This window comes from Microcebus murinus, chromosome 7 (assembly GCF_040939455.1).
Source record: "Microcebus murinus isolate Inina chromosome 7, M.murinus_Inina_mat1.0, whole genome shotgun sequence".
NCBI lineage: Eukaryota > Metazoa > Chordata > Mammalia > Primates > Cheirogaleidae > Microcebus > Microcebus murinus.
In genome coordinates, this window is record NC_134110.1 from 6,264,378 (window position 1) to 6,407,450 (window position 143,073).

At 44.4% G+C, this 143,073-nt stretch overlaps 3 protein-coding genes across 8 annotated transcripts; 2 read left to right on the forward strand and 1 right to left on the reverse strand.

The window, feature by feature from the left end:
- The first annotated feature begins 32,940 nt into the window (after nucleotides 1-32,940).
- On the forward strand, nucleotides 32,941-93,826 carry DET1 (DET1 partner of COP1 E3 ubiquitin ligase). 5 transcript variants are annotated; one of them, XR_012920079.1, is made up of 6 exons: nucleotides 33,152-33,384; nucleotides 37,962-39,054; nucleotides 42,195-42,382; nucleotides 50,470-50,661; nucleotides 84,093-84,278; nucleotides 86,788-93,826. XR_012920079.1 is itself a non-coding variant. In XM_012788860.3 (5 exons), the coding sequence occupies exons 2-5, from the start codon at nucleotides 37,972-37,974 to the stop codon at nucleotides 54,818-54,820; spliced, it is 1,653 nt and encodes a 550-aa protein (XP_012644314.1). In that variant the 5' UTR covers nucleotides 32,941-33,079; nucleotides 37,962-37,971; the 3' UTR covers nucleotides 54,821-55,290. The 5 variants fall into 5 exon arrangements, 4 of the variants coding, with proteins under 4 accessions (XP_012644314.1, XP_012644315.1, XP_012644311.1 ...); XM_012788860.3 differs by lacking the exons at nucleotides 33,152-33,384; nucleotides 84,093-84,278; nucleotides 86,788-93,826 and adding exons at nucleotides 32,941-33,079; nucleotides 54,631-55,290; XM_012788861.3 differs by lacking the exons at nucleotides 84,093-84,278; nucleotides 86,788-93,826 and adding an exon at nucleotides 54,631-55,290 and having other exon boundaries at nucleotides 33,153-33,768.
- MRPS11 (mitochondrial ribosomal protein S11) lies at nucleotides 84,063-96,707 on the reverse strand. 2 transcript variants are annotated; one of them, XM_012788868.3, is made up of 6 exons: nucleotides 96,474-96,707; nucleotides 96,232-96,348; nucleotides 87,549-87,647; nucleotides 86,845-86,974; nucleotides 85,220-85,285; nucleotides 84,063-84,444 (listed from the first exon to the last, which is right to left on the reverse strand). In XM_012788868.3, the coding sequence occupies exons 1-6, from the start codon at nucleotides 96,533-96,535 to the stop codon at nucleotides 84,337-84,339; spliced, it is 582 nt and encodes a 193-aa protein (XP_012644322.2). In that variant the 5' UTR covers nucleotides 96,536-96,707; the 3' UTR covers nucleotides 84,063-84,336. The 2 variants fall into 2 exon arrangements, with proteins under 2 accessions (XP_012644322.2, XP_075860879.1); XM_076004764.1 differs by lacking the exon at nucleotides 96,474-96,707 and adding an exon at nucleotides 90,485-90,593 and having other exon boundaries at nucleotides 96,232-96,467.
- Nucleotides 96,708-96,804: 97 nt separating this feature from the next.
- Nucleotides 96,805-105,696, forward strand: MRPL46 (mitochondrial ribosomal protein L46). Its single transcript, XM_012788867.3, has 4 exons — nucleotides 96,805-97,084; nucleotides 98,511-98,700; nucleotides 99,822-99,995; nucleotides 105,310-105,696. The coding sequence occupies exons 1-4, from the start codon at nucleotides 96,857-96,859 to the stop codon at nucleotides 105,558-105,560; spliced, it is 843 nt and encodes a 280-aa protein (XP_012644321.2). The 5' UTR covers nucleotides 96,805-96,856; the 3' UTR covers nucleotides 105,561-105,696.
- The last annotated feature ends 37,377 nt before the right edge of the window (nucleotides 105,697-143,073 follow it).

Here is a 143,073-nt window from a genome sequence, read left to right on the forward strand (position 1 = left end):
TGTGATTGTAGAGCTTGAGTTCTCAATTTTTTGTTTTATTTCAGTATGTTTTACAAATATTAACTTTATGTTGTCCTAAATCAGTGCTTATGTTAGTATTTTAAGAAAACAGCTAAAATGATATAAATTTTAACTTCCAAACCAGTGGGGGAAAAAAGAATAAAAAAAATGAGGCCGGGCGCGGTGGCTCACGCCTGTAATCCTAGCTCTCTGGGAGGCCGAGGCGGGTGGATTGCTCAAGGTCAGGAGTTCAAAACCAGCCTGAGCAAGAGCGAGACCCCGTCTCTACTATAAATAGAAAGAAATTAATTGGCCAACTGATATATATATAAAAAATTAGCCGGGCATGGTGGCACATGCCTGTAGTCCCAGCTACTCGGGAGGCTGAGGCAGAAGGATCGCTTGAGCCCAGGAGTTTGAGGTTGCTGTGAGCTAGGCTGACGCCACGGCACTCACTCTAGCCTGGACAACAAAGCGAGACTCTGTCTCAAAAAAAAAAAAAAAAAGAAAAGAAAATGAGATCAATCAAGTGGAAGACTAGAAAGGAAAAAGAAGAAAAAACAGCAAAGGTAAATAGAATACAATAAATAAAATGGCAGAAATAATTTTAATGTTACTAAATTATATATATATATATAATCCATGGACATAGACATTGAAAGTTAAGAGATGAGAAAAAATATAGCAGGCAATACTAACCAAAACAAACCTTGTGTAACAAGCAATTAGAATTTAAAGCAAAAAGCATTAAATGCAGGCATGAATTAATGATCTTAATGGTAAAAGGAGTAATTGGCCAGGAAGGTATAGCAATTCTGACCCTGAATAGACCAAGAGCACAGCATCAAAATATAAAAAAGAAAAATAGGCAGGATTGTATAGATACATGTACCCCAAATATTCACAATTATATTGGGATATTTTTAATACACCTCTATCAGAAACTGATGGACAAAGCATAAAAACATTAGTATGAATATAGATTATTTGAACAAAACATTCAGTAAATTATTCCCTTCTCCTCTGTACATCTGTGTGTGTGTATCTGCCTTCAACAAATACAAGATGTGTATCCTTTTCTAGCACACGTAGAACATTTGTAAAAATTGTCAAATACTACATCATAAAGGAAATCTCAAAAAAATACCAAAGAATCAATATTATTTAGATAAAATTTTAAAAATCAGCATTAAAAGTAGAACTCAAGACTAAAAATATAACAAAAGTACCCCATATTTCAGAATCTTGTGGATTTAAAAAAAAAAAAAGAAAAAAAAAAAAGTACCCCATATATTTGAAAGCTAAAGTAAAAACTTTTAAAAATACAAAGTTAATTATTCAATTAAAAAAAAATTTTTTTTTTGAGACAGAGTCTCAGTCTATCGCCTGGGCTAGAGTGCCGTGGTGTCAGCTTAGCTCACCACAACATCAAACTCCTGGGCTCAAGCGATCCTCCTGCCTCAGCTTCCCAAGTGGCAGGGACTGTAGGCACTCACCACGATGCCTGGTTAATTTTTCTATTTTTAGTAGGGATGGGGTCTTGCTCTTTCTCAGGCCGGTCTCAAACTCCTGACCTCAAGTGATCCTCCTGCCTCAGCCTCCCAGAGTGCTAGGATTACAGGCGTGAGCCACCGTGCCCGGCCTAATCATTAAATTAATTTTTTAAAAGCTAGGATAAACTCAAAGAACATAGAAAGATATGATGTTAGCAATAAAGATTAACAAAATAAAAAACAAAGAACCAATAAAAAAATCAACCAAGCTGAATGCTGATTGTTTGATAACCTTATTAAAATTAATAAATCTCTGAAAATATGGAGGGGGAAGGGAAGAGAGAAAATAATAAACAATCTTAAGAATGAAAAGAGACCATATGTATAGAAAGAGTAAAGATTTAAAAATTATAAGAAATTACAATGAAAAACTTTGTGCCAGTACATTTGAAAATTTAGACAAAATGGACAATTTTATAGAAAAATGCAAATTAACAAAACTGATTCAAGAAGATGTAGAAAATCTTAATAGGCCTATAACAATTAAAATTAGTAAATTTGGCCAGGTGTGGTGGCTCACACTTGTAATCCCAGCACTTTGGGAGGCCAACATGGGAGAATCACTTGAGGCCAGGAGTTTGAGACCAGATTGGACAACATAGCAAGACCCTGTCTCTACAAAAATAAAAAAATATTAGCCAGGCATGGTCATGCATGCCTGTAGTCCCAGCTACTTGGCAGGCTGAGGAAGGAGAATTACCTGAGCCCAGGTGTTCGAAGTTAGCTATGATCACACCACTACACTCCAGCCTGGGCAACACAGTGAGACCCCATCTCTAAAAAAAAAAAAAAAAAAAAAAAAAACATGAAAAAAATTGGTAAATCTTTAATAAAAGTTTACCACCCTTACCCTAAAACACACACAACATCAGGTTTAGATTCTTTTATACACAAATTCTACAACTTTGAGGAAGAGAATATCTCTATATTACAAAGCAACCATGACAATAAAAAAAGAAAAGATAGAAATAACAACAAATCACAAGGAATATGGGAAATAAATGTATAGGCCAATCTATTTATAAACATAGATATAAAGAATCCTAAGTAAATTTTAGTAAGCCAAATGTACATAATAAGCAAGTAAGCCTTATCCTAGAAATGTAAGAATTTTTAACATTTAGAAATCCATTCATGTAAATTAGTTCAATTTTAATAGATTAAAGGGAAAAATCTTATGGGCACTGAATAAACCTAAAAAGCATTTGCTAAGATTCAATATTGATTTAAGATAAAACCTTTAGCAAATCTGAATGAAAGGAAATTGCCTGTCCTTAATAAAGGATACTATTCATAGCTAGCACCACATTTAACATTGAAATATGAGAAGCGTTCTCTCTGAAGTCAGGAATGTGACTGTTGGTAATCAACATGGTACTGTGCTGAACATGAAGATACCAAGTTGTCCTCATTTCAGATAATAAAATCATCTACTAAAAATGTTAAGAGAATCTACAGACAAGTGCTATAAAAAGGTTTTTTGATATAATATCAGTGTTAAAAAATCAATACCACAACTGAGAAAATCAGTGAAACTGAAAGTTGTTTCCTTGAAAAGACATCCAAATTAACAATATTCTAGTTATACTGATCAAGAAAAGAAAGAGAAGATTCAAATGACTAAAATTGGGAGTAAAAAAGGGAACATTACTACCAACGTTATAGAAATAAAAAACACTGTAAGAGGGTACTACAAACAATTATATGCTAAAAAATTAGATAACGTAAATGAAATTGGCAAATTCTTAGAAACACACAAATTACTAAAAGTGACTCAAGGAGATATAGAAAATATAAACAGATCATAGCAAGTAAAGAGGCTCAATCAGTAATCAAAAACTTTTTGCAAAGAAAAGCAAGGGTCCAGATGGCTTCCCTGTTGAATTCTACCAAATGTTTCAAAAAGAATTAACACCAATCCTTCACAAACCCTTCCAAAAAATAAGAGTGGGAAACATTTCCAAATTCATTTTCTGAGTCTAGCATTACCCTGATATCAAAATCCGACAAAGACATCACAAGAGAAGAAAACTACAGACCAATAGCCCTCTTATGAATATAAATGCAAAAATCCTCAATGAAATACCAGAAAACCAAATCCAGAAGAAAATATTTTTTTTAAATTATACACCATGAACAAGAGGGATTTGTCCCAGAAATGAAAGGCTGTTTTAAAGTCTAGAAATCAATCAAAATAACACCCCATATTAATAGAATAAAGGACAAAACCCACACAATCAATTAAATAGAAAAGAAATAGCTTTTAGCAAAACCTAGCACTTTTTCACGACAAAAACACCCAACAAACTAAGAATAGAAAGGAATTTCCTCAACCTGATAGAAAGTATCTGCAAAACCCCCACAACTAACATAATACTTGATGGTGAAAGACTGAAAATTTCGCCATAGATTAGACACAAGAAGAGGATGTACATTCTCATGACTTTAATTCTGTATTCTATTCTATATTCAAGGAAAAGAAATAAAAGGATTTAAAAGGAAGAAGTAAAACTTCTCTATTTGCAAATACATGGTTTTGTATATAGAAAATATCAAGGAATCCACAAAGAAACTATTAGAGCTAATAAACAAATCCACCAGTTTGCAGGATATACAAAATATACAAAATCAGTTCTAGTTTTATATATTAGCAATGAATAATCTTAAAGTGAAACTGAGAATACAATTCCATTTGTAACAGCATCAAAAAAATAAAATACGAATAAATTTAATGAAAGAAGTGCAAGACTTACACATGGGAAGCTACAAAGCATCACTGAAAGAAATTAAAGACCTAAATAAATGGAAGATATCACATGTTCGTTTATTGGAAGACTTAATGTTGTAAGGATGGCAGTGCTCCCCAGACTGATCTCCAGATTGGATACAATCCTAAATCCCAACATGATATCAAAATTTCAACTGCCTTTTGTTTTGTTTTTGCAGAAATTGACATGCTGATCCTAAAATTCATATGGAAATGTAAGGGACCCAGAATAGCCAAGATATTGTTGAAAATGAAGAGCAAAGTTGAAAGACTCATATTTCATAATTTCAAAATGTATTGCTAAGCTACAGTAATCTAGACTGTGTAGTACTGACATAAGGATAAACATGTAGATCAATGGAATAGAACTAAGGGTCCTGAAATAAACTCATACGTCTGTGGTCAATTGATTTTTGACAAGGGTGCCAAGACAATTCAGTGAGGAAAGAAGAGTCTCTTTCAATAAATGGTGCTAGATAACTGGATATCCATATAGAAAGGAATGAACTTGGACCTGTAGTTTACACCATATATAATAATTTACTCAAAGTGGATCAAAGACCAAAATATAAAAGCTAAAACTACAAAACTCATAGAGGAACATGTAGGTGTAAGTCTTTGTGAAATTGGAGTTAGGCAATGGGTTTTTAAAATATAACATTTAATGCTCAAGCAAAGAAAATATTAGACTTAACCAAAACTGAAAACTTTTGTGTTTCAAGGACACTACCAAGAATATGAAAAGACAAGTTACAGAATAGGAGAAAATATTTGAAAACCATATAACTGATGAGAGTCTAATTCAGGATATACAGAGAACTCTTACAACTCAAAAGGGGATTTGAGTATACAATTCTCCAACTAATATATACAAATGGCCAAAACAAGCACATGAAAGGATGCTCAAAGTCACTCATCATTAGGGAAATGCAAATCAAATTTACAATGAGATAAATCCACTAGAATGGCTACAGTAAAAAAAAAAAAAAAAAAAAAAAGGATGATAACTAAGTATAGGTAAAGATGTGGGGAAATTGAAACCCTCAGACATTGCTGGTAAGAATGTAATATGGTGTAGCCACTTTGGAAAACAGTTTGGCAGTTCTTCAAAATGTTAAGTAGGGCTACCATAAGACTCAACAATTTCACTCTTATCTTGGTACACACCTAAAATAGTTAAAAACATATATTTGCACAAGAGTTTGTGCACAAATGTTCATAGCAACATTGTTTATTATGGCTAAAAAGTAGAAACAACTCAAATGTCCATCAACTGATAAATGGATGAATATTTATCCACATAATGCAATATTATTCAGCCATTTTTACGAATGCCATTTTAAGTCCTGATACATGCTACTACTGGGTGAACCTTGAAAACATTTTGCCAAGTGAAAGAAGTCAGATGCAAAAAGCCACATACTGTATGATTCCATTATATGAAATGATTCCCAGAATAGTCAAATCTATAGAGACAGGGAGAAGATCAGTGTTTTCAGGGACTAGGAGGAAGAAGAAATGGGGAATGACTTCTCAGGGATACAGACTTAGATAGTAGTGATGGTTGCCCAACCTTGTGAATATGTTGAAAACCACTGAATGGTATACCTTAAAAGGGTGAATTATATGGCATGTAAGTTATTTCTCAATTTAAAAAAACCAATAGCATTCCTGTGCAACACCTAATTAAAAAGATAATTTAGTAAATGAACTTATTCACAACATCAAGGAAAACTCTTAGGTATCTAGGAATAAATCTAATAATGATTTGCTACTTATTGAGGAGATTCTAAAATTTTATTGAAGGCCATAAAAGAAGACCTAAATAAATGAAGAGGCATCACATATTTGTGGATTATGGCAATGACATTACAATGTTAATTTTCCTAAAATGGATTTGGGAATTTATTGCAATTCTAATAGAAAGCCAGGGTTTGTGTGTGTGTGTGAACTTGACAAATTGATTTAAGCCTTACATGAAGATAAAGAGACAAGAATAGCCAAGGGAGTTACGAGAACTAAGTAGGGAGTCTCCCTAACAAATACCAAGGTATATCACAAAGCTGTAGTAATTAATACCATGTGAAACAGCCACAGAGATGTTAAAATGCACTAACAGCAGAATAGAGAGCCCAGTAACGGGCCCATGAATATGTGGGAAACTGGTCTATGGGTATTTGGCAATTGAAACATTTACATGGAAAATCAAAAAACATTATTAATAGTTTCTAACCTCATACCATATCCAAAAGTAAATTCACATTTTGGGTTAAAGATAAAAGTGTAAAAAAACTTGTAGAACTGGAAAATATATAGGAGAATATCTTTATGACTTCAGGATAATGAACAATTTCTTAAACAAGACGCAAAAAAGCACAAATAAAAAAGATCAATTAACATTAAACTTAACAACTTTAATGGGGCAAAAGACATAAACATAAAAATGTTAAAATCAAGTTAAAATTGGGAAAGATATTTGCAAAGCACATCATTTACAAGGAACTGTCGTCTAGAATACCTAAAGCACTTGTATAAATCAATTTAAAAAGGCAAAAAACAAAACAAAACAAAAAAAACCCCACCTGGGCAACATAGTGAGATCCCTGTCCCTAAAAATAAAATAAGAAAAAACTAGCTGGGTTTTGTGGTATATGCCTATAGTCCTAGCTACTCAGGAGGCTGAGGCAGGAGGATCGCTAATCAGGAATTTGAGGCTGCAGTGAGTTATGATCATGCCACTGCATTCCAGCCTGAGTGACAGACTGAGATCCCCTATCTCTAGAAAAAAAAAAAAAAGACAAAAAAAATTGAAAATTGAGTAAGGGATATGACCAAGCAATTCATATCAAAGGGCGCCTAAATGGCCAATAAACTTATGAAAGACCCCAAAGTGACTAATCATGAGGGCAACGCAAATGAAAATAATTATAACAACAAATCACACCTATCAAATTGGAAAAATTGACAGGACTGATAATTCCAAGTGTTGGTGAAGATGTGGGGAAACAGGAATTCTTAGACATTGCTGTTGGAAGTACAAATTGTTGAAGTCACTTTGGAGAATAACTTGGCAATAAATTTGGAAGTATGCTTACCTTTCAACCCAGCAACCCTTTTTCTAGGTACACACCCAAAAGAAGTTCTCAGATATGGCCACCAGGAATAATATTTCTTCTCATGGTCATATGGAATAATATTCCATGAGCAAGAAGGTTCGCGGCAGCACTGCTTGTAAATAGTAAGACATGGAAACAGCTTAAATATCCATTGGTAGGAGAATGGATAAATAAATTGTGACCTATTTATGCAATAAAACACTATAGTTCAGTGAAAAAATATATAGATCAATTAACTGTAGCTCTACATGTATTAACTTGGATATATAGAAAATATCTTGTGCAATGAGAAAAACAAGTCACAAAAAGATTCACGAACTATGATATGAATATGAAAAAGAAAAGTACACATAATACTAACATAGATATTATGAGTACATACAGATGTAGTAAATGTTTAATAACATGGATAGAAGGATATGTTTCAACTTCAGAATAGTAATCACCTCTGGAAGGGAAGGGAGGAAACAGGGTAGTGATAACTGTTATCTGTATCATTTTATTTCTTGCTAAAAAGCATCTGAAGCAAATATGTTAACAGTTAAAACTGAGAGGTAGATACGTACCTATCTTCTTATATTTTCTGTATTTTGTATAAGTTTGAAATATTTAATAATTTATTTTAGAAAAGAGACACAATCTCTGCTTTGTTTGATGGTAGAAATTGATGTTTGATCTTGAGGAGTCATTTAACCTCTGTCTCACACGTTCTCTTTACTCAAAGGGGAATAGTGACCCTTCTTTTTCTACCTGATAGGCTTTTGGTGAGAATCAAATATGCTCATTCACAAGAGAGCACTTTGAAAACTATAAATTCTTCTTAATGCGTGATACTATTGTTATCACATAAAATGAAATGGCAGAAGCATAATGAGCTAAGAACAGCTCAATCTGAGATTTACAACTACAGCTCACACTAATTTTGAATTAGGTTACAGATAAAGAGGAGGTACTCAATTTCCCCTTCATGTTTCCCCAGGGTGTTCTAAGCAGTGCAGATAAAGGCTGCTGGCCCATGGAGTGGGGTGAGAAGGTCCCGGGCTTAACAGTGAGCATAAATCACTGCTTTGGCAGTCTACCATGCTATCCATCAGAGAAGCCTTTTAGTGGAAAATGCCAGAGGCAGCAACCCAAAGCAGCTTGTACAAGTCATCAGTTAGTTTGTCACTGAGGCAAATCATTTGAGAGGGGATAAAGGTAAGATCTTGACATTCCTGGGACAGGAAGACTTCCAAGACTCACCTTTGAGCAGCTCAGCTTCTCCTACCCTGGGGAAGGTAATTGATGAGTTAATTAATATGCACAGGAGGTGCAGGGCTGTCCTGAAAAGACAGATCGCTGCTGAGCCTCACTATTATTACTAAAATGATCCCAGTCTTTCAATTTGATTGGGAGAAACCAGTTTCCTGGGGAAAATCTCAGTAAAATCATTGTTTTCCCATTGTCAGTTGGAAATCTTGTTAAGTGCTCCAAGGACCCTTAGTTTTATGGGTTTGTGTTCTAAAGCCCCGGCAGCCTTGGCTAGAATCTTACTCTAAAATAACATTTCCTCTCCGTAAAAAATGTCTTATTGCTCCAGGCTCTGAGGCTCAGAGACCTTCATGAACTTTTGACTGCAGGAGACCCAGGGGTGAACTGGAGCTCGGCAATTTATGTCAAATCACACACACAGACGCGGTTTGCTCCGTCCCCTCTGCTCCCTCTTTGTCCCCTCATTACTTGCCATCTCTTAGCAGATGAGGTGGGGACTCCTGCCGTGATGATGACGACAGTGCCGCCATCTGACAATTCAGAATTAGCAGTAGATGCACAACAGTAAATGACAGTAAATCTTTTTCTTCTTTTGAAATGGACTTTATTATTTAGATCGGTTTTAGGGTCATAGCAGGCTTGAGCAGAGAGCTCGGAGAGTTCCCATGTACCCCTGCCCGGCACAGGCACAGCCTAATCCACCGCCAACAGCCTGCCCTCGAGGGTACGTTTGTTACCTGGATGAAGCGACATCCACACATCAGTGCCCCGCGGAGCCCACGGTTCACACCAGGGTTCACTCTTGATGTCGTGCCTTGTAGGGGAGCCAGAGGTCACCTCCAACCCCCCCTTCAGCTGGATCTGGAAACCAAGCTGACGCCAGGCAGATTCACAAGAGAAAAGCACACGCATTTTAGTAGTTTTACGTGTGCATGGGGGTCTTCGTAAGAAAGGAAAAGAAAGTCCAAAGAAGTGTCTGGAGCAAGATGTTTTTATATTTCTTAGACAAACGGTGACACATTTGACAAGAAACGACAGGGCAAAGGGGGTCTGGCCAGGGGCAGTACATTTCTAGGGGAGTCACTAGCAGATATATGTAGGGTATAAAAACCAGAGGAAGACAAGGGTTACTTCAATAAGTACATTCATTTGGGTCCACTGCAGCCCCCTCTTCCCAGTCTGGTGCTAAGGGGTGTGGAGACGGTGACCCTCCCACGGGAATCTCTACGGCTTGCTGCATGCAGGAAGAGACAGGTCAGCTAGACGTCTCTGAAACTGCAGTTTCTCCAATGTTTTCTGCCCAAAATAATCGGCATAGCATATTTTGGGATGACACATCCTTCACTCCTTCAACATTCTATTTTTTTTTTTTTTTTTAGACAGAGTCTTGCTTTGTTGCCCAGGCTCGAGTGAGTGCCGTGGCGTCAGCCTCGCTCACAGCAACCTCAATCTCCTGGGCTCAGGCAATCCTGCTGCCTCAGTCTCCTGAGTAGCTGGGACTACAGGCATGCGCCACCATGCCCGGCTAAGTTTTTCTATATATATTAGTTGGCCGATTAATTTCTTTCTGTTTTTAGTAGAGACGGGGTCTCACTCTTGTTCAGGCTGGTTTTGAACTCCTGACCTCGTGCAATCCGCCTGCCTCGGCCTCCCAGAGTGCTAGGCGTGAGCCACCGCGCCTGGCCTTCCTTCAACATTCTATGGGGTTTGGGCAAATGTATTAAAAATCCTCTGTGCTCCACCTGTCCATCCCTCCTTGTCCCCTAACTACTGGCAACCACTGACCTTTCTACCGTCTCCATAGTTTCGTCTTTTCCAGGATGTTATAAAGTTGGAATCATACAGTATATATCCTTTTCAGATTGATCCTTTCACTTACTAATATGCACTTGGAGTTCCTCTCTGTCTTTTCACAGCTTGATAGCTCACTTCTTTTAGCCCTTTATTTATCAGTGCAAAATAATATTCTGAATGTACCACAGTTTATTTATCCATTCACGTATCGAAGGACATCTTGTTTGCTTCCAAGTTTTGGCAATTATGGATAAAGCTGCTATACACATCTGTGAGCAGGTTTTTGTGCAGACATAAGTTTTCAACTCTTTTGAGTAAATACTAAGGAACATGATTACTGGATCATACAGTGGTTAAGAGTACGTAAGAGTGTGTTTAGCTTTGTAAGACACTGCTCAACTGCCTTCCAAAGTGGCTGTACCATTTTGCATTCCCACCAGAAATGAAGGAGAGTTCCTGTTGGTCCACATCCTTGCCAGCAATTGATGTCGTTCTGGATTTTGGTCATCCTAATAGGCATGCAGTGGTGTCTCATTGTTGCTTTAATTGGCATTTCCCTAATGACATACGATGTGGAGAGTCTTTTCACATGGTTATTGGCCATCTGTATATCTGCCTTGATGAGGTGTCTGTTCAGGTTTGTGGCCTATTTTTTAATTGGGTCGTTTGTTTTCTTAGTGTTGAGTTTTAAGAGTTCTTTTTATATTTTGGATAACAGTCCTTTAGCAGATATGTCTTTAGCAAATATTTTCTCCCCGTCTGTGGCTGGTCTTCTCATTTTATCAGAGTTTTATAGTTTTCTTTATATAGATTATACATATTTTAATAGATGTATCCCTGAATATTTCAATTTTAGGGGTGCTAATGTAAATGATACTGTGTTTTTCCACTTATTTATTGCTGATATATAGGAAAGTGGTGGACTTTTGCTTATGAACCTTATATCTTGCAACCTTGCAATAATTGCTTATCAATTCCAGGAGGTTTTTTTGGTCCATTCTTTCAGATTTTCTATATAGACAATCACGCCATTGGCAAACACAGGCAGTTTTAATTTCTTACCTTCCAGTATATATGCCTTTTATTTCCTTTTCTTGTCTTATCGCATTAGCTTGGGCTTCCAGTATGATGTTGAAAAAGAGTGAAAAGAAGATCCATCCTTGCGTTGTTCCTGGTCTTAAGTTAGGGAAAGCTTCTAGTTTCTTGTCATTAAGTACGATGTTAGCTATAGGTTTTTTGTAGAAGCTATTTACTAACTGGGGAAGTTCCTCCTCTATTCCTAGTTTGCTGAGAGTTTTTATCATGAATAAGGTGTCGGATTTTGTCAAATGTGTCTTCTGCATCTATTGATATGATTGTGTAATTTTTCTTTTTAGCCTGTTGATGTGATAGATAACATTGATTTTTTTGAATATTGAACTAGCCTTGTGTACCTGAGATAAATCCCACGTGGCCTTGATGTAATTCTTTTTATACATCGTTGGATTCCATTTGCTAACGTCTTGTAGACGATTTTTGCATCTACGTTCATGAGAGACATTGGTCTGTGGTGCTTAACTGTCCTGTTTACTAGTCTGTGTCCCCAGCCGGACCGAAGCCAGCGTGAAGTCAGGGGTTCTCCCTGTTTTGTTCCACGTTGTATTCCCAGCACATATTAGTGCCTGGCACAGAGCATTGCACTGATGGATGTTTGCTGGATGCTGAACGAATGAATGGGGCTGGGGATGTCCAAAGGCATCCACAGCACCACGGGCGTTACCTTGGCGATCGCGGGTTCAGAACCCCGACTTCTTGGCAAATAGCAAGCAGATCATACTAGACCTCAGATGTGGTCACTCGTTAACTGAGCCCCTAGAGGCTGATGAAAATATATGGATTCATGAGACATAAAACTTCCAAGGAGACTGGGCACAGAGATCTGCCAGGTCAGGACGTTTCCTCCCTGTATGTGGGTTATATGGTTGGTTGGCAAGTTTTGAAAAAGACATGGAGCTTTCTGAAAAGAAATCAACATTAAGTTGCCCGAGCATTTATCTCCACAGTAGGATGAAACTCCCAAGCAGGCTGCCATTTCCTGCAGTTCGGACATTGCTCACCAGACACAGGTACCTAAGGCATTGTCAAATTTTGCTTTTCTCTGACTTATTTCCTTTCTTCTTCATTTTTTTAATGTTTCACCAACCTTCCTTCTGTTGACTCTGTTTTTTTCTTTATTTTGCTTTTTATCTTATTTATTTACCTAATTTTTTGGAGACAGGGTCTCACACTGCCTCCCAGGCTGTAGCTCAATGGCTATTCACAGGTATCATCATAGATCTCAGCAACCTCAAACTCCTGCCCTTAAGTGATCCTCTTGCCTCAGCCTCCCAAGTAGCTGGAACTACAGGCATGCACCACCACTCCTGGCTAATTTTTCTATTTTTTGTAGAGATGGGGTCTTGCTCTTGCTCAGGCTGGTCTAGAACTCCTGAGCTCAAGCAACCTCCTGCCTTGGCCTCCCATAGTGCTAGGATTACAGGTGTAAGCCATTGATTGTGCCTGGGCAGCTTAGGCTGGTCTTGAACCCCTGACTTCAAGTTATCCTTCTGTCTCAGCCTCCAAAGTACTGGGATTAGAGGCGTGAGTCACCTTGACATGGAAAATGTCGGTGCCTGGGCGCGGGCCGCTTGCTGCCTCCCCGTCGCTCTGCCTCTCAGAGGGCCAGTGCTGCGCCTGGCCAGTTGGAGGGCACGCTGCTCAGCAGAGAGCCGCCTGGGCCGCTTGCCGCCACCTGTTTCCCGCCGAGCTGCTTGCATGATCCTGATTGGGTAATTTTTCAATCCCACTGTTGCTGATTGGATGTTAAAGCTTGTAGTTGATTGGATGTTTTTTGAGCCCTACCAAGGGTGTAAAAGCAGGAGGAGACCAAGTAAGGGGGTCAGAAGACCAGAAGACAGGAAGAGAGCTGTAACACTTGGTGGGTTGAGCTTGCCCGAAGGATAAAGACTGTTCTCCGACTCTTCGTGTGCCACTCAGTTTTTTCCAACAGTCGAGAGCTGTAACATTAGCTGTGATGCTTTGCCGCAACAACCTGGCTTGGCTAGCTTTTTATTCTTAAATAATTTTAGACTTTTGGAAAAGTTGCCAGACTAGTAGGGAGAATTCACATGTCTTTCTCAGCTTCCCCTAATGTCTGCTACTTACATAACCATAGGTCAATTTTCAAGGCCGGAACATTTGCATCTTTATATAGTACTAGTAATGAAATGGCAAATCTTATTTGCATTTTACTAGTTTTCCTCCTAAAGCCATTTTCTTGTTGTTGCTGTTCTAGGATCTAATGTTACTTTTTTTTTTTTTTTTTTTTTTTTTTTGAGACAGAGTCTCTCTCTGTTTCCCAGGCTAGAGTGAGTGCCGTGGCGTCAGCCTAGCTCACAGCAACCTCAAACTCCTGGGCTCAGCGATTCTTCTGCCTCAGCCTCCTGAGTAGCTGGCACTGCAGGCATGCACCACCATGCCCGGCTAATTTTTTCTGTATATATTAGTTGGCCAATTAATTTCTTTATATTTATAGTAGAGACAGGATCTCACTCTTGCTCAGGGTGGTTTTGAACCCCTGACCTTGAGCAATCTGCCCGCCTTGGCCTCCCAGAGTGCTAGGATTACAGGCGTGAGCCTCATGTTACATTTTGTTGTCATATCTCATTCACCTCCAATCTGTGGCAGTTTCTCATTTGTTACTTTTCTTTCATGACCTTGACACTTTTGAAAAGCATTGGTCTGTTATTGTGCAGAATGTCCGTTTGAGTTTGCGTGCTGTTTTTTCCTTGATCAGATTGGTGCCATGCATTATTGGGAAGGCTACTACAGAAGAGATGCTGTGTCCTTCTTGGGGCATCACGTCAGAGGGTACGTAATGTTCATATCTTATTACTGGTCACTTGGTTAAGTGGCATCTGCCGGGCTTCTCCACTATAAAGTTCTTTTTTCCCCCTGTGATTGATAAATATCTTAGGAGAGATACCCTAAGATGATGCTAATATTCTGTTTCTCCTCAAACTTTCGATTCCTATTTTGTCCCCAAGATTTTAGCTGCTACCTTGTCTGCAACCATTATTACTCCTGGCACATTATTGCATGAAACAGTGTTTTAAATTATGCATGTAGTACATGAATGCAGTCTCCCATGCAAGTACTAACCAGGCCCAACCCCGCTTAGCTTCTGAGATCAGGTGGATTAAGGGCGTATGGCCATAGACAATAAATGCAGTCTCATGTTCAGTTTACAGAATATAACTTAAAGCTCCCTTCGCTTCTTGTCACTCAGGACTGCTTCCAGCCCAGAGGCAGTATCTGTCACACAGTACCTTTCCAGGCCTGTTTTTAAGTATGTTAAGAAAAATCTCCATCCTACTCCTCTTCCTCAGTCACCCTTGCTCTCTCTAGAGGCAACAAATGTTACCAGTTTCTGGACTATCCACCCTGGCATATCTATGCATTTAAAGCACTATTTATATTTATAAGCTTCTCCATTTTTTTTTAACACAAATGTAGTATACCTTACATACAGTTCTGCACTTTAATTTATATTTTTACTTAAAATACACTTTGGAGATCATTCCATTATTAGTACATAAAATGTCTCCTCATTAGATCTAATGGTGGCAGAGCATTTTAATTGCAAGGACTATTTAATTAGTCCCCCCTTGATGGATGTTTAATTAGCTTTCACTCTTTTGGTCTCTTGGTGATGTGGCAATGTATTATATCTTCATGCAGATGCAAGCATTATTTGTAGGGTAAGTTCCTAGAGGTAAAAATGCTGGGTAGAGGGCATGCGCATTTATAGTTTCCACAGATATTAATAAATCATCTCCCCATTGAGGTTTATAAATCTGCACGCTCATCAGCAATACATGAGAGAAGCCCTTTTCCCTTATTAACATAATATATCGTCAAATGATTTGCTCTTTGCCAACCTAATAGGCAAGAAATGATATCTCAATGTACTATTTTAAAGCAAATTTTTATTGACATACATGTGGAAATATGTACAAATAAGCGTACGGCATCATTCATTTTTACAAAGTGAATTAATCTGTGTAGTAGCACTCAGATAAAGAAACAGAATTAACCAGCACCCAGAGCCCCCTTACCCCCAACTCCCTATCCCCCAAGATAATCACTATCCCAACTTTTAATGCCTTCGATTAGTTTTTACCTGTTTCCAAACTTTATAGAAATGCAGTCATCCTGTGTGTCTTTTTCTTTCATCAATATCTCAGTGAACCCTGTTTTATGTTTAATTTCGAGAGCAGTGAAATAACATGTCCTATGTTTTCGGAGCTATTTCTTAAATTCCCTTTTCTGTGAACTCTCTGTTCATATCCTTTAGCAATGTTTCTCTTGGGCTATATAAGTCTATACTCTTATTGGCTTATAGGAGATCTTTATATATTAGGAAGTTAGCCCCGTGTGATAGAAGTTTCAAATATTTTTCCCAGTTTATCATTTGCCTTTGCCTATGATGGTTTTTGTCACATTTCAGAAAAATTCTTGGGTGGTTGAATGATTGGTTGTTTGGGGTTTCTGAGGTTTGTGTCATATTTAATAAGGCATTTCCTATGCCAGGATTTAAAAAAATTATTAATATCTATAATTTACCTAGATATTTTACATTTAAATCTTAAAACGATTGGTTGTCTTTCAATTCTAAATAAATTGTAATTTGATTTTTAAATTTTCTCTTAAGAGTTATTTAGGAGAACATTTTAATTATTTTTCTAAGCAGATGATATTTTGGTTATCCCTTTAGAATTACTAATCTTAAATATTATTTCACTGTGTTCAGAGATTGCACTGTTTATGACTTTTGGTTTTTAGAATTTGTCTAGTTTTCCTTTGCAGCCTACAGCAGGATCAATTTTTTGAGGCTGTTCCCTATATACTATTTGTGTGCATGCATATCATTTTATTAGATTTGTGTGTGGTTTGTGTGTATATATATATATGTCTTCGTCCATTTGGGCTGCTATAAAAATGCCACAGACTAAGTAGCTTATAAACAACATAAATTTATTTCTCATAATTCTGGAGCCTGGAAGTCCAAGATCAAGGTGCTAATAAATTTGAAGTCTAGTGAGGGCCCCTTTCCTGGTCCATAGATGGTGACTTCTCGCTTTGTCCTCACACAAGGGAGCTCCCTGGGGCCTTTTTTAAAGGACACTACCCCATTCATGGGGGTTCTGCCCTCCTGACCTAATCGGCTTCCAAAAGGCCCCACCTCCTAATATCATCACATTGGAGGTTGGGATTTCAACAGATAAATTTTGAGGTGACACATCCAGACCATAGCAATATATACGCATATGTGTGTGCATATACATATGTTATATGTGTACACATAATATGTATGTATATACCTGTTTATATACATGTATACATATATGTATATGTAATGTATTTTTATATAATTAAGTTTAATTATGTTATCAAATCTTTACTTATTTTTGCCTACTTTTTGATTGATTGATATCTGATAGATATGGTAAAAATCTACTATGTGGATTTAGTAATTTTACTTTGTTTTTCTATCCATTTTTGCTGTATGTATTTCATAGCCATATTCTTAAATGCATACAGATTCATGGTTTTTATTTACTTAATTTTATACACAAGTTAATACACAATGCACTCTTATTGTTAAAATGCAAACAATACAGCTGGGTATGGTTGAAGGGCTGAGGTGGGAGGATCACTTGAGGCCAGGAGTTTGAGACCAGCCGGAGCAATATAGGGAGACCCTGCCTCTACAAAACATTTAAAGATTAGTCTGGGTACAGTGGCTCACCCCTGTAATCTTAGCACTCTGAGGGGCTGAGGAGGAAGGATTTCTTGAGCTTAGGTGTTCAAGACCAACCTGAGCAAGAGTGAGACCCCATCTCTATTTAAAATAGAAAAATTAGCTGCAGGTGGTGGCACACACCTGTCGTCCCAGCTACTCAGGAGGCTGAGGCAGGAGGGTCATTTGAGCCAGTAGGTTGAGGTTGCAGTGAGTTATGATTGCACCACTGTACTCTGGCCTGGGCAACCGAGTGAGACCCTGTCTCAACAACAACAACAACAACAACAACAACAACAACAACAACAGCAAACAATACCAAAATACAAGTGAAAAATCACTACTCAGTATCATATACGTTAAACCAACAATAAGATGCCATTTTCCCCACAATTGAATTGGCAGACTTTAAAGATAATAGTCTGTGATGCCAAGTGTGTGGGAGAAGTGGATCCTCTCACGTGTTGTTGGCGAAAGTACAGCGAGTGAAGTTCTTAGAACATTGTCGGCACATGGTAAAAGTCAAATAAATGTTACTTCTTATTACAAGTGGAATTATTGGGGGTGACATTTAAGGTTTGGCAGATAATACCAAATCTTCCACCTAAAAATCTTTAGTTGCTCTACATGAAACCCATCCTGCTCTGAGTCCCGTCCTGCGTCAGCATGAGGAAAGTGCAATCTAAGCCACTGTTTCCTCTCCCACCCATCAGGGCTGTGCAGGGTTGTTTTGGTTGCCAAAATGTGAGAGTGGCCCCTCTGTGGCTCCCCAGATCCACGCGTTTCCTGGGACTGTGCACCATGCTGGCCACATGGTCCTTGTCTTTAGGATACCCTGTGTCTCGAGTGGGTCAAGGAACCCTTTGGTGAGGTTGGGAGCCCAGGGGCCCAGACCCAGTTCAAATCTCACCATCTCCTTAAGGGCCCTGCTGGGGACAGTGTCCGGGTCCTTGAGTGGCGGAGACCCACAGACCTCTGACTCCTTCCCAGACCCCAGGAAATGCCACTTCTCCGGCATCACATTCCTCCCCTTCCAAGACTCCTCACATAGTCTCTGCTCTGTGGCTTAACATTTTTGCACAAGAGGGGAAGGGCCTTGACAGCCGACGGCTTCTGCCTTCTTTCCTGTTCGGAGGTGGGGAATGGCACGTTCTGCCCGGCTACTGGAACTGAGGAGGCTGGAAAGAAAACTAGATGCTAATAGGTAAAAAGGGATATTCCACTATATTCTCCTGCCGCCATGTTTGTGATTATTATTCTACCTGAAAGACTTACACGACTTGACTTTTTCCCAGCTCCCCCCCTTGCACATAGGCACTCATGCACACGTGCACACACACCCCCCCTTTGCGTAATCAGGGCAGTCGCCAGCCAGAACTTTCTCGCACCTCTCTGTGAGCAGAGATCATATTCAATAGCTGCTAACTAGGCTCTCTGGCCCTGTCGGCTCCGAGTTTGTCTTTCCTGTAGGATCATCAAGTTGCCAGGCAACCACCAGCAGGTCGGCCTCTCACGTGGTTTTCTTAAAGAAAATGGCAAAGCTCTCGTTCCCGTTAGGGTCCAGGCGAGGCCTAATTAGTGTGAGCCGGGAATCGATGGTGGTGGGGGGAGTGGGGCTGGCGCTGGAGGGGAGGAAGGGCGTGACGAGCACGGAGGACGGCTGGCAATGGGCGCTTGGGAGCCGGTGTGATAATGGCCCTGCTCTCCTGGGGTCTGCGTCTGAAAGTCACCCACAGACAAAGTCGTAATTTGCCCTCTTACTGTCTCCACGATGGAGCCTGGGGTGGGGCGCAGCATGGGGGCATTTTTAGGCTCATATCTGAGCTGTGATTGGAGAGATAGGGGATCTTTAACCTGCAGAAGATTCTTTTTGAGGATGGGAGACATGGCCGTCTTCAAATATTTGGAAGCTGAAAGTGCAGAAAGGGGATCAGACTGGTTCTAGTTGGCGAACGTGGGCTCATCAGGAGGGAGTGGTTTTGAAAGTGCAAGTGGTTCATAACGGGAAGCGTTTGTCTTGGCGCAGCCGTGAATTCACTGCAGCACAGGCACGCAGGCTGGGGAAAGGGCGTGCGCGGGCGGGCGAGACTGTTACCCCTGGTGGGTCCGTCCAGCCTGGACAGGCTCTGTGACACCTCGGCTTGGATGCGTCTGCATTCCTGTTTGGACACAAATAGCTCCGGGCACTCCATCTGCCCTGCTGTCTTAGTCTGGTCAGGCTGCTATAACAAAATACCAAAATCTCTAGCTTATCAACAACAGAAATTTAGTTCCGGAGGCCAGGAAGTCTAAGGTCAAGGTGGTGGCAGATCCGGCATCTGTCGAGGGCTCCACTCTGGTTCACAGAAGGTGCCTTCTCGCCGTGTCCTCACGAGTTGGAAGGGGCAAGGCCGTTCTCCGGAGCCTCTGTTACAAGGGCGCTAATCCCACTCATGAGGGCTGCACCCCCGTGACCTAATCACCTCCTAAAGCTCCCACCTCCTAGTTTCATCACATTGGCAATCAGATTTCAACATATACATTTTGGAGAGGACGCAAACATTCAGGTCATACCACCCTCCCATGGCCTGGGCCCTGGGGAATTGCCACCCTCTGGTCTCCATTGGCAAGTGTTGGGTAGCTGCCGATCTGTCAGTGTCCTCTTCATGCACAGGAATCACCATGGGGCCCTCCTGAACCCATAGGTACCACTGGGGCCGTGGCTGGTGTGGCCGGGGCTGCTGCTGGGGGCACAGAGTAGGGGATGGGGTGGTCTCGAAGGAGGGACAGTGGAAAGGATGGACCCACTCTTGCTGGAACAGGTGGCAGCACGAGCGTGGGACAGGCCGAGGGATATAAGCAGGAATCCTGCAGTTGGAACACGGAATGGAAAGTTGTGGAGTGAGTAAGAGAAGGTGGAGGGAGGTGGGTGCCAAGCAATGGCAAATGTCATTGCAGATGTTGGCCTGTCCGACGAGGGAGAGGTCAGGCAAGGCGGGAGGAACCAGCTTCTGGGGGACCAGCCGTTACACAGCAATGAGCGCTGACATTTGGGGGGCGTGTCTGTGCTGTGCTAGGTGTGGCCATCTAATCATCTTTAATCGTCACAGCAACCACTAAGATAGGCGACATCATCCCCACTTCGCAGGTAAAGAAACTGAGGCACTAGGAGTCTCAGAGTGACTCAAGAAGTGGCAGAGAAAAGATGCAAAACCAGATATCCCCTCCTCCAAATTCCACCTCTGTTCGACCTTGCTGCTGCCTGGACTCAAACCCCTCAGAGATCCAGCCACTAAGGCTACAGCTGTGCACACAGCCTGGGCCCCTTGGTTGGAGGGGCAGGGGTTGTTACACCTGAGAGTTTAGGGTCACTCTATTGTTCCTGTCTTTCTTTATAGATTTATTTTTCTTTTACACTTACAAATAGGGGGTGAGGGAAGGAGAGAGCTCGTGGATAAAGGGCATTAAAGCGTACCGCTGGTGGACGTTCTACAAACGCACGCACCTGGGTGACCGTCACCCAGGCCAGGGCACAGAGCGTTGCTCTCGACACAGGTCAGAACTCCACTGGAACAGCTAAATGTATACATTAATGGGCCGTGTGCTGCTGGATAGGGCCTAACAAGATCTGCTAACACAGATGCTGCCGTGTTTTCTCCTCAAATGCTGTGGTTTCCAGAGCCCCGAAGAGGGGAGGTGATTGTACTGCAGATAAGAGTCTGGAGCCCAGCGTTTGGGATGATTAATGATGCCTGGGCTGCTGCTCTGATTCGGTCTGATATGGCGAGGAGAAAGCCTTGTTTAAACTCCCGCTGTTCCAGCCCCGCCACCGCCTTGCTCTGTTATCTCAGCGGGGAGCCGTGGGGACGGCGCTTCCCCCCACCCCCACTGCACTGCTAGGGAGCCGAGGCAAAGGAGTGTTTCTGCAGTGTCACCTGGGGACCCAGAATGTTGCCTTGCAGCACCTGGGGGGTGGGGGGCTCCCACTGTCCCCAGCAGGTGTTCTGGGACCCCATGCAGCCCACTGCCTTTGAAGAGGTGGGGGAAGAGGCCTGGGTGGCCTGTCTAGAGGACGAAAGTGCCAGATGGCCGCCGGGCAGGTGTTCCAGCTGACCTGACAACCTTATCAGATGCACCGTGGGGCCCAGCCCCCAGCAGACAGTAATGATTTTCGAAGGTGGCAGAGGAAGGTGTCCCCTCTCTTCCCTTCCCTCCACCCATCTCTGTGACCTGCCTCAGGTTGGTCGGAGGGCCATCCAGTGGTTCTCGGCTGCCTACTGTCACTCGGTTCCCATCACACCAGATCCCTGGAAGGGGCTGCTGGCCAGGCCCCTAGCAGGGTCTTGGCTGCCTCCCAAGCTTGCCAGCTACAGGCAGAGTGGGAGGGGAACAGGCTGTGGCAAGTGCCCCCGGGCTGGCTGGCCACGTGGATATTCCCGTTACAGTCGTGTTACTGATCTCACTGTGGTCACGCTGGCTGCTCTGCCCTCATGTGCTGGACCCAGACCTACAGCTTTTTAGTTTGTCAGCTCCCAGATGCTCAATGGGTTGGAGGGAAAAAGAGAGTAACTCTGGATGTCCCCACCCTGGAAGGGTGGCCAAACTTCACATCCAGCTACTACGGTTATCAGTTACATATCAACAATACCAACTTTCTATTCCAAATACCCATCCTAGCTGTCTGGGGCCAGGACTGCTGCTCCCACAAAAGACAGAAGGGAGCTTGCAGGTCGAGATGGCACCCTGAACACATGTGCTTTCCTGCCACCCCATTAAGATTCCATGGTGAAGGCAGGGACGGACAGAAGGAAGCAGACCCGTGATGATAGGGAAAAGAGGAAGGCAGAGTAATTGCTAACACCCAGCCAAAGTAGCTGAATACTTTCAACACTGCGGAGGACATAGTTGTCACTTCCCCCAAAAAACTCAAATTCAGAGTCCAATAAAGAGAGTAACCACCTGCTTGGCATCTTTTCTAGGAAGAGGTGGAAGAGCTTGTCTGGGGTGGGACCCTGGACTCCTGGTGTGTGTGATGGTGTTCTTGACTACATTAGAGAATCCTCTGAACTATCCCAATGCCCTGGCTGCACCCTAGACCCATTAAATCAGACCATCTAGGGAGGGGACCCAGGACTCAGTATTTTTATAGCTCTCCAGTTGAGTGCATTGGGCAGCCAAGGTTGGGAACCATGGCCCTGGAGTACCTCTTCTTTCAGACATTGGGGAGGAGGTGAAGCATTCTGTCCCCCGGGTGCCACCCTTAAGAGAAGCTTGCCAGTCAATAGGAGGGCTCTTCAGATACACTCTCTACTGTCCCTCCCCGGCTGGGGACCTCCTCACCAGCCTCTGGGTTCACTCCTCTCTCTGTCTCCACCCTCCCTACTTGTCCTCCCACTGCTCCTGGAATGATCTTCCTAAGGACCAACTGGAATTCATCACACCCTTCCCCTGTGGTCCCTGCAGACCAAGTTCTAGCACAGAGACTCTCCAAAAAATTCCCACCTTTTTCTTTCCAACCCAAATCCCTCCCCTAACCTTGTACTCCCAACCGAAGGCTGGGGCTCATCCTGTTCTTCCTTGTGTTCCTTCCCCACAACCCCACCTCCAGGTGACCTGCGCACAGAAGATGCTCACATGGAGGCTTGCTGAGCCGAGCTGAGTGTAGCAGAACACAGTGTCTCTGGCTGCAGATTAAAGGAAACATAATTTTTCCTTGCTGAGATGCTCTGGCCATAAACGGTGTGGTTCTAAGGGAGAAGGGAAATTATAAGCAGCTTGAAAACTCAGCATTCTTCCAAACCTACGACTTTGGGCTGCTGTTCATGGTTTATTTCAAATATTTTAAGTATAAATATCTGTACTGATCTTACCAATTAATAAAATAAAGCAAGCTCATTGTAAATTAAAAGCAAAATAGGGATGTGTATAAAGCAGAAAGTGAATCTCTTCTTTTTGCTCCTCTCAGTAATAGCCACTGTCAACAGAGCAGTGACAAACTTGCTGGCCTTTTATTACCCGAGTGCCATGGACTGAAGGAAGGTCCGTGTCCTCCCAGAGAAGATGGGGCCTTTGAGAGGTAATTAGATTCTGAAGGTAGAGCCCTCATAACAGTATTTAGTGCCCTTATTAAGAAGAGATACTATTAATCGTAGGGCCACAGGAAAAAAAAAAAAAAAAGGAAGAGACACTGGAGAGATGGTTTCCCCGTCCCCCCTCCCCAACTAGGTGAGGACATATCCAGGAACTGGACACTCACCAGGGCCAGAGTCTCCTGAAATCCTGATCTTGGACTTCCCAGCCCCCGGAGCTGTGCGTGATCAATTTCTATTGCTTGAGCTGCCCGTCCATTGGTATCTGGTGACAGCAGCCTGAATTAAAATGGCATGTAAAGTTTTCTCCCCTCATACTCTACACACTGCTTTCCTCACTTGTCAACGTATCATGAACATTCTTTCCAGGAACACAGGCTCGTCTCACACCTTTTAAACACTGCCGGGTATTGTACCTTCACTGATTTAACCAGGTTCCCTTTGATGATGCATGGCTAAGTTGTTCCTATTGTTAGCTATAAGATTTTCAGTTTGTGAAAATAACATGGAAAATGCAAATGGTAAAAACAGTTCATGAGAAAAACATGAACAAGAGAAACAACAGCCACAATCCCTTATCTAAGCACAACTGTTTTGTAATATTTCCTTCTAGGCATTGCTCTTCCCGTGTGTTTTTGCTAAGACATGTTGGACTTGGTGTCTATACAGTTTGGGTCCCACTTTGGCATGTATTTCATCATAAACTTACAAAATGCTATGACTAGTTTTCACGACCACTGGTTTTGGCAGCTGCTTAAAGCCCCCAAGGAGCTGTATGGGGTTTCTGAGCTATTCCCTGGGGGAGGACATTTTGGTTGCGATGGACGTTTCACTGTGGGTGGTTCCAGCCCCTTAGGAATCGTCAATCCTGGTCAGGGTGATGGTGCTGTTCTCCAGGTTGCTTTTCTATCTCATCAGCAGCCTCCTGCAAAACTCGCCTCCCAAAGTGCACTGCATTTTCTAGAAGGTGTCTCTGGCCTTGTGCTTCTCCACCTGTGTCTCTCTGCCAGTTCTTCTACCAGCAGCCCTGGGTCAGGCCTCGTTAGAGACCTCTTCCTGAAGACGTTCTCTAAGGATACCTGGGCGCAGTGTGCACCCACGTGGCCCAGCACTCCCAGCCAGCATCTGTGCCTTTCCTTTTCCATTTCATGGTGTGAGTTACTCACCACTGTGTCCTCAGTGGGTGAAAATGAGGGTGCAAGGGGGAAAGGAAGGTGGGGATGCCTTGCCCCTCAACACCCACAGATTGCCCCCTGGCTCCTCCCAGGGCCTCTGGTGGCCTGTGGGCCTGCAGGTGGAGAGGCCAGTCCTAGCGTACCCTCCTCCCCCACCCCCGTAGCCTCCTGCCCCCAAAGCAAGTCCAAGCCCCTTGGTACTTAGGCTCCCCCGGAGTGGGGTGGTGTCCCAGCGCAGCGCTGGTGTGGGGCCAGGAAGGACTGATCGTTCAATCCCCACAACAAAGGGGCTGTTACTGGCGCTGGAGGGGAGCAACCACTGCTCTATCCCTGCAGCCAGTGCTGCCCCTCACCTGAGAGCCTCCCTAGGTTTTATCGAATCTCTGTGTCTCACAGTCACCTCTAATTGCATTGCCTTCGTTGGGAAGGAGAGTGCTTTCCCGCAGCTCCGATTGTTCACGTTCCCTGGGCTTTGCCTCCTCAGCCCCCAGCCTTGTCCTTGCACATCCAGCAAGTGACACGAGCAGCTCCGCCTGCACCCCCACCCCGACCCCCACACCTCACCTGTTCTCCCTTGTCCTGCCGCTGAGGGCCAGGAGTGGAGAGCGGAGGCACCCTGAGGACCCCCAGTTCAGGCAAAACGCGGCAAGGGCTCTGCTCCATGGTTGAAGCAGCTATTGCCACTGGGAAGAGCTGCAGATGTGTTTTCTCCTTCTCATTCCTCTCCAAAGACCTTCCTCCACCACCGTCTCTCGGGCACGTCTAGGAGGAGGTGAGTACCAGCTTCAGGTTTGGCTTCACTCATTCATCGAGCAAACATTTATTAGGCCTCTAATATGTGCAAGGCACTAGACAATCAAAAACTACTTATTTAACACAGACGTTATTCTCAGCACAGCGTCCAGGTGGGGTACACTGCCATAGACGCAATTTTAAGACACAGCCTTCGAGTAGTTTCAAATCTACTTGGACATAGAAGAAACAACTATGTGTTGAATACTTAATCAGATCCAGTACTGTTCAAGGTACTGGATTTTTTTTTTTTTTTTTTTTTTTTTTTTTTTATAGAGACAGGGTCTCTGTCACCCAGGCTGTAGTGCAGTGGCATGGCCATAGCTCACTGCAACCTCCCATTCCTGGGCTTAAGTGATCCACCTGCCTCAGCCTCCCAAGCAGCTGGACCACAGGTGTGCATAGCTGCGCTCTCCTGAGCCTCAGAGCTTTTAGCCCTTTCTTCTGCCATCACCCACCTTGCCCTCTGTGCTTCAGTAATGCCAAGCTGCGCTCTGTGCCCCGGAGACACGCTGCTGTTTCGCATCTCAGTACCTTTGCTCATGTGGCTCTTGCTGCCTAGAGACCGTTCTCACCGTTCCTTCCTTCAGCATCTTCTGTTGCATCTGTCCTCAGAGTGCCAGGTTAAATGCCATGCACCCGGCTTGTGCAGCCCCCTAGCTGAACACTCACAACATCATATTGAAATGAGCTGTTGGTGAGTGTCTTTCGAACTAGACTGCAGGCTTCACTGAGGCAGGAAACATGACTTCTTCACTTTGGTCCGGCCACAGGGTCAGGGCTCTAAAACTATCGGGTGAACAGAACAGGTAGGTGAAGTCACTTGTGTAAAGAGCTACTGCTACCACGGGGCAAACGTGAGCTTTGGTTGCTGCTAACCTAAGGCACACTCGTGTGGATGAATTGCAAAAAGGCAAGTCCTTTGGGAGGACTGATTAGGAAAAGTCACATCTTCCCTGGCTGATGCAGCCCTGGGTCGGGTCCCAGGGCTTGGCTGAATAAGAAATAGATTTCAGCTCCAACTTTCACGCCTTGGGCCAGGTGACCCAGCTCAGGCACGACAAGGGCCACCTGAAACCCACACTTTTCTTCTCTGCCATGTGAACAAGAGCAATGTGATCCCCAAACATTTTCAAGCTAACAGAAAGCTCTGTGTGTGTGTGTGCGTGTGTGTGTGTGAATTTTTAACAAAAAGCGGATAAAATAGTAAAAGTCCCAAACAGCAGCTACGATGTTCCTCTTGACCCAAATCCAGAAGTTATTCTTTTACCCCAAAACTATGCAAAAGAAACTCACCCCTCTGCCTGGAAACTAACTAACAGTTGCCAGCGGCAGTGGGAAGAGAGTTTCTGAGAAAGACTGAAGGGTGCAGGTTGCCAAAGATAAAGAACAGCTTGGCCAGGCGTGGTGGCTCATGCCTATAATCCTAGCACTCTGGGAGGCCAAGGCGGGAGGATTGCTCGAGGTCAGGAGTTTGAAACCAGCCAGAGCAAGAGTGAGACCCCATCTCTACTATAAATCAAAAGAAATTAATTGGCCAACTAATATATACAGAAAAAAAAATTAGCCTGGCATGGTGGCGCATGCCTGTAGTCCCAGCCACTTGGGAGGCTGAGGCAGGAGGATTGCTTGAGCCCAGGAGTTTGAGGTTGCTGTGAGCTAGGCTGACGCTACAGCACTCACTCTAGCCTGGGCAACAAAGCGAGACTCTGTCTAAAAAAAAAGAGAGAACAGCTTGTCCTGGGATGGGGCCCATTTAGTCAAGGAAGGAAGGTATGTCTTCAAACAGTTGAGTTTGGATTTGAGGTGCATGCCTGTAGTCCCAGCTACTTGGGAAGATGAGGTGGGAGTATCTCTTGAGGCCAGGAGTTTGAGACTAGCCTGGGCGACATATTGAGACCCTGTCTCTGCACCTGTAGTCCCAGCTACTCAGAGGCTGAGGCAGGAGGATGACTTGAACCCAGGAGTTTGAGGTTGCTGTGATGTTGTGAGCTATGATGATGCCACTGTACTCTAGCCCTGGTGACAGAGTGAGACCCCATCTTTAAGGAAAAAAAAAATAATTTAGATTTGAAATCTATAGGCTGAGGAACTGCAAGCAAGAAACTGAGCATTCTTTTGCAAACAGGAATAAAGGACTTAGTCTGAAGAGGTGAGCCTTGCAAAGCAAGAATAGGGTGCGGGTTCAAAAAGGAGTCAAGTGAAACTGAGTTTCAGTTTCTTCGTCTGTAAAATGGGGATAATAATACCTACCTCACAGAGTCAACAAAGATTAAATGAGATAATGTAGGTGAAATGATTGGCATAGGGTCTGGCATATAGTAAATATTTACTAAATGATGAATGCAATTATTTTGAATGATGGATTGATGATGATGGTGATGGGGGTGGGGGTGGTATGACACTTGAAGTGAGACATGTCTTCTACTGAATGTCGAGGTGAGAAGAGCTCGGCCAGCCTCTTCTAGAAGGAGAGAAAGAAGAGCCTCTCATCCCGCCTTTGTTCTCATCCTCTCCTCTCGGGGCTAATGCAGACCGCGAGCAGAGTTGCTAAAAGCCTTGGCGGTACAACCCAGGAGGACCGGAGTGAGCGGAGAGAAAGCTCTCAAGTCCTTCAGGCCCTGCTGCCTGTCCTGGCCCTGCTCCCGCTCACCGCGGCACCCTGTGCATTTGGGGGCTCCTGAGAGGGACGGAGGAGGCAGGAGACTGGGGGTGCAGTGGGAGGGGCCAGGACTTAGTGCGCTTCTAGGGAGAGGACGATGGAAGAGAGTTGCAGGGAATTCGAAGTCAGACCATCTGGGAGAGGCAGGCTGAAGGCTGTGGAAATAAAACGTGTTATCTGGCTTGCTTGAAGACTACACAGCTAGTGCACAGGACGCTTGTACAAAAGACCGCTGTTCAGCATCCAACAAATACTGACTGCGTGCCTATGGACCTGACGCTGTGCTAGGCCTTGGGGATCAGTAGTCACAAAACAGAATAGTTCCTGGATCTGTGGAGCTGACTTCACATTTAGCCCAGTTTAAATATTCTATTACTCTCTGAGCAAAAGCATCCACAGTTACTTAGGCCAAATAACTTCAGACATTGTGTTTTCTTTCTCTCTCTCTCACACTGCGTATCTAATGCACTGGCAAGTTCCGTTGCTTTATCTTCAATATAGATCCCAAATCTGACCACTTCTTACCACTTCCCTCTCCATCAGCCCAATCCAGGCCACTGTCATCTCTTGCCTGGACTATCGCAGTAGCCTCCTGGCTGGTCTCCCTGCATCCAGCCTGGTCTCTTACTAGCACTCCCTATGGCAGCCGGGGTGAGCCTTCTGAAACATACATCTGCTCCTGCTACTTTGTTTGCTCAAAGCCCTCTCCTTGTCTCATTCCGAACTGAAGGCAAAGTCCTTGCAGTGCCCCACAACGCAGTGATGGTCTTGCCTCTGGTGCCTCTTTAACCCCATCATGCTGTGATAACAATAAGAGCTGCAGGAATGAAATAAAATCCACTTTGTGGAGGAGGCAGCAAGGGAAGGCAAGCGTGGACCTCGTTCACCACCAGCAGATTTCAGGAGGCACAGTGTGAGGGGCTCCCCACATTGGGCCCTGCAGTAAATTGACAAATAGCAAGGGAGGTCAGAGCTTTTTAAAGCCTTCACTGTTAATCAGATTAAAAACAAGACAAGCCTCACACAGAAAAAAAAAAAATGCTTCCAGTTTTAACAAAGGATCGATATACAGAATATATAAATGGCCCCTATAAATCAATAAGAAAAATAAACCTGTTCAAAAACGGGCAAATGATATGCAGAGATAACTCACAGCGGAAATGTAAATGGCCAGTAAGCATCTGGAAAAAAAATAGTCAATAGTATTAGTAATCAGGAAAATCCAAATTGAAACCATGAAATATTACGTTTTGCTAATGCAACTGGCAAAAATAAGAAAGATTGATGACATAAAGTATGGGCAAGGAGGTAGAGAAATGAGAGTGCAAATTGGCACAATCTTTTTGTACTTAGCACTCTCTATTAAAACTTTTTAAATGTCTAACTTCTGACCTAGTAATTTTATCGTTAAATATGCATGTCATATATCTGTGCTCCAAGATGTATATAGAAGATTATTCATTGAGGCAGCCTTTAAAGGTGAAAAATTGGAAGAAACCTAGATTCTCATAAATAAAGGCATGATTAAAGGATGAGAAATTTATGCTAGTGAAACAAAATCCCATTTATGGAGCTCTGTGTGTTCACACATTTTTATCAGTAACGTGTAGGAAGGTCAGGAAAGATAGACACAAAATTATTCCAGTGGGGGCGGGATTGGAGATGTGAAGGAGAAGTTCCACTTGTACTCTATTTCTAAGTTCTTTGCAGTTTTACAAGAGCAATATGTTTGTGTATTATTTGTGTAATTAAAAATGTGCTCATGTTTTATTTGGTTTACAAATTCATGTTAAAATTTATTTTTTCAATTAAAAAATTTTTTTAGAGACAGGGTCTTGCTCTGCTGCCTAGGCTGCAGTGCAGTGGTGCGATCGCAGCTCACTGGGACTACAGGCACAAGCTATCATGCCTGGCTAAGTTTTCCATTTTGTTGTAGAGATGGGGTCTTGCTATGTTGCTCAGGCTGGTCTCGATTCCTGGCCTCAAGGAGTCTTTCCTCCTCAGCCTCCCAAAGTGCTAGGATTATAGTCATGATCCACCATGCCTGGCTAGAGCTGGTCCTTTTTTTCTTTTTTTTAAAATTGAGATGTAATTCATATATCATACAATGCACTATTTTAAAATACACAATTCAGTGGTCCTTAGTATATTCACAAAAGTGTATACCCATTACCATTATCTAATTCCAGGACATTTTCGTCACCCCAAAAAGATCCTACACACACCAGCAATAATTCCCCTACTCCCCTCTTCCCTTAGTCCCTGGCAACCACTTGTCTCTTTCTTTCTCTATGGATTTGCCTGTTCTAGATGTCTTACACAAATGGGGTAGGTAATACAATACATGGGCTTTTGTGTCTGGCTTCTTTCACTGAGCATAATGTTTCAAGGTCCATCCATGTTGCAGCCTGTATCAGTGCTTTATTCCTTTTTAATGCTGAGTAATATTCTCTTGTACAGATGAACCCCCTTCTATCTCTTCTATCTTCTGTCTATCTTGATAGACACTTGCGTCATTTTTACGTTTTAAATACTACTGCTATGAACATTTATGTTCAAGTTTTTGTGTGGACAAGTTTTCATTTCATTTCATTACCTAGAGGCGTTTCTAGGTCACATGGTAACTCTATGTTTAACTTTTTGAGGAACTGCTAAGCTGTTTTTCACAGTGGCTGTACCATTCCCACCAGCAATGTATGAGGATTTCAATTTCCCCACATTCCCACCAATATTTAATATTTTCCTTTTTAAGAAATTATAGACATCCTGGTAAGTATGAACTATCTCATTGTAGTTTTGATTCACATTTCCATAATGACTAACGATGTTGAGAATCTCTTCGTGTGTTTATTGGTTATTTGTATATCTTCTATGGAGAAATGTCTATTCAGGTCTTTCGTCCATTTTTCAATTAGAGTCTTTTTATTGCTGTGGTGTAAGAGTTCTTTATATTTTTGGTACTCTTATCGTATGTACATGATTTGCAAATATTTTCTCCCATTCTTTGGGTTGTCTTTTCACTTTCTTGTAAATGTCTTTTGAAGTAAAACAGTTTTTAAAGTTTTGGTGAATTTCAATTTACCTGGTTTTTTTTTTTTTTGGTTGCTTGCAGTTTTGGTGTCATATCTAAGAACCCACTACCTAAGTCACGGTCACAAATAATTATACTTTTCTTTTAAGAATTCTGTACATTCTTTTAAGAATTCTTTTAAGAATTTTCTTACATTTAGGTCTTTAATTTTGAGTTGAATTTTCTACGTTATGTTAGATAGGGGTAGAGTTTCTTTTTGAGGCTGGTCCCCCAATCCCACCCCACCCTGGGCAAAACCGCACAGGAATGACATTGTACTTGTTCGTTCTTTAGCAGCTGATGCTAATAGAGCTTCCAGTTTCAACCCCCAGGGCCACAACTGAGGGAGTGGGCCTCAAACATTTTCATTTGGGTAGCATTTGATAACTTAAACCATATTCTCCTATCTGATCTCTTGGGTAACCAAGTCAGAACATTGTCCAACTTTAGATATAAGAAAACAGATATAAGAAAACTTTAGATATAAGAAAATAGATATAAGAAAACTCGCCTTGGAGAGGGCGAGTGAGTTGCCTAAAATCACGCAGGCAACCAAATGGAGGGATTTAAACCCGGGGAAGAAAACCCTGGAAAAAGGGAGATGGAAACTGTGGGTCATAGTCACAGCTCTGGCACTCCCATGAACTTGTGTAAGTCCAGTCCCTTTTAGGGTCTCAATTTCATCATCGGCAGGTAAGGGACTTGTCCTTGGGCGATTACAATAATAATAATTGACTGGGCATCTACCACATTCCAGGCTCTGGGCCGGGCACTCACAGTGTTAATATAACACCTCTAATTTTTTCAATAGCCGTGCAAGGCAGGTCTAATCTTTGTTTCTCAGAAGAGGGAATGGAGACCCCCGAAGCCAGTAACGGAGGACACGCAGCTTGGAAATGAGAAGACTGGGCCAGAAACCAATGTTTGTTCCTCTCAGCCACCTCACACCTCCGGGCTGCTTGTACTCCTTGAGCCTCAGTTTCCACATCTGCAAAATAAATAATAAAACCAATATTCCTGCCTCACGGTTGCTGTGGAGCCTGTGGGCACAGCCATTCCTTCGTTTATTGAATTTCTATCGAGCAGCTACAAGATGTCAAACCCGGTTCTAGGCGAGGACAGAACAGAAAACAAGACAAAACTCCTGCTCTCACGGAGTTTACATTCTAGTTGGGGGTGGGGGTGGGGCGCGTGGGAGACAGACCGAGGAAACAAAGGGAAGAAAGATCAGTGGTGAGTGCTATGAAGAAACAGCGTGATGGGATGGATTGAGAGAGGTCAGGGAAGCCCTTTAGAAAGGTGACATTTGCGCTGAGACCCGAATGATCCAAAGGAGGTTGGTGCTGGAAAATTTGGGCTCAGGCTGCCCAGAGAGAGGACAAAGTTTTCAAGGGAGGAAGCAGCTTGTAGGAGATTAAATGAGACAAGCTAAGTGAAAGGCAAGTACGGGTTCGAGATTAATTTAAGGAGATGAGTTCAAGGAGCTTTTATTGTGCGACCAGTGTGTGCCAGCAACTGTACTGGGCAGAGTATTCACAGATGACAAACCCAATTCCAGTCCTCACGGTGCTCGCGATCTCAAAGGTAACAGAAAGCTGATAGTTTCCCAGCTGATAAAATGGAGCGTCTAATTAAGAAGTGAAAAAATTAATTCTTACTCATGTTCTTGCAAATGCGCCCAGCAGGTGCAGAGACGCAGCCGTAGGCGATCACGAGGTGCTCTGCGCAGAGCGCCGGGTTAATTTTCCTTTGGCAGCCACTGAGCCTCTGGCTTCCACCCCTCCTCCCGGCGCCAGGGTGCGCTGTACCGCCTCTTAGCGCTAGCTGGACAGTGCCACCCTCTCCCCTACTTCCCTTCTCGCTGTGCCTCACTTCCGGTGGCTGCCGGAAGCTGGAGCCGCTGCCGCGGGCGCTGGGGGCCGGAGGCATGGCGGGGGCGGGGCCGGGGGAGGCGTGCACGGAGGCGACTGGGGCATCCCTCGCCCCGGCTCTCTGAGCCCGGACCAGACAGGTGAGGACCTCTCGTTTTTGGCCCAGCCTCCAAGCTCGGCAGACCCTCCCCGGCAGGCTCCTCCCCGCGTGACGCTGCGGCCCAGAGGCCCCGCGGCGGCCCCCGCCCGCCCTCTGTCAGAACTCTCTTCCCAGGGAGGCCCCGCCCCGGGCTTTTCTTTCCGGGGGCGCCCCCTTGGGCATGTGTGCCCGCCCCTTGGCATTCCCTTCTCGTTGTGGAGGCCGTCACAAGGAATTGAGGGACTGGGCACCTTTCCCCATGGCGAAACCGAGACCCAGCAAGGGAAAAGGACTTAGGCCCACACAGTGAGTTAGTGGCCCGATTCGGTCCAGGCTTTCTTACCTCTTCGGTTCCATAACGTACCAGACGCCTGCTGTGTGCCAGCCTCAGTGCTAGGCTCTGAGACTACCGGATGACCAAAGTAGACCTGGTTACTTCCTGTCTGGAGAGTACAGTTTAGCCGGGAGTCAAACATTAAACACATAACCGTACAAGTGAAAGTATAAATGCAAATTGCTGCAATTACTATGAAGAAGACAAGAAATAACAGGGAAACTTCCGGAAGGAGATGACAGAGATGACACTTAGGCTGCAACTTGAGAAGTTGTGGCAAGGGCCAGGGGAAATACATTCCAGGCAGAGGGAATAGCTCCTGTGGATGCCTGAGTTGGCAAAGAACTTGGCATAAGGCAAGTTCAGAGCTCAAGAATGGAGGTTTTGCTGTGTGTCAGACACTGTGTTTGTGTTCTGGTCCTTGGGAGCTTCCATGTAGTTAGGGCCATAGACATGGGTAAAATTCAGAGGCAGAGATGCAAGCATCATAAGTGCAATGAAGGAGAAGTAGGGTTAGTATATTGGGATTTTTATCTAATAGAGAGGTGAAGGGAGACTTCCCTGAGAAAGTGATGATTAAACTGATACTAGAAATAGAAGTTAACTCAGTAGAGTTAACTTCTGTAAAGGGCCTGATAGTAAATATTTTAGACTTGTGGGCCATGTGGTCTTTGTCTCAACTACTCAACTCTGCCTGTGTAGGGCAAAGCCAGCTATAGGCAATAGGTAAATTAATGGGTGAGGCTGTGTTCAGTGAAACTTTATTCACCAAAACAGGGAGGTGGGCTAGATTTGGCCTGAGGGCAATAGCTTGCAGACTTTTGCTCTAGTCTAGATCAGCATACATTTTATATCCATACCCAGTCCATATATAATTGAAACAAATGTTTTACAAAATAAGGTTTACCATTACTATATGTGATAGTTTGATATTTTCTGTTTTATTGTATTTCATGTCAGCAAGAATATGCTCTAGTTTTGATTTCAAGGCCCTGTTAATAAGGTGTGACTAGCAGCAGTTTGCGAAACTTGGTCTGCTCAGTCATAGAAGTCTGCACATTTTTAACTGGAGTAGATATTATATATACTTATATAAGACATTTGAAATTATTTTAGGAGACAGAATGTAAGTAAATAACTTCATTATTTATATGTTTTTATTTCTAAAATACATTTTGGATCCAGTCATTTCTGTTTTGCAGTTTTTTCTGGGCTTCTCTTTTATCACTCACTCCATGCTTCCTGTGTTCTAACCACTTGGAATTATTTTGTTTCCCAGTTGTGCCATGCCATGCTCTTTTCAAGTGTGTTTTTAGGCATCTTTTTACTTTGCCCAGTGAATTCTTTATCCTTCAAGGCCCATGTCAAATGTTGCTCCATTCATTCAGCATGCATATGAAGACTTCCTGTCCCTTGTCCTAAGTGCTGGGGATACAGCAAGGAATTAGACAAGCTCCCTGCTCTCTGGCATGGAGGGACAGATAATAAAAAGGTAAACAAATAGGATAATTTCAGAAAGTGATGAAGGCCTTGAATAAAATAAAATAGGATGAAATGCTAGATTTATGTGGATGGATGTGAGGTAGTCAGGAAAACTTCTGAAGAGTGACTATTTTGGCTGCCACTTATAGGATGAAACAGGCAGCTCTGTCAGCACTTAAAAAATATTCTACTTCCTTTTGGCCTCCATGGTTTCTGATGAGAAATCTACAGACATTTCAGTTGTTATTCCACTTTAGGAAATGCGTTATTCTTAACTGGTTGCTTTTGAGATTTTTACTTTGTCTTTTAGTTTTTCCCAGTTTAACTATGATGTGTCTGGGTGTAGATTTCTTTGGGTTTTTCATAGATTGGGGGGGGGTGTCTCTGAACCTCTTGAATCTGGGGTTTATGTCTTGAAGTTTTCAGCCATCATTTCTTCAATTTTTTTTTTTAAGCATTATAGTCTTTCTGGAACTTTCATGACAAGGGTGTGTCTTAGACTTTTTTATGTTTCCTAGAACCCTGAGGCTCTGTTCACTTTTTTAAATCTTTTTTTCTCTTTTGTTCAGATTGCATAATCCCTATTGATCTGTCATTAAGGTGACTTTTTCTTTCTTCTGTTGACTCCATTCTGCTCTTGAGTCCATCCAGTTAGTTTTTTTATTCTGGTTATTGGTTTTTAGCTCTAAACTTTCTATCTGGTTCTTTAAAAAAACAAATCTTCTCTTTCTTTGCTGAGGCTTTCTGTCATGACCTCGAGTGATCCTCCTGCCTCAGCCTCCCAGAGTGCTGGGATTACAGGTGTGAGCCAATGCGCCTGTGTGCCTGGCCTAAATTTTTTTTAATTTTATAGGTAGAGTTTTACTCTGTCACCTAGCCCAGAGTACAACTGCACGATTGTAGCTCACTGCGGCCTTGAACTCCTGTGTTTAATCATTCCTCCCATCTCAGCCTCCTGAGTAGCTGAGACTACAGATGTGAGCCACTACATCTGGCTAATTTTTAAATGTTTTGTAGAGATAGAGTCTTGCTATGTTGCCCAGGCTGGTCTTGAACTCCTCGCCTCAAGCAGTCCTCCTGCCTCGGCTTCCCAAAGGGCTGGGATTACAGGTACAAGCCACTATGTCTGGCTCTTTCCTTTTTAAGGCTGAATAATATTCCATTGGGTATATATGTAGCACATTTTGTTTATCCATTCATCCATTGATGGACATTTGAGTTGCTTCCATCTCTTGGCTACTGTGAATAGTGCTGATGTGAACATGGGCGTGTAAATATCTCTTCAAGATCTTGCTTTCAGTTATTTTGGATTTATATCCATAAGTGGTATTGTTGGATCATATGGTAGTTTTAATTTTTTGAGGACCCTTCCTGGTGTTTTCCATAGCAGTTACACCATTATACAATCCCACCAACAATGCACAAGGGTTCCAGTTTCTCTACAAGCTCAACATCATTTGTTATTTTCAGTTTTTTTGATAGTAGTCATCCTAATGGATGTGAGGGGATGTCTCACTGTGGTTTTTATTTGTATTTCTCTGATGAGTAGTGATGTTAAGCATCTTTTCATATGGTTGCTGGCCATTTGTATATCTTTTTTTTTTTTTTTTTTTTTTTGAGGCAGAGTCTCACTCCGTTGCCTGGGCTAGAATGCTGTGGCGTCAGCCTAGCTCACAACAACCTCAAACTCCTGGGCTCAAGAGATCCTATTGCCTCAGCCTCCCAAGTAGCTGGGACTACAGGCATGCACCACCATGCCCGGCTCATTTTTTCTATATATATTAGTTGGCCAATTAATTTCTTTCTATTTATAGTAGAGACAGGGTCTCGCTCTTGCTCAGGTTGGTTTCGAACTCCTGAACTCAAACGATCCTCCCGCCTCGGCCTCCCAGAGAGCTAGGATTACGGGCGTGAGCCACCGTGCCCAGCCCATTTGTATATCTTGTTTGGAGAGATGTCTATTGAAGTACTTTGACCATTTTTAGATTGGGCTGTATGATTTTTTTTATTGTTGAATTATAGGAGTTCTTTATATATTCTGAATATTAACCGTTTCTCCAGTATATGATTTGCAAATATTTTTTCACATTCTGTAGGAAGCCTTTTACTCTGTTGATTGTGTCCGTTGATGCACAGAAATTTTTAAGTGTGATGTATTCCCATTTATCCATTTTTGCTTTTGTTGCCTGTGTTTTTGGTGTCCTATCCAAGAAATCATTGCCAAGTTTGATGTCATAAAGCTTCTCCCTTATGTTGTTTTCTAGGAATCTTATAGGTCTTATGTTTAGCTCCTGAATCTGTCCTTAGTTAATTTCTGTATATAGTGTAAGATAAGCGTTCAACTTCCTTCTTTTATATGTGGATATCCAGTTTTCTCAATGCCATTTGTTGAAGAGACTGCCCTTTCCCAATTGAGTAGTATTGGTACCTTGTGGAAGATCACTTAACCATATGTGCAAGAGTTTATTTCTGGGCTCTCTATTTCATTGATCTATGTCTGTCTTTATGCCAGTATATACTTTTTTGATTACTATGGCTTTGTAATATGTTTTGAAATTAGGAAGTCTGAGTGTTCCAATGTTTTTCCTTTTCCAAATTGGGTTATTTGGGGTCCCATGAGAGTCTTTATGAATTTTGGGATGATTTTTCTATTTTGCCAAAAATACCATTGAGATTTTGATAGGGATTGCATTGACTCTGTAGATTGTTTTGGGTAATATGAACCTTAACAGCCCATTAAATATTTTTGTTTGAGTGAATGCACATTAAATGTGATTCTTGTATTATTCATATTTGATGAAGTTATGGGTTTATTCTGTTGAACATTCCTAATAGCTGAGAATACTTGGAAGGTATTACTAGTGAACGAGGTCCTTCCCTTAAACCTGTTTCTAGACTTAGGAATGTCAGGACCACTTCCTGACTATAATCTGGGAAAGAGAATGCCAGTCACTATCACCTGGAGCTTTCCTAAACTTAGGATATAAGAAGGAAAATTTGTTTGACTTGTATATTTATGTTTTGGTGAATTTTGTTTCATTTTCTTAACTTCTACTTTTCCATGCAGAGATGTGATAATGGACCATTATGTTTCTACCATCAAGCCTCGAAGAATCCAGAACCAAAATGTGATTCACCGCTTGGAACGCCGGCGGATCAGTTCAGGCAAGGCAGGTACCCATTGGCACCAGGTTCGAGTGTTCCACCAGAATGTCTTCCCCAACTTCACAGTTGTCAACGTTGAAAAGCCACCTTGTTTCTTGCGCAAATTCTCACCTGATGGACGGTACTTTATTGCTTTTTCTTCAGACCAGACATCTCTTGAAATCTATGAGTACCAGGGCTGTCAGGCAGCAGAGGACCTACTGCAGGGATATGAGGGGGAGATCCTGTCCAATGGCAATGACCAGCGGTCAGTCAACGTCCGGGGCCGGCTCTTTGAACGGTTTTTTGTCTTGCTACACATTACCAATGTAGCAGCCAATGGTGAGCACCTGAACCGGGAGTGCAGCCTCTTCACTGATGACTGCCGGTGTGTCATCGTGGGCTCAGCTGCCTACCTCCCAGATGAGCCTCACCCTCCTTTTTATGAGGTATATCGGAACAGTGAATCAGTGACCCCTAACCCACGGTCCCCTTTAGAGGACTATTCCCTCCACATCATTGACCTTCACACTGGCCGCTTATGTGATACACGCACATTCAAGTGTGATAAAGTGGTTCTGTCACACAACCAAGGGCTCTACTTGTACAAAAACATCCTGGCCATCTTGTCAGTGCAGCAGCAGACCATCCATGTCTTCCAGGTAACTCCTGAAGGCACTTTCATTGATGTGCGGACCATTGGACGCTTCTGCTATGAGGATGACCTGCTCACTGTGTCAGCCGTTTTCCCTGAGGTACAGCGGGACAGTCAGACAGGCATGGCCAATCCTTTTCGGGATCCTTTCATCAACTCACTCAAGCACCGGCTCCTGGTATACTTGTGGCGCCGTGCAGAACAGGATGGTAGTGCAATGGCTAAGAGGCGCTTCTTCCAGTATTTTGACCAACTGCGGCAGCTGCGCATGTGGAAAATGCAACTTCTGGATGAAAACCATCTGTTTATCAAGTATACTAGTGAGGATGTAGTAACACTACGGGTCACAGATCCATCACAGGTATGAGCTGAACTCTCCTGCCATTTTCCCTTCCAGTCTCCGTGGCAGAATGGGAAGGTCTCTCTGTTTGCCTATAGCCGAACCCTCAGAAATACACATTTTATGTAGTCTGAATTGCTATCCTAGGGCTCAAACTTAAAATCAGCTCTGTTTTCCTCTGGCCATATGTATTCATCTGGACATGTGGAAGCTAAATATGAAGATATTGACTGGTAGACAATCAACTCTGTGTCTAGTATCCTAGTTCTTCTACAGAGTATTTTTAGTACTCTTGAGATAGAAGCTCAAATGTTACACAAGGTCTAGATTTGGACTACCTATGGGTAATCCTCCCTTGATTTTGTAAGGCTGTGCTTATTGGCCTGGCTGCTGTAGTTCTGGCAATGAGAATGAGCACACCATACAAAAAAGAAAATCTTCTAAAAAATCTAACTTCACTTTCCTACTTAAATGGTTAATGTCAATGTACTTTTCCACAGAGTCCTATTTGTAAGGTATCTAAGAGGTTAAGTTCATTTGAGGGAGTTTTTTGCTTTGTCCTGACCTTTCCCACGTGCTGGGACATGAGTTGTAGAGCAGTGAAAAGATCAAAAGAAAGCCAAAACTTATGATCCACCAGGAGAATCATCAAGACTGTGGGTCCTAACGGTTATTTGGTTTGGGTGAAAGATGTTGGTAGGGGGAAGAGGCATTTCTCAGAAGGGGATAAGGCGATGTAAAGAGCACAGAAACCGCTAAGATTCTTGGGTTGAAACACCACGTTGAAATTCAGGGTAATTTGGGCATTTGTCTTTGAGAAACTCTCCACTTTGGTGTTGAGCAAATAAGAGACCTACCTTTTATATCTTTGCTCCTGCATTCTCCTGTTTCTAGGTTGTTTCCTTAGATACTAGTTTGGAAATTCAGAACAGCCAGCAAACCAGTAAGCCATGAAGTCAGCTGACTTTGATATCTTATTGACTTGCAGCTGATTCTGCCATTAACAAATATCATACAGGGCATTGTTTTCCTAAGACCTCACAAGCCACCTGTGGCAAAATATCTCCTAATATCTTCTCAAGCATAGTTTGTGTATTCTTATTTTTTTTTTTTGAGACAGAGTCTCGCTTTGTTGTCCAGGCTAGAGTGAGTGCTGTGGCGTCAACCTCACACTCCTGGGCTTGAGCGATCCTCCTGCCTCAGCCTCCCAAGTAGCTGGGACTACAGGCATGTGCCACCATACCCAGCTAATTTTTTTTTATATATATATATCAGTTGGCCAATTACTTTCTTTCTATTTATAGTAGAGACAGGGTCTCGCTCTTGCTCAGGCTGGTTTTGAACTCCTGACCTTGAGCAATCCGCCTGCCTCGGCCTCCCAGAGAGCTAGGATTACAGGCGTGAGCCACCGCGCCCGGCTGTGTGTATTCTTTTAAAAAAAAAAAAAAAAAAGGGAGTAATATGGTTGGAGTTAATTTTTTTCTGGATACTTTTCCTTCCCGATCAGTGAAGTCATCCATTGAGGCATCGTAGGTGAGCATCTAGTTCATCTTATGTGTCATGAGAGATTGGTGGTGAAGTCCTTGACTTCTCTACTGTCTTGTTCTTTATTTCCCAGTCTGCTCTGGAGGCAAGGCTAGCAAATGTTTGTGTAATTATATATTCATAAAATTATGAAACATCCTGGTGAAGCCCTGATATAATCAAAGTGTTGTCCAAGTGTATAGAAAAGGCGTGAGTCAATCTTTTATTTAGGTTTGAGCTATAATTAATTTTTTTATTTTGGAGGGAATAAGTTACCTATGATTGCTGCATTTGAGATTATCCTTTTTTCCTTTGCAAAAAGGTGACCTATTTTTTTCTGGTAGCTATAATAAGTTGTAGCTAGAAACATTACTAGGGCTCTATCCCTTGCTTACAGAATTGGTAACTCAAAACCCAATCTGTCTGCCCTAGTTGTCCTCCTTATTCCTCCCCCAGTTTAATTTGATAGGTTCCAATAAAGTTAATGAGTAAAAAGTGCATCCAAACACAAAGCCTTGGTAATATTAAGGGTATTATTCTTAGGTTACCTTCCAGCCTCTTTAATTTACAGCCAAATTTAATTTCCAGGTGACCACAAAAGCCATGTAATATAAGCTCTAGGAAGGACTAATTACTAGTATGACTGGTGGGCCAAATGGCTCCAGAAAGTGGTAATGGAGATTTAAACTCAATTATAAGAGGCTGAAATGCTAATCATGGTGTCCTGTAAACTTCTAGAGTCCTGTTAGAAGCTTTGCAGGTTAATTCACACTGCTATATTCACTATGACAAAAACTAGAAGTTCCTGGAGCTTCCTTGTTAGGCAGAGCAGAACCCTGGAGGTTTAAAGGAAGAGGGCTAGTCACCTAGGGGCCCATTCAGAAAAAGCAGTAACTCTGCCACCTATGGCATTTGAATGCTTTTCAGGTTACCCCTCTGATCTTAATTGTTACAAATCTCAAATGTATTTTACAGATGCTTTTGGCTGCAAGAACACTTATGAAGAAAGAAATGGAAAAATGCCTCTCTGATTTTTCATTTGTTCAGCAGCAGTACCCTGCCTAGATACAACTAGCTTGGGCAGTTTTAGAACACAATGTACTTAAGGTGTCTCTCTGCATGTTAGAAATATTAAGAAGGAAAAATAAATGCCCCAAATTAAACTTTCAGCTGTACACATACAAGAGAAAAGAATTTGCCAACAGGCAGCCCCAGGCTGCAAATCACTTTCTCAGCAGGAAAGAAAATTAAATCTGGCTTTTTAAAAAAATGTTTTTTTTATCTCAGGGTGGGGTTAGGGAGCAAGTAGGGAATAAATACTTGGAAGGAAAAATATTGAATTTTCACAGTTTGAAATGAAAATTGAAAACCTTTTTGTACATATATGCTGGCCAACTCAGTAATGCTAGCAGCACAAATACAGTAGGAAATCTGGCAAGATTGAGGCTCTTAATTAATAAATCCCACTGATGCTTCCTCCTTTACCAGAAACACTCGGAGCCATATTTCCACCTGGGTGTTACAGCTGAGGTGTTTGCTTGTTTTATTTGGGTGCCTTGATTTTTCAGCCAAGTGATAAGTCTCCTAGGCATGGCATTATGCTTAACTGTCCCATAGCAGTCTCTCTTCTTCTGCAGGCATCTTTCTTTGTGGTGTACAATATGGTGACAACAGAGGTGATTGCTGTGTTTGAGAATACATCAGATGAGCTTTTGGAGCTCTTTGAGAACTTCTGTGACCTCTTCCGTAATGCTACCCTGCACAGTGAAGTCCAGTTTCCCTGCTCAGCTTCTAGCAACAATTTTGCAAGGCAGATCCAGCGCCGGTAAGCTGTTCTACCTGGTTCAAAAGGCTTTATTTTTCTTTAGAAAAATTGATGTTAGGCCCATAGCTGTTTCTTCCAGGAAAGCTTCCCTTATTCTCTCTGTGCACCTGGTCTTGGTTTAGTCTGCCTGTTGTAACCCCTTGAGTCATCCCGAACTTCTCCTTTCTGTCTCTCAGCATCTGTATAATTATTTGTGCACTGTCTGTGATTCTTCCTGTACATGAATCATTGTATGTGACTGTATGTGAGCTACAAAAAGGTAAAGACTGTGTTTTTATTTATTGTTATATCTTCAGAAGTGTACTGTCAAGCCCTTAAATATTTGTTGAGTGCTTTATTAAGGAAATTATTTTAGAACTTTTGGTTAAAAAGTGGTCTGTTGAACACATGCATTTGTTTCTGCTCCACCTCCCAACCCTACTAAAATGATAATAAAGGAATAAGAGTTTTAAACCCGTAAGAACAAAGAAAATGGGAGAGGAGACAATTGGAGACAGGATATATCAACAGAGTTTTAGGAGCTGAAAAGCCAGTGCATGAGTTGACTTAACATACCTCAGAGAGTAAAAACTTACAGTTGCAGAGTTTAATCATCAAGAAACAAGCCTGCCTTACACCAGAGAACTCTGGAAAAGGTCAGGACATTGGAGGCTCTAGGTACCTCTGAAAGTACCTGTGAGGTAGGCTGACATCAGGAGGATTGGTGAAGTTCTTAAAAGGAGCAGCCAGACCTTCCAGATCCCTTCCTTAGGCCTACATAGCCCAATTACTGTGTCTTTCTCCACCTCCACAAAAGTCTGGAAGTTTATTCTCTGGACAAATTGAACCAGAAAATCTCTGGTCTCAGGTTCATGAGGTATATCTAAGAGTAGGGAATGAGACATGTCATGCTAAAAACAGCAATTAGGTGAAAGTTGACATACTGAAGGGTAAAACTCCTGTCTCCCTTCCCAGATGTGGCATCTAGACTTATCTTCCCCAGGCTGGAGATTAGAGATCCTTCCCCATGGAAACTGACCAACCCAAAGAAGAGACTTACAGATATTGACACTTGGAATGCCCTCACAAAACACTTAGATCATCCTACACCAAGGCCCTCGTATGAACTAGAGCTTCTAATAATTATCTTAACACATTATTATGTAATGAATGGTTCCTTCGGACCAAGAGCCCAAGCTAAATCTTACTCTAGTCAGACAGTATCTCATCAGATTTCACATATCTAAATTGTTCCCCTTACCTTAGCCAATAATGGAAAATAGCTGTTTTAAGTCCCAAGACAGATCAGACTACAGTGAGTGGATGAATAAGAACAGGCATTACTGCCACTGGGAAAAACATGCAAAGTAGATATCTTAATGCAGTGGCATCGTATTTCTATAAAGGACAGTACTACTCAATTGGAAATAGATGGATAGTTATTTCAGATGGCTGGCTTACCTTTTCCTTTTTCTCTGGTTCACACAAATTTTCTGCCTTATTAGCCTCTCTATTCATTATAGAAGGAATTTTAGATGCAGAACATGGATCAGCATTTGCTTTTTTCATTTTGGAATGAATTTTCTTCTTTTAAAATTAACTCTAAAATTAAGCAGATCATTAACCAATAGCAAAAGATGGGTACACTCAGTCAAAACCTCAAAGAAGTCACTGGAAGGCAAGTTCCATGAGGGCTGGGATTTTGGTCTATTATAATATATTCACTGCAGTATCTACAACACCAAGGCCAGTGTCTGTCATGTGAGAGGAGCTCATTAGGTATTTCTTGAATAAGTGAAGTTATCCAGAAATTTAGAGGAAATTGTGTTTTCAAAAAATTATTTTGGAATGCATCTGGAATTAAGCAAAATTGCTAAAAGTCTTAGGAGGAGAAAATAAGAATTGGGAAAGCTTATATATTCCTGCTCAGTGATCTTCAAAATTTTATTTCATACCATCAAAAGATTTTGAAAAACTGTATATATTCTCACATATTTTTAATTTGATCTCTGAATTTTTTTTTACTATTACTACTAAATTTAAGTGTTGTAGAGGATACTACTTTCTTTCTTTCTTTTTCCTTTTTTTTTTTTTTTTTTTTGGAGACACAGTCTTACTTGGTTGCCCCAGCTAGAGTGCAGTGGCATCATCGTAGCTCACTGTAACCTCAAACTCTTGGGCTCCAGTGATCCCCCTGCCTCAGCCTCTGCAGTAGCTTGGACTATAGGTGAGAGCCTTTGCATCTGCCTAATTTTTTTATTTTTAGTAGAGATGGGAGTCTCGCCTTTGCTCAGGCTGGTCTTAAACTCCTGAGCTCAAGTGGTCCTCCCACCTTGGCCTCTCAGAGTACTAGGATTATAGGTGTGAGTCACCCCACCTGGCCTAGGATGCTATTTTCAATGTATATTAAACATTGACATTTAAAAATAACACTATTATAACACTCTTTTAAATATAGCCAGAGGAATCTAAGTACCATAGTAATTGGTATTCAAATATTTGATATAAAAAGTTCAGAGCAAATTATTTACTGTGGGAAATAATGTTAGAAATTTTACATTGTTTCTTCTTATTCTCAAATTCATATATCTATTCCATTTCCCTTATAGAATTATATCTTAATGTAGTATATTTTGTTAACATACTTTATCATACTTTGCTTTGAAAATATAATGTACATATAAATTGAAATTATTTTTTATTTCTTATGAATACATGTCTCTAAATGCAAAATTTTGTAATAACCTTTTCCCAATAATCTTTTGGTAAAAAATGAAAACAAATGAGTCCCTCATGAGTTAGAATAAATGTTTAAGGAAAACAACAGATACCAAAGATCATGAGTCATTTAATGAAAGCCTTTATCCTAAAAGATAGAGACCAAAACAAACAGAATAAGGAGTAAAGATTCAGGAAACAGTATTACATTAACTGAAACAATTGCAGGTATAAAAACAGGGACATTGCTAGAACGAGAAGCTCTTGGAAATTTAAAATTTGTTAGATATAGTTGAGGAACTCTCCAAGAAGTAGAATGAAAAGATAAGAGAAGGGAAATGGGAGTGAAACAATTTTTTTAAAAAAATTAGAGGATCTACCCAGAGGGTCCAATGTCTGGCTAATTCCTGAAGGAGCGATAGAGAAAATGAAGGGGAAGAAATAATGGGATAGTTGTCCAGTACCGAAGGACATAAATTTCCATATTGGCGGGACCTGCTGATGGTGTTTTAGAGCTGACAGTTAAACTTTCAGGAATTTTGTAAGCTAATTATTAAACAGTCATTATTAAAAATTAATTATTTACTAATTATTTCTTATTTATTTTACTACATATGCTTTTGTGGTTGTTTGTATCTATTTTATCTATATGGTGTTAATGATGTGCTATTGCTCATCTCTTGAAAAATCTGTGTTCAATGATGTCACATTGGTACCTTGAAATTGGCCACAGCAGGAAGATTTACACCATAGAAATTGGCAAGCACTACAAATCATGGCTTTATTTTCCCCAGAGAAAAATTAAACCTTTACCAACACAGTACTGGATCCATCAAGTACCCCATACAGTCAATGAAACAAGACCCCACTGAGGCATGTCATTATGAAATTTTGGAACACTGGGATAAAGAGAAAATTACAAAAACTTTCAGAAAGAACATACATTTCACATGTTAAAAAGTCATTAGAATGACATTGGACTTATCATTAACAACACTGAAAGTTTGAAGCCATTAAAATCATGCCCTCAGAATTCTATGAATAAGGTGATTTCTGGGCTGGGCGTGGTGGCTCATGCCTGTAATCCTAGCTCTCTGGGATGCCGAGGTGGGAGGATCGCTCAAGGTCAGGAGTTTGAGACCAGCCTGAGCAAGAGCGAGACTAAAAATAGAAATAAATTAATTGGCCAACTAAAAATATACAGAAAAAATTAGCCGGGCATAGTGGTGCATGCCTGTAGACCCAGCTACTGAGAAAGCTGAGGCAGAAGGATCTCTTGAGCCCAGGAGTTTGAGGTTGCTGTGAGCTAGGCTGATGCCACGGCACTCTAGCCCAGGCAACAGAGTGAGACTCTGTATCGAAAAAAAAAAGTGCTTTCTGATCTAGAATTCTATATCCAAATAATAGGGTAGAACAAAGAGGTTTTCAGACCTGTAAAGTCTCAAAAATTACCTCCCATATACTTTTTCTAAGGAAGCCTCTGCAAGATATACTATACCAATAGAATGATATGCAGGAAATAGAGTCTGAGTCTGAGAGAGGCAAAGAGAATTCTAAGGTTGATGGTAAAGCAAATTTGCAGAATGATGGTTGTCTACCAGTTAGAGGAGATGGAAGCAGGAGAGTGGAGGGATGTGTCCAAGGGAAAAATTAAATTGTTAGGAATGTATAGTGGGTTTGAGTGTATGAAGGAAAGATTGTTTATTCTATTCTAGTAGAGTTGTCAACATAGGTCTCACTGGCAAGACAATATTTGAGCAAAGCTTTTGAAGGAGGTCAGGGAGCAAGTCATGTGGGTAATGGGAGGAAGAATATACTGAGCAAAAGGAACAGCAAATCTGGAGGCCCTGAGGTGGGTCTGATGCATTTCAGGGACACCAAGAAGGACAGGGTAGATGGATTGGCATGAGTAAGGGACAGAGTAGTTGGACATAGAGTCAGAGACCAGACCTGGGGGGCCAGATGCATAGGGCCATTCTACAGCTTTGGTTTTACCTGTAGATGAGATAGATTGTGTAGTGTTTGAACAGACGAATGGTGTAGTCTCACTTATGTTTCAACAGAATCTGGCTGCTGTGTTAAGCGTAAGCTATAAGGGGTAGAGTGGAAGCAGAGACACCAGTTAAGAGACTGTTGTAGTGATCCAATAAATAAAACTATGGCGTTCTGTTTCCTGCCACTAGGATTTAGGTTCTTTTTTTTTTCTTTTTAACTGATGTATCCTAAACACCTAGAAGAGTGCCTGGCACATACCAGGTCGCCTGTAATTATTTGTTGATTAACAATGGTGACTTGGAGAGCAAAGTGGATTGGGGGTAGTAAGTAATTGTATTCTCAATGTATTTTGAAGGTAAAGCCCACAAGTTAGGGAGGATGGGAATATGGGCTGTGAAAGAACAAAGTCAAAGATGATTCTAACATTTATGGCTTGATGAACTTGCAAGAGAGAGTCACCATTAAACGGTGACAGTGAACCTGTGAGTGGTACAGGTTCAGGAGAGAAGATCAGAAGTTGTATGAGCAGAGACATCTAGTACTTTCTTAAAGAGTAGGGAGTGTTATCTGTGCCAGAGCTTCCTGACAGGTCAAGTAAGATGAGAACTGATAATTAACTATTAGAGTTAGCAACATGGAGATCATTGGTGACTTGACAAGAGTAGATTCAGTGAGACAGTGGAGGTGAAAGCATGTTTGGGGTAGGTTTACAAAAGAATGGGAGGAGAAAAGTTGGATAGTATGAAAAAGTGTTTTTGTGGAGTTTTGTTGTAAAGGGGAGCTGAAAAGTGGTGCATTAGCTGGAGGGGCAAGTGGTTTTAAATTTTTATTTCTGTTATTTTTTAAATGGGAAGAAAAATGGTATGTTTGAATGCAGATGGTACTGATCTGGTAGAGAAGAGGGAAGCAGTTTAGAAAAGTAGGGGAAGAACTGCTATGTATATGAGGGGGGATGGGATCCATTGCACAGGTGGAGGGCTTGGCCTTACACAGGAGCACAGATAGTTATGTAGGTTCAGATGTTGGACAGGTGTGCTGATGGGAGCTTTAAAACATTCTCTTCTCCTTGCTTCTATTTTTCAGTAACAAAGCAAGCAGTGCCATTAGCTGAGAGTGAGCATGGAGTAGGGGCATGAAATAGCCATGGAAGAGAGTGGGAGTCTGGCAGGTCTATGGAAATGTAGCATGATCACCCTACAACATTAGGGCCCACATGAAGTTCATGGTTATAAATTTAAAGTGAGCATTGTTGTATGGTTTTTCTCCAGCCTTGGAGAAAACCAAATGGATACAGGCATGGAATAGGAGAGTTAAGCTTAACTAGACTTATAGTTTTTCAAGTAAGTACCACAAAAGAAGAGAGTTCAGGGTTGTTGAAGATCAATACAATGGAGCAATTTTCATGACTGACTGTAGGAACAAAAGCTGGCTAAGGAAGGAAGAGAGGATTTGATAAAGGTGTGGATGGCAAAAAGTTGGTAGAATCAGTGAACTGTAGGTCCCATGGGGGCTGAAGGGTTGAGATGATTAGAGGGAGTGAGCAGGGAAGATGGGAGAGAAGATGGCTGGAGAATGCATTGGTCTGCTCTGAGATACAGAGGTGTTGCAGGCATGGTAATGGCGAGGTTGAGGGTGTGGCCATGGAGTCAGTTGAGAGAAGTTCGAGAACTAGGAGGCCATGGTGTTAGGATCGTCATGAGAATTTTGAAACCAGCAAGAATTAAGAGAAGCAAAGTTGGATAGAGTGATACTAAGCTAGGAGCTAAAGTGGTGAAGATGTCAGAGGGAGGGACTGCTTCATCTTTTCATCACTGGGGAGTATGGAGAGTGGAGGTGGTGGGTGCTGCAGAGGAAGAGGCACTGCTCCAGCCTGTAGATGGTCACACATACTTTGATTTGTGATCATCCCAAAGCTGTGGGCTAGCCTCTACTGTTTTATGCGGGAAAGCCAGTGAGCCAGGCAGGGTTGTGGATTACGAGGTGGTGCAAGATCTTTGCTGAAAACCAAAGAGTCCAATGAAAGGATCTTTGATTCCAGCTCAAATGAAAGGGAGAAAATAAGGTCTTTTTGGCCCAAAGTTTAATTTTATGATTTACACTAAGGCTGTGAAAACTGTCAAGAGGAGTAATGGAAAAGCAGCATTGATAGCTAGGTTTCCTTCTGGGGGAGCTGAGCAGTGTTCATGTCCATTCAGTACCACTGGTTAACAGTGAAAATAAAAATCAGTCCCAACTAATCAATCTTTCTGGTCTCATGACTGTTAAGAACATTCAGGTTTTTTATTTCATTGGTTTCAGGGATGAGATGTTATATTTTCCCCCCGATCTAAAAAAATTTTATTTATTTCCCCTTAATTGTTAAACCATCTGATATGATTTGATTCAGAGATTTTTAAAAGTACTTACTAATAGTTGACATTCTTTCTAAAAAAGTGAAAAAGAAAAAATCCAAAATGTCATTATACAAGCAACCATTAACATTTTGATGTATCTCTGCTAGTCGTCTTTTTTGTGTAATTTTTTCCTTTGTTTTTAACCATACTATAATATATAGGCAGTATTGTAGTCTACTTCTTTTACTTACCATTATGATAAAAATTTCTCCTATTACCATATAATCTTTGAAAATTCTAGTTTTCCATTAGGTTTTAAACTTTTCCTTCAATGTTTCATTGTCATAAACAATGCTGTATTGAATGTGCACAGAGATTTTTCTGCATGTAGGAATGTTTCCTTAGGGTAAATTTCCAGAAGAATAGAAATACTTGGTCAAAGAGTACTAAATTTAGTATTTGTTACAGTTATCAGAAATAACTGCTCTGTTATTATTTTCAAAGATAAGTCATATATGTGACTCTGTGTGAGTATTCCTCTAGATACTGGTGTTTCTGCAGGAGTATGGAAGCTAGTTCCCAAACTTTATTTAAACAAACTAAAAATGAGTAATTTATCAAAATATTTGGTGGAAGTTAGCTTCTCAAGAAGAATCAGAGAGAGCCTATTTCTGTTCAGGATTCTTTGCTCTTCATAACTAATTCAGTCTGAAGTTATTATTTGGGGAAAGTAAGTTCTTGAACTTTTTCCCCTAGTTGAGCTGTTATCACAAATGAGCAGAAATAATTGTTGTTATACACTAGTTATAGTCATTTTAAACTTGTTTGTAGAGTCTTTTCTAACTTATAATTCATGTTCCCCATTTCTAATTCTGCTTTTAAAGATTATTTGTAGCTAGCTAGACTTGTGATGTGCGAGAGAATTCTGCTTTCATTCAATATCTAGATTTGAATTTTTATTTAGAAAATGAGTTGTTTTTAGACATATGTTAGTTAATTTAAAATCCAAGACAGCTTTGCGTACCCACTAACAAAGCCTTCCTCATTGGTCTTTTGTTTTAGGTTCAAAGACACTATTATAAATGCTAAGTATGGAGGGCATACAGAGGCAGTACGCCGGCTGCTGGGTCAGCTCCCAATCAGTGCTCAGTCTTACAGCGGTAGCCCCTACCTGGATTTGTCTCTCTTCAGCTATGATGACAAGTGGGTGTCCGTCATGGAGCGGCCCAAGACTTGTGGAGATCACCCTATCAGGTACAATGTCACTGCTACAGATATAGACTGCTTAAGGGCTAAAGATGGCCTGCTTTCTCTCTGTTCTTCCTGGGTATCATTTCCTTGTGACTTTCTATTTGTACTCAATGGTTAGACTGAAAGGGCAGGCTATTTCTGTAATGTGGTGAGTGCTTTGATCATTTAGGTACTAGTCTTATAAATTAACTACTCCTACTCTTTGCTTCTCATCAGAACATCTAATTCAGATAAGTGTTGTCCCCTTTTAAAGGTATCCAGAGAAGGAAACTGTACTATTCCATTTAATAATCTAATACCATTCCATAATATTTGTAGTTGAGGCTTTATTATTATGAATATCTAACATAAATTGAGCCCACTGTGGTGGCTCAAGCCTGTAATCCCAGCTACTTACTTGGGAGGCGCAGTGGGGAGGATCGCTTCAGCTGAGGAGTTCGAGGCTGCAGTGAGGTATGATTGTGCCACTGCACTACAGCTGGGAGACAGAGTGAGACTGGTCTCTTAAAAAAACAAAAACAAAAACCCACAAATTATTTTATCCTCCCATGTTACCTAGTAAAAAAGATAGCAGAGACAATTTAGTGAACAGGCAGGTTTAGGGGAAATGCATGCTCCCTCACTTGCAGGAATTTGGTAATGTAGTCTACTGTGTTATTGCTGGAACCTTGAAACTAACCTCTTATAAGCAATCCCTCCCTCACAGAAATCTAGTTGACAGAGCCATCTGTCTCTCCACATCTGGAGCCTGTACTGTTCTGTGTGCTGTAATAGGTACTAGGGAGAGGAACCAGCACCACTGTCAGTAGTGGGATTGACTCAAGGGATTTGTGTTCCTGGAGCTCTAAGCTGCAGCTTAGAAGATCTTTTTCACTTAGAAACAGTGGGAGCTAGGTCTTTATAAGAGATGTATTTCATCATCCAGCTTCATTGTATATTAAATGGGTCTATGTTACATATGCTGTATAATTAATCACCATTCCTTAAATTTCCTTTGGGAAGTTGTAAATTCCAAAAACCAATTAAAGTGTTTTTTTATTGTGTAAAGGTTTTTTGTTTTTTGAGGCAGGATCTCACTCTGTTGCCAGGCTGGAGTTTGGTGGTATGATCATAGCTCACTGCAGCCTCCAACTCCTAGGCTCAAGTGATCTTCCTACCTCAGCTTCCCGAAGTGCTGGGATTATAGGCACGAGCCATTATACCTGGCCTGAAAATTTTAAATATATACAAAAAGTAGAAGAGTATAATGAACCTCCATGTACATATCACCCACTTCAACGGTTATCAGTTCATGGCCAGTCTTTATTCATCTATGTCCACCACCACCACTGCTCCCTCCCTCCCTACCACTGGCCAGATTATTTTGAAAGAAATCCCAGTTATTCTAGCATTTTACCCGTAAGTATTTCTGTATGAATTTCTTTTTTTAATTTAAATTAAAAAATTTTTTTCGAGACAGAGTCTTGCTCTGTTGCCCCAATTAGAGTGCAGTGTCGTCATCATAGCTCACAGCAATCTCAAACTCCTGGGGTCAAGTAATTCTCCTGCTTCAGCCTCCCAAGTAGCTGGGACTACAGACACGTACCACCACACCTGGCTAATTTTTCTAGTTTTAGTAGAGAAGGGGTTATGCTCTTGCTCAGGCTGGTCTCAAACTCCTGAGCTCAAGCCATCCTCCTGCCTTGGGCCTTCCAGAGTGCTGGTATTATAAGCGGGAGCCACCACGCCCAGCCCTGTATGAATTTCTAAAAGATAAGGACTTAAAAAAACAACAACAAAACCTTAATACCATTATCACATCTTAAGAAAATTAACAAAAAATTTTAAGGCCAGCAAATATCTAGTCAGTTTTCACATTCCCCTGTTGTTTTGTAAATATTCTTTTTACAGGTAATTTGTTTGACTCAATCAGATCTAAACAAAGTTCATGCATTACACTTGGTCACTACTCCCTTAAGCCTTTTTTTATTCTATAGGTTCTATTTCCCTCTTTTATTTTCCTTGCAGTGAAACTTTTGAAGAAACCAGGTTGTTTGTCTTCTAGTGTTCTCCACATTCTAGATTTTGCTCACTGTATCCCTCGGGTAGTATTTACCATACTTCTCATTCATTCCCCCAAATTTCCTGTAAACTGGTTGTTAGTTTTAGAGGCTCAAACTACTCACTTTAAATTATAAGCTTGGTGTGTGTTGGGGAGTGTGTGGGGAAGATTAATGCATTTTTTTAACACATAAAAGCATGTGATAGGCCTCATTTGATATGAGTCAAGTAGCACACATTCCTCTCCTTTCTAACTTCCCTACCTTTCTAATTTGAAAAGATGAATGTAAAACAAACTTGGAAATGCCCTTGCCCCTTATTTTTCTTGTAATTCTTATTTATATTTTTAATTTAAAATGAAAAATGGTAAAGATATTAAAGGCATTTGAAGAGAGTATGCTCTTACACCTCTATGGTATATTCTAGTCTACTTCATTTGTCAAACATGTTTATGTTTACACCAGGGGTCCTCAAACCTTTTAAACAGGGGGCCAGTTTACTGTCCCTCAGGTGGTTGGAGGGCCATTGGAGAGGGCGGTGCACATTCCACACATGTGCATTGTGGGCCCAGGACAGTAGGCTGCTAAGCAGGACAGGCAGAGGCAGCAAAAACACTTGGCGGGCCACCTGTGCCGCAGGCCGTTTGGGATGCCTGGTTTACACAGTTGTAATTGTGGTGAACATCATATTTTCTAGACCACCATTTATTTTATAAACGTTTTTCCATCTTGTTACATAGTCCTCACAATTACAGTACTAATGATGGCATGTTATTCCATCAAGTAGATGTGTCATAATTTATTTAACCATTCCTCTGTCACTGAGCATTTATTCTCTTTCTGCATTTTACATTAGAATGAATGCCATAGTTGCCGTCTTTATTCATGTCACCAATTATTTCATTTAAATTAAATTCTGAGGTTTTAAATTCTTGTGAATGTGATCAAGTCAAAGGGTATAAATATCTTTAGGTCTGCTTATTTATTTGCTTTCCAAAGGGAAATCATAGAGCTCTATAATTCAGGGTTTTTTATTTTCTAGGACTTGCTCCCAATTCCGCCCCTATCCTGCTAATTATCTTTAGTTTCCCAAATCACAGGGCATTTATTTTGCTTATGAGAAAAGATATTTTAAGTACTGAGAAGATGGATGCATCTTTAGTCTCACTGTATTAGGTGAAAAATTAAAAACCACTTAGCATTTGTGTGAAAAAGAAGTCTCTTCCAAAAGAATTTATTTTTAAAAATGAAAAACTCAAAGATAGACCTGAGTCCACACTGTCCTGTGTGGTAGTCACTAGCCACATGTGGCTATAGAGCACTTGAAATGTGGCTAGGCCAAATTGAGATGTGCTCAAATGTCAAATACACACCAGATTTCAAAGATTTAGTGAAAAAAAAAGAAAAAAGAAAATGTGAAATATCAAATCTCTCACTAATATTTTTATATTGATTATAAGTTGAAATGACCATTTTGGCTATATTAGAGTAAGTAAAATATTAAAATTAATTTTACCTTTCTACTTTTTTTAATGTGGCTACCTAAAAATTTAAAATTACACATGTGGCTTACATTTTATTTCTAGCCCTAGCCTGGACAACCTTGAGGCAGGAACTTCTGGAAATGGGAGGGAGTGTAATTAAGGCTGTACTAAGGATCATCTTAGGTAAGAGATGACCAATGACTCAATACAACATCACAAAATTCATTATCATTCTGCCCCTAAAATGAGGTGAGCAGACCAAGGTGATTTTATATAATAGTTCTGAAAACCTGGGGTTGATGTAAGCGATTTCGTTAATAAGGTGAAATAATGAGTTGCAACATTCCCTTGTTATCTGGATTTCAATTTGGTTGTGAATATCAATACTCTCTCTCTCTCTCTCTCTCTTTTTCTCTTTCTTTCCCTCTCTCTTTCCTTGTTCTGTTTAGGTTCTATGCCCGGGACTCTGGCCTGCTCAAGTTTGAGATCCAGGCAGGTTTACTGGGCCGCCCCATCAACCACACAGTCCGACGCCTTGTTGCCTTCACCTTTCACCCTTTTGAGCCTTTTGCTATTTCCGTGCAGAGGACTAATGCTGAGTATGTTGTCAACTTTCATATGCGACACTGCTGCACATAGGTGCCTCACAAAGCTGGGTTATCTGGTCTTCCAAGACTTTGCCCCCTTCTTATCTCAGTGGACTCTGAAGCAAAAGCTTCTGACTGCCAGCTTTGTTGGTTCCAGCCTGGTATACCTCAGATGGGGAAGAGCCAGAGAAAGGAGCAAGCTTGGCTCAACCTACTGGAATTTTTTTATTGTATACAATACTACTACTGATCAAGTCTAAGTCCTTTTGCCTTTTCCTTGTGGGAATGCCAAGCATTAATTAAGCCCATTTCATTTTTGCTTTACTTTGCATTTTATTGCTGTGAAGATGAAATCATTATACCTTTACCCCCTTCATGTCACTTCCTTGGCATTATGATTTGCAGCCTGAAGCAGGTAAATCTTGTTTACTCATGCGAACTATATGCATCTTTTCCACTTAGCCAATAAGCAGGGCTATCTTTATAAGAAAAAAATAAAGCCTTGGTATTTTCTTACTTAAATATATCCCGTTTGATGATTGCCTGATGTTCATATCACACCCAATGCTTTGCAAGTATTTGGGTTCCAGGAAGGACAGTGAAAGAGATGAGAGGTCATGGATACAGCAGCTGCTTCTGGGAGAACTAAGTGGTGAGTGCTGGCAGGGAAGACAGTTGTCTGCCAGGATTGTTTCCTTCCCTAGGGTTTTCTCCTGGTAATTGTCACAGCTGGAGGAACTGGGCATAATTGCACATCCTCATGTGGAAGCATGCTCCCATCTGTACCATCTGTGTCATGCAGGTGGAGGAGCGAGCAGTTCTTGATGGCCATAGCAGAAACAAACACTGTGTAGCACGTACTGTAATTTGGGTAGTGGGAGCTGGCAAGCTGCAGGTGTCCCTACAGAGACTAGACTGTTCCTGGACGGCCAAGCCATCACAGCCATCCCACAAACACCTGCCGGCCCCAGCCATATCCTTCTGTCACATTCTCAACTCTTGCCAGACTGTTTATGTTTCATCTGCATAATGTATCCACCAGAAATATAGTAGGCTTGTTTAGTAACATCTGACTTTGGAGGTAGCTTTGAAATGTTGAGTTCCTGAGCAGGCTGTGAAAGGAGCCATGGATGCAGACAGCTGGATCCTGTATTCCCTCCGCCATCCAGGCTGACTTCCTTAAGGAATATAAGAAATGTGATGTGAGATGCTGAGCCCCACCAAAAACTATTCAGCTAATTTCAGCATTTTCAAAATTGAACAGCGAAATTCAGTCTCATTCAGCTTTCAACACAGGCTTTGAGCACTTATGTGAGTCAGGGTAGGCACTGGGTCAAGATGCTTAGAGTGAGGAGAAAAAGAGACAAAGAAATCATCATACTGCAACATAGTAAAAGCTCTAATAGTGTCTCTTTGGGGACAGTGGAGGGAGATGAAGAAGAGATGGAGAAGGACGAGTATCCTGGGGAAGGAAGGAACACTGGCATTGGGTAAATGGGAGTGTGTCATGTGTCCCACGTTGAGGACATTTCTGGGAGAGGCCCAGACGTGTGAAGGCACAGAAGCATGAAAAGAGCTGTCATGTTGTGAAATGGTAAATAAGCCGACATGGCTATAGCATAAGCTGGAGTGGAGGTGGCCAAGCAGTAGACTGAGGGGATATCAGAAAGAGAGTTCTTATGCACGGTGCTAGGGTTTTATGTAGTGGAGGCATAATATGGAGCTCCCAAAGGTAACTTTCAGCTGTCTGGAAAATGGCTTGGAGGGGATAGAGAGAGGGAGGCCAGATGTGAGTCACTGGTGGTCATCAAAGGAGAATGGCTTGAACACTGTCACTGGGCCTCTGGATGGATGAACTACTTTGTAGATCATGACAAATATAGGGTCCCAAAGCTTGGTGATTCTAATCATGTATTAACAATGCAGATGCTGATGGGGTTATGTCTGGATTAACCCATCATAAGTTGAGAGTATCTGATGATGGTTTTATCCAGATATAACCCCATCATGAGTATACTGAATGTGTATCGCTTTTGCATCATCATAACGTGAAAAAATTGTAAGTTGAACCATCGTCAAGTTGGGGACCATCTATAATTGTGTTCTTGTAATGTACTACTCATTATCCCAGGAGAAGTCTTGTCATGTTCATGGGGCTGAACTAACCTTTCCTTGTAGAAACACTTTACGTACAGTTTTTCTTTGAACCAGGTTGCTTGATTGTCCCTGAGGACTTGGCAGAGGGGAAAGAGCATGGAGTATGAAGTTACTTGGGCTTCACTGTGAATCCCGGCCTTTCTGCTCATTCACTGTGTAATCATGGGGCCATCTCCTAGCTTTTCTAAGACTTAATTTGTACTTCCCTCCACCTTAGTCACACATTCACTTGATCCTATCCTAGATCTTTTCCTTACCTCTGACTGCTCACCTCTGAAGTCTCAATGTCATATACCCTACTCTGACCACTTCCTTGCAGCCTTCTCCTTACTTGCTGTACTATCCGTATTACAGAGGACCTTAGACTCACTGAAGCCTCCAGTCCCTGACCCAACCTGGATTAGTTAGGATAAGGGTAAACTGCTGTAACCAAAACACCCCATAACACAATGGCTCAAATAGGAGAGGGGGTTGTTTTTTTCTCTCTCTCAGGTTGCAGCACAAGGCAGATGTTCAAAGTCAGTGAGTGGTGCTGCCACACACAGCCATTCAAGGACCCAATCAAGGAACCAAGTGTCTTCCCTCTTGTTTCTCTGTTGTTCCCTATGGCAGTGTCCTGGATTGAGCTGGAGAGAGGATGAAAGAGTGTGGAGGAGGCTCCACCTGATAGTAAGGCCCCTATCTATGAGTAGCACACATCACGTCCACTCACATTCCATTGAAGGGGTCTGCACCGTATAGCCACACACCAAGCAAGGGAGCCTGGGAAGTGCAGTACATGTGGCCAGCTGTGTGCCAAGTACTCTTGTATTCAGAAGAAGCAATAATGGATTTTGGTGGACAGCTGGCCATCGTTGGGACACTAGCATCTTCACTAGCTGTCACCTCCCCTCAGGTCTTCTCTTCTTTCCTTTTTTTTTTGGTTTTTTTTTTTTTTGAGACAGAACTCTCACTTTGCTGCCCAGGCTAGAGTGAATGCCGTGGCGTCAGCCTAGCTCACAGCAACCTCAAACTCCTGGGCTCAAGCAGTCCTCCTGCCTCAGCCTCCCAAGTAGCTGGGACTACAGGCTTGCGCCACCATGCCTGGCTAATTTTTTTCTATATATATTAGTTGGCCAATTAATTTCTTTCTATTTATAGTAGAAATGGGATCTCGCTCTTGCTCAGGCTAGTTTCAAACTCCTGACCTTGAGCAATCCGCCTGCCTCGGCCTCCCAGAGTGCTAGGATTACAGGGGTGAGCCACCGCGCCCGGCCCTCTTCTTACCTTATTCAGCCCAGGTTGAATGTTCTAACACTTATAATTACTCCCTTGCAATTACCCTTAACCTTCTTGCTGCTCCGCCTCCTTCATGGTAACTTAGGAAAACCTCAACTCTGTGCGCATCTATGTCTGAATAGCTGAAAATAACTGCAGAAGAATCCTGTCCTTAAATTTATGACAATAAGCCTAAAATATGCACCCAAGACTGCTTAGGAATCCTCATGTACTTCCCTTATCTGTTTACTTTCTGACTCCTTGAAATTGCTGTTTTACACATTCACCTCTCTCTTCAAAACCCCTCCTCCAATTTCTCAGCTGGTCGTCTTGCCACCTCCTTTGTGGTAGAAATGGAAACAATCAGATGAGAATTTCCTCATTTTTCCTTTACCATGTCAACCATGTGACTTGGATCTGTGCTCGTTCTCTGGCTTTCTTCCTATTTTAGTGAATGAAATATCCCTGTTTCTCTAAAAGAAGACCAGCCTCTCTACCTGTCCACTGAATCCCATCTCCTTTTGACTGCTCGAAAGACCTTGGTCTTTGTTTCCACAATTATTTTCTTTCTCCTGTATCATCTTTCTCTTGATAGGCCATTACTGTCAACACATAGATGTACTCAAGGATATTCTGTCTTTAAAAATCCTGCTTTGACCCCTTGTTCTCCTTTACTTACTGCCCATTTCTCTACTACCCTTCACAGAAAAACTTCTCCAAAGAGTTGTCTAAATTAAATGGTTTTACTTTCCTACGGCCTACTTTTCCACAACCCACTTTAGAGAAGATTCTCCCTCTACCACTCCTGAAACTGTAGTTGTTTAGGTCAACCAATGATTTCATGTTGCCAACACAGTGGTCACTTCTTGTCCCTCTTTTAATACCCAATGTTTTTGGACATAGTTGATTTATCTCTGTAGCAAGAAGCAGTTGGTTCTCTTGCTTTCTGAGACAGTATGTGCTTCTGGTTTTCTTCCTGCCTTACTGGTTGTTGCTTCTTGGTCCCCTTTGGTGGCTTTTCCTCTGCTCCACCTCTAGCTGGCGGAGTACCCTGGCATGCAGTCTCGGAGCCTCACCTCTTTTCTCTATATAGTCTTTCTTTAGTTGATTTCGTCCATTCCTGTAGTTTTAAGTTCTAGCTATATGTTCATGCCTCTCAAAGTTACAACTCCAGTCTGACCCCTTTCTTGAGCTCCACATTTATATATCTCATGACTTATGTGACATCTTTATTCAGATATCTAATAGGTATTTTAAAACTAGCATGTCGAAAACAACACTCTGATTCTTACCCCCACCTCCAACATATTTCCCCTTCAAGATTTTCCCCTTCAAGATATAGTTTCAATATCTACCCATTTATTTTAGCCAAAAACTTAGGAATTATTCTTGATTTCTCCTTTTTGCATTCCCCCTCCATACTCCCCACCCCCACACATCTGACTTCGCTCTAGGGATATGCCCTGAGCAGTGTCTAAGCCAGTCACAGTAGTCCCGTACTCTTTGCTAGTGACTAGAACAGGATCCAAAACCGGTCTGCATAAGGGGTCAGTTTAGGAATGTCATGTGTCTTAATTCAGGTCAGTGGTACAATGACATAAAGATTTCTGGGGAACATTTCTCTTTTGAGAATGTCAGTGAGGAAACATGTGGCCCACATTTCTATTATCCAACACCCTATGACCATACTCAAAAAGAATCCGCCTTAGGATGAAGTTGACCTTCTGAAGATCTCATCCCTACTTGGCAGGGAGCTGGCAGATCAACGATCAATTCAAGCTGCTCTGGACCTCTGAGAGAAAGTTCCCATTTAAATATAGCAAAACCTCTTTCATTTGGAGCCCTTGTGGAGGAACACAGTATCAATGAGTGAAAAGCCTAAATTAGATAATTTTTAAAAGAACGGTAGCTTCATTATTTATAAGTACACAGAGTAACTTAAACTCAGTCATGAAGTGTTCCTTTGTAGAAGCCCTTGGGGACTTTCCTTAATGAGTAGATTATAATTATTGGTAATCAGCATAACAGTTCTCTGCAATGTGTGCTTTGAAAGCAATTGAGCATATTAAGTGGTTTTGATGTTCCAGGGGGCAATTTTGTTCACAATATTAATCTATTCAGAATATACCCTTTATAGCTATAACCCTCTGTTGTTTAAAAAAAAAATTCTGAAGACTCTCCATTAAACGTTTGATTACCATTGTAGGAGGCAGAGAGATGCTTAGTAGGACTCAGATTCGTGTCCTGATAGAACTATAGGAAGAGCTCAGGCCTGCATGTGAGGCCTGATATAAACCCTGTTATCTACTAACTATTTAACCCTGGGCTTGATAAAAAGAATTTTAGGGAGTCTCAGTTTCTCCTTTGTAAAATGGGGTAATTCTTTGTAGGGATGATATGAACACTAAATGAGTATTAATTAAAGCTCTTAATACAATAAGTACTCAATAAATGCTAACTCCGTTCTTTGTAGATCTCTTAGCCTGTGTGGGAGGTTCTCCTGCCTCTTTAGTGTGTCATCGAGTCTGCTCCCAGTCCTGGTTGTACCTCTTCATTCCCTGGTGACTAAGTGATATAAGCTTACCCCTTCTCCAGGCCCAACCCCTGGCCACCCACAGGAGACTGTGGCATCTGAGGTGGTGCCATTCTGCTGCCATACCCTGTCCCCAACCTACCTGGGTCTGAGAAGAGCAAGACATCCTTAACCCACTTTGTAGCCAGATGCTATGCTAAGCACCTTATATGGGAAGGACTTTACTGCATTTTATGGATTCTGAAATGCATTTTTTGAAATTGGAGTATATTTTAAAATTCATGTCTTATCATTGTCAGCCAGGCAGCAGTTGTGACATTATTGCTGTCATCACCTGTGCATGTGAAAATTGGGCATGCTCTTCCCATTGTCATCATTTCTATTGAGTAATGTGCGTTGTTGATACCACATGTGTTCAGTGTAAGTGCTTTTTAAGTTGTCTTCAAAAAGATAATACTATGATTTGGTATTATAACGAAAGGTGGTTTTGTATTCAGAAAGGCACAGAAGCAGAGCAGTGGGGTTAATTTTGGTAATAGTGAAGCACAGATTTGCCATTAGAGGAATGAACATGAGGCCATATTTTTTTACAGAACAGCAAGTGTTTTTTGGAACTAAGAAAGAAAGAAAGATATCTACTAGTAAATGAAATTTTACTGTCATGCTAAGATTCATGCAAGAGGATTCCTACCAAACACCCAACAAGGCAACTGAATGAAGGAGAAACTGTCCCATCCTTTGTAATAAATGGAATAAGTTTTAATGCAGTGAGAGGCCTAGTGTCACCAACTCATGAAAAGCACAGGACTAATCATTAAGGTGTGAATCAATTTGTTAGAATCTTCCTGTTGACGTTAAACAGGAGCTGATTAACTTCCAGGGACATGTGATTCAATATAGAAAAAAATGAAACTAGAGTTTAAGTCAAATAGAAAATGCTGATGAAACTGGGTATTCTTCAGCATGCCCCCAAATCTGAAAAAGACCTAAAGTGCTCTTGAAATAAGTATGTTTTAAGTTTACTAGGATTTGTCTTAATCAGGTTATGGTAACATACACACAGGAAATGACTGTCATGAAGGAGGAAGCATGTTGCACTCATGGGTCCCTAGAAATGGGAGGCACAACATGCCACACAGGGCCATGGGAAAGTGCCTGGGTGGGTCAGGAGGCAGAGGGAGCCAGGGGAAAATGTGGGCATGAGGTTTTATTGTGGTTTCTGCAGAAAGGAGTGGGTGAGGCAGGGTAAACTGGTTAGGGATTGGATGATTTAAATAATTTTGGTGGGCATTGGGGTATAGGGGCTGTCCCTAGTTGTCTGGTATCTGGCCTTGAAGTGATTAGGGCAGGGTGTGAGAGCCCTATTAAAGAGGTACTTGGGGAGCATGGGCTCTAGATTGGTTGGTTTGTATATGAGAGATTTGTTCCCAGGTAAGTTGTTTGCTATCTCTAGGAATTAGCAAACCCTGGGAGGAGCAGTCCAGGAGGGTCAGCATGGCCCCAAGATGTCAAAGCATCAGAAGACAAAAGGTATGGCTAATGTAGTAAAAAATAATTGCAAGTAATAAAAAAGCATTGTCATGGTTTAATTTTTCTTAGTGACACATTGTGGCCAGCCTTCAAGATGGCCCACAGTGACCCCACCTCCTGTAAAATGCTCTTGTATAGTCCCCTCCCACATTGTATCATGGTTGGTGTGTGTGGCCAATAAAATATAGCAGAAGTATGATGTGTCACTTTCAAGGCTCGGTTATAAAAGAACTTTCAAGGCCCGGCTTCTGCACCCACTCCTCCCCGCTTGAATTACTGAAAGGGGGAAACCAGCTGCCATGTCACGAGGACATTTAGGCAACCTGAAGAGAACTACTTACCAAGGAACTGAGGCTTCCTGCCAATAGCCCTGTTAGTGAGACATCTTGGAATCTGATCCTCCAGCTTTCAGTGAAGCCTACAGATGACTGCAACCTCCTGAGAAACCCTGAGCCAGAACCACCCAGCTAGGCCACTTCCAGATTCTTGACTCTTAGAAATTGTGTGAGATAATAAATATTTTGAGCTGCTGAGTTTTGGGGGGTAATTTATTATATATCAATATATAACCAACACATAAATAACAGTGTCTTTTGTAATATGGCATCTTAGATTTGAAAAATGCAATATTCCTATTTTATACATAAGGAAGCTGACCTCAGAGAGATTAAGCAAATTGCTCCAAGTGACACTACTAGTTAATAGCAAGTAAACTTTAATCCAGCCTATGTTAGAATTCATGTAGATCTCTGAATTTATTTAGATCTAAACTGGCATTTTACTGATTCTAAAAAACATTAATAGGGAATTCTGATATTTTTGTGCCTTTTTATCTGCCACCTTCCTTGTAGCGGGTTGACCCAACAGAGGTATCTTTTATAGTTGATAATATAGCCCATATGCATTCTCTTTCTTTTCCTTAACACTAGTGTTTTAGTTGGCTTATTTGTTCATTAATGTATTAAATTAAACATTTATTGAGGTCCTACTAAGTGCCAAGGACTAGGAGTATAAGAATGTGTAAATCACAGCCCTAACTTTTGAGTTTCTAGTCTTGTAACATCTCTGAATACCTATCTCCCTCTCTTTGAAAGAAAAAGGCACCTTGCCCTCTCTCTGGCTCCCCTGTCCCACCATCAGTAAGGGACCAGGTAACCAGTTGTTGAGTGTCAATTTACCAAGAAGGAGCTGAATGTTGGACTGTTTTTTTGTGGAAGCCCACTGCTTGTCCACGTTATGTTTCAGTAAATGTGATGCTGAAGTTCCACCTCCTACAGGGAGCATTTGCAGCATCCCAAGAGAGTTGGCTGCAGTTGCTGTGTGGCAATAGCACACATTAACTAATGAGCAAAAGTAGGGCTCCCAGGCCCCACTCCACTGCATCTTGAGCAGCTCTTCCTGGCCTGGCTCTGTCTGCTTCCTGAGCCAAGAGCTTCTGATCTCCAGCTACTGTTTCTCTTCTAAGTGTAGTCATTAACTTTCCAGGATTAGAAGAAGAGACTGTCTCTTAATTTTAGGTTAATTCTCTCTCTCTCTCTCTCTCTATATATATATATATATGTGTGTGTGTGTGTGTGTGTATTATTTCCATTAGCCACCCCCCTACCCCAATAGTTGTGACAAGAGGCCTGTATTTCTACTAAAAGAAAGGAAAAGCTAGAGAAAAGAAATATTCTGAACAGGAACAAAGAAGCAAATGAAAGGTAATTTCAAACTTTTTCTTTTTGCCCTAGTCTTTAAAAGTTTTTGTTGGGGATTATGAGGTTTAGAATCTGTCCTTAAGGAGGGATGTATTACTCAAAATATATTACCTCTGGATTGTTTTCCCTTCAAGTCTATCCTGTTTTTTAAAAATGTCATTCTAGTTAAAAATAAACTTTATCTGAAAAGTGATTCTCAACTCTCAGGGTAGGTTAGGGTATGATTGATTTAGTGGGTATAGCAGAATCTTGAGAGGGATTTCCTTTGAAAAAATAGTAGTACATTTTTATTGGAACAATGAAAAATGTATAAGTTTTCATATTATAAATTTCAGAGAGTTTGAAAAAAAATCTTGCCTGATGAGGTTCTGCAGAAGACAGTGATTCATAATTGGGACATATCCCCTCAAAATTTTGGAGGGATGTGAGATTTTACTATGTGGGGATGAGTTTTAGAAGGTTGAGAAATGTTGTGTTAGAAAAATGTTGAATTTCCTAAAAAGGCAGAATCGGAAAAACTAGAGCAAGATTCGGGACATTTCTGCAGGGAGCGTGTGCAGCGCCTCAGGAGACCTGTCTCACAGTGAAAGGCTTTGGGGAGGGGCAAGCAGCAGGAGCCCAGGTCAGAGAAAGATGATGGAAAATGGACCTATAATGGCCAAGGTGCTACTGTGTTCTAGATTTCTGTTGATAATTTTGCAGTCAGAAAGGCCCCTTCTAAGAAAGGGGGAAAAACCCATAAAATTGAATACTTGAGACAAATGAAAACTTACACGTGGCAAAAAATACCAAAACAAAGTCAAATGACAATATCTTTACCAAAGGATTGATTTCCTTAGTATAAAGCATTTTATAAATATATAATAAAAATAGGAACAATCTAAAATAAAAAATGGGCAAAAAGCAAGTTCACAGAAGAAATAAATACACATGGTCAACAACCATATGAAAACTGCTTATTTTTATCCATCAGATTAGCCCAGGTTAAAAATGTTTGATGACCCACTATTGGAAAGGATGTGGGTGCTCTGACCCATTGTTGATGGGAGAGTAAGTTGATTAAGATTTCTTGAAGACTAAAAAGCAGTATCTTAATAAATGCACACAAGCTTAACCCAGTAAATTCTAACTCTAAATATGTGTCAAGGCAAAAACATTTGTGTTTGTGAACAAGACATATGTTCATTGTAACTTTTTAATTGTGAAAAAGTTAAAACTATTAAATGTACATCTGTAGAAAACAGACTAAAAAATTACAAAACATTCATAAAATGCAGTTTGATGACACAGCAAGGCACATGTATGTATTGATTTGGAAAGCTCTCAGGCAAATTAATGGAAGAACTTATGTTTGGTGTGGTGCTATTTTTTGTGTGAAGAAAAAAATAACTACTAAACTTGAAGTCACATGCATATAAATACATAAATGCTTGTAGAGTCAGAACACTGGAAAGACTATGGAAGGTATTAACAGTGGTTACCTTGGGAAAGTGGGCATTTTTGTTTTAGTTTATTCCCTTTATCTTTGTATTTTTTTTTTTTACTGTGAACATGTATTTCTTAAAAAATTTTTAAATGAGTTTTAAAAAATTTAATTGTATTTAAAAGAAGTTACAAAATTTACCATCTTAACTATTTCTAAGTATAGTGTACAGTTCAGTAGTGTTAAGTATATTTATGTTGTTGTACAACCAATCTCTAGAACTTTTTCATCTTGCAAAACTGAAATTCTGTACCCATTAAACAACAACTCCTCATTCTCCCTCCCTACCGCCCCTGGCAGCCACCGTTCTACTTTCTGTCCTTATGAATTTAACTACTCTAGGCACCTCATATAAGTGAAATCATACAGTATTTGTCCTTTTGCAACTGGCTTACTGGCTTATTTCACTTAGCATAATGTCTTCAAGTTTCATCCATGTTGTAGCCTATGTCAGAATGTCCTTCCTTTTTAAGGCTAAATAATATTCCGTTGTGTTTATATGCCACATTTTGTTTATCCATTCATCCATGATAGACACTTGGGTTGCTTCCACCTCTTGGCTATCATGAATAGTGCTGCTATGAACAAGGGATGTGCAAATATCTCTTGGAGATCCTTCCTTCAATTATTTTGGATATATACTCAGAAGTAGAATATAATGAGATATTTAAAAAAGTATTTAACCAATGAATTCACCTGTAGCAGGGGCAGTATTAGGCTCTCTGTGGGCTACTGAACTGAGGAGTCTGAGGCCAGGATTCTTTCTCTGACCAGCCTCCCAGGGCTCGGCAACTTCATCCTGCCCCCGTGAGCCTTTCCTTTGCCCAGAAACAGGAGGAGGCTTAGCAGGCTTGTGAACTGGCTGCTCCCGTCTGCATTAATTCAGCACATTTCTATAGCTCCCTGAAGGAAGATACGCTGCAGCAACATTTAATTAGTGGCCAGGAACATGCTTTCCCAAGGACACGACTTATTTCTCAGCCAGCTGTTGCCTGTTGCTCCCTAGCAACATGAAACACTCACGTCTGATTGCTCTAAGGCTCTTTCTCTCCAGATGAGGCGGGTGGCCAGTTCACCTGCTGTCACAGCCGGGGGGCAGGGGCGGAGGGGGTTGGTGCTTGGTCTGGGACTAATTCTCCAGAGGAAGTGAGTGATCTGAACTTGTTATTCCTGCCAGCTATGGTACTAAATCTCTTGACCCTTGAGCTGCCTATTGGTGGTTAAGGTGTTCCACCAACCCTCTCCTTCAGGTTCATGATTTGAAGGAGAAAGAATGTCACCAACTGTAACACAGAGCAACATGGCCTAGAATAATAGTCCGCTGGTATTTTAAAGTGCAGCTGAGAGATTTCGGACCCCCTTTTGGAGAGCCTGTCTTTCAGGATGGACTGGGGTGGGGATTGGAGGCCCTGGCATCACACCACCTTGAGCAGGAGAACCAAGGGGAGCCTCAATGGTCTGCTCACTGCTCTTGGTTTCCAGGGGCCTTGGAAAGAGGGAGTGGGTAGGCAGATGTCTGCAGCAGCCACTGACTGCTATGAGTCTGAATTTGCCATTCCCCACGGTGTCTGAGAGATGGCTTTTTGTGGACTAGACTTCAGTCTGGTTCCTCCCAAGTGCTGCTTCTGCAGAGGTTGCAAACTGGAGGGAGCCTTTGAGTTGAGGTGCTACTCGCTGACATGTTTATTTGGTATGTAGGGTGTTTGTGCAGTTTTGAAATTTTCTAGAATATCCTGCATTTTCCTGTGGCCATCAAGAGGGGCCCCGTTAGACTGGGCTTGTGTGCTCTCCAGCTCCCACCATCCCCTGCAGTGGCCCAGATTGACTGTGTGCCCTTCTACGGCTATCTCGTAGTTACTCATCCACTCATTCCACAAACATTTATTGAGCTTCTTTTGAGTATCTGACCCTGAGCTAAGCACTGGGCTAAAAAGACCACTAAGGTGTGGTCTGTGCACTCCCTGAGCCCATGGACCAGATGGGAGACAGACAGGCGGGATGCACAGGTGGTAGGGAGCACATAGACCTGGGGTGACTGGAGCTTCTGGCAAAGAAATTGCCTGAGCTGAGCATGTGGAAGGATGAGAAGAGTCAGCTTGGTGACCCAAGGGGAAAGCAGGAGAAATAGGAGGAGAAGGGTTTTCCAGCCAGAGGCGGGTGAGGAACAGATGCATGGAGGCATGCGAGAGTTTGGCATGCTTGAGGACCAGCAAACAAGACCTTCAGCTGCCTAAAGCTAAGTGCCTGTGGGGTGGCCAGGAGGTAGTGGGAGCCAACCAGGAAGAGCCTTGCTGGCCTGCTGAGGGCTAGCAAGAGAGAGAGCCTTGAAAGAGCCCTTGTAGAGTTTAACCCGTGAAGCCATTTGTCAGACTTGTTTTCTGATTACTTGGGCTACAAAATGGATTTGATGCAGGAGGCAGGGAGATCCAGAAAAGCGGCCATTGCAGTAATGCAGGAAAGAAGTTGTCTATGTTCAGGGGACTCCTGAACTTCTCCTTCCCACCCGGTAGGCAATGGGACTGACGGAAGAGGGAGCAGACCTCCTCTCGGAGGGCAGAAACTGTCCCAAGTTCTGCCCTGGCCTCTGCGTCCAGCCCATGCTCTTTCCAGTCCCCCCCCCCCCCCCCCGGTCTGCTTTGTTCCTTCTTTTCCCAGCCTGACCAGCTCAGCGGGGACTTGGGGCAGTGCTGGCAGAGTGGGCACTCTGTCAGTGACAGCTGTTGCCACACTCCCAGCTGGCTGAGTGCTCAGCCTCTCTCCAAGCTGCTGCTTCTCTAGTGGAGCTCTCTGTGTGCTAGCACTATTTCTGGTGCCCGCCTGTCCAGCCCAGGGCATTGGCTCTCCACACCTGACCAGGCCTCAGTGCCTATGGCCTATGGGAGATAGATGGCCAGGAGTTCTGGTGGGCTGGCCATGGCCCAGGGCTGGAGAGGATGGGATGGATGGGTGTGATGCAGAAGAGCAAGCACTTGTACTTGGGACAATGAGGGAAGGGCAGATTCAGGGATCAGTAAGCAAGTGAGGGTAGGTGGTGCCCAACAGAGACTGGGGAGCCAGGAAGAGGCCAATTGGGAAGGGAGGGTGCTGGATGCGGTTAATTGGCAGTGCTCATGGACATCCGGTGGGACGTTAGCAGGAGAGGTGGGTTGTAAGCCTGGAGAGCCAGTGCTGTAGACTGGAGGTCAAGATTGAGGAGCCAGAGGTTAAAGCATGCCACTATTATCACAAGAGTGCTTTGTTTGGAAGAAAATAGTAACAATAGCTAAGTTCATTGAGCAGTTACTATGTGCCATGCCTGGTCTTTACATTCTACATTTATTAACTCCTTCCTTCCTCACAGCAACCCTATGAAGCAGATTAGGAGACATTTCTGCAGCACTTAGTCACTGAGTGGAAGAGTCAGGCTTTGAGCTAGAGGTCTTTGATCTAGGTGGTCTTCGAGCTAGGTTTTTGAGCTAGAGTGGTCTCTGCTTCCAAAGCTTCTGTCGGAAACCATCACAAACCTCCATCACTGCCTTCTCTGGGCACCTGTCCTAGGGGGTTGTCAGACATTTCTACCAACCTAAATGACAGCTCTGTGAGAGAGGTGATAATATTCCTGTTTTCAGATGAGATCACTGAGGCCCAGAGACTTGCCCTAAATAACGCACACAGCGATGGAACGTCAGGATTTAAATCCAGTCCATTTGATCCTGATGCCTGATCTGTTGTCATGAGCACATGCTGCCTTTAGGGTCAGGCTAGATAGCGAAAGAGATAAGGACCCCATGCAAAGCTGAAGCAGAGGGTTTGGTGACCAGACACCCAGATGAAGCAGAAAGGAATGGGCAAGAGGGACAGAATTCATCAGGCTCTCACCAAGAGAGGGAAGCTGGTGAGTGACTTCATGCTTTCTCAGCTATCTGACCGTATTGTGTTTCCCCTCTCAGCCTCAGTTTCCTCAGCTATAAGGAGGCATAATACTGACTTTTGAGGGTTTTGCCAAGGATGAAATGAGGGACTGCACGTCTGCCCGTGTCTGCCATGTGACTAGTGCTCTATCCAAGCAGAAAGCACTTGTCAAGCACCAGCTTGGGGAGCCCCTTCTGGAGAGCCCCTCATCTGGTGAGGGTGGGTGCGAGTGGGTGTTTGAAGGGTTAACATGGCATGTTCAAGTCATTCTACCATGGTGAGAAAGAACTAGCCTTTTCTGTTTCTGGAGAGGCCATAGGAGATGATGACCTTGGTTCTGGCTTCCCTTCCAGCTGCTCCTTATTGATGAAGTGAAAATAGAAAGCCACCACCTCTGAGTTCCCCCACTGTGCAAGCAAGGATGGCCTGTCACAGCCTGCAGTCACCTTCTAGGTGTGTGCATTCTCTATTGTGTGAGCCACAGGACAACAGGAAGCCGGCTTGGGGTGGGAGTGCAGAGGAAGGCTGTGGGAGGCTGTGTCCTCGCCACACCTTCCCCAGAGAACACAAGGGAGTGGCTGGGCTCGGGCCACTCAGTGCTGCACAGAGCTGAAGGCCATCTTACACTCAGCCTCACAGTGAGGCAGAGTTGAGAGGGCATCTGCTTCAGAGGCTCCCAACAGTTTCAAGTCGAAGGCCTCCATTCACCCTTACAGTGACTGCAGTGGTCTCACCCCCACTAAAAGTTCTACTTTTCATACTCTTTGAGTGACACTGTCATTTGTTTGGTTCCCCCAACATTCAAAGCTGTTTCTGGGTTTGTGCCATTCTGCACATTATGAGTTCTAACTGGGAGCAAAGGCCGCCGCCCCCGACAGGGTGTTGCAGCTGATGATGTGCCCATCAGCCCACCCGTGCCAGACTTCCCGAGCCAGCTATGCAGGACGGTTGGCGTTGGGAGCTCCCTTTCTAGGGCAGTGGCCCCAACACTCATATTTTAGTATCAAAGTTGAGTTTTCCTGTTTACATCTGGAAACAGCATAAAAATTATTGAGAATCTACTGCTGGAGTGATGAAGGTTAGGCAAAATGACTCCCACTTGACAGAGTGAAAAACCAACAAAGAGAGCAAGAGCAAGGGAGTCACTTCACTGCAAGGGCCAAAATTAGCACACAGCCTTTACACTAAATTCTTTTTTCTTTTTTCTTTTTTTTTTTTTTTGAGACAGAGTCTTACTCCATTGCCCTAAATTGAGTGCTGCGGCGTCAGCCCATCTCACAGCAACCTCAAACTCCTGGGCTCAAGTAACCCTCCTGCCTCAACCTCCTGAGTAGCTGGGACTACAGGCATGCGCCACTATGCCTGGGTAATTTTTCTCCTTTTAATAGAGACGGGGTCTCGCTCTTGCTCAGGCTGGTCTCGAACTTCTGAACTCAAGAATTCTTCCTGCTTCGGCCTCCTAGAGTGCTAGGATTACAGACGTGAGCCATGGCAACCGGCCTCCCCTAGATTCTTAAGGTCCACTTGTAGGTTTCAGGATACTTTGTGAGGAGGGTTGCAAAGCTGCTCTTTTGCTCTTCCTATCAGAGTGCAAACAGATGGAGCTGGGGGCCCTGGCTGAGTTGAAGGGGTGTCTGCTGCTTGGGGCTTCAAGTACCAGAGAAGCGCAGGACAGTGAAGAACAGCAAGCATTTCTTGGGCACTTGAACCAGATGCTGTGCTGAATCCTTTGTGTATGTTAACTGATTTGATCTGCTCGGCTCTCTGCAGTGCCTACTGTTACTGTCTCCATCTTACAGATGAGGAACTCAGACACAGAGAAGCTAAGTTATTTGCTGAAGGTCACAAAGCTGGAGCCACAGTTCAAACTTGGACTTCAGAGTCTGCAGCTCAGCGTTCTCTTCACCCTTACATGTGGTGAGGGGCACTGGGGAAGGACATGGAGCAGAGGAGGGCAGACGGCATATCTGGGACTCACACTGCACGCAGGCAGTGGCCATGTGGGAAGAACAGAAAATCCCCATCTGAGCCACAGATCCAAGCCAGAAGGGACTGGGTGAGATGCTCTGAGGGATAAGGGCTGTCTTAGAGGCACCTCTGCATCTCTGGACAGGGAGGACAGGTGGCAGATGGGCAGCCATGGAGCCCAGCCCTGACCAGCTGCTGTTTGCAGGGCAGAGCTGCCCACGTGCCCCTGTGGCAAGTGCATGGTGACAGTGGGATTAGGTGTACCCAGCAACCTCAGTGACCATTGAGTAGAGATGTACAGTGGGCCCTTCTGGCTGGGCCTTCTAGCAACTCCGATTCCTGGGTGCTTAGCTTGCTAATCTCCCCCATGGCAGCAGAGATGACAGAGCAGTCACTAAAGTCATGAATCTTCCACCTCTCAGTGGCTGGGTGATTCACCAGCAAATGTCTCCTAATCTGAAAAGCTGGAAGGGTGAAAGAGTTTTCAACTTATCAGAGAGCCTCCTCATATTCTCCCTTTTAGAAAGGAAGATGTAAAACTAGAAAAATGTAACTGGAGTGAGTGGTATCTCTTCTGTCCTCTCAATTCTCCTCCTTCCATGTGTTCTATATCCCCTTTGATTTGGGTCTGCCGGTTTCATTTGTTCTGTCTGCATTCTGTTTCCTGCCTCATTTCACAAAGGACTTGAAGCAGCTCTCAAAAATATATCCACAATGACAGGACAATAAAGTATTGAGTAATTTGGGGCCAGAGGAATATACAGGTAGGCTACTTGAGGTGGATGGAATGCCAGGATTTCTTAGTGACCCCTTTTCAGAATACTGCTTCTGGAACCATTCCAGTGTGTCTAAGAATGACATTTAGGGCATATTGTCTTTTGCACATTACATAAGCAATTGATTCATTCAATAAATATTAAGTGCCTAGTTTTTTTTTTTTTTTTTTTTTTTTTTTGAGACAGAGTCTCACTTTGTTGCCTAGGCTAGAGTGAGTGCCGTGGCGTCAGCCTAGCTCACAGCAACCTCAGACTCCTGGGCTCAAGCGATCCTTCTGTCTCAGCCTCCCAAGTAGCTGGGACTACAGGCATGCGCCACCATGCCCGGCTAATTTTTTCTATATATATTAGTTGGCCAATTAGTTTCTTTCTATTTATAGTAGAGACGGGGTCTCGCTCTTGCTCAGGCTGGTTTTGAACTCCCGACCTCGAGCAATCCGCCCGCCTCGGCCTCCCAGAGAGCTAGGATTACAGGCGTGAGCCACCGCGCCCGGCCTAAGTGCCTAGTTTTTAAAAAGAAATATTCTCACCCTTTTGACTTTTAAACTCTTTTTTCACAATTTGGAGACATTGCTATGGTGTCCTTTCAGAATCAGACACTGGCTAATGTTTTGAGTTCTATATAACAATGTATAATCCACCCCAATATATCATTTTAGTCATTCATCTTGTTGGTAATCCAGAGTCGTTCCATTTATTGTTTTTGAGTGTTTCTCCAGAAACATTCTAGAAAACCATGTTAAAAATCACATTTTGTAATGCCCTCCAGTGTTTCCATGGTACTTTTTGGAACATGGCTGAGTCTGGAGCTGGCTGTTTGCTCCTCTGCATCGTGGGCAGGTCAGGACATCCCCAGGTAACTGACACAGTGAGAGGTAAGGGCCAACCCCAGCTGCTGGCTCAGGCTCTTCTGTGCAGTGAGGCCCTCAACAAGTGCTGGGTGTGCCGAGGGGAAGGACTGGAAACTGGGCTAAGGCCAGGCTGGGAAGTGCCATGCAAAGGAGTCTGCTCTGCTCGGACTTCACCCATCTGGTCCTGCAGTCACTCAGGAGGGCTGTTTCCAGAGCATAGCCAGCTCGCCTCTCTGTCTTCCCGCTGTTATCCACACCATGCCCTCTGCCCAGCCAGTGCTGCAAAGACCAGCTCAGCAGCTGCTTCCCTCAGGATACTTCCTTCCCTGGTCCCTGCCTTCCTCCTGCCCCCTGCCCTTAGCACAATGACTGCCATGCCCTGGTCCTCAGGCACAGTGGCCTGTGCCTGTAATAGGCGGGAGGAGTTTGAATCCAACCTGGGCAACATAACAAGACCCCATCTGGGGGAAAAAATAAGTGCTCGTCCTTTGAGGAATCCCAAGTCCCCCAGGAAGTACTGGTGCCCCTGTACCTGGGAGGCTGGACTTCTTCATTCACAAGGTGCAGAGAAGACAGGAGACCCATGTTCTTACTGCCCACCAGGCTCTGTCTGCAGTTGGGAGCCAGCTCACTGTTGAGCTCTTGGAGGCTGAGAAGGAATTTATGCTTTTCAGCAGATCTGGGATAGGGTGACTGCAAAGGCCTCACCTGGAATTTGCTAGAAATGCAGACTCTCAGGCCCCAGCCAACCCCTACTGAAACAGAACCTGCATTTTAACAATGGTTCCTGAGGATTTGTGTGTGCAGTGGAGGATAAGGGATGGTAAAGAGAATGGCTAGTCACCTCCAGGTGGGATTTAATAAAGGACAGCAAAACGAATCCAATAGCAGCCACCCAATCCAGGCCAAGTAAGAGATTTGAAATTCAAAGAGATGTTCTGTGCCAGTCAGCCTCTCAGTTGTAGGTAACAGAAACTACCGTGGCTATTTCAGGCAGAAAAGGATTTATTACTGGAAATTATGTGTTTACAGTATCCTTGGAAGGGCCTGCAACATCCCTGCAGACACTCTAGGCTGCTGCCACCTTCCCATCAGGAAGGCAGGGCTCCAGGAGGGAATGTGGGGGCGGGTGACCTTCAGACCACTGCCTCTCCTTGACTCAAGGATGGGAGGCTGACGTGGCTGCTGCCACGACCCCCTCTCAACACCTGCAAAGCTGCTGTGGAAAAGTCTATCATCTCCCCAAGCAAAGTGGGTGAGAGTTGGGGAGGGGCGCTGGGATGGTCTCTGCCTCTCATCTTCCTTCCAACTCTCGTGCAAGCACAACTGGTGAGACTTCATATGTGGCCACAGCTGCTTTCTCCTGCCTTGAAGTCAAGCAAAGGGGAGATGGCCTACAGAGCCTATCAGAAGGGGAGAGTGGTATCTTGTGCTCTGGCTCGAGGCTTGCTGAGCTGCAGAAAACCCATCAGCCTGCTCCGTGCCACCTCCAAAGCAGGGTTTTACAAGAGAGTTCTTGGGAGCAAAACATTGATGGTCCCTCACAGTGCTTGGCTGGGACACATCCATGAAGGAAGAGAATGGAGCCTGCTTCCTGCCAGGAGAGGCCTGGGAGTGGAAGGCTAGCGGAGCAGCCTGCATGGCAGGGCCTGGAGAGAGGGGCAGCGGCCAGGTAAGCCATGCTGCTGGCAGCTGGGGGGGTAAGGAGAGGGGTAAGGGGTTCCTGAGGTTCCTGTGGCTTGGTGGGCACTGTGGAGGGAGCAGGCCCTGAGCCAGTATTGCTGGTGCCCCACTCACCTAATGGGTCCAGGGATGCTCACAGCAAAGGGCTGGATGGTGTGGGCCACAGGGGCAGGAGCTGGGACCGGTGAGGAGTGGGCAGCCACAGTGTGTACAAGTTGTCAGTGAAGGGCTGTCCCGGGAGCAGACCCTGAGATGGTTCTGTGTTCAAGATTAAGGAATGGTTCACGATCAACACCTATGGAGGGGAGGCAGGGGAGGCAGATGGGGCAGAGGAAGAGGATGGGCTGTGCAGGTCCCACGGGGCCTAGCTGGGGCTGAAAGTGCCTGTCAGAGCTGCCCCCTGTTGGGCATTCATCATTCTTTGGAGGACATGATATTGGAAGGGTGTGACCTGGGCAAAGAGGTTCCCTGGTGCTGACAGTGCTCTCAGCAGCTGGGCCACAGTCCCTTCCTCGAGAGGGTCGGGCTGGTAACTCCATGGTAACTCCAACACCTTTGGAAAGCCCAGGATAGAGGTCTCTGCATGGATGAGTGGGTGGGGACAAGTGTCCAAAGAACCCACCATGGGGCCCATGAAAAGGCCACCCTGTCAGTAAGGGAGGCATGATGGCCAGTGTTGGCCAACAGAGCCCGCTGAGCAAGACGGCCTTTGCGCTTGCCCCCAGCTCCATCTTCTGCCATCAGCCCTGGCAGAGTCTGAAGATGGTGCTGGGGAAGCAGATGGGGGAAGGGGAGACACTCCGAGTGGGCCGTGACGTTGCAGTTTTGTTATAGACTTGTCTTTTAGATCCCCGAAAAAGAGGTGTAACTCTCAAATGGGACTTATTCTTAGAATGAAAGGTAACCAGAAAGCCATGGAATCTTCTGACATGGTGCTTTAGGGGTCTGGAAAGGGAGACGTATGCAGCAGGTTTGAGGCAGCAATGGGACTGGTGTCCTGTTAGTACTTGGAGTTCAGCCTGTTCCTGGGGGCTGGGCTGCACAGACTGCTCACGTCCTTGGGTGGCAGGGAGGGGGGGCGAGGCCTGCACTCTTTGCTCATCGCCTCCTGGGAGGCTTTGGAGTCCACGTGGTGACCCAGTTTTCTGCCTCTGTCTGAGCAAAGTGTGCTGTGATTATAGGAAGTGTGAGGGCTCTAAATGACTGCAAAGTACTTTTCAATCAGACAGAAAATAGGTGAGAAATGCATTTCCGTTAATGCCCCAATTATCCCAATCCCAACAGGACAAAAAATGTGCTTTTGCCTGCCCCCAGGGACATGGCTGTCGGGATCCCCTGATTGTCCTCTCCTGGATGTGGGTTTGTGCTCAGCTGGCACAGCCGAGGGGGCTGGAGAGGGGTCCTGGCCATGGGCAAGGCAGGGAGTCCCGTCCCTCAGAGGCAGGCCCTCCTGGGCCAGGGCGTCTGGGAGGAGCCACCAGGCACTCCCTGTGGGAGCTTCCCTGATTCTCACCCCCTTCCACCCAGGAATGGCACCCCTGCCTCTGCTATGTTTGAACCTCCCCTTTAAAACCCATGTGAAAATGGAATTGCTCTTATGGGGGTTTGAAGAGGTGGGACTGTTAAGAGGGGATTAGGTCGTGAGGGCTCTGACCTCATGAATGGATGCATGTCATTATCTTGGGGGTGGGTTGTTATAAAAGTGAGTCCAGCTCGTTTGCTCTCTCTTGCTCTCTCTCCTTTTCTCCCTCTGCCTTGCCCTTCCGCCATGGGATGATGTGGCACGAAGGCCCTCACCAGATGCGGCCCCTCAGCCTTGGACTTCCCAGCTTCCAGAGCTGTAAGAAATAAATTTCTTTTCTTTATAAATTCCCCAGTCAGTGGTATTCTGTTATGGCAGCATATAACAGACCAAGACAGCCTCCCCGCGCCCTAGAATCGTCCCTGCTGGGAGTCCTGCTTGCTGCTGCCTTCCGCCAGACTCATCTCTCACCTGGGTCCCCACTGACCCCTGGCTGCAGCCTCCTGCGGGTGCCCCTGCCTCTGTGCTTCCCACCATCCTTCCTCCGTCACGTGCCCAGACATACAACGTGCCTCCGACCATGCTTTGATCCTATTAAAATCTTTCAAGGGCTCCTATTGCTCACAGGTGGCAGAGGGCCCTCCTGGCCCCCCAGTGGTGTGGGGCTCTTCATATGTTCCCAGGCCACCAGATGGCTGGCCACCTCTGCTCTCTCACTGCACCTGTAACCCACCCGAACCTCCCCCGTCTGTCTCTTAAATACCCACCACCCACTTCTCTCCACCTTCACTGCCTTCTCCAGCGTTCTCTCCTACCCCTCTGTAGTGATTTCCTGTGGAAATGACCACACACTGGTGCCTCAAAACAACAGGGTTTTGTTCTTTCCCCGGTCTGGAGGCCAGAAGTCCAAAATTAGTGTCACCGAGCCGAAATCGAGGTAGCAGCAGTGCTGTGCTCTCTCTGAGGCTCTGGGGAAGAATTGTTCCTCACCTGTGTCTGAAACCTCTCCAGTCTCTGCCTCCGTGGTGACATGGCCTTCTCCCCTCCTGTCTGTGTGGGCACATCTCCTTCTGCCTCCCTTTTATAGGGTACATGTGATTGCATTTTGGACCCACCAGATAATCCAGGACAATCTCATCTCACTATTTCTAATTTAATCACACCCGCAAAATCATAGAAAGTAACATTCTCAGGTTCCAGGCGTCAGGACCTGATATCTTTGGGGCCTTTGTTCAGGCTGCTACACTCTCCCCACCTCATGCTGTGCCTAGGTTGTCTGTACTTCACCAAAGAGATGGTCACTCTCCCCTTTGTTCAGGCCATCCTCTCTGCTGGACACTCCCCTCCCCACCTCGGCCCCCACAGTTGCCTCCTAACTCGTTCTGATGTTGAGCTCTTATCACCTCTTCTAGGAAGTGTTCCTTGATCCCTCTTCTCATCACCAGCATCTCTCTCTCTCTCTCACACACACTCACTCGCACTCCCACACCCACAAGGACAGGGAGCACACTGTGGCATTACAAGTGATTTCTTCTGAACCTGTCTCCCCTGCTAGCCTCTAAGCTGCCCAGGACGGTTGCCATGGCTCAGACCTCTGGTGTCTGAGTATCAGTAGATGTTCAGGGAAAGGGTAGGGTGGGAAGACTCTTGAGGGATAGAGTCTCAAATCATTTGGCTTTTTAATGAAATTTCATTTTTGGTTGCAAATTGTTAACAGTCTGGCTTAGTGTAGAGTTGGTGGATTCAAGGGAGTAGGACCATGGGTGATTGGCTTCCACAGAATATTTTCTGATTAAAATGAAAGGAAAATATTTGAGAATAATAATAGCAGCAGCACGATGGGCACACGTTTGCATTCACCGCGGTGTTCCCAGCCAGGCCTGCACAGAACCGAGCCCAGGCTCTGTGAGGTGGGAAGCTGCCACCTTAGCAGTGTGAGGGCAGGAGAGGCAAGGCTGTCCTGGCTGACACCTGCTGGGTACGAGCTGAGTACACAGGTAACTTAGCGAATCCCCCAGCAGCCCAGTGGAGGTGGGAGCAGCAGAGGTTCAGAGAGATGCAGTCATTCCCCCAAGGTCACACAGCAGAGCTGAGATTCAGGCCTGGGTCTGTGTGACTCCAAAGCCCAGGGCCTTCTCACCCCAGCAGGTTGGAAGAAGTGGGCAGCTGGCGGTGGGGGGTGGGGTTGGGGTGGGTACTGGCCCAGCACCCAGGGAAAGCCACTGAGTGGATTTCTGGGGGCAGCCACTCTGGCTTCTGCAACACTCTCAAGGCTCTCCCCAGCTTGCTCTAGTGAGTCAGGACCCTGGCTTTCTCCGGATGCCAGGGCTGCTGTCCCACTCATTGTCCCTGGGGGAGTCTGAGGTCTGATGGGGGAAGGGGAATGTAGCCTGACAGCCTGTGTGCACAAGCTGGGTCTAGAAAACAGGTGTCCTCCCCGCCAGGGCCCCCTGTGACACCACTCTGCCCCTTAGTTGACATTTCTTTTCAGTTCAAGGGGATTACACAAATCCAAGGTGGTTAAGCTGTTACCCAGCACTATGGAAACAGCGTGACCTGCTCTTTCTGCCTCCCTCCAGCCAAGCAATAATGACTCTGAGGCTGACTTTTCTGGCAAGACTTGTTATGCTAATTCGAGAGCACTTGCACAATTGGATTCGAACCCCAGGCGGGCAAAGGGGAGAAGCCAGGTTAATCACTAGACCAAATTTCAGAGCCAAGTCAGATGTCTTCCCCCAAATTCTGGACCAAAAATTGGGGTGGAGGGTATTACAGGCTCCATGGCTGTCAAAATATATACTAAAAAGTTATGCACATGTTTCAGCAGATAATTTATGTAATGCCTGACTATAGCTTCTATACATTTTTTTAAAAAAAGTTCTTTATTTCTATCTTCAATATGAGTGGTTCATTAATTAATCTGAGTAAGTAACAACATGCACATGGCACCCACTTTTAAAGGTGAAAAAGGTAAAAAGTTGTCATCCTTCTGTCTGTTACCTAGGCTCAGTTTCTCTCCCTGGAGCTAAGCATGCTACCATTTTGGGGTGTGTCTTTCCAGATATTTAATGTGTATACAAACATACATGCACACATATTCTCTCCTTTTCCACAAAATTAGCGACTACATTATGCACGTTGTTCTGCCCCATGCCTTTATTTTTCATTGCACGATACTTCTTGGCTTGTTTCAGGGCTAACCTTCCATTAGGTGGGTGTTCTGTACTGTAATCTCTTTATTCAGTCCACTACTCACATGCTTGGGACACACGGGAAAGAACATCCATAGCTGCACAGTCCAATACAGTAGCCCCCAACCCCAGGTGGCGATTTAAATGTAAATTAATTCAAATTAAGTAAAATGTAAAATTCAGCTCCTGGGGCAGGCTAGCCACATTTGTAGAGCCACATGGGGCCGTGGCTACCACCCTGGCAGCGCAGATGCAGAACGTTTCCACTGGGCTCTCACCGTGATACATTCCTAGAAGGGAATCACGAAACCACAGGGCTGTGTTATCTGGAGCACTGACAGACGTCGCCACATTTCCCTCTGAAGAGGCTGTAGCTATTAAGCGCTGAGGGAGAGCACGCTCTTGTTTCAGAACAATTGTGTGGAATGTTGGAAAGAACAAGAAACGTTCTCTGCGTACTGATTCCAAGGACGTTTTGTTTCCTTGTCAGTGCCCACGTGGCTCACACCAGACGCTGCTATTCCCAACTTACGGTGGGCACGCCTGTCCCTGGGCTTGCACAGTGCTGTCTCCCTCTGAGGCCTGGCCTCTTGCCACCTGGCTGAGGTCTGCTTCTGCTCAGCTGTAAGCCCCTCTCCTCTGCAAGCTGCAGACATTGCAGGGGAAAGTGCTAATCTTCTCATACATTTATCTCCCATGGCCAGGAGACAGGCTTTACAGGAAAATTCAGCACACTTGGCCCAATCTCTATTTCCTCCCCTCCTCCCCTTGCCCCTGTCCCTCAATCCCCATGTCATCATGACCTCCATGTTGCCAAACTCTAGGGGCAGTCCTTATCTTGCAGAGCTCCTACCTGACCTCTGGGCAGGATCCTACATTCTGACTGTCCTTCCTTCTTGAAGTGCTGGCCCCTTTGGCTTCCAAGACGCCACACCCCCAGCCTCCCAGCCCTCTGCCTGCCTCCTCCTCACAGCGTGTACCAGCCTGGGCGTCTTCTATTCCTCACTCTGTACATTTTTCCTGGGCTGTTGCATCCGACCCTGGCTTTGACTGGATCTCTACATTTGGGGAATGATGGCAACCCATTTTAATTTCCATTTCCTTGTTTACTAGTAAAATTGAACATCCTGTCCTGGTTTTTGACCTCTTGCCATGTCTTTCTTCCCTCATGAGGCAGGGTGTTAGTGGAGTAGGTACTAGATGTTAAATAGATTCCAGTCCAGCTCATGGCTCCCGGGCTTTAGGCCCCGCCCCGCCAGGGATGGGTGTCGGTGTGCTCCCACTCCTCAGCACCCCAGACATGTTCCACTTAGCAGTGCTTCTCCTCTGAAGTGCCTGCTATCCATCACTTCCCTCTTCCTAAACTGTCCTTCCCTTGCTCTGGGCCACTCCACTTCTTTTTAGGGACTTTGAATCTCGTAGACTTCTCTGTCCCTTTCCCTGACATCCACTTTGGGGCTTCAGCATCCAGATAAGTTTCTTTGTCCACATCTCGTAATTATTGAACTTAAACCTCAGTGACTTTTATTTTGACTTCATTCAGATACCTATGTACCTAACTTCATCTCCTGCAAATGAGCTATCTCTAAAATTTCTAACTCTGAACTTCCTCTTTGACCACAGCCTTCTATACACCCACCTCCCTTTCTCCATATCTGTTGAAACTGCTCTTCATCCTTGGCATGACTGCAAGTTTTTTGACCCTTTCTTTCCCTCTAATCCTTTGGTAAGCTATTACCTCCATTCTTCTCCCTATCTGGTCTGAACTCCATGACCCATCATGCCATCTAAGCCATAGCCAGTAACCTGATCATCTCTCTCCCAGTTAACTTTGCCTGCTTTGCCAATTTCCCATCCTAAGGACATCCATGCACCAATTTGGTTGTCCTGTGTGCCATCTCTTACGCAAAGCCTTCCCTTCCCTCCATTAAGCTGAGGGGATCACTCTTTCATGCAAACATAAATAACATTCATGCCTCTTTCATGGAACTTCGTTCTATCTCAGCCACATACTTGTCCCACCTCCTTAGACTGACTGTAAGCTCCAGGTAGTGACATCTCCAGACTGCTGTTCCCACTGCCTGCTTCCGTGTTTGTGGACTAAACCATATTGGTTCAGTTTGGTTGAATGGGCAATTTCTGCTTTGGCAGTGACCGTTCCATCACTTTGGGCTGATAGGACCCAGATTTAAAAAGCAATGTGTCTTTCCAGAATGGGAAAAAATGAATAGAAAAAAAGAATAAAAGAGCCTGGGGGAAGGTATAGATGCATTTTTGTAATGGACATGTCAGAGCCAGGTTGCAGGCAGATACAATTGAGGAATGGTTTACTCCCAAAGTACTAAGTTATATTCTGCTAGCGTTCAGGGACTCTACTGTTAAACAGGCTTGTTTGGGCAGTGACTGTTCATCTTGGTGTTAGGTGATGGCCTTGACTGGAAGATGTGAAAACACCACATCTCTGCTGAAAGGAAAGAAATTGCATTTGTCTTTTTGCTTGCGTGGGAGAGGATGGACTTCCCTTCCGTAGCCAGTCCTGTGCAACCAGCTTCAGAAGCAAAGCTACAGATGCATCCATAGAAATAATCTGAGGCCCTGCTGCCAGCAAACAAGTAAGCCTGTCATACAAGCTGATGCCAACACCCTGCTCACGCAAATACTAGGCAGACCCAAATGCTAGGCTCTGCCTTTCTCTGCCTGGGGGAAGTGCAAGCACACATTCCACCCACTTGTTTCCTTAGGAAGCAGAGACCTGCTGCTGAGAGGGCTTGTGGTGGCCCCAGATTTTGGATTTTAGGTAAACAATAACCACCTTAATTGGTCAGCCTTTGGTGAAGATGCCTTTGTCTCCCAAGGTGGTGGGGGTGTCAGTCTTTGAGAAGATAAATGATTAAGAGATAATACAGTTTAAGGAAGCACCAGTTTAACTGGCCACCCAGAGCCTGGAAATAACTCAGGGAGAGCTTACAAGAAAGGAGCCTGCAAAGGAGCCTGCGTTTTCCAGTACATGTCAACACCAGCTAGCTTGGGGGGTTATGCCAGGCGTCCACTTCTGGGCCCAAGACTGTTGATCCTTTAGGGTCATCCGTGTCCTGTCTGTGTTTGTAGGCTCTCCTTTGTAGGCTCTCCTGGGCAGGGCCTTCCTTTTCTTGTGAGTAAAATAAATTCCTCAAACTGTGGTGTTGGAGGATTTCACTTTCAGGCATCATAGAAGCCTCCTGCAGTTGGCTGTTCTCCACGTGCCCCTGCAGACCCACTCTAGCCTGGGAGCCTGAGCCCCCAGGGACCACACCACCGGCTCCCCCACCTGCCTGCTTCCTGTTGGGTTCAGCCAAGGGTGACCCCAGCTAGGAACCAGAGGGTGGGAATAGTCAGGACATTCCTCCCCTTTCCCTCTGCCCCAGGCCATGGTTTTGGTAGCTCCTGCCAGGTTCTGGGAACTGCCCCTTCTCTGGTGGGAGGGGCTACACGCTCCACCTTCTTTGTTTATTCCTTCAACCCTCCTCCCCTTTGGAAAGAACCTCCACTCAGCTTTTCTCTTAAACCTTCTGAACTGTTTCTTGTTCAGGCCCTGACTGATGAACTGTCCAATTGCTCCAAGCCCTCTGACCACCTGAATAAAGGCTATACCATATCAAATCGCAAAGTGCAATTCTCAAGAGCTCCATGTTTTTATGCATTGTGGTTTTTATGTAGTTTTATGGTGAAATGGTGTAACCCCTTCCAACACCGGCATCCAACACCAAGTCCAGTTGGGCTGCTGTAGTCACTGGTCAAAAGATAGCCTGCCTAAGCCCTGCTAAGGGTGAAGGAGCAAGCAGGGAGGCACTTTTTCTTCTAAACTCATGTTTGGGTTCATAATCTTTCTTTCTCTAGCCCTAACACAGCCTCTTGCCTATTTAGGGGGCATCTGTGGATGTCAGCACACCCAGTTTAGGCAAGTCTCCGTGCGTGGCTGGCTGGGCACCATGCACAGCTCCACAGCGCCTTCTCTGCACATGCCCCGGAGGGAGGAGCATGCCTTTGTGCCTGGCCACTCCTTTTCAGGCTCTGGTATGACTCTCACCCTGGGCCTTCTCTGTCTGAGGAAGAGGGGTCTCTCCTGTCATGTCTCTAGAGCCTTCACCTTTGGCTCCAGGGACCTCAGAGCCCCACATGAGCAGCCAGTCCTGCCTGGGGGCCCTGAGCTGTGCCTACCTGTCAGCACTATCCAGCTTCCACACCAACTCGCTTTCCTGCATTTCCTAATTTGGGCTTTACTCAAGCCCATCCCCCATCCCCCCTATTTGCTAGAGAATCCTGTTCTGTACAACTATCATCCCCGCTTTAGGGCCATTCCCTCTTAGATCCTGGGACTGCCAAGCCCATGGAGTGTAAAAGATGACTGTCACCTTAGTGTGAGGAATCTCTGATTGTCTACTCACAGAAAACTCTCTTGTGTTGTTAGGGCTAACTTTAAACATGCCAACTAACGGTGAAATCCTCTATCAGAATGCAGAGGTAGGTAGCAAAAAGCTCTTGATTTGGGGCCAAATTACAAGTTGTTATTAAGAAAAGGTGCTTTGGAAACCTTAGTTAAGGGGCTACCAAAGAAATATTAATATTTAAAACCTAAAAGAGGATATCAGGTAAATAGCAGCTGACATTTACATTTCGACCCTTCCACCTTGGGTCTCACTTCTCTTTTTCAGGAGGCTGTGGGGATTGCTGTTAGTAATGCTAGAAGCAAAAAACTAACAATTACAACAGACGGTATGTCCAGGTATTCTTTTATTCTCTCAGAGCAGACATTGGAGCCTGGGCCATGCTGCCCCTGTAGATCCCTCACGTCTATGAAGGCGAAGCGCACCTCTGGGACACACCATCTCCAGTTGGAAGCACAAGCGAGGGCCACTGTGTAAGGAGGCAGCGCTCTCTCTTACACCTGAAGGATCTCCAGCAAGCACTGCTCTGGAGACCGCTCTGACGGTGAGTTTTCTACAAGGTCCAAGTAGAGGCTGAGACTTGAGGTCAAGCTTCCTTCTCATCACAGCCTCCGTGCCTTCCTGGGGCGGCAGCCATTGTGCGGGATGGGGGTGTTGTCTGTGATTGAGATCACTTCCAGGCCCCCCATGGTCAGTCCCTTGATGGCAGACTGGAAGGAGCAGAAGGAAGAGTAGAAGGGCATGGTTCCAGAAATGACAGCCCAGCTTCTCCAGACAGGGCTCGGAGAGGGGCCAGGTGGGGTGGGGAAGGGAGGAGAGCAGGAGGCCCCCTGGCTTGATACCTACAACCCCAATCCCATCCTATTCTTACAAGGTCTCCACCCAAACCCCATAACCAAATTCTCACAACGTACCCCTCTCAAACCGCACCACCCACTTTCACCTTGTGCTTTATGATCTGAGAACAAAGCTCCTTGTGGACCCTGGCATACCTTAAGTACCATTTCTGTAGCTTTCCTGAAGCAGTTCCCTTTGCCTGCATGTACCCCCTCTTCCCCCCCTCCAAAACCTTATTATTCCTGCAAAGTCAGAGAGATGTCACCTCTTTGGGGAATCTAGAGATCATCCCAGCTAACGATCGTTGGGAAAGATTATCCTTGCTGGGTTCGGGCTCCTCCAATGGGCTCACAGCACCCTGGGCACAGGCTTTACCACTGCACTCAGCAGGATGTCCTGAGGGATCTGCACCACCTTCCCATTCCCAGTGTCCAGCACACAGCAGGCACTCAGTAAGTGTCTGACAAATTAAACTAAGTGATCGAGGCTTGCTTTGAGGGGCTTAGTAGGTTATAGGAACAAGAAACTTCGAGCCACCATGGAAATCCACTATAGACTGCTTTTCCACTCTCTGTACTTGGCTTTCAAGCCCCAACTTCTTTAAGTAAGAAGAAAGCACAAAAACTGGGGAGAATGGTGGTCACTTACCAAGCGCCCCGGCCCCAGGCCTTTGACCACAACTCGGACGTAAGTCACACCCTTTGCTGTAGCTTTCTGGAGAGAAGCAGCAGGTGGTTAGTGTCCCAGAGAGAGAGAACTACTGTACCCAAACCTCTAGCTGCCACCTGGAGCCCCAGGGAAAGGGCACCCACAGAGGTGAGCAGGGAGGAAAGCAAAGGACAGATGGCAGCAGTGCAGGACATGCCCAGCAGAGACCTCAGAAGCCACAGAATTAAAGTGACTGTGATCCGCTTAGCCCAGGCCTGCACCGCCACCTAATGGAGATCTCTAAATATCACTTGGATTTTTCTCAGGTGGGCAAATGTACAGTTTCAGACTGTGAAGGGCCACCCTGGACTTCAAGGCAAACCTAAACATTTGCTCATCATAAAAATTGGAAAATAGGGCCGGGCGCGGTGGCTCACGCCTGTAATCCTAGCTCTCTGGGAGGCCGAGGCGGGCGGATTGCTCAAGGTCAGGAGTTCAAAACCAGCCTGAGCGAGACCCCGTCTCTACCATAAAAATAGAAAGAAATTAATTGGCCAACTAATATATATATATATATATAAAAAATCAGCCGGGCATGGTGGCTCATGCCTGTAGTCCCAGCTACTTGGGAGGCTGAGACAGAAGGATCGCTTGAGCCCAGGAGTCTGAGGTTGCTGTGAACTAGGCTGACGCCACGGCACTCACTCTAGCCTAGGCAACAAAGTGAGACTCTGTCTCAAAAAAAAAAAAAAAAAAAAAAAAAAAAAAAAAAAAATTGGAAAATACACAGAAGTCACTCATGACCCACCATGCAGAACCCACTGTGAACACTGATATGTTTCTTTTAATGGTACATGATCTAGCCATCGTTGGGTGTTGACAGCATTTTAGTTTTTGATGATAATACATAGCAGTCAATTTTTTGGGTGTCTTCCTTTGTTTGAAGGTCAAAGTTTTCCTTCAGGAAACATGTCTGGTTTGGCAGAGTCTGAACATTTGTAAGGCCTGTGCTCCAGCAGCAAGTATGCAGGCTTCGGCCCCCGACCAACCTGAGTCCAGAGCAGGGAACTGAACTGGCTGCGTGCCTCTCAGCAAGCTGCACGCTCAGAATCTCAACTGGCTCTTCAAAACATGGGCAATACTCAAGGTCTTTTGAAGATTCAAGACAATGAATATAAAATGTCCGGCACATAGTAGATGCCCCATAAATATACCAAAGCACACAGCCAGTTTGCTTCTAGAAAGGTCTGCAACAATTCATACTGGAACTGGTAGCATATGAGATCCTCACCATACCACATTCTTTCCAAATAGCCTATTATCACCAGCTCCAGCCCACCTTTAAACAGAGGTGGGCTTTGGTTCTCAAGCCTTTAGTACCTTGCTCTTACCTGCTAGGATTCTAGCATGAACCAACAAATGCTCCACCTCTAATGAAGCTGAGAGAAAGAAAAAGGGAAACCCTTTCAGACCGCTTCAACCCCCCCCACCCCCCAATGTTGGGCCATCTAACAAGGGTTAAGCCCCTTGCTTCTGAATGGCTAGTTTAATGAGAATTCTCCACACAGTGATCAGCCGTGCGGAAGGTGGAACACGCCACGGAGGGAACCGGAAGGAACACTTACTGCTGCGGCAGCTATGCCTGCTGTCTGTGCCGCGATGCCTGTGCCCTTCTTGGCGTTCCGGAATCCCTCCGTGCCACAGGAAGTACGGGCAAGGGACTGGTTAGCAGCAGAGACTACCTGGATCTGCGTGCTGAGAAAAGCAGGGGAGGCACAGGATGTAACTATTGTAAGGGAAATAAGGGAACGCTAACTTAGGCCCTGAGAAGTCTGGGAGAGAAAGAAAAAGAAATTCAGTTGCTTCCACTTTGAGCTTCTCAAATGAACGTGTTTTGAACACTTCCTATAGGAAGTGTCAGGAATGGTCAGAAACCTCCCCTAAAAAATCACTTAATCTAGAGAGCTCCATAATGTAAAGGTAGTTACTGGGAAGAAGCAACACTAAATACACGCCTTCATCTGCCCCTAGTACATTCTCTCCAATTCTTGAGCAAAACCAGGAAACATTACTCCAAAGGAAAGCAAAGAAATTGCATAGATGTGATAGGCCCAAACTATTTCACATTTTCATGAAACTTGAATATACTTTATAAAGACAGAAGGCAGTTTCCCCGAATGAGAAGGAGTGAGCCCGGGGGAACCGCCACATTAGCACCACCATGCAAGCACTCGGGCACCCCAACTTCTACCCCAGGGGTATTCATGGGGACCTCCTGGTGCAACAGAAAGAAACCCACAGGAGGCCTGCCCAGGTGCTTCCTGCTCACTTGTTGTAGGTTGCTTTAATGTGTGCGATTGGGATTTCCTCGAATTTCTTTCCTGCCCATCTCAAAGAGCTCTCTTCTCCTGGAACGGGAGGGTAAATGCTGCAATTAGAAAAAAACATTTTATTTAAAATTGTGACTTTTTAAAATCAAAGAAATATATCATGGTTTTTTTTAAAAAAATCAAATAGTACAGATGAATCCATAATGAAAAACAACAGGCCTCTGCCCCCATCCTGTTCCTGAGGTGGCTGTCCTCACCATTCCTTTTATATCCTTCTGGCTACTGCCATGTCTGTGATTCACCACTGTGATGATGAGGGTATTTCTTGTAAGACATGTCTAGTCTCAGACAAGTCTAAGACTTTCTGCTACAAGAAGATTTGCATTCATACTCTGCATCTTCCTTGTCCCTGCTAGTATAGTCATATCACTATTTTCAAGTCCTCTATGCAGCAGTTCCCAACCTTTTTGGCACCATGGAAGACAATTTTTCCATGGACTGGTGGTGGCATGGAGGATGGTTCCGGGATCGTTCAAGCACATTACATTTATTGTGCTCTTTATTTCTATTATTATGATAGTATATAATGAAATAATTATACAACTCACCACAATGCAGAATCAGTGGGAGCCCTGAGCTTAGACGGTCCCATCTGGGGGTGATGGGAGACAGTGACACCCAAAGTGTGTTGCTTATGTCTAGTCTACTCTGTAATCTCAGTTTGGTTGCTGTCACTGCAGAAAACCCTGCTTCACAAGAAAAGGTGTTAGAAATGGAAGCAGGCTTTTCAGTGTTTCTCTGGCAATGTCAGGATATTCCACCTTGACTTTAATCCAGAACATATGGAGATTTGAAGTTGTCTCAAACATACTTTTAAGGCCACTGTCATTTGTGATCTCAAGCAGTTCACCCTCTTCTAGCATGGACAAAGTCAATTCACCTGGCTTAATCACAAATGGGTCAGGGATCTATTCCTTCCCAGTTCAGGGATCTTTTGTGTTTGGGAAGTAAGTAATGTTCAAACTCTTTTGAAAGCTGAGATAGGTGATCATGTACCAGCTGGGAGAAAGAAGGCCTTAGCTCAGTCTTTTTAAAAATCTCTGCTAAAGTTGGAAACATGTCAAAAATCCCAATGTTCAGTCATTACCCCCATAATTCCAGTTTGGCTTTGAATGCAGCTACTTTATCTGCCGACTTGAACACAGTTGTCATTCTCCCTTGAAGTGACAGATTGGTCTGTTGAGCAGGCTGAATGTGTCACACAAGTAAGCAAGTTTCAGTGACCCATCCTGTGTCACTGAAATGTGCTGCCGGTGGTGACTGTTTTTCTAAAAGAAATCTCTGGAGCGGCTCTTATTAACTCAAAAACTCTGGCCATTGATCTACCTTTAGAAGCTACTTTACTTCTGTGTGTAAGAGAAGATGTGTGTGCTCTGTGTTCATTTCCTCACAGAGCTGGGTGAATAGACATGAGTTAAGGGCATGTACTTTAATGTGGTTGACAATTTTAATCACAACCTAGAAAATGTTTAGTTCAGGTGACATTTTTCAGCCAGCCAGCATTTCTCTATGGATGACACAGTGCATAGACTCACATTCAGAAGCGACCTCTTTGACCTGAGTAGTGAGACCAGAAAGCCGTCCAGTCACGGCAGCCGCTCTGTCAGTGCATGTACCCACACAAAATGATCAGTTCAGTTTTCCTGATATGAAATCATTTAGAGATTTGAATAGTTCTGCAGCTGAGGTGTTGGCTGGCAACAAGAGTGCACATAACATATCCTCACATAACATATCCTCACATAACATATTCTCCTTTTTCCTCCTGAAAAATATATTGCACAAAAACAAGCATTGTTGCCTTGTTGTTAGCATTGATAGACTTGTCAACCTGGATTGTATATCATGGTGACTCATTAATCCTAACAATTGTGCCTCAATTCTATTTCAGTAATTCATCTAGTCATGGTGCTAGCTAAAAGAGGAATATGTGCCATCTCTTGAACTGTGGCATCTCCTAAAAGTTCATAGCATATGCCCTTAGCAGGCAGGAACAATTCTTCGCCAATAGTAAAGGGCTTCTTAGCTTTAGCAATGTGTTAGCCACTAGGAGTGATGCTGTCAGTGCAGACACATTTGATGAAGTGGTGGCCTTCAATAATTGCTTCTGTTCTTCATGTTCACATTTTTTGCTTTTTAAAAACTCCAAAGGCCTGTCTTTTAATGCAGGGTGCTTGGTCTCCATGTGGTGAAGCAGTTTTGAAGGTTTCGTGGCTTCCCTGGATAGCTGGTTGCCATATATTATACGAAGCAGGCTTGGAGTATGTGAATCACCTGTTGCAATGAACTTGTAATTTAAGTAGGACTCTTGGTATTTTCTTTTCAATACAGCTTTCGTTTTGTTGGAAGCTTCTGCTGTTTCATCATTGGATCTTTCCCCCTTTTCAAAGAAACTCTCCAGCGATATTTGTTTTTTACTCATTTTTGCTAGGGTTAGCTTGTGGGCTTACCAAAACTGTGACTGAGACAAGTGTGCAGCGTGGGAAAGAGGCACAGACAGAAGTGGTAAATAAATAATGGGCGGGCCATGCACAGACTAGGTGTTGAATTCTGACAAAAGCCTGCCACCAGATGCAGCTTAGTTGTCACCTGCCACTCAATGAGATAGGGTTTTGGTATGAGTCTGTGAGCAACTGATTATGGTCTCTGTGCAGTCAAACCTCTCTGCTGATGATAATCTGTATTTGCAGCCACTCCCTGCACTAGCATCACCACCTCAGCTCCACCCCGGATCATCAGGCAGTAGGTTCTCATAAGAAGCGCACAACCTAGATCCCTCGCATGCGCAGTTTACAGTAGGGTTTGCGCTCCAGTGAGAATCTAATGCTGCTGCTGATGTGACAGGAGGCGGATCTCGGGCTTGCCAGCTGCTCACCTCCTGCTGTGCAGCCCTGTTCCTAACAGGCTGCGATGGGAGCTGGGGAACTGATGGGGCTTGGGGACCTGATGAGGGTTGGGGACCGCAGGTCTACAGTCCACTCTTTCTGCAATTTAAAAAATAAGGTCAAACCTGTGTTTCTTGTTTCATCAACCACAGATAATGTCTTAACTCTATTTTATAAAAAAGAGATATAATATTTTAATACTCATAGTATCATTACCATAAAAAAATTAAGCATCCTTCAAATAGAAGATAGCCAACTTTTTGTAAAGGACCAGAGAGTAAATATTTTAGGCTTTGCTGGCCAAGAGGTTTCTGTCTCAACTACTAAACTCTGCTGATGTATCACAAAAACAGCCAGACAACAGTAAATTAGTAGGTGTGGCTGTGTTCCAATAAAAATCTGGTGGTTTGCCACCCCCTACCTTAGACCAGTAGCTCTCAATGCAGGCTGAACACCAGCCAGCTGTGAAGCATCCAAATGCGTAAGCTCCACCCTAGATTCTGGATGGGGACTGGGAACCTACCTTTCAAATGACCCAGGAGAATCAGATGTGAACTTAAGGTTGAGAACACATTGTACTGAGTTCAGGATCTTCCACGGTCTTAGCCCAAGCTGTTCTCTGGCTATCTCTAGGTAAGCCTCTTTATTTTCAGATGGAGCAAATCAGGGGGGAATAGGGAAATAGGGTTAGCAAAGGCAGCCAACCCTTGGACCCCACAGATCTGCCTCAGTTCACAGCTTAGCTGATGATGCTATGCTTTCTTTTTAAATTCAAACACAATCATCCTTCAGCTTTGGAGATGGCAATGAACCTGCTGTTGCACTTGGCCTACACACAAAAATCAGATTCATGTTCGCACCCCCCACAGCCACCTGAAAGACAATGCATTCCATTTTAGAAAACACATTATAATCTATCTCCCTACCAGCCCCTTCCCTACCTGCTTTCCTACAGGTATTTCAAAAAAACAAAAAACCCACAGTGGTATTCAAAGGTTACAAGTGTATTCTTTAGAAATGATTTAGAACTTCATCAAGTTGTCGGCTTATCAGTTTATAATGCCCAGATAGAAAGTGGATGAGTCTCTTAGATGACACTGATGTTTAAAAGATGATTATTTCTCCATTGATAATCTCCCCTACTGACTTGGGAGTCAAAAAACACAAGTTGGAATGTAACCATTGTAATGCCTTTATGTATATCAAAGTTTGGAACTAGGAAGGATTTGCAGCTTGAACCATTAATTGAAGAAACCCAAGATCAGGCCTTTAAATTTTCCAGGTCTGATGTATGAACCAAGTAGTTCACCCCAAGAAAGCCAGAAAAAGGAAAGACAAAACTTTCTGGCACTGGTCTGCTCTCTTCACACCTAGCCTCACACCATGGAAATGTAGACAGACAACCCATTCTCTAATTGCTGCTAGAGACAACTTTTAAAATTGCAAATACATGCAGAAAAATGTAAAGATCGTATTTCTTGGTTTACTTTCCCTTTACAATATTCTTGTCTTAATTGCTAGTGATTTCAGTGATATTCTTCCAACCCCTTCGCTTGTTGCTTAACCTCCTTTCCTTCAATTATCACAGGTCCTGTGTCCTACCTTGACTAATTACTTGTATGGTCATACCCAGCCCTTGTCATTGCTGATACCTGCAACCCCATCACAGCCTAGAATTCAAGCGCCATACTCCCCGACCACCACTTCCTGGTGTACCCACTTGCTCCTTGTACTACCCCCACTCCAGGAGCCCGTCAATCCCACAAGGACCTATCACCACCGATCCTACCAGCTTTCTACTATCCTTCACACTCCTCATGGCCTCACTCCTCTCCTCAGCCAGACTACATCTAATGGTCAATCATGATAATCACCCCCTTGCATACAGCCTTAACTCTCTGCACGTCCCCCTTCCCTTTACTTCATTGTACTCTCCTGACAAACCCCGAACCCTGCCTAAATCCAGCCACTCTGAGCCTGTGCATGTACCTGCACAGCTGGCTAAAGAACAATACACAGCAGTGCTGACTGGTTTTTCCCTACTGTCAGCATTTCTCAACCTTAGTGCTGCCGACATTTTGGGCAAGGTAATTCTTTGCTGTGGGAGGCTGTCCTGTGAATGCTAAGGTATTCAGTAGCATCCCTGGCCTCTACCCACTAGATACTATCTCCCAAGTTGTGACAAGCAAAGATGGCTTCAGACATTGCTACAAGTCCTCTGGAGGCAAAATTGCTCCCAGTTGAGAACCACTGCTCTATTTTAATGAGTTCTGGCATCAAGTGGGCCCTCAGCACGGCCTGGCAATCACACAGCACATCCCCAGTCCAATTACCCTTCCATTCTCTAGGATGACTCTTCTATACCTTCTTTTGTCCCTCAAACCTCCACCTCCTTTCTGCTTCCTTACTGCCAGCTGCTGACCTTCTCAGAGAAATAGAAGCAATCAGACTTTCTTCCTGCTCCCACTACCAGACATCTGTGCCCACAGTCTTTGCCGTCTCTCCTGTTGCAGTGCTCCACTTGAACACTGGCTCCTGAAGGACATCGCTCCCGTGTCGTCGTCCTTTCCCTCTCCTGCATCATCCCATCAGCAAAACATACTGTCATGTCCCAAACCTCTTGAACCCACCGCTGCCTTGATCTACTGCCTATTTCTCTATGCCCTTTTACAGCACAGCCCCCTTAAGGAAATGACCATACTGGCTGTTTCTTCCTGTCTTCTATTCTCCTTGGACCCACTCCAGTCAGATGTTAGCTCCCACCATTCCCTCAAAAGCACTCTAATCCAGCCAACTCCACTCTGTGAAATCCAATGAGCAATTCTGTCATCGGCCTATTGACCTATCATATCAGCATCATTTGACATAGCTAACCTCCCCACCTTGTAACACAGTTAAACAAACAAACAAACGGAAAAAAAAAAAAAAACCCAAGAAAACTCCTGATTTTCTACTGACTTAGTGATAAGAAGTTCCTTATCTTTTTTTTCTGGTTCTTCCTTATCTCCTAAATCTCTAAATATCAGAGTGCTCTAGGGTTCAGTCTTTGGACCTCTTCTGTTCATCTATACTCTAACGATAATCCTATTGTCACATGGTTTTATATACCATTCATATGATGATGTTTCCTAAATGTAATGTATATCTCCAGCCCAGATCTGTCCCCTGAACTCTATTTCTTATAGTCTACATCAGGCGTCCTCAAACTACCGCCCACAGGCCACATGTGGGTGTTTTTGCCCGTTTGTTTTTTTACTTCAAAATAAAATATGTGCAGTGTACACAGGAATTTGTTCATAGTTTTATTCTTTAATTTTTTTAATTTTTTGAGACAGAGCCTCACTTTGTTGCCCAGGCTAGAGTGAGTGCCGTGGCGTCAGCCTAGCTCACAGCAACCTCAAACTCCTGGGCTCAAGCGATCCTCCTGCCTCAGCCTCCCAAGTAGCTGGGACTACAGGCATGCACCACCATGCCCGGCTAATTTTTTCTATATATTTTTAGTTGGCCAATTAATTTTTTTCTATTTATAGTAGAGACGGGGTCTTGCTCTTGCTCAGGTTGGTTTCGAACTCGTGAGCTCAAACGATCCGCCCTCCTCGGCCTCCCAGAGTGCTAGGATTACAGGCGTGAGCCACCGTGCCCGGCCTGTTCATAGTTTTTTTTAAACTATAGTCCGGCCCTCTAACGGTCTGAGGGACAGTGAACTGGCTCCCTGTTTAAGAAGTTTGAGGACCCCTGGTCTACATTGTATGTATCTCCACTTACATGTTAATTAAACTTCTCAAACTTAACCACTCCAGTTCAAACTCCTTCAGTCTTCTTCATCTTAATAAATGACAACTCCATGTTTCCAGTTGTTTAGGCCAAAAGTTTTGGGATCTTCCTTGACTTCTTTTTTTTTTCTCACACTTTATATTAACAAATCCCACTGGCTCTTCCTTCAAAATGTATCAGTCCAACCATTTATATTTATACCACTGTTACTGGTATCACCCTGCTCCAAGCCACCACCATTTCTTGACTGGATTATTTCAGCACTCTTCTAATTGCTTAGACGACTTCTCCCACCTTCCATTTTTACTCATTTATGGTTTAATATTAACACAGCAGCCAAAGAAACTTCCTTTAAAATGCAAGCAAGATCATGTCAATCCTCTACTCAAAACTCTCCAGTGCTTCCCATATCACTCAGTAAAAGGCTGAAGTCCTCACAACTAAAGATGGCCTACAAAACCTTACAGAATGTGGCCAAGAAAGCCTGCTGTACCCTCCCCTCCCCCAACTGTTATACACCCATGTTTTACTAATTTTCTATTTATTGTCTCCTACCCACTAGAATTTAAGTTTTATGGGGGCAGGGCTTTTTGTCTGTTTGGTGAGGGATATATCCCCAATGCTTTCAACAGTGCCTGGCATTGCTGAATGACTACAACAGGATCTTCGTTTAGATTCCTTCCTGCGGCTGCTCACTGCCTGCAGTGTGTACAGTGTAAAAGTTATAGTGTGGGCCGGGTGTAGTGGCTCACAGCCTGTAATCCTAGCACTCTGGGAGGCTGAGGCGGGAGGACTGTTTGAGCTCAGGAGTTCAAGACCAGCCTGAGCAAGAGTGAGACCCATCTCTACAAAAAATAGAAAAAATTAGTCAGGCATGGTGGCGCATGCCTGTAGTCCCAGCTATTCAGGAGGCCAAGGCAGGAGGATCGCTTGAGCCCAGGAGTTTGAGGTTGCTGTGAGCTACAGAGGGAGACTCTGTCTCAAAAAAAAAAAAGAGAGAATAAAAAAAGATAAAAAAAAGAGTTACAGTGTGACAGCCAACACCTTCAGCATTCTTATTCCTGCTTGTCTTACTGGCCTCATTTGCATCACACACACCTGAATACACCATGTTGTTTCACGTGGCATGTCTTTACACAGGCTGTTACCATTGCCTCCCATGACCACTTTCATCTTGTCCAGCTGAAATCCCATTTAATTTACTTTTGAGTTCCACGTTTTTTTCTCTGCAGTCTTGCCTGATTTCTTTCCTCAGGACTGAGACACTAATTCTTTCCCACTTCTAACCAGTTCTCACCTCCATTATACTATTGATCAAATTACACTGAAAACGTTCACATATTTGTTTTCCATGAAAGACTGTGATTTACTTGTGGGGAGGAATGATCTTTGTATTTGTATTCCCAGCACCTAGCATGTTGCCTGGCATATACATTCTCTGTAGAGAGTTGTTAAATGAATGTGAAGTTAAGGTGGATGTGTACATGACTCGCACACAGAGGTGGTGGCACTGGTGGGTGGGAAGGAAAATGCCAGTTCCTAGCACAAAACCCACCCTGAACCTTCTCTAAAAAGTGCCTGATAATTTGTTCCATAGCATAGTGGCCCCCAGCTTCCCATTTTGTGTCCTAGGCAGGGAAGTTGTTAATCTGACATGATCTCTGTCTCAGAAAGAAGGAAAAATTGATATATATTACGTTCTTTTGACAATCACTCATTCATTCAACATATGTTCAGTAAACATCTACTTTGTGCCAGGGCTCGTCTTTGATTCTCACAACCACCACTCTCAGCATTATCCTCATTTTTAGATAAGAAAGCTGAGGCTTAGAGATTGATTTGCATAACGTTTTACAGATGGCAAGTGAGAGGGCTGAGAATGCACTCATTCTGACTCTAGAGGGTGGCGGAGAAGAGTCACAGGCTGCAGGTCTCTCGTGTGCTGGACCCAAGTGGCGCTCACCTGAAGGGGCTGTGGCTCGGAGCTGCAGCCTTCTCCTCAACTTCCTGCTTGGCCACCGCGTCTTGCAGCTCTGGCGCGCCAGTGTGGATGGTCCCGGCCGGCGACCCAGCCACGACCCTGCATGGAGGCAAAGCTCACTGAGGGCCACAGCCTGGCGGCCACTGGGGCCCGAGTGGCTCATCGGCATGGGAAGGGGCGTGGACCCTAGCGTGGCCGTGGGCTCCAGGGGCAATCACTGTTACCTAGTTCTGGGCCAACTCCAGGACCGGAGGAACCAAAACCCCGCGTTTCTTACGACCTGCATGACTGAAATTGACCCCACTCAGCTCCCTTCGGCAGCTATTGCTGGAGAGGCGCCCGTACCATGAGCGCCTGTGGGGGAGGGTACAGAAGGAAAAGTCAACTGATATTCAGATAAGGTCCAACGGATATTTTTATTTCAATTTAAATGCGACATAAAAACTATAATTGCAGATTCTCCTCGGATTCCTTCCTATTTTTTAACGTTCTGAGATCCTCATCCACCCCTCCATATTGGAATAGTTCCCTCGCGCTGCCTTATGGGAACATGGGATTGGCTGAGGTCCCCGCTGGGAGCCGCGGTACATTGTGGGAGGGCGAAAAGATGGCGGCGCCCGCAAGGCGAAATCTGTTAGGGGTGGCGAGGGGCTGGCGGCGGTTTGAGAGGCTCTGGGCTGGTAGCCTGAGTTCTCGCAGCCTGTCCCTTGCGGCTGCACCCGCAAACAAAGGATCCCCATGGCGTCTGTTGGGCGCGTTGTGCCTGCAGCGTCCTCCGGTAGTCTCCAAGCCGTTGACCCCATTGCAGGAAGAGATGGCAGCTTTGCTACAGCAGGTGGGACTGGGACATGGGCTTCAGGGTGACGTTAGGACACAGTAGCACCACACGGGGCTGAGTTCGAACCCAACTTCAGTACCAATTAGTCTGTGTGTCCTTGAGCGAGTCATTTCAGTTCTCTGAACTTAGGTATGTAGTACTTACCTGCAAAATGGTACCTACCTTACTGACTTGGTTTGGTGCATAGTAGGTATTCAACAAAAAGTAGTTCCTTATTCATTTGGCTTTGTCATCACCTTAGGCGAATATTTGGAGATGTTCTTGTTCACGTAACACAGTAGGGATCTGGTGGCGAACAAGAATCAGCCCGTCACAAGGAGCTCACAGTTTGGAGGGAAGAAAGTCTGTGATGGGATGAGTATTAAGAAGAAGGAAGTACAGGAGGCAGCGGGGTTACATTTGCACGATGCCTGTGATAAAGGGCAAAACTGAGTGTAATGGCTGTGAGGATAAGTCCCCATAGGTAGTAACTGAAGGGTGTTTGTTTCCCTAGAATCTGAGATGTTTTTGTTTTGGTCTACTGAGAGCTATACTGTGATTTTTGCTCCATTTATTCATTTATTCGAATGTTCATTACCCACCCAACAGATGTTTACTGAATATATACTATGTATCAGACACTGTGTTAAGCGATAGAAATGCTGTTATGAATAAGACAAATCTAGTTCAGGTTCTCAGAGAGCTTCAGTCTGGTGGAGTGAGGGAGGAAGTCAGTAACCAAATAATCATATGACTAATTGCAGACTCTGATAAGTGTTGTAAAGGAAAACATAGGATACTATAAGAATGTTTAACATGGACATCTAATTTTGATTTTTATGATTTTATGATTTTGTAAGCATGTAATCCCAGCTACTTGGGTGGCTGAGGCAGGAGTATTGGTTGAGTTCAGGAGTTTGAGAGTTGCCTGGGCAATGTAGCGAGACCCAGTCTCTAAAAAAAAAAAAAATGTGTCAAGGAATGTCTCTCTGAGAAAATGATATTTAAATTAAGATCAGAAAGATGAGTAGAAATCTCCCAGGAGAAAGAACATGAAAAACACATTCTAGGAAGAAGGAACAGCATCTGTAAAGCTCCTGAGGCAGGGAAGTTCTTGGTGAGTGACATTCTGATCAAAGACTGACATGACTGGAGCATGGAAAGTAGTCAGGCAGTGCCTGTCTTAGCTATCTGTTTTTTGCATCAGTTTTGACCCCCAGTCACATTCTCACCTTTTGGCAAATGTAACTCAAGCTCAGAGTGCAGTTGGCCTTTTCCTGTCTCTGTGTGGTGTTTTGATTGTATGTCTGATTATGTTGGGTGATAAACTTCTGAGCTTTTCCAGTGTGCTATGGCGCTGTTTTATTATATTTTTTGTTTTTGTTTTTTTTCCTTTTACTTTTCACAGAATTGAGGTAGTGTTTTGTCCTTTTAATTTTCCCAGATTGAGATAGAGAAAAGCCTGTATTCAGATCATGAACTTCGTGCCCTGGAAGAAAGTGAGCGACTGGAAAGGAAGAAAGCTGACTCCTATGATGAAGATGATGACCGGGATGATATACTGCTGGTGCAAGATCTGGAAGACATGTGGGAGCAGACGTTCCTACAGTTCAAACCTGGAGCTCGCATAACAGGTTTGTAATCTTTTTAGGCCAGAATGAAAGAGGAGTAGTCTGGTTTCCAAATACAGGAGAGTTGCATGGCCTCTGCTTTGTGTTTTAAGTAACAAATAATTTCAAATAACAAAATTTTTTCAGGTGGAAGAAAAATAAATTCTTTTCCCTGTTGCTCACATCTAATGTCATATAACTTTTAAAAGGCCTGTGTTATTTTTTTTTTTTTTTTTTTTTTTTGAGACAGAGTCTCACTTTGTTGTCCAGGCTAGAGTGAGTGCCGTGGCGTCAGCCTACCTCACAGCAACCTCAAACTCCTGGGCTCAAGCAATCCTCCTGCCTCAGCCTCCCGAGTAGCTGGGACTACAGGCATGCGCCACCATGCCCGGCTAATTTTTTTATATATATATCAGTTGGCCAATTAATTTCTTTCTATTTTATAGTAGAGACGGGGTCTCGCTCTTGCTCAGGCTGGTTTTGAACTCCTGACCTTGAGCAATCCGCCCGCCTCGGCCTCCCAAGAGCTAGGATTACAGGCGTGAGCCACAGCGCCCGGCCGGCCTGTGTTATTTTTGAGTGGGAGATAAGGGTATTGAAATAGCCTTTTCTCTCTCAGTTCAACTTTGTGAATGTTATCTGTGTTTACTCCTAGTTTGGGACTGAGAGTGTAGGAAAGCCTTTTTCCATTTGTTCCGGAGTTTTATCTGAAATCCCTCTTCAAGTAGGAAGCTGAATTCTGTTGTCTTTGTTTCACCGATGAAGACTGAAGAATACAGAAAGTGGTGCTAGTTAAGTCAGTAATAAGTATAAGTAATAAGTCATATAGTATCAAAACCAATGATACAATGTTTGAATCATTATGGGCATTGCTTCTTTTTCAAAGGCTCAAAGTATGGTTTGCTATTGAAAGATGAAGTTCACCTCTTGATTTCCTCTTTTTACCTTTGAGTTTCCTCAAGATTGTGAGACTTTTCCCTGAAAGAGGTCACAGAGATGAGTCAGAGTTATAATTTAGTTATAAGGCCTTTGAAGGAAAGCACTGTGGCTCTTCTTAAAGGAAGATAGAAGATTGTAAAACCCAAAGCTCCTTCATTCTGACACATCACAGTCTTCTTGCTTCCTCTGGTCCCATTTCTTTGTAGAAGCTGATGAAAAGAATGACCGAACTTCACTGCACCGGAAGCTAGACAGGAACCTTATCCTGTTAGTCAGAGAGAAGCTTGGAGACCAGGATGTTTGGATGCTGCCCCAGGCAGAGTGGCAACCTGGGGAGACCCTTCGAGGAACAGCTGAGCGAACCCTGGCCACACTGTCAGGTGAGTTCTCTGCCTTCCTCTAAATCCCACAAGATTCACTTGAGACTCAGCCAGAGGATTTACAAGCTGCTATGGGCATGGGTTTAAGGGGAGGGGTGGGAGGGTTAATAGAAACTTTGATGTTTGTAAAAATTTCAGTTAGAAAAATGTAGGTATCGATTTTCCTTTGACCAGGTGAGAATCTATCTTTGTCCCAATGAGATTTTTAAATTTAGTACATTCAAAATTGATATTTCTACAATTCTCTCAGCCTACTTATTGGTACCACTGCTTACTGGTTCACTTAACTAGTGACCTGAGAGCTATGCTTGACCTCATTCTGATATCCGTAAGTCCTTGAGTCCTACCTGTTTTGTTCTAAATAGTCCCTTTATTCCCACAGCTTTAGCTGTGACCCTTGTTACTTTTCACTAGATCACCCAGGGTTTCTCAACTTTGGCATTATTGATGTTTGGGGTCAGATAATTCTTTGTGGGGGGTTATTCTGTGCATTATACGATGTTTAGCAGCATCTCTGGCCTCTGCCCAGTAGATGCCAGTAGCATTACCTCATCCTCTACCCTCCCTACACCCCAATGTGACAACCAAAAATATCTCCAGATGTTGCCAGATATTACCTGGGGAGCAAATTACAGTGGTTGAGAACCACTACACCAGACTGTTGAGGTGGATGCCAAGTAAGTTCCCCCTCGCTTTTATGTCATACCCTTCAAAGCTGCTAAAATGAGCCTCCTGAAGGTTTCCTGTGAAAATTCAAACTCTGAAACATGGCCTACAGATCCTTTTTGCTGTGGTCTCGAGCTCATCATTCTTTCTTACTGCTCATTAATGTATACGCCAAGTTCTAACCCAGCAAACCTTTTGCATTATGCAAAAGTGCTATGTGTACATTATTGCAATAATGTGGTTTTTCATGTGATTTTGCTTTGGAGCATGCTGGTCCCTGGTGTGATGCTTTACTCCTTCCTGGCCTGACTGCTCAGTTTTTAAGACTTAGCTCAAATGTTATACTTTTTGTGTCAGAACCTTCCCCAGGCCTCCAGATAGAGAGAGTACTCTTCCCTCTACGCTCTCATAGCACTGTGTGTGTCATTCAGTTTATGCGGCAAACATTTACTTTGTGCCCACGATTTGCTAGGCCCTCTCTAGGCAGTGGGGTCGCAGTGATGAATAGGAGCTTATGTGCTAGTGGGGAGTGCATTCTTTCACTTAGGCTGTTGCACTGTAATTGGTTATTAACACATGTCTCTCTCCCCAGCCAGAATTTTGACTTCCTTGAAGGTATAGATAGTATTTATTCCTCTCCATGAGCCCAGTTCTCAGAAAGCACCTGGCACATAGTAGGTACTTGCCCAATGTTGAGTAAATTGATTTGGTGGTGCATAGCCACTTTACTGGCTCTGTTGCTAGCATAAGTGCCTGCTAACAAAATGTCAGCTGCCTTTCCCCCAGGAGCCTGTGTGGCCTGTAGGAGAGACATCAACACAGAGTAGCAGGTGGGGGGTGTTGCTGCTCTCTGTCTCCTCAACCATCACATAGGTAGGCCTTGGCAGCTGGGTTTCTTGCCAGGCTCATCGTGTTCAGGTGCTTGCCCTCCCCCACGTCAAACCCTTATGACTGATGCTCAGCTCCCCCTCCTATCTGCACATGGCAGGGGTTCTACCTTGGCACTATGTTTTCTTCCTTTTAACATTCCTATCATAAATAAATATAAAAGGAAATATACAGAAGATATTAAATGATTTTTTTTGTTTAATGCATATAAAATAAAACAAAACATACTGATTTACAAATGTATTGACTTATTGCAAACTTATTAAAATGATAAATAATATAAAATAAAATACAAAAGCAAGCAATATAAAAGTATATACTGTATATAAAAAAGTTAAAAAGTACATTCTTTTCCTCCCCACTGGCTTCACATTTCCAATATTTCTACAAGATGGATTTTCTAGAATTGGAATTAATGGGTCAAGGGTATACACACTTAAGTTTTTGGTAGGTACTGCCCAGTTGTCCTCCTGAATGTATCTAACAATTAACCTTTTCAGGAGTGGTGGATGGGAGTACCTGTTTGCCTAGACCTCACCAACACATGAGATAGTCCCTTCTTAATTTTTTCCTGTCTGGTTGGTAAAAATGATCTCTTTTAGATTAGCATTTTCCTGTTTGCTAACGAGAGCGACCATCTTTTCATATGATTATTGGCTGTTGGTATTTCTTCTTTTGCAAACTGCCTGTTCAGATCCTTTGCTCATGTTTGTAATGAGCTGTTTTTCTTTTTCTTTTATTATATTTTTAAACCCATCTTTTCCAGATTTTAGAGAAGTAATATGCATTTATTGAATTAAGTTTAGAAAATTCAAGAAAGTATAAAGAAATATCTTAATATAATTCTACCACTCATAGAGACCCACCACTAACATTTTGTATTGTATGTGAGCTCACACCATTTATAAATTCTTCATTTAATGCTAGTGTGTTTTTTTAATATCAGAAAAGCAGTTTATGTATATGGTGAAAAATTATCAAACAATATTTAGTAAATGTAGTGTAAGAAGTAATTTTCCCTTCTTAGAGGCAACATTTATTAGCAGTTTTTTTGTGTATTCTTTTAGAAATTTTCCAAGAATATGCAAATATGTGACTATTTAATGTTTCCTTTTTTCCATATAATGGGTGGGTGTGTATGTATATATACATACACACTGTTAAAGCTTTTAAACATCTTTCCAAATTAGCCTGTAAAAGACCTATCTTAAGCTTTATTAACATCAGCATACTGTTTAAAATAGGTCTGTACTGCAGTTTAGCCAGTCTGTTGGTTTTATAAATAAAGCTGTGGTGAACATCTTTGGACACTCATCTTTGCTCACATGGGCAAATAAGTATATCTGGTAGGATAAAGTTCTAGAAGTAGAGTTGCTAGGTCAAGGGGTATGTACGATTGATACCTCTTGCTAATTAATAGCAGTTATACTAATGTATACCCCCCACAATATGTATGAAAGTACCAATTTTCCCCTTAACCTTCATAAGCAGTGTACAGCTCAAAGTTTTTAAACTTCACTAATATATTATTGTTATTTTAACTTGTGTTTCTTTAATTATTAATAATATTCAATACCTTTTAACCCTTTGCACTTGGATGTCAAGTGTGACTCGACACGGTTAGCAAAAATTATAGAGATTAAAATTACTCTTTGAATGTATCAATAATTTGAAATATAAAAAAATCCAAATAAATAAGTTTGTGTGAAAAGAAACTCCAGTTTTTTATTCTACTGCTGCGCTTTGTAAAATCTGGGGTATTTAAAAAATTAAATCCCGAGTAGAATAAAGGAATCGAGAAAAAAGCAGGCAAGTGCAAAGGGTTAATATATTTATAATAAGCCAGTGATATTTATTTTCATGTGCTTGTTTCTTTTTTTAATTTGTTGTTTTTTCCTCCCTCCCCTCCCTTCTCTTCCGCTCTCCTCACTTCCCCTCCCCTCCCCTCCTCTCACCTCTCCTCCCTTCCCCTCCCCTCCTCTCACCTCTCCTCCCTTCCCCTCCCCTCCCTTTTTTCTGACAGAGTCTCACTCTGTTGCCCTAAGTAGAGTACCATGGCATCAGCCTAGCTCTAGCAACCTCAAACTCTTGGTCTCAAATGATCTTCCTGTCTCAGCCTCCTGAGTAGCTGGGACTACAGGCGTGCACCACGATGCCCAGCTAATTTTTCTACTTTTAGTATAGACAGGGTCTTTGCTCTTGCTCAGGCTGGCCTCAAACCCCTGGGCTCCAGTGATCCTCCCTCCTGAGTATACTCATTGATTGATTTCTTTTCTTTTCTTTTCTCTTCTCTTCTCTTCTCTTCTCTTCTCTTCTCTTCTCTTCTCTTCTCTTCTCTTCTCTTCTCTTCTCTTTCTCTTTCTCTTTCTCTTTCTCTTTCTCTTTCTCTTTCTTTTTCTTTTTCTTTTTCTTTTCTTTTTCTTTTTTTTTCTTTTTTTTTTTTTTTGAGACAGAGTCTCACTGTTGCCCGGGCTAAAGTGCTGTGGTGTCAGCCTTGCTCACAGCAACCTCAACCTCCTGGGCTCAAGCAGTCGTCTTGCCTCAGCCTCCCGAGTAGCTGGGACTACAGACACGGACCACTATGCCTGGTTAATTTTTTCTATATATTTTAGTTGGCCAATTAATTTCTTTCTGTTTTTTTAGTAGAGATGGGGTCTTGCTCTTGCTCAGGCTGGTTTTGAACTCCTGACCTTGAGCGATCCTCCCTCCTTGGCCTCCCAGAGTGCTAGATTACAGGCATGAGCCACCGCGCCTGGCCTCTCTCATTGATTTCTAAGTGCTTCTTATACCTTAAGATGTTATTCTTTTGTTGAATGTGTTGAAAATATTTTTCCTTGTTTGTCATTATGTCTTTGACTCTTTTGGTGCTTCATTTGTCCTTGCAGAAAGATTTAATTTTTATATAGACAAGTATAAATCTTTTTTGTTTTGGACTTTTGAATTTTGTTTCTTGCTTAGAAAGGTCCTTCTCAATATTTTAAGGTATAAGAAAGTATCCCACATTTTCTTCTAATATTCTTAAGGTTTTTTTTTTTAATGAAAAAAAAATACAGAAAAATTCAGAAAATATTAAATGCCCATGAAATTGCCATCTGAATGAACAACTCTTTTATGAAAATTTAAAATTTCTATTGTTCAATCTTTGTTCTATATGGTATCAATTTTGATGTAAGAACTGAGCATAGGGTCCAGCTTTATTTTTCCTATTCAGTTAGCCAGTTCTTCAAATGACATTTAGTAATTAATCCATCATTTCCCCTTTGAAATGCTGGGTTGAGATTATTAACCTTTAGTTATAGATTACAGATATTGTCTACCCATCTGTCTTTGTGTTTTAACTTTGTTTATAACATTTTCACCCTGTAGAAGTCAAGTCTGGAGTCCTTTTAATGCATGCCATGCGATACCCCTTTTAAAAGTGGATGAACTTTGCTTCATAGGCCAACTGTGCTGGTCCTTCATCCACAGATGATGACTAGGCTGAATGTAGAAGCTAGGTGCTCTTCCAGGTAGTGTTATTTTAACTGCATTTCTGACTTCTAGTCTAAAATCAGTAACTTGGCACTTGGGAATAAGCCCACTGAATCTGGACTCCATGGGCCAGGAAGCATTTGGATTGAGAGGGGAGGAGGCTCTTTTCAGGAATGGCTCTAATCCTCACTCCTGAGGATCTCACAGAGACCCTCTATGATTTTGAGAGCCAGAATAAGCAGATGGATGTGTCCTTATCTTTCAATTCTGTTTTTTTTTTTCCTCTCAGAAAACAACATGGAAGCCAAATTTCTAGGAAATGCACCCTGTGGGCACTACAAGTTCAAGTTCCCCCAGGCAATGCGGACAGAGAGTAACCTCGGGGCCAAAGTATTCTTCTTCAAAGCACTACTACTAACTGGAGACTTTTCCCAGGCCGGGAAGAAGGGCCATCATGTGTGGGTCAGTAAGGAGGAGCTGGGTGACTATTTGAAACCAAAATACCTGGCCCAGGTTAGGAAATTTCTTTTGGACTTCTGATGGACTGAGCTGCCTGCGGACAGTGCTCAGACAAGTCTGGGATTAGGGCTTCAAGGACATGTGTGATTGCCCCACGTTTGCAGGTAATACCAAGCAGCAGACTAAATTCTGAGAAATAAATGAGTCTTTTGTTGTGTTGGTCTCAGCTGATTTGCCCTTTGAGGTCTACTGGCTTCTCCCAATGGAGAGAGAGCCATCTCTTAGGGTGCCTTTCCATTTTCCCCCCAAGGTGATAATTGAATATGGTATTGTATTGTAGTGAATCAACTGACTTGGCTCAGGAATTAAAAACAGTGGGAATGAGTCAACCTAAAAACCTTGAGCTCTGTGAAAGCTACTTGGCCCATGAGAAAAACCTAGTTCTGTGTAGTTTCTTAGCCATTTTCCAGTTTTTTCCCCTTCTCTTTCCACTTGATATGAAAGTGTTTTTAATCTAGCCGAGGAAATAATCCCTCCCTCCTTCCCTCCTAAGAGGAAATAATCCCTCCCTCCTTCCCTCCTAAAAGCGCTTTGTGTTTTGAAAGAATTGAATCCTATCTTCCCTGTTTTGAAACAGTACTAGAGGGTTTGTGGCCAGGCTGTGGCTTGTGCCATACTGCACATCCCTGGTGGTGCTGGGCTCTTGTCTCTGGGTTGCAGCTCTTGCCTCTGCAGTGTGTCACTTGGTTTACCGCTGGTCCCCAGTGCCTGGCACACACAAGGCACTCAGTTTGCTAAGCGAGCAGAAGAGAGTGATGAACTCAGGCATGCCCCTGTGCCTGGAATAGTGGTTTCAGCAGTAAGTCTGCAGTCCTGGGTCCCATCCGATGCTTCCTGGTTTCCCTCAGACAGCCTTCTGGGTTAAACAGACTAGCCTGTATGATGTGAACTTGTGAATGAGGTTTCTGCATTAGATGTAGCCCTGTGTTCTTGCCCAGGGTCAGGGAAATTGCTTTCTGTGATCAAAATTGAAGCACCTAGTGCTGACATTTCCTCCCTGCCCTTTCCTCCTGTGTGTGTTCTCTTTCCCTCGTCACTGAGGGCAGCTGTCCCCTAGCTTGGGCTTGCTGATCGTGAGCAGCAGTGGCACCTTTGGAGTGAAGCCTGGGTGCAGCCATGGGGCCAGGATGCACTGTCCCTTTCTGGGTTTTTGAGTAAGGTTTTTTTTGTGTGAACTACATTGCATGTTTTTGGTTTCCTGGGCACCTCTAACTGAGAAGAGAAGGAATGGCCAGGGTGAAGTGGTGACTCTTTTCATGACCTTGCAATAAGATGGTCTGTTTGTTATGACATTGTTTCTTTAGTGGGAAATAGCATATATGCAATTAGTAAATAGAGAAATGGTGTCAAGATGAACCAAAATTATGTTAGATTTTCATGTGAGATTTTCCTCAGAGCATCAATATTTTGAAACAATCAGGGACAAGATTGAATAACTTAAGAAGAAAAGCTGGAAATTTTATAGAAGTGCCTTCCTTACTGCAAGTAAGGCTGGGTTAGTAGCTTCAAGAATCACTATTAGTCTTTCCACCATGTTCAGCTATCTGGGGAAACTGAGTAGAATGAAAGAAGCTGTGGCAATGCCCTGCCCAGTTTTGTTTTTAAAAAATGTTGAAGAAGGAAGGCCCCATTCTGGATCACGTTTTTACTTTGGATGGAACTCATCTCTGCTGCCCTCCATCTCAGGAAGCAGCGTGAGCCCAGGAGTGAAGGCTGCCAGGCCTGGTCACGCGGCGGCGGCGTTGGTGGGGGTTTAACTGCGGCAGCAGCATCACTGGGTGTGTTTTGTTGTTGCTCTGGCCACAAAATTCCATAGGTTTTGTGTGGTCTGCCCAACCCCCTTTTCTGATATTTTGGAGTATGATAATTCAGGATGCAGTATTTTTAGCATGATAGTAGAAATGACTGTATTTGCTGAGTGCCAGCTTGAATCTTCCACTGGCTGCCAAACATGACCAAAAAATTGTTTCTAGTGTATCCTTTGGGGGATGATAGCCAGGGAACAAAGTATGAGGTGATGTTCTCAGCGTGGGAGGAGAGAGTAGTGTGTAATGTGTGTGGTGCTGTGGGGATTAGGAGTTACAGTTTGAGGTGTGTTTGTGCAACCTAAGAAGAGAAATGCCACTGTGCATGTGTGTGTGTGTGTGTGTGTGTGTGTGTAACATGTAAAACACCACCCAGCTACCTACAAGGACCCTCCAGAGGTTTAGGTAACACCCTCCCCACCCTTGGTCCTTGCTTTCCCAAAGGATTTCCAGTCTCCTGGTTTTCACCTTTGCTGGTACCATGGAGAAAATACTGCCCTGCTTATAAACTTGTTTTCCTGGTAACTTATCCTCAAGGGTTACCTCCTGCTGGGCCATTTCTGCACCTTCTATGTGCTTCCACGCTTAGCACTTTATGAGATAATTAGCTGTTAATTTGGCCCCTATATCCAACTAAACTTCATATGTATGTGAGTCAGCTCCTTTCCCCATGAGCACTGAATTTGAGGTCAGAGAACCTAGGTTTGAGTTTGTTTATGACCTCAGTTATGACTACTGTCCCTATTAATGACAGTGGAGTGACTGCTGGGTGCCAGGAATGGTGCAAGGTCTCTTACTTACCTACAAGGCACATTTTTACTCAAACTAGCAGGGCAGGCATCATTATCCCTGCCTTTCTCCCCACTTTTTTTTTTTTTAAAGAGACAGGGTCTGACTCTCTTGTCCAGGATGGAATGCAGTGGTATGGTCATAGCTCACTGCAACTGTGGCCTCAAAGGATCCTCCAACCTCAGCCTCTCAAGTAGCTGGGACTACAGGTATGCACCACCATATCCAGCTAAGTTTAAATTGTATTTTGCAGAGATGGGGTCTTGTTATGTTGCCCAGGCTGGTCTTGAACTCCTGGCCTCAAAGGATTCTCCCACCTGAGCCTCCCCAGTAGCTGGGATTATAGGCACGAGCCACCACACCCAGCTCATCTCTATTTTGTATATGGGAAAATAGACTCAAAGAAGTTCGCTAACTTGCTAGAGTTACTTGCTGGTTCAGAATTCAAACCCAGACCTGTGTACAAAGCTAGTCCTTAACTTTTGTTAACTTTACCTTTCCCATCTGTAAAATGAAGATGATACTACTTCTCAGGTAATGTGATAATTTATGTGAAAGTACTTAGCACCATGCATGGCTTGTCATAAACACTCAGTAAATGTTTCCCTCCTTCCACCGTATTTAGGCTCCCAAATTCTGCTCCTGAAGTGAGCTGTGTCATCTTTAGCTTTTACAACTCCCATTCTCACCTTTTCTAGGTTATACATTGTGGCAACCAAGCATTTCTGACCTATTTGGAAAGGGACTTGAGTAATTTGGACATTAATGGATTCCATCCGCTGATCTCAAAATGGGTGTGTGGCAGGTTAGCCCCAGAACTACATCCCGCTGGTTGGGCATGTTAGCCCTGTCCCACCCTGGGCCAGGAAATCCAGAGCCATTGTTAGGCGCAGGCTTCTGGGGTACTGAAAACAGAATAGGCTTGCTGACCCATTCTGTTACCACAGCAGGGGAAGAAGGTGTGCAGCTGAAAGGTCAGCAACCCAATTATGGAAAGCTCACAGATCGCTAAGCTGCAAGCGCACACAGCAAGATAGAGCCCGTTCGCCTGAAATCTCAGAGCAGCCTCAGCTCCCGCCCCTCTGCTTTATTTTCTAGAAGCTCATCAAGCCTGGATTATGGCCAGTCTCTTAAGACTACTGGTCACCTTTCACCTGCCTTGAAATTTCAGTGTTTGAGACAGAAGGTTTGGGGAAAAAGTGCTCATCTCCTTCCTTCCAGAATATGTGCTGGTAAAGGCCCAGGGATAGGTCTAGGCAGCTGAGTCGCTGCTGCAGCTGAAGGGGTCGGGCTGGGAGGTCCCCCGTGAGCCAGGGGATGGGCATGGCCAGGGAGGGCATTGTTAGCCCAGTGCAGGGAACAGGTGCACAGACACCCCAGCTAGCCTACCCTAAGCCACTCTGAAGTGGGCCAGCAAAGCTAGCACGAGGTTTGTTCCGAGGCCTTGGCAGTACAGACACACCATCGATTGCTGAAGTATCAGATACTCAGGTCCCAAGTAGCCGCTGAGTGGCTGAGGAACCGGCCTGGGTTGTGAGAGACCCCCAGGTTCTCCTTTGGCTCAGCAGGGGAAAATTGTCCTAATATAGTCAGATGAGGACCCCTGCGGCCAGACCAGGGCCTTTGGAGCAGATAGACGAAGTTCAGAACACCCTGGGACGAGAGCGTTTGGGAGGACACTTCCAAGTCAGAAAGCCTTGGGATAGATCAGGCGGAGAAGAGGAGAGAGGACACCCCCAGACTAAGAAGCCAGATGGGGCTGAGGCGGCCAGGCAGGGCTTTGACTGCTGGGTTGGGCTCATACACATGCGTACCACCAGGTGGCAGAATCTGCCTGGCATCCACTTTGTTCTGGAAGTAGAGGGGCCGTCCCTGGAAACCTTCACTGCACCTGGCCTTAGGCTGCTGCCCTTGAAGAAGTGTCTTACCTCAGGCTGAGCAGAATCCTGTGTCCTCTGAGGCTAAGGGGTAGCTGGAAGCTGCCATGCAGCCAGTCAGGACAGATGTGGGGCACGGTGGCCATCTCTGCCTCTGTGCATCAGATCCAGGAAGTGCCACAGCTAGATGTTGTGTCCTCGGGGAGGGGAGGGGACCCACACTCCCATGCTCTGGGGCCACTTCATATATCCGTGTGATAGGCCTGTCTGTCCACGTAATCTGCCTCACCTAATTCTTACCGCAGCCGTGCATGGCAATTTTAATCTCGCCGTTTTTAGATCAGCAGACAGCCTTGGGGAGGTGAAGAATCCGTGAAGGTCTCATAGTCAATGTGTGGTGGAGCCAGAGCTATGTATTTCAGAGCCACCCATTGTCCCACGCTGTCTGGACGCCCACATTTATAGAATTCCTGAGCCAGTTATCGAGGGGCAAACTACTGCAGGCCCAGGTACCCCTGGAAAGGCCCGTGCTGGGACGATTTGCAAGAACATGGAGGGGATTGAAGTAGAGAACAACGAGGCTGAAGGGGTCGAAGTTACTGAGCCTGGAGACCAGAGTGACAGGAGTCATGGTCGGAGTGTGTGTGTTGCTCACCCAGGGGTGTTGATGAGTCATCTGTGTCTGGATGAGAGGAATGAGGCTTAAAATTCCAGCAGTAGGAATTTTGAGAAGTTACACATGGGAAGAATTTCTTGACATTTAGGATTATTAAATATTAAAGTGAATTCTTCTTTTCTTTTTGAAGAGAATTTTTGACGCTACTTTTTAATACAAAAATCAACATTTAAAGCACAGTTTGGGAAAGCTAACTGGTAACCGTGGGTGGAAATCTCCATAAGTAATAAAATAAGGACAAATGTCATTAAAAATAAAGTCAGTTCTAAGTAGTCCACTGGATTAGTCTTTCAGGTTGTCAGTTACCTCAACACATTTTTCTCAAAGACAGTAAATGCTCACGACAAGGAAAAACCTCAAATAAAGTGAATTGAAACTTTCCAGTTACCCTTCCGCAAATACTTGTGGAGGAGGTTGTTTCACAGTCAAGCACCGGAGGTGAAATGGTGATGAGAATACTCCTTTCCGACGTCCTCATGATGGTTTAGTGCTGAGGGTGGGGCAGAAACAGCCCCATCGACAGGCCGGGGGGGCGCGTGCTGTGCACCCCGCCACGGGGGCCCAGGGCAGGCCTCCCACTGTCGTGGGCAAGCTGAGATCTGAAGAACAGGAGGAGGGGGCCAGGGGAAAGCAAGGAAATTCTGTGGGGCTGGAGGGCAGAGCATGTGGGAATTATTTTGATATTCTAGGTTCTTAATTGCCCAGGACAGTTTTAAGAGTGGTTTTGTCTGAAAGGATGAGAATGAGTTGCATGATCTCCTGTGTGAAGTCACATCTTTCCTGGGGGCTGGCTTCTAAAGTGAGCGTGTAAGTCACAAGCCACATATTGTCAAAGCTACCATGGAAATATCCCTTGGGAAGGTACCACGCTGGTGACTGGCCCAGGGCTCTCGGGGAACCCAGCATGATTTCCTCCAGTGATGGAACTGATCGTGGTTTATTTGGTTGAGCAGATTAGCCAGTTGGCTTATGCTCAGGGGCCATGAGGTATAAAATACTAAGATTCCTTTGTCTGTCCGGGAGGGGCAGTTGAGTGCACTTCCCACAAAGGCCTGAATTGGGGCAGTTGGGGAGAAAATGAAGAGGATTCTGAATATACCAGGTGACATGTGACGCTCACACAAAGACAGACACTGAGGATCCAAGACTGGCGGCGTCTCAGCCATCTCAGACTCCCTCCAGAGCAGGAGCCCATGGGAGAGAACAGTGAATGAAAATGCCTGTGCTGTTTACAGTATTATTGTCTCACCTTTACAAGTTCAAGGATAATAGTTTGAATTCATGAAAGTCAAGTTCAAGTATAATAGTTTGAATTCATGAAAGTCAAATGTGCACAAAATGTGATTCTACAGATCCTACAATATTCTTTTGGTTCCCAGTTGTTTCTGTTGCTCCCTGCACACTCTCGTCTAAACAGCTAATTGTCAAGCAGTGAAGCCTGGGTTTTAATCCATGTACCCAAAGGAAGCTGACTTAGCCTCAAAGGTGATACATTAGCTTTTTTTTTTTTTTTTTTAAAGAGAGAGATTTGGGTATTGGAGAAGTTCTTAAGCCAATGATGGTAGTGATTAAGTGATTAGGTTGGGTCATTCTAACCTCAGCCAATAAGAATATGTGAATCTGAGTAATAATGATTGTCGACTTCTTGTCTGGCACATAGATGGACTCTGAAAGCAGGTCCAAAAAACTCACCGGGCCATGGCTGTGTCAATCAAATAAGAATTTAACTTCTTAAGGCTACTACTTCGAAGCAGGTGACATTCATTTGGATGAAAAAGTAGGTTTGTTAAAACAAATTTTTTGTTTCTTATATATATTTATGCAGCTTTTTCTGAACACCATCCTCAGCTATTTTGTGTGCATGTGTGAGCATGAAAAGTTTAGCATAGAGATCTTCATCGTCGCCAATGAAGACACATGGCCACATTTTCTACTAGGTATAGAGGGAGCATTTCTGTGCACTCTATTCTTCTAACCCCAGTCCTTCTCACCAGTCTGTCACATGTCTCTCCCTCTTCTCTCTCTTTCTCTCTCTCTCTCTCTCCTCATACACACATACAGAGCTTTGGATGAATATCACATCACGCAGCTCTGAACATTCATGTCACAAGCACACCTTGAACATTCATAGCACACACACCATGAGCTTTAAATATTCTCATCACACATACACATAGCCTTGAATGTTCACATCACATGAGCCCTGTGGTGTTTGTCCCTCTTACACACAGGCACAAGCCCCTGGTATCCATCTGATACATGTACACTCTGGAGCGGTCACACCAAACACACACATGCACACTTGGTAAACACACCTTTGAAACCGACATCACGATACACTGCACATTCTTGAGCAACATCCCATGTAGACTCTAGAATATTCACCTCACCCAGTTTAGGTCATTTGCCTGTTGCTGTCAGATCCGTTCCCTAGCTTTCCCCTGCTGAGCTTTGTAACGCGCACATGTATGTGTGCACACGTGCACGTGTGTAGGGGTGCTGGCCATTGCAAATTACATTTCTCAAACTTTCTTGTCAGCCAGCTGGATTTGGCCAACAAGAGATACCAAGAGATTGAAGGGAGGAGAAGTCAGGTATTTTTCCTTATTCTTTGCTTGGGTGGCAATCCCAGCGTCACCTCTGTGGTCCCATTGCCATTGGCAGCCTTCTTCACGAGTCACGTTCCTGCAGGGTGGTCAAGGCTTCTGGGAATACTGCCTCATTCCTGTGTCCTCCCCCCCCCCACCCTAGGGGTGGTGGCAGCTTCTGCTCTTGCTTATCTGTGGGTTGCCTCACCACCCCATTTTCATTTTTTAGTCTTTCCAACACCTTTGTAGCTAGTTCCTTGTATTAAATTCCCTCTTCTGAACTACCAGGCATGGGTGACTTTTTCCTAATTGGACTCTGACTGATGCTCAGGTAACACCCACATCTCACCTAAGAATATTCTCATCCCTGACCTACAGCCTTTCCTTGGACTGTGGTCAGATCTTTGTTGGATCAAGTCCCGGCACAGGGTTTTCGGTATCTGTTGGATGAATGAGTACAGTGGCAAACCCTCCCCCACACCCAAGGATTTTTCTGGGATGGAGCTTGTTGCATGGCTGAATCCCTGAACTGCGTGGTCCAGGGTCATCTTCAGCCCTCTCCAGATGGATTACAAATGACAACAGTGGCGGCGCTGGTCATCCCCGGCAGAGCCATTTGGAGAGTGGAGGGTGAACAGTCCTCAGCCAAGTCAGGCCTTGGAAACTTCAGTGGGCATCACGCATGGCCGGGTCTTGCATCGGTAGGTGAGATGCGGCTTCAGAAGCAAGGGGACTGTCACTGCCTGGGGTAAACAGGAAAGGATGAGGTTATTTCTCTCTCCCTAAAGATTTAGGTGCACTTATATCTGAGTACAGTACCCCAAACCTAAATCTCTAGTTCCGAAACTGACTTGGGCAGGCCACTCTTTGCTTCAGCATTCTTGCTTATAGAATTATGAAGTACTCTTACCAATCACTTATTTCTGTTTGATCTTGAATAAGTTGCCCATCCCTGTGTGGGCCTTGGTTTCCTCCCTGGCAACATAAGAAAGCTGGATTCGCAGTCCTGGTGAGGGCTGCGGGGGGCTGATAGAGGTTGGTGATGAGGGTGGGTCCCGGGCAGTACATGTGGTGTCCACAGGGAGGCGCCACACACAAATGTACGCACAGCCCAGACGCTGCAGGTCAAAGCTGTGCTGCTGGTGGGAAAGCCCCCCCCCCTTCCCCTGCCCCAAAGCCGCCTGGCATGTGAGTACCACTGAGTGGCCATCTGCCTATTACAAATTGAGTTAAGGCATTGAAGGCCACTGCAAACATGCAGCTATATTAGGGGCCAGAAGTCGCCAAGCAAGTCATTAACACATTCGAATGAGCTAATAGGATTAAGCAGAATCATGAAGAGGGTGTGGGGATTCAGAAGAGGTAAAATTTGAAAGGGCAGACAGAGCCAGGAAGAAAAAGGTGATAACTCCAACATCCAAGCATTTTGCCGTGCATTTGATTAAATTTAACATATTTTTACTTTGAGCAGACTGATGCGCTAGATTCTCCCTGTAGTCCAGTGTCCTAATTTTTGTGCCTCACAGGATGCCTGGGGAAACCAGGGTCATGTAAGTATTCATAATTGACAGACAAGGGGGGCGGTAAGCTGGGGAAGTGTCGTCGTGCAGGACCCTGTTCCATTCCTAGGCAGTAGCAGAGCTGGGACTTAAATCCAGTCCTCGTGAGCTAGGGGCCAGGGTCCTGAAGGGATACCGTTGAGTACCGGGGACAGTCAGTGGGGTGGGGCTCCTGCCTTGGGGTGGCCTTGGGTGATCCTATCTGGCTAGCAGCTCCTGAAGACAGGGAGGCAGTGCTGGCCTTGGGCTCACAGGTGGCAATGGGTGAAGAAGCAAGGTGGGCTCTCTAAATCACCTGCTTTCACCCTCACTCTTTGCATTTGGAGTAAGGAGGCCCAGAGAGGGAGGTCACTTGCCTTAGACCACACACAGAGTGGAAGGAGTCCTGACTCCCCACCTGGGCTTTTGCCCAGATGCCATGTGGGGTCTGTCTGGCCCCAGCATGAGATCCCTGGTGTCTGCTTGGAGCCTGGGGCCTTCCCCACCCAACCCCCGCCCTCAAATACCAGGCTGCTGAGGAGCAACGCTGCCCTATGATAGCCTCTCCGCAGCCTCTTGGCAGAGCTCCTTGGCCTTCGGAAGCCTCGTCCATTGGAGCAGGGATTACCCAGCACGCTGGGCCTGCGGAGGCGGGAAGAACCACGCTCTTTGCTCTGCACAGCTTTTCCCGGGATTACCAGATAATGCATGTGAAGAAACATGAGCTCATCCAAGTTTATGGATTATGTGGAATCAAGTTGTAGTAATCTCCCCAGCCATCTGGTCCCGATGCCACTAGCCAGGACCTCCCAGAGGCTGCCCAGGCCCTCGTGCAGGGCTGTGGCCAGGGCTGGATGTACTTGTGATGCCTGGGGCCAGGCCAGCACTCTCCAAGGGGCCTGGAAGGCCAGAAGGGTTTGTGCCCCCAGTATCAGAGAGGAGGGCAGGGCAGGGCAGCTAGAGCAGGGATGCGGAAAACCATTCACTGCCAATAATACTGCATGTGGATGGTCCACCTGTTTTTTTAATGAAAATTTAACCTTGCATTTTAGGAAGCATCATTAGGCACATTTCTGGGGTTGGGGTTGGGGGTATTTTTCTCAAGATTAGATGCATATATCTCCATCCTCCTGAAGAAGTGAGGCGTGGGCAATGGGGCATATTTCCCAAGCTCTGGGCCTTCCCTGCCCACGAGGAAGGGGAAGTCACGTTTTCTGTAGCCGGTAATTGGGGCTCTGCATTCGTGGCTGCCAGACTGTCCACAGCACATTGGGGCTTTTCAAGGTGGAAGAGGAGAAGAGGTGCAGTGTCAGGTAGGGGTGAAGCAAGTGCCTTCAGGTTCCAGCCTGTCAGGTTTGAACTCAGCTCTGCCGCTCAGTAGCTGTGTGACCTTGGGCAAGTCAGTTGACCTTTCTGTAGCTCAGTTCCTGATTGGTGAAATGGGGATACTAATAGGATATACCTTGTGGGGTTGCTGTGAGGATTAAATGAGTGCACATGTTTAGCCCTTGGAAGATTGCCTGTCACCAGGGTCCCTGAGTCCAGAGACTGTCCTGAGTGTGAGTGGGATTATAGTTGATATTTAGTCCTTACCAGCAGTGTGCTGGGAAATAGGAGGTATGCGGGGTGGTGGTGGTGGTGGAGTGCTGTTTCGTAGCACTTGCCGATTTCTATGGTATAAATACTCTCACCATGGCTGAATTTGAGCCACCACTGTCGTGTCACTAAATGCAGAACTGGGAAGAGGTAAACACAGTTTGCTCAAGAGCTCTGGCCCAGTATCCACTGGTATGATGAGGCTGCTTAATCAATATTAAAAATGCTCATCCTGGTAGGTAAATAGCCACTGCCTTGGGAGTCCTCCTCCTACTCTCTTCACCGTGGCCCCCGCCCTAGTGATCCTCCCAGACCTCCCACTGACCCATTCACTGGAAGACTCTGGAGGACCCTGCTCCATGATTTGGCTGGTATCAGTCCTGATTGGTCAAGACTGTGCCAGACCAGTAGATAAATTGAGTGTCACAGGTGTGCAGCCCAAATGGTGCCAGGTCAGTACGCTGAGTGGTCCTGGCTTTTGGGTGTGATGCCCAAACTACTGCTGTCAGCAACTTTGTGACACTCCCTCCCTGTACTGTCCCCCGCCGGCTGGAAGCCCTGTATCTGGACGCTGGACAGAGGCAATGGGGGTTAAAATAGAGTTTGCACATGACTTGCTTAAATGATTAAAAAGTGTAATCAATATGACCTCCTTCACCAGCTGGGAATGCAAATACCATCACGTTTCTTTTATTTTTCTAATTAATTGCTTGAACAGTTTTTATTATTCAGAAGCTCAGGATCTCTCTTTTGAGGCCTCCTGCCCCATTGCATTGTTGTTGGCTCAGTGTGAAGCAAGTAGACCTATTTCCAAATGCCAGGCAGACAACAACAAGACTCTGATAGCCTGTTAGGTGGTGGTCTGAGTTGGCGGCTGCTGTGGTACCCTCGCTCAGGACTTCCATCCTGACCAGTGTGCCAAGGTGGCTGGGTCTGGGCAGTGTGGAGCCAGGCAGGCGGCAGAAATGGGTGTGATGGGTTGGAGGAAAACAATAGAGAGTGGCGGGGTCTGTGGTAAAGTGGCACATACATTCCCCCAGCCAACTGTGGCCACGTGAGAGCATGTTGCCTGGTTTTCTTATGTTTTCAAAAGAAACCAGATGTATTTGCATACAGTAAAGCACATAAAGCTTAATGAATTTTTACATATACATACATTTTAAAAATGCTCATCCTGGTTGGTAACCACCATACATATAAAGATATGAAACATTTCCACTACCCAGAAATTTCCCCTGTGTTCCTTCCCTGTCAGTAGCCACCCTGCCCCCTAACAAAAATAACCACTGACTTCTGTAGCTATAAATTAGCTTTGCTTGATCTTGCACTTCCTATGAATAAATTCTTAAAGTCTGTATTCTTTTGTGTCTGTCTTCTTTTGTTCAATACTTTCGAGATTCATCCATGTTGCTTGCATTAGCACTTCATTCCTTTTTATTGCTGAGTAGTACAAAATACCACCATTTGTTTACCTGTGCTCTCATTAAAGAATATTTGGATTGTTGTCACTTTTTGGCTATTGTGAATAAAGCTCCTAAGGACCTTCATGACAAGTCCTTTTTGTGGACACGTGCACTCGTTTCTCTTGGATACATATACATGAGTGGTATTGCTGGGCCATAAGATAGGTAAGTTTGTTAGAAACTTGACAATTTTCCATAAAGGTCGTATCAATTTATGCTCTGACTAGTAACGTATAAGAGTTCTAGTGGCCATTCTAGTAGGAATGTGGTGGTATCTCATTGTGGTTTTAATTTGCATTTCCCTGATTAAAAATTATATATATTTATTGGCCATTTAATATCTTCTTTTATAAAGTTCCTTTTTAATTCCTTGTCCTCCGTTTTCCTTGTTAATTGAGGCATCTTATTATTATTTTGTATTTTATGGATCTGTAGTATATGTTTTATTTAGGCTATGTTTTAGCAGTTATTTCTGTTTAAACCCAATGTGGTCAGGGAACATACTCTGTATGATTTTAGTCCTTCGATATTTATTAAGACTTGCTTTAATAGTCCCAGTATATGGGCTGTTTTGGTGACTGTTCTATGTGAATTTAACAAAAATTATGTTCTGTAGTTTTTGAATATTGTATTATATGTATAACAATTAGGTTAAGGTGGTTGACAGTATTGTCCAAATCTTCTGTATAGTTCTTGATTTTTTGATTAGTTGTTCTATCCATTACTGCAAAGGTGTGTTACAATCTTCAGCTATGATTGTGGATTTATTTCTCCCTTATGTTAGTTTTTTGGTTCATGTGTTTTGAAGCTCTGTTATTACATGCATATGCATTTATGATTGTTAGGGCTTCTTGATGAATTGACGCTTTTATCATTATAACATGTCCCCTTTATTTCTAGTAATACTCATTATCTTGAAGTCTATTTGTCTGATATGAATATAGCCACACTTTCTTTTTTTTTTTTTTTTTTTTTGAGACAGAGTCTCGCTTTCTTGCCCAGGCTAGAGTGAGTGCCGTGGCGTCAGCCTAGCTCACAGCAACCTCAATCTCCTGGGCTCAAGCGATCCTCCTGCCTCAGCCTCCCGAGTAGCTGGGACTACAGGCACGAGCCACCATGCCCGGCTGATTTTTATATTATATATATTAGTTGGCCAATTAATTTCTTTCTATTTTTATGGTAGAGACAGGGTCTCGCTCAGGCTGGTTTTGAACTCCTGACCTTGAGCAATCCGCCCGCCTCGGCCTCCCAGAGTGCTAGGATTACAGGCGTGAGCCACCGCGCCCGGCCATAGCCACACTTTCTGCTGATTAGTATTAAATGGTATGTTTTTCATCTGTTTACTTCCAAACTGTATACTTGTATTTAATAAGTGTATCTCTTGCTAAAAGCTCAAACTTTTGAGCTTGTTTCTTTATCCAAACAGATAATCTCTCTCTCTCTCTCTTTTAAATTTAAGCATCTGGTGTATTCACAGTTAGTATAATTAAGAATATGATTTGGTTTAAGGCTGCCCTTTTACCCTGTGTCCCATCTCTTTATGTATTTGTTCCTCATTTCTGGCTTTTTTTGAATTAATCAGACATTCTTTATTATTCCATTTTTTTCCTTTGTTGGCTTTTAAGCTGTACTTCTTTATATTATTTTAAATGTTTATTCTAGAAACTTTAATATGGATCCTTAACTTTCCACATTTAATAAACTATGTGATTAGCATTAATTAGTATTGTATCATTTAATAAACAATGTGTGAATCTTATACAGTATGATTCCTTTTACTTTTCCCCCCAGTATTTTTCATGTATTTGGCAGCTAGACATGAATATAGCCCCATACTTCAGTGTTACTATTTTTTTGCTTTCAACTGTCAGTAGGTGTGTGTGTGTGTGTATTCACCAGTATTTACTCTTTTCCTGTGCTTTTTCTTCCTTCATGAAGATCAGGCCCCATTCTGTTTTTCAACCAGAGGAGCTTCCTTCACTATTTCTTTTGTTCAGTCTGCTGGTGAGTGATGACTCTTCTCTTCTTTTGTTTTTCTGAAAATGTCTTTATTTTGCTTTCATTTTTCAATTATGTTTTCACAGTGTATAGAATTATAGAGCTTCACAGTATATAGACTTACAGAGTGACATTTTTTTTCTTTCAGCATCTAAACAATGTCATTCTATTATTTTCTGAATTCCATTGATTCTATTGAGAAGTTTGCTATAAATCTGTAAATCTTATGTTATTCCTCTAAATTGAAAGTCTCTTTTTTCTCTGCCTGCTTTTAAAAAAAATTTTCTCTGCCTGCTTTTATGATTTTCTCATCATCCTTGGTTTTCAGTGGTTTGAGTATCATGTGATTATATGTAGTATTCTTTGTATTTTTCTAACTTAGGTTTCACTGAGCTTCTTGGATCTGTGGGTTTATGTATTTCATAAATTTTTGAAAATTCTGGGTCTTTATCCCTTCAAATACTTCTTTTGCCCCAATTTTCTTTTTCTTCTTCTTGGATTCCAATTTTATTTATATTACATTGTTTGATTTTTCTTCCTCCACAGCACTCTGCTGCTACATTGGTTTTGGGGTTTTTTTTTTTTTTGATATTTTTTCTCTCTTTTTGCTACTTTTCTTATTAACCTGATTTTGAGTTCACTGATCCTTTTTTCTGCTTTGTCCAGTTCATTATTAAGTTACTTCTTCATTCTGGATATTTATTTTTTTTAAGTCTGAAATTTCTATTTAATTCTTCTTAGAGTTTCTGCTTCTCTGATAAAATTCTCTATCCTTTTACATATTACGTTTATGCTTCCTAGTAACTTAAGATATTTGTAGTTGTTGTTTCGAAGTTCTTGTCTGTTAATTACATTATCTGGGTCATCTGTAGGTCTGCTTCTATTGACTGTTTTTTGTCTTGATTATAGTTGTCATTCTTCTTTGTGTTTATTGGAATTTTGGATTACAAGCTAGATGTTGTGGATAAAAGAACAGTAGAAACTGAAGTAGGTAATATTTACTCCCAGAAAGGGATATCTTTTCTTCTTCCAGCAGCAAAAATAATGGTTTTATTCGGAAAAATGTTAAGAATCTGATTGATAAGGCCATTGGTGGTCAGTTGGCAGTCCTCCAGTGACTTAAGTGCTTGGAGCATAGCAAGCCCTCCGTTGAGTGCAAACAGGATGACATCTCTTGGTGAGGAGAAGAGAAAGAGCAGAGGTTTCCAGGGTTGTGTGTGCATGTGTGTGCACATGTGCACATGGAAAAACTAATTAACTAGGAGTCCAAATCACCAAGTCCAATGTCGTACATAATCCCAGCACGCTGGATATCATGCCAGGCTGGCCTTTCCTCAAGTCCAGTGAGTGGCATGGACCAGGACATCTGTCAGAGGACCAACAGGGTAGAGAACAGCCCCAGGGGCAGGGGCTGATGGGAAATGAGCTATGCCTAGTGCGACACACTTCATTCCAACAATTCTTACCTGTTCTTGATAAAATTGTACTTTTTCCATCCATTTCATTGTGAACAGTTAATCTTATTCTTCTCAAATACAGCCCTTAACGAGCACAGTGATGAAACTCTTGACAGAGCATGTCATTCTCCAGGATTTGAAGTTCTGTCAAAAGTTTTCCTCTGGGGCTTACAGCTGATCACTGAGAAAACCGGGAACCTGTTTTTTTTTTTTTGAATATGGAGGGCAACATGGGCAGTGAGAGGTGTGTAGTGTCCGAGTTCACTGTGGTGCTCATAGTTGTTACATAGTTCCTACATTGGGCCCCAACCATGCTGATTATCACATATCGATGATTTATGCCTGGAACATCTCTTTGTCTAGTCAGTTCAGCAACATTTTCTTGTCTCCCATTTCTAGTCTTTTTTCCTACACCCTCAGGATCCTGCCACCTTTATTGCGACTGTTTCAGTTTAGCATTAGAGGTTATCTGATCACTTCTCTAAAGTGGAAAAGGCAGTTCCTCTGTGGCTTCTCTGATTCCTTACATTTGGTTAGGCATTTTTACTCTTCCTGAAAATTTAAAATCCTCTATTAATTAAATAAATGCACACAACCACATCACATTTTTGATTAAGTGGATAAATGCTCAAAAACAATGCAATTCTTATGAATGTTTTTATGCACTGTGTTAAAAGAAAAAGAAGTGACATGCTTAATGAGGCACTTTGCAGAAATTCAAAGGTTAATTTAGAAGATTAAATAAATATTGGGAAATGCACACAGTTCTTGTAAACACTTTTATATACAGTTTGAAATAGGTGACACATATTTAATAGCAATGCTGTAAAAATTCTAAATTCAATTTGAAAATATTAAGTAAACAAATGCTGGAAACATATCAATTCTTATGAAGGCAGTAACCAAATGGACAGGAGTGTTTTTCAGTGGCTGGAGTTGTTATTTAAAAAAACACAGGCTCAGCAGAACCTTGGAGAAACAAACCTTGCATTTTATTGTCAATAAGTGAGGTCTGGAACTCAGCTCAGTTCTGGCCTCAGCCTCAGTGGAGGCTAGAAGGGTGCCAGGGGTGGGGGTCTTTGGCACCACAGTGCTCAGGTCAGCATTGATTTCTGCCCCCAGGGCTCTGTGTCCCCAGGCCATTTGGCATGGGAACAGGACTATCTCTCCTGGCCAGCTTAGTGAGTGGGCAGTAGTTTATCTATTGTGGCTGAATCTCTCTGGGCTAGGGCAGCTGGGACCCAAACCCTGGTGCTGGTAGCCTGTCCGTTGTCCACAGGGGTGATGAAAGAGCCCATACTTTAGGTTGAGAAGTGCCGGATGTGAGCTTCTGCTCCCACACTCACCAGCTGGACAAGTCACTTACCAGTTGACAAGTTACTTAGCTTCTCTGATCTTCTGTTTTCGTACCTATGAAATGAGGTTAATAATGCCTTTCTTACAGGACTTTGGGGAGGATGCAATTAGAAATGGATACAAGAGTGTTTGGTAAATTATATAAAATGCTGTATATAGTGCTAATTGTGATTAGTTCCACTACAGATATTCAATTCAATCCAAGAAGCAGGTGTTAGGTAGGCCCTGTATTAGGCATTTTGGGGAGGAGGGTAGAATGATGCATTGGTAGGAGAATTATATATGTCAACATATAGCTGTGATGGAAGTCTTTTCCACATGCATTTACATCTGCAGTGGAAATGCACTTTTAGCAATATTCCCAGTTTAGGGTAACTTGCTGTAGTGATCATGGGTTATTTGTTTTCAAACATCCATTCCCCATTTTCCTGGTAATAGCATCCCCTCATTTTCATCTGAGGATCCATCCCTCCTCTTTCAGCCTATGAGGTTGAATAGGACCCACTCCTACCCCCAGGATTGGAGCATAAGGCTCAGGTTTGTACAATACTTGCATTTCATTCTCCTGCTGGCAGTGATTGGTTTAGGAACTAGCACATAAGTCAGGCCAGTCAGAGCCAATGAGATTCAATTCTGGGATTTTTGCTTCTTTGAGTAATGGGGAAGCAGACTCACACTTTCTTGTAGGACTTAAATCTGTGGTTGAACTGCAGTCATCTCATGGTGACATCAGGAGAGCCTATCTGAGAATGGGTCCTATGGAGGGAAAGCAGACCTTAGAGATGAAGAACGAGGCATCCAGCCATGTCTGAAGCCAGCCCTACCTCTGAACTTTTCAGCTACATGTGGCACTTACTTCTCATTTGGCTTAAGACAATTTGGGTGGAGTTTCTGTGCTTTATGACAGAAATGCTCCTAACTTACACCAGGATGCCCTGAGAAATCCTCCAGTAGGCTCCTTGGAGACCTGATAGAGAAGTCCACGCAAAACAAATAATTCACCTTACAGCTTCCCCGACTACTCCAGCTCCTCCATATGCATAACCACGACCTACTGAAGACCATGAAGCAACATCAGGACTAAAATATTTCAACAGGACACCAGACTGCTGCTCAGCCAGATGTACCTGTCCTACGTCAGTGACCCAGCCATTTCTCCCAAGTGGCACCAGGCTTCAAAACTCTTTCCAATGTAGTCCACTGCCCTCTCCCTTCCCTCTTTTAACCAGTCCTGGAAACTGACCTCATCCAGAGAATATTTTCTAAGTAGGAAAAAGTGTGAACCATCTTCCCCTTTACATAGCACCCCACTAACCCTGTCCAAGGTGTCCCTCAGCCAAGGAAGATAAGAGCTGGAAGGGTAGACCATAGAGGTCGTCTAGGTGCAGAAAGAGGAAGTGACTGAGCTGGTTCACTTGGTGAGCTAGTTTCTAGGTAAGAGTGAGCAACCAGATCTCTGCATTTCTGGTCCAGCCCTCCTTCTGCCACCATGGGACAAGTTTGGTTTATATTCCATATTTTTGCATTGCAAAGCTCAGGTGCTTTTAAACCAGTGTGGTCTGTGTTGGCACATAAGCTCCTAGGGAGCAGGGATGGTATTGTTTGGTCTGGGTCCTGAAGTCACCTCTAAGTTTGCATTCTGCTCACATGAGAGTCCAACAGGAGGTTCTGATGACAAGCTGGGGGTGGAGAGCTTGCCTTGGGCTACACGCTCAGGTGGAGCAAACCTCAGGTGGTCAGTGGGAGACACAGGGTGGGGCTGCGTTGCCTCCACAGGGACCCCGTTGAGTTCCTGAGCTGCCATAGGGCATCCTCCTTTGGACTCATCATTTCTCTCTGGGAAATGCCTCGCTCCCATTTCTCTTTGGTGAGCTTACTAGAAGGCAAGCTAACCCAGTAGACTGTGAGCTTTCAGAGAGCTGGGGCCGGTCTGCGGTGGCTGTGTTGAGTGAGTTTGCATGTCTGCCCACGTTCTCCACTTAGTCACCCGACAGGGCTGCCAGTCACTGGGAGGGGCAGTTCCCCGTCCCATGCTGATTAGACCGGGAGTGGACTTATGACCTAATCTGATCAGTTCCTTGGCCACATCAATTCTCCCAGGAATTTGAAATTAAGACCTTAAGGAATGAGCGGGGAAGCTGGGAGGCTGAGCCAGGAGGCCCTGTGGAGTCCGAGCTGGGTCAGCTTGGCCCATGGAAGCCCATGACAAGCCTGTTATGGATGAACCGGAACTGTACCTAGATGAAGCCACTCTTCAGGGAGAACTGGACACATGATTGTGCAACCCAGAGATGGGGGAGAGAGAAGCCAGGGCGACTTTCCAGCTCCTGTGAGAATTACCTTCACTTCCTGTTCGGTATTCCCTTGAGTTTCCCTAGTAGCCTTTCAGTAAAACAACCCTCTGTTAATCGAGTTACTTCGAGGAGGGTTTCTGTTCCTTGCAGCCGAGTAGACCTTGACTAACACAGTGTCTTACACGTGCTGTCCCCTAGCTCCTCACAGCACACCCTGCACGTTTGCTGAATGCGTCCCTGTGCCACCCAGGCTGCGTGACAGTGACTGGGGAGCATTCAGCAGCCCCGAGGCCTGAGGCCCAAGACCAGAGCTGTAGACACCCACACAAATGAGCCCCACCCGGGAAGGGACACTGGCGAGAGGTGAGCCTCCAGCTATTTCTGGGTGTCCATAACGAAAGCTTAGCTTTAGGGACAGAAAGCAAATAGCTCTAGTGTCTTCAAAACCGGGTGGAACATGAGTGCTGCCTGTCTCCATGGTCCCACCTGCCCTTTGAGAGCCCTTAGGGCCTCCCCTTTGCCTGACCTGAGGTTCTCAAAATGCTCCCTGGGGCCCCTAATCAGTCTTGTCCTGGTTCATTGAGTTTCAATTATTAATAATTGCAATCTCATTCTGTCTCTCCTCCTTCCCCTTCTGTTCTTCTGATGTTGAAACCTGCATACCTAGCGATGGGAGAGTCTCACACGAGCGGGCAGATGCTCCCTGATTCAGCCCCCTGTCCCCTGGACTCAGCCTAGCTCCTGACCTCCCACAGCTGGTACCGAGCCCTCCCATAGGCCTGGGACCTTTGTCTCACATCCTGTTCTGTGCCCTGCACCTGGTAGGTGCTTAGGAGACATTTGTGGGGTTAAATTCAGGAAAATATACTGAATATAACAGGATGCTCTTCTAAGGGGCCTTAGTCAATCCACGGGGAGCTATAGAGCCCTGAGGCCCTGGGAGAATGGAGAGGCAGGGGAACAGGAGTCTGAGAGACAGGCAGGGCTATGGGAGGGGGTGGAAGTAACCAAAGATATGTTTTGACACCCGAATTAGTCAGGGTAGTCCAATTGGTGCAGCAGAGAAATTCAAGATTGCAATATCTGAATGTGATAGAGATTTACTCTTTGCTCAGATATGGGTGTGATATGGGTGTTTGGCAGGTGGTTTCCATATAGCAATTCAAGCACCCAGTCTCCTTTCATTTCATAGCTTCGCCATCCCCTACAACCTGCAAATATTCTGCCAAATGCTCTATACCCAGCCGGGGGGGGGGGGGGAGAGAAACCTGCACAGGAGGCTTTCATGGGCCGGCCCTGGAAGTGGCATCTTGCGATTCTGCTCACAGTCCTCTGGCTAGAAATTCAGCCTCTCCACTATTTTAAAATGCAGGTTTTGTGGTTATTCGGGTATAGTGAGGCCAACAGATCGGGGGCGACTGCCGTTGACAAGATAGTTTGCTAGTAGTGACAGTTCCCGATAGGAGGGGGCACTTGTATCTCATGCAGGGCCACGTGTGGAAGTGCCAGGTCAGTTAGGAGGTGGACGGAGTGCGGGCAGTGGCGGGGAACATCTTAATTCCGGTTGTCTGGGGAAGGAAGGGACGAGGCAGGGTGAGCGGGTTTAGGGTTGGTTGGTGTGAATAAGGGGGCTTGGTGAGGGGCTGCCCCTCGTTGTCTGAGGCCTGGCCCCCAGTGGTTAGGGCAGGGCAATGGTGTCCTGGGTATCAGAGCGGACGTTGAGGGCGTGGGCTTTGGATTGGCTACTTTGCTCATGAAAGATGTGCTCTTGGCAGAGCCCGTCACTGTCTCCAGAAGTCTGCCAGCGCTGGGAGGGGCAGTTTCCCCGGGTCAGTGAGGTCCTCGGTGTCAAAGCACCAGGCTAAAAAGGCACGATGGATTCAGCGACCACACTTAATTGTAAGCAAGGCAGGGAAATGTCACCCAGCTGTGTGCCCAGGGAAAAGCGGAGCTCAGTTCTGGTGAATTTAGTTAGTGTCTGCCACAGCAACTTAATTAAGTGGAAAGGGCTTAGCATTTGGAGTGAGAAGATCTGGATGGAACTCCTGACCCCAGCTCATGTAGCTGTGTGAGCTTGGATGGGTCGCTTTCTCCCTCGGAAGATCAGTTTCATTGGCTCTCAAAAGGGGAAAATCAGCAGAGCTACGTCTCACAGCAGTTGCGAGAATCAAATAAAATGTTGTATAAGACGCTTTTGGCAGGCTCCAGCGCGCTGTTCAGATGCGAACTGGATTTTGGGGTCTTTGCAAGTCTGCAGGGGCCCACGGTGCCTCTTCCCCTCCTCTTGGAGTTGGGGCTCTGCTGTCATTTAAGCACAGGTCCAGCCCCAGCCTTGCTTGGAGTGGGACCCAGGAAGCAGCTGGGAGGACCTGGGTCCTCAAAGCCACGTGCGGAGGCTCGAAGGGTCTTTGCGGGGCCGGCTGGGGTTAGGAGCTGTGGTTGGGGGATTTCATGCCGTATCCAGCTGAGAACGCATGCGGCTCAACAGGAAAGATGCTGATTAGTGACTCTGCCAATGCTGTTTACAAACCATTCTTTTCTCCGTTTTAAATCAGTACATGCTCATGAAAGAAATAGGATTAAATATAGAAAAATACAAAGAAAAAGTAAAGGTACTCCTAGTACCACCACACAATCACTGGTAACATTTTGTTATTGCTTTTTTTTTTTGCCTTTTGGTATTTTCCCCACTGTGAAATGGCTTTTAATTCATTTATTCTTAATCAAAAATTCATTTTGGGTACATAGTACATATAAAATTCAGAAGTTACAGAGGATTATGCAGTGAAAAAGAAGTCTCCCTTCCCTTCCTGGAAGGCGGCCTTGGTTACCAGTCCTTTACGTTTCTCTCCAGAGTTAATCAATGCACATATAAGTATATGCATGCATATTCTTTTATTTTTAAACACATTTAGCATGGTATACGCCCTCTTCACTAGCTTGCTTTTCCGCATAACAATATATCTTAGCGCACGCTCCCATCAGTTCGTAGAGGTGCCTCATTCATTTTAAAGGCTGTGCAATATTCAGTTGGACGGGCTGTACACAAACTGTTTCAGCTGCCCGTATTGAAGGGTACTTAGGTTGTTTCTAGTCTTTAAAATTTTTAACAATATCACCATGAATATTCTTATACATATTCATTTGAGGTATGTGCAAGCATATCCATAGGATAATTTTCTGGTGCTGGATGCAAGACTGCACACTTTAAATATTGTGGTTGATTGCCTCCTGTAGGTGACGTGCCTTGAGAACGCCCATGAATGAAGAGTGTCCGTTTCTTCGCTCTTGCCAACAATCTGTTATTAAGCTTTGTCAACTTGGCCAATGTAATAGGTAAAAATGGCATCTCATTTTAACTTGCAAATCTTTTTATGTGTTTAAAATATCCATTTTATTCCAGCTACTGTTAACTATTTTATCTTTCCCACATTTTCCTGTCCGGACTATCGAGCTTAGGGATTTTGTAGAAGTTCTTTATATATTATAGAAATTAGCCTTTTGTCTGTAATATGTACTGTAAATATTTCCCTCAGTTTGTTACTCTTCTTATGACCCTGTTTATTGTTTTTTGTCATAAAGAAAACTTATTTTTGTAAAGTTAGTATAATCTATCTTTTCTATAAGAGTTTCTGAGATTTATTTATTTATGCAGAGATGAGGTCTTGCTCTGTTGCTCAGGCTGGAGAGCAGTGGAGTCATCACAGCTCACTGCAGCCTCCAACTCCTGGGCTCAAGCGATCCTCCTGCCTCAGCCTCCCAAGTAGCTGGTACCAAAGGCACACACCACCATACCTGGCTACTTTTGAAATTTTTTGTAGAGATGAGGTTTTGCTATGTTGCACAGGCTGGTCTTAAATTCTTGGCCTCAAGTGATCCTCCTGTCTCAGCCTCCCAAAGTGCTGATATTATAGGCATGAACCACTGTGCCCAGCCTGAATCATACGTTTAAAAAGGCCTTTCCTACTCCGAGAAGGTAAACCTTCTTCCAGTACTTTTGAAGTTTTATTCTATACATTTAAAACTTTCTTCCATCAGGGATTTATTTTGTTGTAAATGATAAGGTTGTGATCAAACTTTTTTTTTTTCCAACTGGAAACCCAGTTCAGCCCCTACATCATTTATTGCATCCTGTATCCTTTGTTCTGCTTATTCATAATGTTGCGTTGACCATGAGCTTTATTTTTCACCTGTATTTGGGTGTTTCTGGAATCTGAAATCTGATTCATTGATGGGCTCTCCAAAGGGGAAGAATGCACTGAGGGAGCGATGGACAAGGTCTCTGTGGGGAGGTGACATTTCAGCGAGGCCTGAAGGATGAGTGGAAATGCACCTGCCGGAGAGCGGGAGGGGGGCAAGGTCTTTCAGGAGGAGGGAACAGCATGTGTGAGGGCTCTCAGGCAGGAAAGGACTCTGAGTGTGTCTCTGCAAGGCTGCTGTCACAAGATACCACACACAGACGGGGTGGCTTAGGCAAGAGAAGTTTGTTTTCTCGTAGTTCTGGAGGCTGGAAGTCCAAGATCAAGGTGCCAGCAGGGTTGGTTTCGGGCGAAGCCTCTTTCTCTCTCTGGTTTGCAGATGGCTGCCTGCTCGCCGTGTCTTCACGTGGCCTTTTCCCTGTAAGCGTGTGCCCTTGGTGTCTCTTCCTCTTCTTCTAATGACATCAGTCCTATTGGCTTAAGGCCCCTCATTTCACCTTAATTACTTCCCAAAGAGCCTTTCTCTAAAAAACGGTCACATTTGGGGTTAGGGCTTCAACCCGTGCATTTTGACAATTCAGTCCCTAGCGCATTTGGTGCTCGAAGGCAGCCGACGTAGAGAAGCCGGTGCTGCCGGCCCAAGTCAGGGAGCAATGGGGAGGACGTGGGGCCTGGAGGTGGGGAGGGGCCTGTTAGGACTCAGACGACACGTCAAAGAGTTTGTACTTCGTCCTGCGCAATCAGGAGCCTTTCAATGGCAGGAGAGTGACGTGGTCAGGCTTACGTATGTTGTTAAATCCCTCTTTCAAAAAATGCGTAAGATGCTTGCTGAGCGAGTGAAGTCGCTGGGCGTGAGCCTCGTTCTGCAGGCCCCCGAGGGACGGCGAGAAGTGCCAGCCGCAGGACGCTCTGTCTCCCTCCGTCTCCCTATGCCAGGAGTGGCGAGACCTGCATATTAGCCAGTAATTCGCCTTTAATTAGAAAAGCATGGCTTTTGCCTTCACGAAGGGACAAATACCTTTAAAAATCAAATCACTTTAATTGAATAACGCTTTTGCCAGATAGTTCTGAAAATTCTAGTCCTTTCCTTATGAGCCCCATTGAGCAAAGCCATTTGAAAATGCTCGGTCCGTGCCGCAGTCACTGGCGCGCTGTTTGGAGTACGGTAGCTTCATCCTGACGGGTGGCCTGACTCGTGGCCAGCGCGATGCTCCCCCCATGCTCTCCTGTGGGGTCCCTGGAGCAGCGCTACTTAAGTGCGGCCGGCCCGGGACCTGTAGCCGCAGCAGTAGTTGGGAACTTGCTGGAAATGCAAAGTCTTACGCCCCACCCCAGGCCTCTTGAATCAGAGTCTCTGGGGGTGGGGCTGGGAGACCTAGGTTTTCAAAAGCTTTCCAGGCAATCCTTGGCACTTTGACATCCACATTCAGAACGCAGAAGGCAACTAAAGGGTGTTGTCCCAGCAGCCCGTCAGACAGAACAGCCCCAGGCCAGCCACCCTCACACGGAACTTCTAATCATATGTTCACTCTACAAAAAGTTATGGAGCAACAGTGGAATCCCAGGCATTGCCTAGTGATTGATAACACATAGTGGTTCCTGTTCTGCAGGAATTTAAATCTAAGGACTTTTTTTTTTTTTATAGTGTGAATGGGCTAGGTAAGTTCAGTGGTTCACACCTGCAATCCTAGCACTTTGGGAGGCTGAGGCAGGAGGATCGCTTGAGTTGAGGCCAGGAGTTGGAGATCAGCCTGGGCAACACAGTGAGACCCTGTCTCTACAAAAACATTTAAAAATTATATGCGCATGGTGGTGCACGCCCGTAGTCCCAGCTACTCAGGAGGCTGAGGCAGGAGGATGGCCTGAGCCCAGGAGTTTGAGGTTATGATTCCACTGCACTAGCCTAGGCAACAGAGGGAGGCCCTGTCTCTAAAAAAAAAAATAAATAAATAAATAAAAGAAAAACCCCAGCGTGAATGGGGTCACTAAAGAGGGAGGTCTAGGACTCCAGGGAAGCACAGAGGGGCACATCTGAAGAGGGCGTCTGCTGTTTTGTCACCCAGCATCAGCTTTCTCTTCCTGGGGTAGTTTCTTACGCTTTGCGGAACTTCCTTTCCAGTTTCAGAGAGGGCTGCTCCCCCCACGGGTGCAAGGGAGATGCAGGCTCACGGCCCAGGACACAGAGACTGCGGTAGCGGTGGGCACAGCACGCTGCCAGAGCCAACGAGGCCCCAGGGCTTCAGCGGGCTTCTGGGACAGGGGCTCCTCCCCGCTGGCTGTGAAGTCCAGTGGGTATGAGGTCCAGAGCTGCTGCAGGCCCTGCCACGATGAGGCCCTGCCCGTCTGAGGATAAAAGTGACTCATGGAGGAGAACTGAGTCAGGCTAAGGGAGGAGCCACCCAGGTCCTGGTGACATTGGCTAAGCCCTTGCAGCAGCCCGGGCCTGCAGCTGGCCACTCCCTGCAATTTTCAGACATGTGAGGTAGCAACTGCCCTTCTTGCTTAAGCCAGTTTGAGCTGGGTTTCCTATCACTTACCATCAAAAGAGTGCTGATTTTCAATATCACAGCAAAATGATGATGCTCTATTTGAGTACTTATTTTATGGGATGCTGAAGTGCTAGCATTAATACTGTTTTTTTTTTTAATTAAGTATTTAAAAATCATTTAAAAATAATCAGTGAAGCTAAAATCGTAATACCTTTCAAATACAAAATAGGTATAAACATGTTAAAACATCCACTAAAAGTGTTGATTAGAATATTGCCGTTAAACAAACATTATTATTCTGATAGCATTCTGACACGTGGCACCAGCCACCCAAGCCCTGCTGTTTTGTCTCCATCCAGCCAGGTCAACTCCCGGTTCCCCAGCTGCTCCGCCCGTTGTCATGGTGAGGCCCACGCTGGCTAAGGCTGCCCTGTTCCTGGTCCCATGTGCGGAGCTATCTCTTTTCGGTTTGCCCGAACCCTGCCAACCCCCTTGAGAACTGCCCTTCTGTTAAACTCTTCTGAGTGACCTAGCTTGAGTGCACCCCATCTCCTGGTGTGTACGTCCACCCCAGTCCCCAAAGCGCTCATTGCAATCAGAACGAAGGAGAGTGACCGACGCAGCGTCTAAACTAGCTCGAGGGGAGGGACCAGGGCAGGCTTTCTGGGGGAGAAGATGTGTGCACTAGCGTGGACGGGGGAATAGGAGTCAGGCAGATGAGGGCGATGCAGCCCATCCCTCCAGAATGAGCCCTGGACTCTCCTCCTCCAGGAAGCCTTCCTGACCTGGTGGTGGGAGGAAACTGGGAGGTGGCCGGGGAGACATGCTGATCAGAGACAGCAGAGTGAGGCCTAGGGAGACACCAGGGGCTGAGAGCTGAACATAGGCCACGGGGAAGGAGTGGGGGCGAATGGGGGGCAGGTGAGGTGGGCAGGGTCCAGCACCCTACTTTGCCCGGTGTGGCAATGGGGTTTCGAATGCCCAGCCAGGCTGAGGATGGTGGTGACCTCACCTTCTGCTTGGGTGTCTGATTTGGTGGCAGCCCTGGGTGGGAGTGGCCCAGGTTGTGGTCGGTCCATGCATTTCCCAAAAGCACAGGAGGATAGGAAGGAAACCACGTGCTGGGCACTTGCTTGGAGCTCGTACAAATATCTCAGTAGATCCTACCAGTGACTTATGAGGCAGATTTTAATTTTGGATCCACTTTAAAGACAGGGAAAACCAATGCTTACAGAGGCCAGATGACTTTGGCAAACCGCCACTAATAAGGAAGGGAAGAAGGCTTCAGACTCTGGCTTGTTTGCTTCTGAAGGTCAGGGTCTTGCCCTAGAAGCCAGTCTTTTAAAGTGTGCGTGTACGCGTGCGGGTGTGAGTATGTGAGTGTGTATATGCGTGTGAGTAGCTGTGTGCGCGCACGCGCGATCCTTTCCCAGGTACAGGTGGATAGAGCAGAATCCCTTTGTCCCAGAGAAGAGCAGGGTGGTGACCGTTCGTTTCCTGCCCTGGGGCAGCTCTGAGAAGAAGAGGAGGATGCTCATGTGTGGACGTTCTGGGACGGCCGACTTCACCTTGCTTCCCGTTGGAACTGGTCCAGGCTGCCGAGTCAGGAAGGATCTGAAAGGGCTTGAGCCAAGGCGGGGTGGCAACCGTCAGAGAGTTACAGGAGAAGCCCCTGTTCTGAGAGGGTCCGTCCCAGCCCTGAGGCATCCCAGTGACTGCCGGAAGGTGGCCAGGGTTGCTGGTGAGACCCAGGACACTGGCTTTTCCCCTGGCAGGTGGGGTGGGTGCGCGGGGTCGCCGTGCACACTGGGGCGTCGCCAGCGTGTGTGCGTGCAGGGTTGACAGGAGTCACTCGCTGGGCCTCACTCTCACAGGGGGCCTCCAATGTGGGCTCTCGATACCGTCCCCAAGTGAGGTCACACGCGCCGTCCCGGAGATTAGCTGCCAGGATGGCGAGGGGAGGACATTCATCATCCGGCTCTAAGCACGTCGCATTACCGAGGCGCACTGCCTGCCGCACCCCGAGAATTAATAGTTCATAAATCCCATAATTATTCTGTGGATAACACAATTATATTGCATTTAAACATACGGTGGTAATTTGTTAAGTGTAAACATTTAAAACAGCTACAAATTTCGGAACGTGGTTGTAGCAATTTCTCATTCTTGAACATGCTGGAAAACCTCAAACCTGTGAGTGGTCTGGGTCTCTCGTGACCCCTGAGGACCCCTGGGTGTGGGTGTTCAGGGTCACTGTGATTGAGGATGCTTGTTCTTGGGAGTGTCTGTGAGCCTGTGGGGTGTGAGCATGTGTGAGCACGTGTGAGTGTGTGAGCATGTGAGCATGTGTGAGTGTGTGAGCATGTGTGAGCATGTGTGAGTGTGTGAGCATGTGAGCATGTGTGAGTGTGTGAGCATGTGAGCATGTGTGAGTGTGTGAGCACGTGTGAACATGTGTGAGTGTGTGAGCATGTGTGAGCACGTGTGAGTGTGTGAGCGTGTGAGCATGTGAGCATGTGTGAGTGTGTGAGCACGTGTGAGCATGTGTGAGTGTGTGAGCATGTGAGCACGTGTGAGTGTGTGAGCATGTGAGCACGTGTGAGTGTGTGAGCACGTGTGAACATGTGTGAGTGTGTGAGCATGTGTGAGCACGTGTGAGTGTGTGAGCGTGTGAGCATGTGAGCATGTGTGAGTGTGTGAGCACGTGTGAGCATGTGTGAGTGTGTGAGCATGTGAGCACGTGTGAGTGTGTGAGCATGTGAGCACGTGTGAGTGTGTGAGCATGTGAGCATGTGTGAGTGTGTGAGCATGTGTGAGCATGTGTGAGCCTGTGGGGGTGTGAGCATGTGTGAGCACGTGTGAGTGTGTGAGCATGTGTGAGCATGTGTGAGTGTGTGAGCATGTGTGAGCACGTGTGAGTGTGTGAGCATGTGAGCATGTGTGAGTGTGTGAGCATGTGTGAGCATGTGTGAGCACGTGTGAATGTGTGAGCATGTGAGCATGTGTGAGCCTGTGGGGGTGTGAGCATGTGTGAGCATGTATGAGTGTGTGAGCATGTGAGCATGTGTGAGCATGTGTGAGCCTGTGGGGGTGTGAGCATGTGTGAGCATGTATGAGTGTGTGAGCATGTGAGCATGTGTGAGCATGTGTGAGCCTGTGGGGGTGTGAGCATGTGTGAGCATGTATGAGTGTGTGAGCATGTGAGCATGTGTGAGCATGTGTGAGCCTGTGGGGGTGTGAGCATGTGTGAGCATGTATGAGTGTGTGAGCATGTGAGCATGTGTGAGCATGTGTGAGCCTGTGGGGGTGTGAGCATGTGTGAGCATGTATGAGTGTGTGAGCATGTGAGCATGTGTGAGCATGTGTGAGCCTGTGGGGGTGTGAGCATGTGTGAGCATGTATGAGTGTGTGAGCATGTGAGCATGTGTGAGCATGTGTGAGCCTGTGGGGGTGTGAGCATGTGTGAGCACGTATGAGTGTGTGAGCATGTGAGCACGTGTGAGTGTGTGAGCATGTGAGCATGAGTGTGTGAGCATGTGAGCACGTGTGTGTGAGCATGTGAGCATGTGTGAGTGTGTGAGCACGTGTGAACATGTGTGAGTGTGTGAGCATGTGTGAGCACGTGTGAGTGTGTGAGCATGTGAGCATGTGTGAGTGTGTGAGCATGTGTGAGCCTGTGGGGGTGTGAGCACGTATGAGTGTGTGAGCATGTGAGCATGTGTGTGTGTGTGTGTGTGTGTGAGGGACCCTCTCTAGCTCGTGGGGACTGAGGGTGGCAGCGGGGGCGGGGGCGCTGTCAGAGCGCTGCAAACCTAAGACGTCAGGGCCATAACTTGATTTGCTGATTTGGCCCGAGTAACCCTCTCAAAATAGAAAAATCAAGGGCCCAGCGTGGAGGCAGCCTGTCTGGGCTGGGGCTGGTAATGAGGACTAACAAGGGCTGATGGAGCCCGGCAGCGATGGGCTGAGATGGCCCCGGGCTGCCTGGCACCCTGGGCCCTGCAGCCACCCAGCGCCGCAGGCCGGGCCTAATGCTATCACCGCGATCCTCGCTGATAAGCGCAGAGAGGGAAGGGAGAGAGCAGACTCGCTGCAGAGTCCGGACAGGAAGCTGCCCTGGGGCTGGCAGAGCTGGGATCCCTGAGTGGAACTTTCTAGGGGGTGCTCAGACAAGTACCCACTAGAACAGGGGTTCTTACGTGTTCCTTAAAAATTTATTACGTGATACATGTTCGTTTTAGGAAATTAGAAGATACAGATTGTCATGACGAAAAAAGCAGCAGCTTCACCTAGAGATCACCGCAGTCCACGTTTGTTGGGCAAGAGCGTCTTGTGGGCCACGGGCACAGGCCAGGATCTACAGGCATAAAGAGGACAACTACGCAGGGTGATGCCGCACGAACGTGCCGTGACAGGACGGGACACGCCGTCTCCCAGTCCATTCGACTCAGCCACTTTCTCCTGGGCTTGGACTTGGCGATCTCTGGTTGGTTGGTCGAGCCCCTAGGAAAAGTAGTTGGCTTGCATTTAGGGGACAGGTTGTATGAAAAATACACATCTTGACGCATTAGCACCATAGCCAGCGTGGAATGGGGCAAATGCTCCCATTCTGGGAGGCAGATGAGAACTGAGAGGGACTGAAATCTCAGCAGCCTTGTGTCCCCATCTCTCTCGTGCTCAGTGAGTGCCGGGTCGGATCTCCTGCACTATTTAAGTTGTTCTCTCTCTGTCTCTCTTTCTCTTCCTGCCCCCGACCCGCACCTTGCGGAGTGTACAAGTTGAACTCGGAGCAGTTGAATCGCGTGCATGACAGAACTCTACCGTATCTCTTTTCAATATTTCCTTATGCACGTGGATGCATCTATATGACTGAATGACAAAAACAAGATCATATTGTACATGTTCTTTTCATTTATTAAATCTTGGACCTTTTTGTATAATATCTGTCTAATCACTTTACTCATTTTACTCTTGGTATGCCACTAAAGAGATAATACCGCAATTTGTGTAATTATGTGATCAATCCTTTATTGCGGGGCAGCAGTTGCTTTCAAACTTTTGTTATCCCAATAATTGCTGCAATGAATTTCTTTCTGCAGGAATCCTTGCTTTCCTATTCAATCACTTTCCTAGAAAAAATTGTCTCGGTGAGGAATTCCGTGTCAAACATATTTACAGTTTAAGCCTTTGGTCACAGCTTTCTGGCTATTTTTACTCTTATCCGGGGAAGGGGAAGAGCTCAGAAAATTTCGATTAGCCTAGAAAGAGGTAGACCAGTCCCATCTGTGTGGAGAAGGGCATGTGACGGTGGTTGCAACCTAAACTCCACCTGTCTTACCGTCGTCCATCTACCTCAGTTTCCCCAGCATTTCCCTGTCGTCAAGGGGATGAGCTAGGCTCGGTCATCCCTGGTTTCCTTGGAGCAGTAAAGATGTTCCAGTAAAGTGCTTTGCAGATTTCAAAGCAGTTTTATGAGTTTTATCTTGTGGACTGTTCACACTGCAGGCTTCATTAGTTCTTCATTCAGCGGAAAAAGGGGATGGAGGCCCACAAAAGTTAAGGGACAGATTCTTAACTTCACAGACATCAGAATTGGAAACCAGACCTTGTGAATTTCAGTCCAGCAAACTGCACATGTTGCCAGGGTCGCAAGGAAAGAGGAATCTGGGACTCGACTGCAGCCTGAGTCACCATCCTATTGGCAGCCGAGGGAGGAGCCAAATGTCCGTCCCGTGCAGTGGGCAGCTGTTGTTTCTGCCTGCCCACCATCCGTTTTCTTTTCCTTTGCTAACATCCTGATCCGGGCTTGAGAACTACCCTTAAGTTAGTGGTTGCTCATTTAAAGCACATGCGATGTTTTGTAGGGCTCCACCTCAACCTCACCAGGTGCTGTCTCTGCACTTGTGGCGTAACTTCAGTAGGTTGTTCCTCCATTCTAACAGGGCAGTTGCTGTTGGGTAGTGAAATACTTGGGAGGGATCCATTCTTCCCTTCAAACTCCACCCGCGTCCCGCTGCTCAGGGTACGCATGTTACCAGCCCTGGCAATTGATTCAGAGATGAACATGTGACCCGACCTGGGTTAATGAACTTCAATCCAGGGACCTTTTTTTTTGTTTTGATTATTGGAAAGAGAAACTCTTCCCACTGGATTTGGAGCTTTCAGGAGCCACCATGAGGGAGAAAACCTACTTGAGAAGAAATCTAATGCAGAGGAAAGCAAAGTCTGGAAATGCAGGTGGATATAGCAAAATCCTGATGACGTTATTTCATCATCTGAAAATCCTGAAGATGCTGGGACCTGCTGCTCAACCCCTACAAAAGCACAGACTGGACCCTCGCTGTGCTGAACTTCTGCTACAGCTCGGGCAAAACCGCCTAAGACCCCACACTTGCTTGAAGTCACTGTTCTTGCTTTTGACCTCGTTATTGTCCCTTAGGCTTTCTGTCTTGTGCAGATGCCTCTGCTTGAAGGAAGCTAGTTTTATGTCTATACTCTACTGAAAAGGGAGGCTGGGAAATGTAGTTTTTAGATTATATCTTGGAAAGGTGGGATTTGCAATGTGGAAGTGCTCAAAAATTAGAGATGTCACTGCAGTCCACCCGTTTGCTGTGTAACGTCAGTGTGTACCCTATGTTCATGCTTGTCACCATAACAGTAACGGTAACCTGTGCTTGCCTAATGTCACACAACCATCACTTGTACAAAGGAAAACGCACTGCTCCAAAGGGAGGACCCAAAGCTTCATTAGTTGCTGTGTCCAGACCCAAGTTCAGGTGTTCTGGGTGATGTTCATTGCTTGGTATTCTGTAGCCTGTGGATAAACTGTAAGGTTGACTACCACTCACATAGACAATATAAAATTGTAGAGAAAAGCAAGAAGAAATAAAGAATAAAATTAAATGTATACAAATATACATGGCACAGTAAGCAAAGAAGAAAATGAGGATAGCGTATGTCTGTGCCACACAGCTTATTTTTGCAACGGGTCACGAGGCTGTAGTTGGCATTAACAATGCCCTTCCTCTGCCCGCTCACGTTCCCTTTGTCCTCAGCAAGTGAGTCAGCTGGCCACGATTCTTTATCTGGTGGGGTGACCCAAACCTCATTCCTGGGGGATCTGAATACTTCATGGCTCTGCCTGTATGGGGTAAAAGTTACCTTCTATCCACTTTTATCATCGGACAAGGCAATTTTAGAGGTGCCCCAGAGACTCTGCTGGTTTACAGAAATAGTTCTTTATGCCCACATGGTGACAGCAGTCCACTTTGATAATCCGGATCAGTCACTTTGTCCAACAGGGCATGATAAATCTCAAATGTCTAGGTGGGAGTCTCAGGTTCCAATTCAATGGACCCATTGTTGTGTCCTTTGGTAAAAATATTTCTTCCATTGGTTCAGAGACTTTGAGCCAGGAGAGCCCAAAGTCACAGAAAGCAAACGTTTAGCAAGTGATTCACCAGGTGCCCTTATGAGAGGAGATAACCCCATTTTTACCTCTTGTTTCTTGGGGTGACACAGAAGTCTTAACTTAAAGCATGTGCTACCTTTTGTAGGGCAGCACCCCAACCTCACCAGATGTGGTCTCCACCCTGGCGCCATAACTTCAGTGGGTCATTTATTCATTCTATAAGGCCAGTTGCATTTGGATGACGGAATACACAGGACAGCCAGTGAATGTGATGCACATGAGCCCATCGCCACAGTTCTTTTGCCACACTCGAGTTCCCTGGTCAGAAGCACTGCTGTGCAGGTGTCAAAATTCTGAATAAGGCATTCTGTAAGTTCATGAATTATGTGGTTTTCAGAAATACAGTGGGCAAGGAAGATGTATTACTTTGCCCTGGGTTGCCGTAACAAAATCCCACAGACTGGATGGCTTAAATAATGGACACTTATTTTGTCATGGTCTGGAAGCTAGAAGTCCAAGATTAGGCAGGTTTGGTTTCTTCCGAGGCCTCTGTGCTTGGCTTGCAGACGGTTTCCTTCTTCCTGTGCCCTCACGTGGCCTTTCCTCTGTGCTCATGCATCCCTGATGTCTCTTTTTGTGTCCAAATGTCCTCTTATAATAAGATCACCAATGAGTCTTATAGTGATTAGACTGGATTAGGGACCACCCTAATGGCCTCATTTTAAATGAGTCACCTCTTTAAAGTCCATATCTCCAAATATAACCACATTCTGATGTACTGGGGCTTAGGGCTTCGGCACATGAATTTTGGGGAGACACAATTCAGCCCACCACAGAAAACAAATCTATATGTAGAATAAGTGTTGCTGGATGCTGTGGCAGATGCCTGTAGTTCCAGCTACCTGGGAGGCTGAGGCAGGAGGATGGCTTGAGCCCAGGAATGTAGGCTCACGCTGTTTATTCCGAGAGATCCATCACATTGCCTCCTCTCAAACACACCTGTCACCGATCCTCCAATCTTGTTCCTTCTAAGACTGAATGAACCATTAGCCACTGCCCATAAGTCCTAGAAGATGCATACCCCAGGGCATCTGTCTTTTGAAACAAAGTGGAGCATCACACAAACCCTTAAAAGTCTGCCCACTGGGAGAGATTTCTTTTCTTCCCTGTTCTGTAGGACAACCTCTTTGTGGTTATTATAGTCTATTTGCATCTCATGCCTACATATTGTGCAGAACTGTCTAAAAACCAGGCTCTAGCTTTTACCTTTTCAGTCATCTGGTCATATGGAATGTGTCTTAAGCCATGGGCATGGATTGAAGAAGGGATGGAAATGTGGAGGGAACAGACACATGTATGAGCCATGTGATATTCTTGTATGTATTGGATCTGCTAAGTTTATCAACTACATATAACTTCCATCTGATCACGGAGCACTCTTGCATACACCTTAATGCTGGCTGACAATCCCTCCTTCATGATGAGCACCTCAACTGCAAGGCCACCAGTTTTACTGTGGCTGGACATTCCATCTCTGCTGGGGCCAACAATAAGCCAGGAGCCGTTTCTCAAGAGGACATTTGCCTTCTGAAAGGGCATGGCTTTGTGTAGAAGCCTCAGAGGCCGTAGCTGTGGTTCTTATATTGGGGCTGGCCACAGGCTCCACGAGGCTCTCAGTCAGCCACAGATCTAACAAGTCATGAAGGCCCAGTGGCAGAGCTTCTCACAGCATCCTTGGCCTACTACAGAGCCTTCTTTTGCTCTGTGGCCCACACGAAGCTGGCACCTTTATGGGTTACTTGGTAAATGGACATGGTAGTATAATTGAATGTGTTATGTTTCCTCTAAATCTGAAAAGAGCCATCAAGCATGGTACAACAATGTGACTTTCATTTTTGTGTGCTATACCCCAAATTTTGAACCCCAGAAACTTCATGGAGTAGCACATTCCTGAATTTTATCTCCCATAACCTGGCAAGTATATGTCTCTCAAAACAACCAGGGAACTTGGTGTTTCTTATTTACCAGCTACCAGCATGTTGTCATTAATGTAGTGGTCCTATGTGATGTTCTGTGGTGTTAATGTATGCCCCTGGCTGACAGATAAAACTCCCCATGGCTAATGGAGGTGCTCAAAGTTAAAACAGAAGCAGGTGGCCATGGCCGCGAGTGGGAGCAGTCATGTACTCTGTTCTCAGAAAGATGCTGTAAAAGTATCACAGGGCGTCCCTTTCTATGATCAAGGCAACCCTGTTCTTGTTGGTGCAAAGATAAACTGCAGCTGGAAACCCCATCCCCACCGGCCATCTGACCCACTGGCCAGCTGACAGAGACTTCTGGTTTGGGGCTTGGAAATCGACCAATCCAGGCTCAGCTGCATCAACCAATCAGAACCATGCAACTTTCAATGTTTCATTTGCATAACCGGACCTGCTTGGGAATCTGGGCAGGAACTTTTGCTATAAACCCCTGGAGCCCACCCTTTGTTCTCTAGAACACACCTTCGCTTCGCACTGGAGCTTCTGGGTTTGCAAACAGTTTACTGGAATAAAGTCTCTTTCCTCCACAATTCCTTTTCAGAGAACATTGTTCACTTTCTAAAGATGTGATTTTCAAGGTCCTTGTAGACTAGAGTCTCAAGTTGATTTATCCCTGAGACAGGAAAGTGAAGGTGAAGGCGTATTGCTCTCTCTGCCAGGTGAAAGTAAAGGACTTCTGGCGTTCTCTGTTTATTGGGAGGGAGAAAAGCACGCATATGAGATCAGTGGCTCACGTATCACTTGCCAGGGGCCACGCTTAATTACTACCCAGTAAAAGATAACACATTTTGAATGGCAGCTGCAATTAGAGTCATTAAACTTAAAATAATCTACTATTATTGTCTAAGATCATCTTTCTACAAAGGGACTTTCACTTGGCCCTTACTACAAAACAGCCTTTTTACTCAATGGTCATAGAGAAAACGTGGGGATTCTGACTGTGACTGTTACTTATTTCAGCTCTACAGTAGTGGGCTGGTGAAATAGCCATGCCGGGACTCACAGCCAACTCCACCTAACCCTAGCTTCCCAGGCCCCTGCCACGGCAGTGGACCACAGTGATAGCCTGCGTTGCCGCGGATTAGTGTTAGCTGAGAGCCAGGGTCAGTCATCTTCCACAGTTCTTTTTCCTCCAGGGTACAATTACCCTGAAAAATATTCGTATGTCCCTTTGGTAACAGGTGAAGGATTTAAAGTAATACGCAGTAAAATTGATGTATACTTCTGTGAGTTTTAGCACACATACAGGTTTGTGTAATTACCACCACAATCAGGGTATGGAACAATTCTGTCACCTCCCCAGAAAAACTCCCTTGCGCTGTCTCTTTGTAGTTACACCCTTATCCTACTTGTAACCCCCAGAAGCTACATGCTTGTGATGTTGTTACGTAATTCTTTTTCAGGAGCACCCATCTCCGTTTCAGTGAGAGAGCTCTGGCTCTGTGGACTCACATAGGTCTGGGGGTTGGGTGGGAGGTAGCGAGTCTCTGTATCGGTGGCTCAAATCAATCTTCTGCTCACCGAGTCTAGCGTTTTTTTCTTTTTCTTTTTTTCTTTTTTTTGCATGCACATCAAGCAGAACCTTAGGGGGCAGCACATTTATTTCAGCCATAGAGTCTTCATTATCCCCAAAGATCCCTACAGGTAAAACCATTCTGTTTGTTACTAGGGCCCTGATACTTATTATGGTAACCACAGGTATCTTTCCTCTGGTAGTTGACTAAATCTATTAGACCCTTGTCATCCTGAGTTTCCATCGTTGTCACTTAAATCAAGGAATTCATTGTAATGGCAGCATCACCTACTTTTATCCTCTACCTACGGTACATTGCTACTAATGTGATTTTAAAGGATGCTGGTACCCCTGTTACCTATGTATTTCTCAATACTATGGAGAAGAGACTGTCTTCTGAACCCTCTTGGCGGTTATTTTTTGGGTAGAGGTTGTGAATACATGAT

What these genes read in the sequence shown, in the direction of transcription:
- DET1 (XM_012788857.3), top strand. Translation starts at nt 33,260, where the DNA reads ATGTGTGCCCGCCCCTTGGCATTCCCTTCTCGTTGTGGAGGCCGTCAC. An exon ending in AAAGGACTTAGGCCCACACA is followed by an intron (nt 33,385 to 37,961) that starts GTGAGTTAGTGG and finishes TTTTCCATGCAG; the next exon opens with AGATGTGATAATGGACCATT. An exon ending in GGGTCACAGATCCATCACAG is followed by an intron (nt 39,055 to 42,194) that starts GTATGAGCTGAA and finishes CTTCTTCTGCAG; the next exon opens with GCATCTTTCTTTGTGGTGTA.
- MRPS11 (XM_076004764.1), bottom strand. Translation starts at nt 96,418, where the DNA reads ATGCCGATGAGCCACTCGGGCCCCAGTGGCCGCCAGGCTGTGGCCCTC. An exon ending in ACAGGGCTGCACAGCAGGAG is followed by an intron (nt 87,648 to 90,484) that starts GTGAGCAGCTGG and finishes TTCTAATTGCAG; the next exon opens with CATTTACCCTCCCGTTCCAG. An exon ending in ATTAAAGCAACCTACAACAA is followed by an intron (nt 86,975 to 87,548) that starts GTGAGCAGGAAG and finishes TGCTTTTCTCAG; the next exon opens with CACGCAGATCCAGGTAGTCT.
- MRPL46 (XM_012788867.3), top strand. Translation starts at nt 96,857, where the DNA reads ATGGCGGCGCCCGCAAGGCGAAATCTGTTAGGGGTGGCGAGGGGCTGG. An exon ending in TGGCAGCTTTGCTACAGCAG is followed by an intron (nt 97,085 to 98,510) that starts GTGGGACTGGGA and finishes TAATTTTCCCAG; the next exon opens with ATTGAGATAGAGAAAAGCCT. An exon ending in AACCCTGGCCACACTGTCAG is followed by an intron (nt 99,996 to 105,309) that starts GTGAGTTCTCTG and finishes TTTTCCTCTCAG; the next exon opens with AAAACAACATGGAAGCCAAA.